Source organism: Mobula hypostoma, chromosome 12, assembly GCF_963921235.1.
Source record: "Mobula hypostoma chromosome 12, sMobHyp1.1, whole genome shotgun sequence".
In the NCBI taxonomy this organism is placed as follows: Eukaryota; Metazoa; Chordata; class Chondrichthyes; order Myliobatiformes; family Myliobatidae; genus Mobula; species Mobula hypostoma.
The window spans coordinates 1508218-1652396 of record NC_086108.1 but is presented as its reverse complement, the minus strand read 5'-3'; the positions used below and the strand labels follow the sequence as shown (position 1 = coordinate 1652396).

The 144179-nt window shown below is 50.4% G+C and overlaps 1 protein-coding gene across 3 annotated transcripts; it reads left to right on the top strand.

Moving 5' to 3' along the window:
* The first annotated feature begins 66140 nt into the window (after positions 1-66140).
* LOC134355100 (transcription factor RelB-like) lies at positions 66141-137784 on the top strand. 3 transcript variants are annotated; one of them, XM_063064841.1, is made up of 12 exons: positions 66195-66265; positions 96224-96332; positions 98490-98525; positions 99962-100509; positions 110565-110716; positions 117061-117152; positions 125557-125682; positions 126178-126282; positions 128049-128264; positions 131273-131338; positions 133528-133587; positions 137355-137784. In XM_063064841.1, exons 4-12 carry the CDS (start codon positions 100078-100080, stop codon positions 137729-137731), a joined length of 1626 nt encoding a protein of 541 aa, XP_062920911.1. In that variant the 5' UTR covers positions 66195-66265; positions 96224-96332; positions 98490-98525; positions 99962-100077; the 3' UTR covers positions 137732-137784. The 3 variants fall into 3 exon arrangements, with proteins under 3 accessions (XP_062920909.1, XP_062920911.1, XP_062920910.1); XM_063064839.1 differs by lacking the exon at positions 96224-96332 and having other exon boundaries at positions 66141-66265; XM_063064840.1 differs by lacking the exon at positions 96224-96332 and having other exon boundaries at positions 66241-66265; positions 98490-98583.
* The last annotated feature ends 6395 nt before the right edge of the window (positions 137785-144179 follow it).

The following is a 144179-nucleotide window of genomic DNA, read 5'->3' as shown; positions in this document are numbered from 1 at the left end:
TGATGTACAACCATCACACAGCGCTGAACTGACTCCGCACTGAGATCTACAACCATCGCACAGCGCTGAACTGACTCCACACTGTGATCAACAGCCATCGCACAGCGCTGAACTGACTCCGCACTGTGATCTACAAGCATCGCACAGCGCTGAACTGACGACACACTGTGATCTACAACCATCGCACAGCGCTGAACTGACTACACACTGTGATCTACAACCATCACACAGCGCTGAACTGACTCCGCACTGTGATCTGCAACCATCGCACAGCGCTGAACTGACTCCGCAATGTGATCTACAACCATCACACAGCGCTGAACTGACTACTCACTGTGATCTACAACCATCACACAGCGCTGAACTGACTCCGCACTGTGATCTACAACCATCGCACAGCGCTGAACTGACTCCACACTGTGATCAACAGCCATCGCACAACGCTGAACTGACTCCGCACTGTGATCTACAACCATCGCACAGCGCTGAACTGACTCCACACTGTGATCTACAACCATCGCACAGCGCTGAACTGACTACACACTGTGATCTACAACCATCACACAGCGCTGAACTGACTCCGCACTGTGATCTACAACCATCGCACAGCGCTGAACTGACTCCACACTGTGATCTACAACATCGCACAGCGCTGAACTGACTCTGCACTGTGATCTACGACCATCGCACAGCGCTGAAGTGACTCCGCACTGTGATCTACAACCATCGCACAGCGCTGAACTGACTCCGCACTGTGATCTACAACCATCACACAACGCTGAACTGACTCCGCACTGTGATCTACAACCATCGCACAGCGCTGAACTGACTCCACACTGTGATCTACGACCATCGCACAGCGCTGAACTGACTCTGCGGCTGTGATCTACAACCATCGCACAGCGCTGAACTGACTCCACACTGTGATCTACAACCATCGCACAGCGCTGAACTGACTCTGCGGCTGTGATCTACAGCCATCGCACAGCGCTGAACCGTCTCCGCACAGTGATCTACAACCATCACACAGCGCTGAACTGACTCCGCACTGTGATCTACAACCGTTGCACAGCGCTGAACTGACTCCGCACTGTGATCTACAGCCATCGCACAGCGCTGAACTGACTCTGTGGCTGTGATCTACAACCATCGCACAGCGCTGAACTGACTCTGCGGCTGTGATCTACAACCATCGCACAGCGCTGAACTGACTCCGCACTGTGATCTACAACCATCGCACAGCGCTGAACTGACTCCGCACTGTGATCTACAACCATCGCACAGCGCTGAACTGACTCCGCACTGTGATCTACAACCATCGCACAGCGCTGAACTGACTCCACACTGTGATCTACGACCATCGCACAGCGCTGAACTGACTCCACACTGTGATCTACAACCATCGCACAGCGCTGAACTGACTCCGCACTGTGATCTACAACCATCGCACAGCGCTGAACTGACTCCACACTGTGATCTACAACCATTGCACAGCGCTGAACTGACTCTGCGGCTGTGATCTACAACCATCGCACAGCGCTGAACTGACTCCGCACTGTGATCTACAACCATCACACAGCGCTGAACTGACTCCGCACTGTGATCTACAACTATCGCACAGCGCTGAACTGACTCCGCACTGTGATCTACAAGCATCGCACAGCGCTGAGCTGACTACACACTGTGATCTACAACCATCGCACAGCGCTGAAATGACTACACACTGTGATGTACAACCATCACACAGCGCTGAACTGACTCCGCACTGAGATCTACAACCATCGCACAGCGCTGAACTGACTCCACACTGTGATCAACAGCCATCGCACAGCGCTGAACTGACTCCGCACTGTGATCTACAAGCATCGCACAGCGCTGAACTGACGACACACTGTGATCTACAACCATCGCACAGCGCTGAACTGACTACACACTGTGATCTACAACCATCACACAGCGCTGAACTGACTCCGCACTGTGATCTACAACCATCGCACAGCGCTGAACTGACTCCACACTGTGATCAACCGCCATCGCACAGCACTGAACTGACTCCGCACTGTGATCTACACACATCGCACAGCGCTGAACTGACTCTGCACTGTGATCTACGACCATCGCACAGCGCTGAACTGACTCCGCACTGTGATCTACGACCATCGCACAGCGCTGAACTGACTCTGCGGCTGTGATCTTCAGCCATCGCACAGCGCTGAAATGTCTCCGCACTGTGATCTACAACCATCACACAGCGCTGAACTGACACCGCACTGTGATCTACAGCCATCGCACAGCGCTGAACTGACACTGCGGCTGTGATCTACAACCATCGCACTGTGCTGAACTGACTCTGCGGCTGTGATCTACAACCATCGCACAGCGCTGAACTGATTCCGCACTGTGATCTACAACCATCACACAGCGCTGAACTGATTCCGCACTGTGATCTACAAGTATCGCACAGCGCTGAACTGACTCCGCACTGTGATCTACAACCATCGCACAGCGCTGAACTGACTCCGCACTGTGATCTACAACCATTGCACAGCGCTGAACTTACTCCGCACTGTGATCAACAGCCATCGCACAGCGCTGAACTGACTCCGCACTGTGATCTACAACCATCGCGCAGCGCTGAACTGACTCCGCACTGTGATCTACAACCATCACACAACGCTGAACTGGCTCCGCACTGTGATCTACAACCATCGCACAGCGCTGAACTGACTCCGCACTGTGATCTACAACCATCGGACAGCCCTGAACTGACTCCGCACTGTGATCTACAACATTGCACAGCGCTGAACTGACTCCGCACTGTGATCTACGACCATCGCACAGCGCTGAACTAACTCTGCGGCTGTGATCTACAACCATCGCACAGCGCTGAACTGACTCCGCACTGTGATCTACGACCATCGCACAACGCTGAACTGACTCTGCGGCTGTGATCTACAGCCATCGCACAGCGCTGAACTGTCTCCGCACTGTGATCTACAACCATCACACAGCGCTGAACTGACTCCGCACTGTGATCTACAACCGTCGCACAGCGCTGAACTGACTCCGCACTGTGATCTACAACCATCGCACAGCGCTGAACTGACTCTGCGGCTGTGATCTACGACCATCGCACAGCGCTGAACTGACTCTGCGGCTGTGATCTACAACCATCGCACAGCGCTGAACATGACTCCGCACTGTGATCTACAACCATCACACAGTGCTGAACTGACTCCGCACTGTGATCTGCAACTATCGCACAGCGCTGAACTGACTCCGCAATGTGATCTACAACCATCACACAGCGCTGAACTGAGTACTCACTGTGATCTACAACCATCACACAGCGCTGAACTGACTCCGCACTGTGATCTACAACCATCGCACAGCGCTGAACTGACTCCACACTGTGATCAACAGCCATCGCACAGCGCTGAACTGACTCCGCACTGTGATCTACAAGCATCGCACAGCGCGGAACTGACTCCACACTGTGATCTACAACCATCGCACAGCGCTGAACTGACTACACACTGTGATCTACAACCATCACACAGCGCTGAACTGACTCCGCACTGTGATCTACAACCATCGCACAGCGCTGAACTGACTCCACACTGTGATCTACAACATCGCACAGCGCTGAACTGACTCTACACTGTGATCTACGACCATCGCACAGCGCTGAAGTGACTCCGCACTGTGATCTACAACCATCGCACAGCGCTGAACTGACTCCGCACTGTGATCTACAACCATCACACAACGCTGAACTGACTCCGCACTGTGATCTACAACCATCGCACAGCGCTGAACTGACTCTGCACTGTGATCTACAACCATCGGACAGCCCTGAACTGACTCCGCACTGTGATCTACAACATCGCACAACGCTGAACTGACTCCACACTGTGATCTACAACCATCGCAGAGTGCTGAACTGACTCTGCGACTGTGATCTACAACCATCGCACAGCGCTGAACTGACTCCGCACTGTGATCTACAACCATCGCACAGCGCTGAACTGACTCTGCGGCTGTGATCTACAACCATCGCACAGCGCTGAACTGACTCCGCACTGTGATCTACAACCATCACACAACGCTGAACTGACTCCGCACTGTGATCTACAACCATCGCACAGCGCTGAACTGACTCCACACTGTGATCTACAACCATTGCACAGCGCTGAACTGACTCTGCGGCTGTGATCTACAACCATCGCACAGCGCTGAACTGACTCTGCACTGTGATCTACGACCATCGCACAGCGCTGAACTGACTCCGCACTGTGATCAACAGCCATCGCACAGCGCTGAACTGACTCCGCACTGTGATCTACAACCATCGCACAGCGCTGAACTGACTCTGCACTGTGATCTACAACCATTGCACAGCGCTGAACTGACTCCGCATTGTGATCTACAACCATCGCACAGTGCTGAACTGACTCCACACTGTGATCTACAACCATCGCACAGCGCTGAACTGACTCTGAGGCTGTGATCTACAGCCATTGCACAGCGCTGAACTGACTCCGCACTGTGATCTACAACCATCGCACAGCGCTGAACTGACTCCGCACTGTGATCTACAACCATCGCACAGCGCTGAACTGACTCCGCACTGTGATCTACAACCATCGCACAGCGCGGCACTGACTCTGTGGCTGTGATCTACGACCATCGCACAGCGCTGAACTGACTCTGCGGCTGTGATCTACAACCATCGCACAGCGCTGAACTGACTCCGCACTGTGATCTACAACCATCACACAGCGCTGAACTGACTCCGCACTGTGATCTGCAACTATCGCACAGCGCTGAACTGAATCCGCAATGTGATCTACAAACATCCACAGCGCTGAACTGACTACACACTGTGATCTACGACCATCGCACAGCGCTGAACTGACTCCACACTGTGATCCACAACCATCGCACAGCTCTGAACTGACTCCGCACTGTGATCTACAACCATTGCACAGCGCTGAACTGACTCCACACTGTGATCAACAGCGATCGCACAGCGCTGAACTGACTCTGCGGCTGTGATCTACAACCATCGCACAGCGCTGAACTGACTCCGCACTGTGATCTACAACCATCACACAGCGCTGAACTGACTCCGCACTGTGATCTACAACTATCGCACAGCGCTGAACTGACTCCGCACTGTGATCTACAAGCATCGCACAGCGCTGAGCTGACTACACACTGTGATCTACAACCATCGCACAGCGCTGAACTGACTACACACTGTGATGTACAACCATCACACAGCGCTGAACTGACTCCGCACTGAGATCTACAACCATCGCACAGCGCTGAACTGACTCCACACTGTGATCAACAGCCATCGCACAGCGCTGAACTGACTCCGCACTGTGATCTACAAGCATCGCACAGCGCTGAACTGACGACACACTGTGATCTACAACCATCGCACAGCGCTGAACTGACTACACACTGTGATCTACAACCATCACACAGCGCTGAACTGACTCCGCACTGTGATCTACAACCATCGCACAGCGCTGAACTGACTCCACACTGTGATCAACCGCCATCGCACAGCGCTGAACTGACTCCGCACTGTGATCTACAACATCGCACAGCGCTGAACTGACTCTGCACTGTGATCTACGACCATCGCACAGCGCTGAACTGACTCCGCACTGTGATCAACAGCCATCGCACAGCGCTGAACTGACTCCGCACTGTGATCTACAAGCATCGCACAGCGCTGAACTGACGACACACTGTGATCTACAACCATCGCACAGCGCTGAACTGACTACACACTGTGATCTACAACCATCACACAGCGCTGAACTGACTCCGCACTGTGATCTACAACCATCGCACAGCGCTGAACTGACTCCACACTGTGATCAACCGCCATCGCACAGCGCTGAACTGACTCCGCACTGTGATCTACAACATCGCACAGCGCTGAACTGACTCTGCACTGTGATCTACGACCATCGCACAGCGCTGAACTGACTCCGCACTGTGATCTACGACCATCGCACAGCGCTGAACTGACTCTGCGGCTGTGATCTTCAGCCATCGCACAGCGCTGAAATGTCTCCGCACTGTGATCTACAACCATCACACAGCGCTGAACTGACACCGCACTGTGATCTACAGCCATCGCACAGCGCTGAACTGACTCTGCGGCTGTGATCTACAACCATCGCACAGCGCTGATCTGACTCTGCGGCTGTGATCTACAACCATCGCACAGCGCTGAACTGACTCCGCACTGTGATCTACAACCATCACACAGCGCTGAACTGATTCCGCACTGTGATCTACAACTATCGCACAGCGCTGAACTGACTCCGCACTGTGATCTACAACCATCGCACAGCGCTGAACTGACTCCGCACTGTGATCTACAACCATCGCACAGCGCTGAACTGACTCCGCACTGTGATCAACAGCCATCGCACAGCGCAGAACTGACTCCACACAGTGATCTACAACCATCGCACAGCGCTGAACTGACTCAACACTGTGATCTACGACCATCGCACAGCACTGAACTGAATCCGCACTATGATCTACAACCATCGCACAGCGCTGAACTGACTCTGCGGCTGTGATCTACAACCATCGCACAGCGCTGAACTGACTCTGCGGCTGTGATCTACAACCATCGCACAGCGCTGAACTGACTCCGCACTGTGATCTACAACCATCGCACAGCGCTGAACTGACTCCGCACTGTGATCTACAACCATCGCACAGTGCTGAACTGACTCCGCACTGTGATCTACTACCATCGCACAGCGCTGAACTGACTCCGCACTGTGATCTACGACCATCGCACAGCGCTGAACGGACTACACACTGTGATCTACAGCAATCACACAGCGCTGAACTGACTCCGCACTGTGATGTACAACCATTGCACAGCGCTGAACTGACTCCACACTGTGATCAACAGCCATCGCACAGCGCTGAACTGACTCTGCGGCTGTGATCACAACCATCGCACAGCGCTGAACTGACTCCGCACTGTGATCTACAACCATCACACAGCGCTGAACTGACTCCGCACTGTGATCTACAACTATCGCACAGCGCTGAACTGACTCCGCACTGTGATCTACAAGAATCGCACAGCGCTGAGCTGACTACACACTGTGATCTACAACCATCGCACAGCGCTGAACTGACTACACACTGTGATGTACAACCATCACACAGCGCTGAACTGACTCCGCACTGAGATCTACAACCATCGCACAGCGCTGAACTGACTCCACACTGTGATCAACAGCCATCGCACAGCGCTGAACTGACTCCGCACTGTGATCTACAAGCATCGCACAGCGCTGAACTGACGACACACTGTGATCTACAACCATCGCACAGCGCTGAACTGACTACACACTGTGATCTACAACCATCACACAGCGCTGAACTGACTCCGCACTGTGATCTACAACCATCGCACAGCGCTGAACTGACTCCACACTGTGATCAACCGCCATCGCACAGCGCTGAACTGACTCCGCACTGTGATCTACAACATCGCACAGTGCTGAACTGACTCTGCACTGTGATCTACGACCATCGCACAGCGCTGAACTGACTCCGCACTGTGATCAACAGCCATCGCACAGCGCTGAACTGACTCCGCACTGTGATCTACAAGCATCGCACAGCGCTGAACTGACGACACACTGTGATCTACAACCATCGCACAGCGCTGAACTGACTACACACTGTGATCTACAACCATTGCACAGCGCTGAACTGACTCCGTACTGTGATCTACAACCATCGCACAGCGCTGAACTGAGTCCAAACTATGATCTACAACAATCGCACAGCGCTGAACTGACTCCGCACTGTGATCTACAACATCGCACAGCGCTGAACTGACTCTGCACTGTGATCTACGACCATCGCACAGCGCTGAACTGACTCCGCACTGTGATCTACGACCATCGCACAGCGCTGAACTGACTCTGCGGCTGTGATCTTCAGCCATCGCACAGCGCTGAAATGTCTCCGCACTGTGATCTACAACCATCACACAGCGCTGAACTGACTCCGCACTGTGATCTACAGCCATCGCACAGCGCTGAACTGGCACTGCGGCTGTGATCTACAACCATCGCACAGTGCTGAACTGACTCTGCGGCTGTGATCTACAACCATCGCACAGCGCTGAACTGACTCCGCACTGTGATCTACAACCATCACACAGCGCTGAACTGATTCCGCACTGTGATCTACAACCATCGCACAGCGCTGAACTGACTCCGCACTGTGATCAACAGCCATCGCACAGCGCAGAACTGACTCCACACAGTGATCTACAACCATCGCACAGCGCTGAACTGACTCCGCACTGTGATCTACAACCATCGCACAACGCTGAACTGACTCCGCACTGTGATCTACAACCATCGCACAGCGCTGAACTGACTCCGCACTGTGATCTACAACCATCGGACAGCCCTGAACTGACTCCGCACTGTGATCTACAACATTGCACAGCGCTGAACTGACTCCGCACTGTGATCTACGACCATCGCACAGCGCTGAACTGACTCTGCGGCTGTGATCTACAACCATCGCACAGCGCTGAACTGACTCCGCACTGTGATCCACAACCATCGCACAGCGCTGAACTGCCTCTGCGGCTGTGATCTACAGCCATCGCACAGCGCTGAACCGTCTCCGCACTGTGATCTACAACCATCACACAGCGCTGAACTGACTCCGCACTGTGATCTACAACCGTTGCACAGCGCTGAACTGACTGCGCACTGTGATCTACAACCATCGCACTGCGCTGACCTGACTCCGCACTGTGATCTACAGCCATCGCACAGCGCTGAACTGACTCTGCGGCTGTGATCTACGACCATCGCACAGCGCTAAACTGACTCTGCGGCTGTGATCTACAGCCATCGCACAGCGCTGAACTGACTGCGCACTGTGATCTACAGCCATCACACAGCGCTGAACTGACTCCGCAATGTGATCTACAACCATCACACAGCGCTGAACTGACTACACACTGTGATCTACGACCATCGCACAGCGCTGAACTGACTACACACTGTGATCTACAGCATTCACACAGTGCTGAACTGACTCCGCACTGTGATGTACAACCATTGCACAGCGCTGAACTGACTCCACACTGTGATCAACAGCCATCGCACAGCGCTGAACTGACTCTGCGGCTGTGATCTACAACCATCGCACAGCGCTGAACTGACTCCGCACGGTGATCTGCAACCATCGCACAGCGCTGAACTGATTCCGCACTGTGATCTACAACTATCGCACAGCGCTGAACTGACTCCGCACTGTGATCTACAACCATCGCACAGCGCTGAACTGACTCCGCACTGTGATCTACAACCATCGCACAGCGCTGAACTGACTCCGCACTGTGATCAACAGCCATCGCACAGTACTGAACTGACTCCACACTGTGATCTACAACCATCGCAGAGCGCTGAACTGACTCCGCACTGTGATCTACAACCATTGTACAGCGCTGAAATGACTCCGCACTCTGATCTACAGCTATCGCACAGCGCTGATCTGACTCTGCGGCTGTGATCTACAACCATCGAACAGCGCTGAACTGACTCTGCGGCTGTGATCTACAACCATCGCACAGCGCTGAACTGACTCCGCACTGTGATCTACAACCATCACACAGCGCTGAACTGACTCCGCACTGTGATCTGCAACTATCGCACAGCGCTGAACTGAATCCGCAATGTGATCTACAAACATCGCACAGCGCTGAACTGACTCCGCACTGTGATCTACGACCATCGCACAGCGCTGAACTGACTCCACACTGTGATCCACAACCATCACACAGCGCTGAACTGACTCCGCACTGTGATGTACAACCATTGCACAGCGCTGAACTGACTCCACACTGTGATCAACAGCCATCGCACAGCGCTGAACTGACTCTGCGGCTGTGATCTACAACCATCGCACAGCGCTGAACTGACTCCGCAATGTGATCTACAACCATCACACAGCGCTGAACTGACTCCGCACTGTGATCTACAACTATCGCACAGCGCTGAACTGACTCCGCACTGTGATCTACAAGAATCGCACAGCGCTGAGCTGACTACACACTGTGATCTACAACCATCGCACAGCGCTGAACTGACTACACACTGTGATGTACAACCATCACACAGCGCTGAACTGACTCCGCACTGAGATCTACAACCATCGCACAGCACTGAACTGACTCCACACTGTGATCAACAGCCATCGCACAGCGCTGAACTGACTCCGCACTGTGATCTACAAGCATCGCACAGCGCTGAACTGACGACACACTGTGATCTACAACCATCGCACAGCGCTGAACTGACTACACACTGTGATCTACAACCATCACACAGCGCTGAACTGACTCCGCACTGTGATCTACAACCATCGCACAGCGCTGAACTGACTCCACACTGTGATCAACCGCCATCGCACAGCGCTGAACTGACTCCGCACTGTGATCTACAACATCGCACAGCGCTGAACTGACTCTGCACTGTGATCTACGACCATCGCACAGCGCTGAACTGACTCCGCACTGTGATCAACAGCCATCGCACAGCGCTGAACTGACTCCGCACTGTGATCTACAAGCATCGCACAGCGCTGAACTGACGACACACTGTGATCTACAACCATCGCACAGCGCTGAACTGACTACACACTGTGATCTACAACCATCACACAGCGCTGAACTGACTCCGCACTGTGATCTACAACCATCGCACAGCGCTGAACTGACTCCACACTGTGATCAACCGCCATCGCACAGCGCTGAACTGACTCCGCACTGTGATCTACAACATCGCACAGCGCTGAACTGACTCCGCACTGTGATCTACAACCATCGCACAGCGCTGAACTGACTCCGCACTGTGATCTACGACCATCGCACAGCGCTGAACTGACTCTGCGGCTGTGATCTACAACCATCGCACAGCGCTGAACTGACTCCGCACTGTGATCTACAACCATCGCACAGCGCTGAACTGACTCCGCACTGTGATCTACAACCATCGCACAGCGCGGCACTGACTCTGCGGCTGTGATCTACGACCATCGCACAGTGCTGAACTGACTCTGCGGCTGTGATCTACAACCATCGCACAGCGCTGAACTGACTCCGCACTGTGATCTACAACCATCACACAGCGCTGAACTGATTCCGCACTGTGATCTACAACCATCGCACAGCGCAGAACTGACTCCGCACTGTGATCAACAGCCATCGCACAGCGCTGAACTGACTCCACACTGTGATCTACAACCATCGCACAGCGCTGAACTGACTCCGCACTGTGATCTACAACCATCGCACAGCGCTGAACTGACTCCGCACTGTGATCTACAACCATCGCACAGCGCTGAACTGACTCCGCACTGTGATCTACAACCATCGCACAGCGCTGAACTGACTCCGCACTGTGATCTACAACCATCGCACAGCGCTGAACTGACTCCGCACTGTGATCTACAACCATCGCAGAGTGCTGAACTGCCACTGCGACAGTGAGTTACAACCATCGCACAGCGCTGAACTGACTCCGCAGTGTGATCTACAGCCATCGCACAGCGCTGAACTGACTCTGCGGCTGTGATCTACAACCATCGCACAGCGCTGAACTGACTCCGCACTGTGATCTACAGCCATCGCACAACGCTGAACTGACTCCGCACTGTGATCTACAACCATCGCGCAGCGCTGAACTGACTACACACTGTGATCTACAGCCATCGCACAGCGCTGAACTGCCTCTGCGGCTGTGATCTACAGCCATCGCACAGCGCTGAACTGACTCCGCACTGTGATCTACAACCATCGCACAACGCTGAACTGACTCCGCACTGTGATCTACAACCATCGCACAGCGCTGAACTGACTCCGCACTGTGATCTACAACCATCGCACAACGCTGAACTGACTCCGCACTGTGATCTACAACCATCGCACAGCGCTGATCTGACTACACACTGTGATCTACAACCATCACACAGCGCTGAACTGACTCCGCACTGAGATCTACAACCATCGCACAGCACTGAACTGACTCCACACTGTGATCAACAGCCATCGCACAGCGCTGAACTGACTCCGCACTGTGATCTACAAGCATCGCACAGCGCTGAACTGACGACACACTGTGATCTACAACCATCGCACAGCGCTGAACTGACTACACACTGTGATCTACAACCATCACACAGCGCTGAACTGACTCCGCACTGTGATCTACAACCATCGCACAGCGCTGAACTGACTCCACACTGTGATCAACCGCCATCGCACAGCGCTGAACTGACTCCGCACTGTGATCTACAACATCGCACAGCGCTGAACTGACTCTGCACTGTGATCTACGACCATCGCACAGCGCTGAACTGACTCCGCACTGTGATCAACAGCCATCGCACAGCGCTGAACTGACTCCGCACTGTGATCTACAAGCATCGCACAGCGCTGAACTGACGACACACTGTGATCTACAACCATCGCACAGCGCTGAACTGACTACACACTGTGATCTACAACCATCACACAGCGCTGAACTGACTCCGCACTGTGATCTACAACCATCGCACAGCGCTGAACTGACTCCACACTGTGATCAACCGCCATCGCACAGCGCTGAACTGACTCCGCACTGTGATCTACAACATCGCAAAGCGCTGAACTGACTCCACACTATGATCTATAACAATCACACAGCGCTGAACTAACTCCGCACTGTGATCTACGAACATCGCACAGCGCTGAACTGACTCGGCGGCTCTGATCTACAATCATCGCACAGCGCTGAACTGACTCCGCAATGTGATCTACAACCATTGCACAGCGCTGAACTGACGCCGCACTGTGATCTACAACCATCGCACAGCGCGGCACTGACTCTGCGGCTGTGATCTACGACCATCGCACAGTGCTGAACTGACTCTGCGGCTGTGATCTACAACCATCGCACAGCGCTGAACTGACTCCGCACTGTGATCTACAACCATCACACAGCGCTGAACTGATTCCGCACTGTGATCTACAACCATCGCACAGCGCAGAACTGACTCCGCACTGTGATCAACAGCCATCGCACAGCGCAGAACTGACTCCACACAGTGATCTACAACCATCGCACAGCGCTGAACTGACTACACACTGTGATCTACAACCATCGCACAACGCTGAACTGACTCCGCACTGTGATCTACAACCATCGCACAGCGCTGAACTGACTCCGCACTGTGATCTACAACCATCGGACAGCCCTGAACTGACTCCGCACTGTGATCTACAACATTGCACAGCGCTGAACTGACTCCGCACTGTGATCTACGACCATCGCACAGCGCTGAACTGACTCTGCGGCTGTGATCTACAACCATCGCACAGCGCTGAACTGACTCCGCACTGTGATCTACGACCATCGCACAGCGCTGAACTGACTCTGCGGCTGTGATCTACAGCCATCGCACAGCGCTGAACCGTCTCCGCACTGTGATCTACAACCATCACACAGCGCTGAACTGACTCCGCACTGTGATCTACAACCATCGCACTGCGCTGAACTGACTCCGCACTGTGATCTACAGCCATCGCAAAGCGCTGAACTGACTCTGCGGCTGTGATCTACAACCATCGCACAGCGCTGAACTGACTCTGCGGCTGTGATCTACAACCATCGCACAGCGCTGAACTGACTCCGCACTGTGATCTACAACCATCGCACAACGCTGAACTGACTCCGCACTGTGATCTACAACCATCACACAGCGCTGAACTGACTACACACTGTGATCTACGACCATCGCACAGCGCTGAACTGACTACACACTGTGATCTACAGCATTCACACAGCGCTGAACTGACTCCGCAATGTGATCTACAACCATCACACAGCGCTGAACTGACTACACACTGTGATCTACGACCATCGCACAGCGCTGAACTGACTACACACTGTGATCTACAGCATTCACACAGCGCTGAACTGACTCCGCACTGTGATGTACAACCATTGCACAGCGCTGAACTGACTCCACACTGTGATCAACAGCCATCGCACAGCGCTGAACTGACTCTGCGGCTGTGATCTACAACCATCGCACAGCGCTGAACTGACTCCGCACTGTGATCTACAACCATCACACAGCGCTGAACTGACTCCGCACTGTGATCTAGAACTATCGCACAGCGCTGAACTGACTCCGCACTGTGATCTACAAGCATCGCACAGCGCTGAGCTGACTACACACTGTGATCTACAACCATCGCACAGCGCTGAACTGACTACACACTGTGATCTACAACCATCACACAGCGCTGAACTGACTCCGCACTGTGATCTACAGCCATCGCACAGCGCTGAACTGACTCCGCACTGTGATCAACGGACATCGCACAGCGCTGAACTGACTCCGCACTGTGATCTACGACCATCGCACAGCGCTGAACTGACTCCGCACTGTGATCTACGACCATCGCACAGCGCTGAACTGACTCCGCACTGTGATCTACGACCATCGCACAGCGCTGAACTGACTCCGCACTGTGATCTACGACCATCGCACAGCGCTGAACTGACTCCGCGACTGTGATCTACTACCATCGCACAGCGCTGAACTGACTACCGCACTGTGATCTACAACCATCGCAAAGCGCTGAACTGACTCCGCACTGTGATCTACAACCATCGCACAGCGCTGAACTGACTCCGCACTGTGATCTACAACCATCGCACAGTGCTGAACTGACTCCCAGCTGTGATCAACAACCATCGCACAGCGCTGAACTGACTCCACACTGTGATCTACAACCATCGCACAGCGCTGAACTGACTCTGCGGCTGTGATCTACAACCATCGCACAGCGCTGAACTGACTCCGCACTGTGATCTACAACCATCACACAGCGCTGAACTGACTCCGCACTGTGATCTACAACCATCGCACAGCGCTGAACTGACTCCGCACTGTGATCTACAACCATCGCACAGCGCTGAACTGACTCCGCACTGTGATCTACAACCATCGCACAGCGCTGAACTGACTCTGCACTGTGATCTACAACCATCGCACAATGCTGAACTGACTCCACACTGTGATCTACAACAATCACACAGCGCTGAACTAACTCTGCGACTGTGATCTACAACCATCGCACAGTGCTGAACTGACTCCACACGGTGATCTACAAACATCGCACAGCGCTGAACTGACTCCGCACTGTGATCTACAACCATCGCACAGCGCTGAACTGACTCTGCGGCTGTGATCTACAACCATCGCACAGCGCTGAACTGACTCCGCACTGTGATCTACAACCATCGCACAGCGCTGAACTGACTCCGCACTGTGATCTACAACCATCGCACAGCGCTGAACTGACTCCACACTGTGATCTACAACCATCGCACAGCGCTGAACTGACTCCGCACTGTGATCTACAACCATCGCACAGCGCTGAACTGACTCCGCACTGTGATCTACGACCATCGCACAGCGCTGAACTGACTCCGCACTGTGATCTACAACCATCGCACAGCGCTGAACTGACTCCGCACTGTGATCTACAACCATCGCACAGCGCTGAACTGACTCCACACTGTGATCTACAACCATCGCACAGCGCTGAACTGACTCCGCACTGTGATCTACAACCATCGCACAGCGCTGAACTGACTCCGCACTGTGATCTACAACCATCGCACAGCGCTGAACTGACTCCACACAGTGATCTACAACCATCGCACAGCGCTGAACTGACTCCGCACTGTGATCTACAACCATCGCACAGCGCTGAACTGACTCCGCACTGTGATCTACAACCATCACACAACGCTGAACTGACTCCGCACTGTGATCTACAACCATCGCACAGCGCTGAACTGACTCTGCGGCTGTGATCTACGACCATCGCACAGCGCTGAACTGACTCCGCACTGTGATCTACAACCATCGCACAGCGCTGAACTGACTCCGCACTGTGATCTACAACCATCGCACAGCGCGGCACTGACTCTGCGGCTGTGATCTACGACCATCGCACAGTGCTGAACTGACTCTGCGGCTGTGATCTACAACCATCGCACAGCGCTGAACTGACTCCGCACTGTGATCTACAACCATCACACAGCGCTGAACTGATTCCGCACTGTGATCTACAACCATCGCACAGCGCTGAACTGACTCTGCACTGTGATCTACGACCATCGCACAGCGCTGAACTGACTCCGCACTGTGATCAACAGCCATCGCACAGCGCTGAACTGACTCCGCACTGTGATCTACAAGCATCGCACAGCGCTGAACTGACGACACTCTGTGATCTACAACCATCGCACAGCGCTGAACTGACTACACACTGTGATCTACAACCATCACACAGCGCTGAACTGACTCCGCACTGTGATCTACAACCATCGCACAGCGCTGAACTGACTCCACACTGTGATCAACCGCCATCGCACAGCGCTGAACTGACTCCGCACTGTGATCTACAACATCGCACAGCGCTGAACTGACTCTGCACTGTGATCTACGACCATCGCACAGCGCTGAACTGACTCCGCACTGTGATCTACGACCATCGCACAGCGCTGAACTGACTCTGCGGCTGTGATCTTCAGCCATCGCACAGCGCTGAAATGTCTCCGCACTGTGATCTACAACCATCACACAGCGCTGAACTGACTCCGCACTGTGATCTACAGCCATCGCACAGCGCTGAACTGACACTGCGGCTGTGATCTACAACCATCGCACAGTGCTGAACTGACTCTGCGGCTGTGATCTACAACCATCGCACAGCGCTGAACTGTCTCCGCACTGTGATCTACAACCATCGCACAGCGCTGAACTAACTCCGCACTGTGATCTACAACCATCGCACAGCGCTGAACTGACTTCACACTGTGATCTACAACCATCGCACTGCGCTTAACTGACTCCGCACTGTGATCTACAACCATCCCACAGCGCTGAACTGACTCCGCACTGTGATCTACAACCATCGCACAGCGCTGCACTGACTCTGCGGCTGTGATCTACGACCATCGCACAGCGCTGAACTGACTCTGCGGCTGTGATCTACAGCCATCGCACAGCGCTGAACTGACTCCGCACTGTGATCTACAGCCATCACACAGCGCTGAACTGACTCCGCACTGTGATCTGCAACTATCGCACAGCGCTGAACTGAATCCGCAATGTGATCTACAAACATCCACAGCGCTGAACTGACTACACACTGTGATCTACGACCATCGCACAGCGCTGAACTGACTCCGCACTGTGATCTACGACCATCGCACAGCGCTGAACTGACTCCGCACTGTGATCTACGACCATCGCACAGCGCTGAACTGACTCCGCGACTGTGATCTACTACCATCGCACAGCGCTGAACTGACTCCGCACTGTGATCTACAACATCGCACAGCGCTGAACTGACTCCGCACTGTGATCTACAACCATCACACAGAGCTGAACTGTCTCCGCCCTGTGATCTACAACTATCGCACAGTGCTGAACTGACTCCCAGCTGTGATCAACAGCCATCGCACAATGCTGAACTGACTTCACACTGTGATCTACAACAATCACACAGCGCTGAACAAACTCTGCGACTGTGATCTACAACCATCGCACAGCGCTGAACTGACTCCGCACTGTGATCTACAACCATCACACAGTGCTGAGTTGACTCTGCAATGTGATCTACAACTATCGCACTGCGCTGAACTGACTCCGCACTGTGATCTACAACCATCGCACAGCGCTGAACTGACTCCGCACTGTGATCTACAACCATCGCACAGCGCTGAACAGACTCTGCACTATCTACAACCATCGCACAGCGCTGAACTGACTCCGCACTGTGATCTACAACCATCGCACAGCGCTGAACTGACTCTGCACTGTGATCTACAACCATCGCACAATGCTGAACTGACTCCACACGGTGATCTACAACCATCGCACAGCGCTGAACTGACTCCGCACTGTGATCAACAGCCATCGCACAGCGCTGAACTGACTCTGCGGCTGTGATCTACAACCATCGCACAGCGCTGAACTGACTCCGCACTGTGATCTACAACCATCGCACAGCGTTGAACTGACTCCGCACTGTGATCTACAACCATCGCACAGCGCTGAACTGACTCCACACTGTGATCAACCGCCATCGCACAGCGCTGAACTGACTCCGCACTGTGATCTGCAACATCGCACAGCGCTGAACTGACTCTGCACTGTGATCTACGACCATCGCACAGCGCTGAACTGACTCCGCACTGTGATCAATAGCCATCGCACAGCGCTGAACTGACTCCGCACTGTGATCTACAAGCATCGCACAGCGCTGAACTGACGACACACTGTGATCTACAACCATCGCACAGCGCTGAACTGACTACACACTGTGATCTACAACCATCACACAGCGCTGAACTGACTCCGCACTGTGATCTACAACCATCGCACAGCGCTGAACTGACTCCACACTGTGATCAACCGCCATCGCACAGCGCTGAACTGACTCCGCACTGTGATCTACAACATCGCACAGCGCTGAACTGACTCTGCACTGTGATCTACGACCATCGCACAGCGCTGAACTGACTCCGCACTGTGATCTACGACCATCGCACAGCGCTGAACTGTCTCTGCACTGTGATCTACAACCATCACACAGCGCTGAACTGACTCCGCACTGTGATCTACAACCATCGCACAGCGCTGAACTCACTCCGCACTGTGATCTACAACCATCACACAGTGCTGAACTGACTCTGCAATGTGATCTACAACTATCGCACTGCGCTGAACTGACTCTGCACTGTGATCTACAACCATCGCACAGCGCTGAACTGACTCCGCACTGTGATCTACAACCATCACACAGCGCTGAACTGATTCCGCACTGTGATCTACAACCATCGCACAGCGCTGAACTGACTCTGCACTGTGATCTACGACCATCGCACAGCGCTGAACTGACTCCGCACTGTGATCAACAGCCATCGCACAGCGCTGAACTGACTCCGCACTGTGATCTACAAGCATCGCACAGCGCTGAACTGACGACACTCTGTGATCTACAACCATCGCACAGCGCTGAACTGACTACACACTGTGATCTACAACCATCACACAGCGCTGAACTGACTCCGCACTGTGATCTACAACCATCGCACAGCGCTGAACTGACTCCACACTGTGATCAACCGCCATCGCACAGCGCTGAACTGACTCCGCACTGTGATCTACAACATCGCACAGCGCTGAACTGACTCTGCACTGTGATCTACGACCATCGCACAGCGCTGAACTGACTCCGCACTGTGATCTACGACCATCGCACAGCGCTGAACTGACTCTGCGGCTGTGATCTTCAGCCATCGCACAGCGCTGAAATGTCTCCGCACTGTGATCTACAACCATCACACAGCGCTGAACTGACTCCGCACTGTGATCTACAGCCATCGCACAGCGCTGAACTGACTCTGCGGCTGTGATCTACAACCATCGCACAGCGCTGAACTGACTCTGCACTGTGATCTACAACCATCGCACAGCGCTGAACTGACTCCGCACTGTGATCTACAACCATCGCACAGCGCTGAACTGACTCCGCACTGTGATCAACAGCCATCGCACAGCGCAGAACTGACTCCACACAGTGATCTACAACCATCGCACAGCGCTGAACTGACTCCGCACTGTGATCTACAACCATCGCACAGCGCTGAACTGACTCCGCACTGTGATCTACAACCATCGCACAGCGCTGAACTGACTCTGCGGCTGTGATCTACAACCATCGCACAGCGCTGAACTGACTCTGCACTGTGATCTACAACCATCGCACAGCGCTGAACTGACTCCGCACTGTGATCTACAACCATCACACAGCGCTGAACTGACTCCGCACTGTGATCTGCAACTATCGCACAGCGCTGAACTGAATCCGCAATGTGATCTACAAACATCCACAGCGCTGAACTGACTACACACTGTGATCTACGACCATCGCACAGCGCTGAACGGACTACACACTGTGATCTACAGCAATCACACAGCGCTGAACTGACTCCGCACTGTGATGTACAACCATTGCACAGCGCTGAACTGACTCCACACTGTGATCAACAGCCATCGCACAGCGCTGAACTGACTCTGCGGCTGTGATCTACAACCATCGCACAGCGCTGAACTGACTCCGCACTGTGATCTACAACCATCACACAGCGCTGAACTGACTCCGCACTGTGATCTACAACTATCGCACAGCGCTGAACTGACTCCGCACTGTGATCTACAAGAATCGCACAGCGCTGAGCTGACTACACACTGTGATCTACAACCATCGCACAGCGCTGAACTGACTACACACTGTGATGTACAACCATCACACAGCGCTGAACTGACTCCGCACTGAGATCTACAACCATCGCACAGCACTGAACTGACTCCACACTGTGATCAACAGCCATCGCACAGCGCTGAACTGACTCCGCACTGTGATCTACAAGCATCGCACAGCGCTGAACTGACGACACACTGTGATCTACAACCATCGCACAGCGCTGAACTGACTACACACTGTGATCTACAACCATCACACAGCGCTGAACTGACTCCGCACTGTGATCTACAACCATCGCACAGCGCTGAACTGACTCCACACTGTGATCAACCGCCATCGCACAGCGCTGAACTGACTCCGCACTGTGATCTACAACATCGCACAGCGCTGAACTGACTCTGCACTGTGATCTACGACCATCGCACAGCGCTGAACTGACTCCGCACTGTGATCAACAGCCATCGCACAACGCTGAACTGACTCCGCACTGTGATCTACAACCATCGCACAGCGCTGAACTGACTACACACTGTGATCTACAACCATCGCACAGCGCTGAACTGACTACACACTGTGATCTACAACCATCACACAGCGCTGAACTGACTCCGCACTGTGATCTACAACCATCGCACAGCGCTGAACTGACTCCACACTGTGATCAACCGCCATCGCACAGCGCTGAACTGACTCCGCACTGTGATCTACAACATCGCACAGCGCTGAACTGACTCCACAATGTGATCTACAACCATTGCACAGCGCTGAACTGACGCCGCACTGTGATGTACAACCATCGCACAGCGCTGAACTGACTCTGCGGCTGTGATCTACAACCATCGCACAGCGCTGAACTGACTCCGCACTGTGATCTACAACCATCACACAGCGCTGAACTGACTCCGCACTGTGATCTACAGCCATCGCACAGCGCTGAACTGACTCTCCGGCTGTGATCTACAACCATCGCACAGCGCTGAACTGACTCTGCACTGTGATCAACAACCATTGCACAGCGCTGAACTGACTCCGCACTGTGATCTACAACCATCGCACAGCGCTGAACTGACTCCGCACTGTGATCTACACCCATCGCACAGCGCTGAACTGACTCCGCACTGTGATCTACAACCATCGCACAGCGCTGAACTGACTCCACACTGTGATCTACAACCATCGCACAGCGCTGAACTGACTCCGCACTGTGATCTACAACCATCGCACAGCGCTGAACTGACTCCGCACTGTGATCTACAACCATCGCACAGCGCTGAACTGACTCCGCACTGTGATCTACAACCATCGCACAGCGCTGAACTGACTCCGCACTGTGATCTACAACCATCGCACAGCGCTGAACTGACTCCGCACTGTGATCTACGACCATCGCACAGCGCTGAACAGACTCTGCACTATGATCTACGACCATCGCACAGCGCTGAACTGACTCCGCACTGTGATCTACAACCATCGCACAGCGCTGAACTGACTCTGCGGCTGTGATCTACGACCATCGCACAGCGCTGAACTGACTCCGCACTGTGATCTACAACCATCACACAGCGCTGAACTGACTCCGCACTGTGATCTACAACCATCGCACTGCGCTGAACTGACTCCGCACTGTGATCTACAACCATCGCACAGCGCTGAACTGACTCTGCGGCTGTGATCTACGACCATCGCACAGCGCTGAACTGACTCTGCGGCTGTGATCTACAGCCATCGCACAGCGCTGAACTGACTCCGCACTGTGATCTACAACCATCACACAACGCTGAACTGACTCCGCAATGTGATCTACAACCATCACACAGCGCTGAACTGACTACACACTGTGATCTACGACCATCGCACAGCGCTGAACTGACTACACACTGTGATCTACAGCATTCACACAGCGCTGAACTGACTCCGCAATGTGATCTACAACCATCACACAGCGCTGAACTGACTACACACTGTGATCTACGACCATCGCACAGCGCTGAACTGACTACACACTGTGATCTACAGCATTCACACAGCGCTGAACTGACTCCGCACTGTGATGTACAACCATTGCACAGCGCTGAACTGACTCCACACTGTGATCAACAGCCATCGCACAGCGCTGAACTGACTCTGCGGCTGTGATCTACAACCATCGCACAGCGCTGAACTGACTCCGCACTGTGATCTACAACCATCACACAGCGCTGAACTGACTCCGCACTGTGATCTAGAACTATCGCACAGCGCTGAACTGACTCCGCACTGTGATCTACAAGCATCGCACAGCGCTGAGCTGACTACACACTGTGATCTACAACCATCGCACAGCGCTGAACTGACTACACACTGTGATCTACAACCATCACACAGCGCTGAACTGACTCCGCACTGTGATCTACAGCCATCGCACAGCGCTGAACTGACTCCGCACTGTGATCAACGGACATCGCACAGCGCTGAACTGACTCCGCACTGTGATCTACGACCATCGCACAGCGCTGAACTGACTCCGCACTGTGATCTACGACCATCGCACAGCGCTGAACTGACTCCGCACTGTGATCTACGACCATCGCACAGCGCTGAACTGACTCCGCACTGTGATCTACGACCATCGCACAGCGCTGAACTGACTCCGCACTGTGATCTACGACCATCGCACAGCGCTGAACTGACTCCGCGACTGTGATCTACTACCATCGCACAGCGCTGAACTGACTCCGCACTGTGATCTACAACATCGCACAGCGCTGAACTGACTCCGCACTGTGATCTACAACCATCACACAGAGCTGAACTGTCTCCGCCCTGTGATCTACAACTATCGCACAGTGCTGAACTGACTCCCAGCTGTGATCAACAGCCATCGCACAGCGCTGAACTGACTCCACACTGTGATCAAGAGCCATCGCACAGCGCTGAACTGACTCTGCGGCTGTGATCTACAACCATCGCACAGCGCTGAACTGACTCCGCACTGTGATCTACAGCCTTCGCACAGCGCTGAACTGACTCCGCACTGTGATCTACAACGATTGCACTGCGCTGAACTGACTCCGCACTGTGATCGACAACCATCGCACAGCGCTGAACTGACTCCGCACTGTGATCGACAACCATCGCACAGCGCTGAACTGACTCTGCGACAGTAATCTACAACCATCGCACACTGCTGAACTGACTCTGCACTGTGATCTAACAACAATAACACAGCGCTGAACTAACTCTGCGACTGTGATCTACAACCATCGCACAGTGCTGAAATGACTCCACACGGTGATCTACAACCATCGCACAGCGCTGAACTGACTCCGCACTGTGATCTACAACCATCGCACAGCGCTGAACTGACTCTGCGGCTGTGATCTACAACCATCGCACAGCGCTGAACTGACTCCGCACTGTGATCTACAACCATCGCACAGCGTTGAACTGACTCCGCACTGTGATCTACAACCATCGCACAGCGCTGAACTGACTCCACACTGTGATCAACCGCCATCGCACAGCGCTGAACTGACTCCGCACTGTGATCTACAACATCGCACAGCGCTGAACTGACTCTGCACTGTGATCTACGACCATCGCACAGCGCTGAACTGACTCCGCACTGTGATCAATAGCCATCGCACAGCGCTGAACTGACTCCGCACTGTGATCTACAAGCATCGCACAGCGCTGAACTGACGACACACTGTGATCTACAACCATCGCACAGCGCTGAACTGACTACACACTGTGATCTACAACCATCACACAGCGCTGAACTGACTCCGCACTGTGATCTACAACCATCGCACAGCGCTGAACTGACTCCACACTGTGATCAACCGCCATCGCACAGCGCTGAACTGACTCCGCACTGTGATCTACAACATCGCACAGCGCTGAACTGACTCTGCACTGTGATCTACGACCATCGCACAGCGCTGAACTGACTCCGCACTGTGATCTACGACCATCGCACAGCGCTGAACTGACTCCCAACTGTGATCTACAACCATTGCACAGCGCTGAACTGACTCCGCACTGTGATCAACAGCCATCGCACAGCGCTGAACTGACTCCGCACTGTGATCTACAACCATTGCACAGCGCTGAAATGTCTCCGCACTGTGATCTACAACCATCACACAGCGCTGAACTGACTCCGCACTGTGATCTACAGCCATCGCACAGCGCTGAACTGACACTGCGGCTGTGATCTACAACCATCGCACAGTGCTGAACTGACTCTGCGGCTGTGATCTACAACCATCGCACAGCGCTGAACTGACTCCGCACTGTGATCTACAACCATCACACAGCGCTGAACTGATTCCGCACTGTGATCTACAACCATCGCACAGCGCTGAACTGACTCTGCACTGTGATCTACGACCATCGCACAGCGCTGAACTGACTCCGCACTGTGATCAACAGCCATCGCACAACGCTGAACTGACTCCGCACTGTGATCTACAAGCATCGCACAGCGCTGAACTGACGACGCACTGTGATCTACAACCATCGCACAGCGCTGAACTGACTACACACTGTGATCTACAACCATCACACAGCGCTGAACTGACTCCGCACTGTGATCTACAACCATCGCACAGCGCTGAACTGACTCCACACTGTGATCAACCGCCATCGCACAGCGCTGAACTGACTCCGCACTGTGATCTACAACATCGCACAGCGCTGAACTGACTCTGCACTGTGATCTACGACCATCGCACAGCGCTGAACTGACTCCGCAGTGTGATCTACAACCATCGCACAGCGCTGAACTGACTCTGCGGCTGTGATCTACGACCATCGCACAGCGCTGAACTGACTCCGCACTGTGATCTACAACCATCACACAGCGCTGAACTGACTCCGCACTGTGATCTACAACCATCGCACAGTGCTGAACTGACTCTGCAATGTGATCTACAACTATCGCACTGCGCTGAACTGACTCTGCACTGTGATCTACAACCATCGCACAGCGCTGAACTGACTCCGCACTGTGATCTACAACCATTGCACAGCGCTGAACTGACTCCGCACTGTGATGTACAACCATCGCACAGCGCAGAACTGACTCCGCACTGTGATCAACAGCCATCGCACAGCGCAGAACTGACTCCGCACTGTGATCTACGACCATCGCACAGCGCTGAACTGACTCTGCGGCTGTGATCTACAGCCATCGCACAGCGCTGAACCGTCTCCGCACTGTGATCTACAACCATCACACAGCGCTGAACTGACTCCGCACTGTGATCTACAACCATCGCACTGCGCTGAACTGACTCCGCACTGTGATCTACAGCCATCGCACAGCGCTGAACTGACTCTGCGGCTGTGATCTACGACCATCGCACAGCGCTGAACTGACTCTGCGGCTGTGATCTACAGCCATCGCACAGCGCTGAACTGACTGCGCACTGTGATCTACAGCCATCACACAGCGCTGAACTGACTCCGCAATGTGATCTACAACCATCACACAGCGCTGAACTGACTACACACTGTGATCTACGACCATCGCACAGCGCTGAACTGACTACACACTGTGATCTACAGCATTCACACAGCGCTGAACTGACTCCGCACTGTGATGTACAACCATTGCACAGCGCTGAACTGACTCCACACTGTGATCAACAGCCATCGCACAGCGCTGAACTGACTCTGCGGCTGTGATCTACAACCATCGCACAGCGCTGAACTGACTCCGCACTGTGATCTACAACCATCACACAGCGCTGAACTGACTCGCACTGTGATCTAGAACTATCGCACAGCGCTGAACTGACTCCGCACTGTGATCTACAAGCATCGCACAGCGCTGAGCTGACTACACACTGTGATCTACAACCATCGCACAGCGCTGAACTGACTACACACTGTGATCTACAACCATCACACAGCGCTGAACTGACTCCGCACTGTGATCTACAGCCATCGCACAGCGCTGAACTGACTCCGCACTGTGATCAACGGACATCGCACAGCGCTGAACTGACTCCGCACTGTGATCTACGACCATCGCACAGCGCTGAACTGACTCCGCACTGTGATCTACGACCATCGCACAGCGCTGAACTGACTCCGCACTGTGATCTACGACCATCGCACAGCGCTGAACTGACTCCGCACTGTGATCTACGACCATCGCACAGCGCTGAACAGACTCTGCACTGTGATCTACAACCATCGCACAGCGCTGAACTGACTCCGCACTGTGATCTACAACCATCGCACAGCGCTGAACTGACTCCGCACTGTGATCTACAACCATCGCACAGCGCTGAACTGACTCCGCACTGTGATCTACAACCATCGCACAGCGCTGAACTGACTCCGCACTGTGATCTACAACCATCGCACAGTGCTGAACTGACTCTGCACTGTGATCTACAACCATCGCACAGCGCTGAACTGACTCCACACTGTGATCTACAACCATCGCACAGCGCTGAACTGACTCTGCGGCTGTGATCTACAACCATCGCACAGCGCTGAACTGACTCCGCACTGTGATCTACAACCATCGCACAGCGCTGAACTGACTCCGCACTGTGATCTACAACCATCGCACAGCGCTGAACTGACTCCGCACTGTGATCTACAACCATCGCACAGCGCTGAACTGACTCCGCACTGTGATCTACAACCATCGCACAGCGCTGAACTGACTCTGCGACTGTGATCTACAACCATCGCACAGTGCTGAACTGACTCTGCACTGTGATCTAACAACAATAACACAGCGCTGAACTAACTCTGCGACTGTGATCTACAACCATCGCACAGTGCTGAACTGACTCCACACGGTGATCTACAACCATCGCACAGCGCTGAACTGACTCCGCACTGTGATCTACAACCATCGCACAGCGCTGAACTGACTCTGCGGCTGTGATCTACAACCATCGCACAGCGCTGAACTGACTCCGCACTGTGATCTACAACCATCGCACAGCGCTGAACTGACTCCGCACTGTGATCTACAACCATCGCACAGCGCTGAACTGACTCCACACTGTGATCTACAACCATCGCACAGCGCTGAACTGACTCCGCACTGTGATCTACAACCATCGCACAGCGCTGAACTGACTCTGCACTGTGATCTACAACCATCGCACAGCGCTGAACTGACTCCGCACTGTGATCTACAACCATCGCACAGCGCTGAACTGACTCCGTACTGTGATCTACAACCATCGCACAGCGCTGAACTGACTCCGCACTGTGATCTACAACCATCGCACAGCGCTGAACTGACTCCGCACTGTGATCTACAACCATCGCACAGCGCTGAACTGACTCCGCACTGTGATCTACAACCATCGCACAGCGCTGAACTGACTCCACACTGTGATCTACAACCATCGCACAGCGCTGAACTGACTCCGCACTGTGATCTACAACCATCGCACAGCGCTGAACTGACTCCGCACTGTGATCTACAACCATCGCACAGCGCTGAACTGACTCCGCACTGTGATCTACGACCATCGCACAGCGCTGAACTGACTCTGCGGCTCTGATCTACAATCATCGCACAGCGCTGAACTGACTCCGCAATGTGATCTACAACCATCGCACAGCGCTGAACTGACTCCGCACTGTGATCTACAACCATCGCACAGCGCTGAACTGACTCTGCGGCTGTGATCTACGACCATCGCACAGCGCTGAACTGACTCTGCGGCTGTGATCTACAGCCATCGCACAGCGCTGAACTGACTCCACACTGTGATCTACAACCATCACACAGCGCTGAACTGATTCCGCACTGTGATCTACAACCATCGCACAGCGCTGAACTGACTCCGCACTGTGATCAACAGCCATCGCACAGCGCAGAACTGACTCCACACAGTGATCTACAACCATCGCACAGCGCTGAACTGACTCCGCACTGTGATCTACAACCATCGCACAACGCTGAACTGACTCCGCACTGTGATCTACAACCATCGCACAGCGCTGAACTGACTCCGCACTGTGATCTACAACCATCGGACAGCCCTGAACTGACTCCGCACTGTGATCTACAACATTGCACAGCGCTGAACTGACTCCGCACTGTGATCTACGACCATCGCACAGTGCTGAACTGACTCTGTGGCTGTGATCTGCAACCATCGCACAGCGCTGAACTGACTCCACACTGTGATCTACAACCATCGCACAGCGCTGAACTGACTCTGCGGCTGTGATCTACAGCCATCGCACAGCGCTGAACCGTCTCCGCACTGTGATCTACAACCATCACACAGCGCTGAACTGACTCCGCACTGTGATCTACAACCGTTGCACAGCGCTGAACTGACTGCGCACTGTGATCTACAACCATCGCACTGCGCTGAACTGACTCCGCACTGTGATCTACATCCATCGCAAAGCGCTGAACTGACTCTGCGGCTGTGATCTACAACCATCGCACAGCGCTGAACTGACTCTGCGGCTGTGATCTACAACCATCGCACAGCGCTGAACTGACTGCGCACTGTGATCTACAGCCATCACACAGCGCTGAACTGACTCCACAATGTGATCTACAACCATCACACAGCGCTGAACTGACTACACACTGTGATCTACGACCATCGCACAGCGCTGAACTGACTACACACTGTGATCTACAGCATTCACACAGCGCTGAACTGACTCCGCACTGTGATGTACAACCATTGCACAGCGCTGAACTGACTCCACACTGTGATCAACAGCCATCGCACAGCGCTGAACTGACTCTGCGGCTGTGATCTACAACCATCGCACAGCGCTGAACTGACTCCGCACTGTGATCTACAACCATCGCACAGCGCTGAACTGACTCCGCACTGTGATCTACAACCATCGCACAGCGCTGAACTGACTCCGCACTGTGATCTACAACCATCGCACAGCGCTGAACTGACTCCGCACTGTGATCTACAACCATCGCACAGCGCTGAACTGACTCCACACTGTGATCTACAACCATCGCACAACGCTGAACTGACTCCGCACTGTGATCTACAACCATCACACAGTGCTGAACTGACTCCACAATGTGATCTACAACTATCGCACTGCGCTGAACTGACTCCGCACTGTGATCTACAACCATCGCACAGCGCTGAACTGACTCCGCACTGTGATCTACAACCATCGCACAGCGCTGAACTGACTCTGCACTGTGATCTACGACCATCGCACAGCGCTGAACTGACTCTGCGGCTGTGATCTACAGCCATCGCACAGCGCTGAACTGACTCCGCACTGTGATCTACAACCATCGCACAGCGCTGAACTGACTCCGCACTGTGATCTACAACCATCGCACAGCGCTGAACTGACTCTGCACTGTGATCTACAACCATCGCACAGCGCTGAACTGACTCTGCGGCTGTGATCTACAACCATCGCACAGCGCTGAACTGACTCCGCACTGTGATCTACAACCATCACACAGCGCTGAACTGATTCCGCACTGTGATCTACAACCATCGCACAGCGCTGAACTGACTCCGCACTGTGATCAACAGCCATCGCACAGCGCAGAACTGACTCCACACAGTGATCTACAACCATCGCACAGCGCTGAACTGACTCCGCACTGTGATCTACAACCATCGCACAACGCTGAACTGACTCCGCACTGTGATCTACAACCATCGCACAGCGCTGAACTGACTCCGCACTGTGATCTACAACCATCGCACAGCGCTGAACTGACTCCGCACTGTGATCTACAACCATCGCACAGCGCTGAACTGACTCCGCACTGTGATCTACAACCATCGCACAGCGCTGAACTGACTCTGCGGCTGTGATCTACAACCATCGCACAGCGCTGAACTGACTCCGCACTGTGATCTACGACCATCGCACAGCGCTGAACTGACTCTGCGGCTGTGATCTACAACCATCGCACAGCGCTGAACTGACTCCGCACTGTGATCTACAACCATCGCACAGCGCTGAACTGACTCCGCACTGTGATCTACGACCATCGCACAGCGCTAAACTGACTCCGCACTGTGATCTACAACCATCACACAGAGCTGAACTGTCTCCGCACTGTGATCTACAACCATCGCACAGCGCTGAACTGACTCTGCGGCTGTGATCTACAACCATCGCACAGCGCTGAACTGACTCTGCGGCTGTGATCTACAACCATCGCACAGCGCAGAACTGACTCCGCACTGTGATCTACAACCATCGCACAGCGCTGAACTGACTCCGCACTGTGATCTACAACCATCGCACAGCGCTGAACTGACTCCGCACTGTGATCTACGACCATCGCACAGCGCTGAACTGACTCCACACTGTGATCTACAACCATCGCACAGCGCTGAACTGACTCCGCACTGTGATCTACAACCATCGCACAGCGCTGAACTGACTCCACACTGTGATCTACAACCATCGCACAGCGCTGAACTGACTCTGCGACTGTGATCTACAACCATCGCACAGCGCTGAACTGACTCCGCACTGTGATCTACAACCATCGCACAGCGCTGAACTGATTCCGCACTGTGATCTACAACTATCGCACAGCGCTGAACTGACTCCGCACTGTGATCTACAACCATCGCACAGCGCTGAACTGACTCCGCACTGTGATCTACAACCATCGCACAGCGCTGAACTGACTCCGCACTGTGATCAACAGCCATCGCACAGCGCAGAACTGACTCCACACAGTGATCTACAACCATCGCACAGCGCTGAACTGACTCCGCACTGTGATCTACAACCATCGCACAATGCTGAACTGACTCCGCACTGTGATCTACAACCATCGCACAGCGCTGAACTGACTCTGCGGCTGTGATCTACAACCATCGCACAGCGCTGAACTGACTCTGCGGCTGTGATCTACAACCATCGCACAGCGCTGAACTGACTCCGCACTGTGATCTACAACTATCACACAGCGCTGAACTGACTCCGCACTGTGATCTGCAACTATCGCACAGCGCTGAACTGAATCCGCAATGTGATCTACAAATATCCACAGCGCTGAATTGACTACACACTGTGATCTACGACCATCGCACAGCGCTGAACGGACTACACACTGTGATCTACAGCAATCACACAGCGCTGAACTGACTCCGCACTGTGATGTACAACCATTGCACAGCGCTGAACTGACTCCACACTGTGATCAACAGCCATCGCACAGCGCTGAACTGACTCTGCGGCTGTGATCTACAACCATCGCACAGCGCTGAACTGACTCCGCACTGTGATCTACAACCATCACACAGCGCTGAACTGACTCCGCACTGTGATCTACAACTATCGCACAGCGCTGAACTGACTCCGCACTGTGATCTACAAGAATCGCACAGCGCTGAGCTGACTACACACTGTGATCTACAACCATCGCACAGCGCTGAACTGACTACACACTGTGATGTACAACCATCACACAGCGCTGAACTGACTCCGCACTGAGATCTACAACCATCGCACAGCGCTGAACTGACTCCACACTGTGATCAACAGCCATCGCACAGCGCTGAACTGACTCCGCACTGTGATCTACAAGCATCGCACAGCGCTGAACTGACGACACACTGTGATCTACAACCATCGCACAGCGCTGAACTGACTACACACTGTGATCTACAACCATCACACAGCGCTGAACTGACTCCGCACTGTGATCTACAACCATCGCACAGCGCTGAACTGACGACACACTGTGATCTACAACCATCGCACAGCGCTGAACTGACTACACACTGTGATCTACAACCATCACACAGCGCTGAACTGACTCCGCACTGTGATCTACAACCATCGCACAGCGCTGAACTGACTCCACACTGTGATCAACCGCCATCGCACAGCGCTGAACTGACTCCGCACTGTGATCTACAACCATCGCACAGCGCTGAACTGACTCTGCACTGTGATCTACAACCATCGCACAGCGCTGAACTGACTCCGCACTGTGATCTACGACCATCGCACAGCGCTGAACTGACTCTGCGGCTGTGATCTACAACCATCGCACAGCGCTGAACTGACTCCGCACTGTGATCTACAACCATCGCACAGCGCTGAACTGACTCCGCACTGTGATCTACAACCATCGCACAGCGCTGAACTGACTCTGCGGCTGTGATCTACGACCATCGCACAGCGCTGAACTGACCCTGCGGCTGTGATCTACAGCCATCGCACAGCGCTGAACTGACTCCGCACTGTGATCTACAACCATCACACAGCGCTGAACTGATTCCGCACTGTGATCTACAACCATCGCACAGCGCTGAACTGACTCCGCACTGTGATCAACAGCCATCGCACAGCGCAGAACTGACTCCACACAGTGATCTACAACCATCGCACAGCGCTGAACTGACTCCGCACTGTGATCTACAACCATCGCACAACGCTGAACTGACTCCGCACTGTGATCTACAACCATCGCACAGCGCTGAACTGACTCCGCACTGTGATCTACAAACATCGGACAGCCCTGAACTGACTCCGCACTGTGATCTACAACATCGCACAGCGCTGAACTGACTCCGCACTGTGATCAACAACCATCGCACAGCGCTGAACTGACTCTGCGGCTGTGATCTACGACCATCGCACAGCGCTGAACTGACTGTGCGGCTGTGATCTACAGCCATCGCACAGCGCTGAACCGTCTCCGCACTGTGATCTACAACCATCACACAGCGCTGAACTGACTCCGCACTGTGATCTACAACCGTTGCACAGCGCTGAACTGACTGCGCACTGTGATCTACAACCATCGCACAGCGCTGAACTGACTCCGCACTGTGATCTACAACCATCGCACAGCGCTGAACTGACTCTGCACTGTGATCTACAACCATCGCACAGCGCTGAACTGACTCTGCGGGTGAGATCTCCAACCATCGCACAGCGCTGAACTGACTCCACACTGTGATCTACAACCATCACACAGCGCTGAACTGACTCCGCAATGTGATCTACAACCATCACACAGCGCTGAACTGACTACACACTGTGATCTACGACCATCACACAGCGCTGAACTGACTCCACACTGTGATCGACAACCATCGCACAGCTCTGAACTGACTCCGCACTGTGATCTACGACCATTGCACAGCGCTGAACTGACTCCACACTGTGATCAACAGCCATCGCACAGCGCTGAACTGACTCTGCGGCTGTGATCTACAACCATCGCACAGCGCTGAACTGACTCCGCACTGTGATCTACAACCATCACACAGCGCTGAACTGACTCCGCACTGTGATCTAGAACTATCGCACAGCGCTGAACTGACTCCGCACTGTGATCTACAAGCATCGCACAGCGCTGAGCTGACTACACACTGTGATCTACAACCATCGCACAGCGCTGAACTGACTACACACTGTGATCTACAACCATCACACAGCGCTGAACTGACTCCGCACTGTGATCTACAGCCATCGCACAGCGCTGAACTGACTCCGCACTGTGATCAACGGACATCGCACAGCGCTGAACTGACTCCGCACTGTGATCTACGACCATCGCACAGCGCTGAACTGACTCCGCACTGTGATCTACGACCATCGCACAGCGCTGAACTGACTCCGCACTGTGATCTACGACCATCGCACAGCGCTGAACTGACTCCGCACTGTGATCTACGACCATCGCACAGCGCTGAACTGACTCCGCGACTGTGATCTACTACCATCGCACAGCGCTGAACTGACTCCGCACTGTGATCTACAACATCGCACAGCGCTGAACTGACTCCGCACTGTGATCTACAACCATCACACAGAGCTGAACTGTCTCCGCACTGTGATCTACAACTATCGCACAGTGCTGAACTGACTCCCAGCTGTGATCAACAGCCATCGCACAGCGCTGAACTGACTCCACACTGTGATCAAGAGCCATCGCACAGCGCTGAACTGACTCTGCGGCTGTGATCTACAACCATCGCACAGCGCTGAACTGACTCCGCACTGTGATCTACAACCATCGCACAGCGCTGAACTGACTCCGCACTGTGATCTACAACCATCGCACAGCGCTGAACTGACTCTGCACTGTGATCTACAACCATCGCACAGCGCTGAACTGACTCCGCACTGTGATCTACAACCATCGCACAGCGCTGAACTGACTCTGCACTGTGATCTACAACCATCGCACAGCGCTGAACTGACTCTGCACTGTGATCTAACAACAATAACACAGCACTGAACTAACTCTGCGACTGTGATCTACAACCATCGCAAAGCGCTGAACTGACTCCACACTATGATCTACAACAATCGCACAGCGCTGAACTGACTCCGCACTGTGATCTACAACCATCGCACAGCGCTGAACTGACTCTGCGGCTGTGATCTACAACCATCGCACAGCGCTGAACTGACTCCAATCTGTGATCTACAACCTTCGCACAGCGCTGAACTGACTCCGCACTGTGATCTACAACCATCGCACAGCGGTGAACTGACTCCGCACTGTGAGCTACGACCATCGCACAGCGCTGAACTGACTCCGCACTGTGATCTACAACCATCGCACAGCGCTGAACTGACTCCGCACTGTGATCTACGACCATCGCACAGCGCTGAACTGACTCCGCACTGTGATCTACAACCATCGCACAGCGCTGAACTGACTCTGCGGCTGTGATCTACGACCATCGCACAGCGCTGAACTGACTCCGCACTGTGATCTACAACCATCACACAGCGCTGAACTGACTCCGCACTGTGATCTACAACCATCGGACAGCCCTGAACTGACTCCGCACTGTGATCTACAACATTGCACAGCGCTGAACTGACTCCGCACTGTGATCTACGACCATCGCACAGCGCTGAACTGACTCTGCGGCTGTGATCTACAACCATCGCACAGCGCTGAACTGACTCCGCACTGTGATCTACAACCATCACACAGCGCTGAACTGACTCTGCACTGTGATCTACAACCATCGCACAGCGCTGAACTGACTCCGCACTGTGATCTACGACCATCGCACAGCGCTGAACTGACTCCACACTGTGATCCACAACCATCGCACAGCGCTGAACTGACTCCGCACTGTGATCTACAACCATCGCACAATGCTGAACTGACTCCACACTGTGATCTACAACCATCGCACAGCGCTGAACTGACTCTGCGGCTGTGATCTACAACCATCGCACAGCGCTGAACTGACTCCGCACTGTGATCTACAACCATCACACAGCGCTGAACTGACTCCGCACTGTGATCTAGAACTATCGCACAGCGCTGAACTGACTCCGCACTGTGATCTACAAGCATCGCACAGCGCTGAGCTGACTACACACTGTGATCTACAACCATCGCACAGCGCTGAACTGACTACACACTGTGATCTACAACCATCACACAGCGCTGAACTGACTCCGCACTGTGATCTACAGCCATCGCACAGCGCTGAACTGACTCCGCACTGTGATCAACGGACATCGCACAGTACTGAACTGACTCCACACTGTGATCTACAACCATCGCACAGTGCTGAACTGACTCCGCACTGTGATCTACAACCATCGCACAGCGCTGAACTGACTCCGCACTGTGATCTACAACCATCGCACAGCGCTGAACTGACTCCGCACTGTGATCTACAACCGTCGCACAGCGCTGAAGTTACTCCGCACTGTGATCTACAACCATCGCACAGCCCTGAACTGACTCCGCACTGTGATCTACAACCATCGCACAGCGCTGAACTGACTCCGCACTGTGATCTACAACCATCGCACAGCGCTGAACTGACTCCACACTGTGATCTACAACCATCGCAGAGCGCTGAACTGACTCTGCGACTGTGATCTACAACCATCGCACAGCGCTGAACTGACTCCGCACTGTGATCTACAACCATCGCACAGCGCTGAACTTACTCCGCACTGTGATCTACAACCATCGCACAGCCCTGAACTGACTCCGCACTGTGTTCTATAACAATCGCACAGCGCTGAACTGACTCTGCACTGTGATCTACAACCATCGCACAGCGCTGAACTGACTCCGCACTGTGATCTACAACCATCACACAGCGCTGAACTGACTCCGCACTGTGATCTACAACCATCGCACAGCGCTGAACTGACTCCGCACTGTGATCTACAACCATCGCACAGCGCTGAACTGACTCTGCGGCTGTGATCTAGAACCATCGCGCAGCGCTGAACTGACTCTGCGGCTGTGATCTACAACCATCGCACAGCGCTAAACTGACTTTGCGGCTGTGATCTACAACCATCGTACAGCGCTGAACTGACTCTGTGGCTGTGATCTACAACCATCGCTGAGCGCTGAACTGACTCTGCGGCTGTGATCTACAACCATCGCACAGTGCTGAACTGATTTTGCGGCTGTGATCTACAACCATCGCACAGCGCTGAACTGACTCCGCACTGTGATCTACAACCATCGCACAGCGCTGAACTGACTCCGCACTGTGATCTACAACCATCGCACAGCGCTGAACTGACTCCGCACTGTGATCTACAACCATCGCACAGCGCTGAACTGACTCCGCACTGTGATCTACAACCATCGCACAGTGCTGAACTGACTCTGCACTGTGATCTACAACCATCGCACAGCGCTGAACTGACTCCACACTGTGATCTACAACCATCGCACAGCGCTGAACTGACTCCGCACTGTGATCTACAACCATCGCACAGCGCTGAACTGACTCCGCACTGTGATCTACAACCATCGCACAGCGCTGAACTGACTCCGCACTGTGATCTACAACCATCGCACAGTGCTGAACTGACTCTGTGGCTGTGATCTGCAACCATCGCAAAGCGCTGAACTGACTCCACACTATGATCTATAACAATCACACAGCGCTGAACTAACTCTGCGACTGTGATCTACAATCATCGCACAGCGCTGAACTGACTCCGCACTGTGATCTACGAACATGGCACTGCGCTGAACTCACTCTGCGGCTGTGATCTACAACCATCGCACAGCGCTGAACTGACTCCAAACTGTGATCTACAACCATCGCACAGCGCTGAACTGACTCCGCACTGTGATCTACAACCATCGCACAGCGCTGAACTGACTCTGCACTGTGATCTACAACCATCGCACAGCGCTGAACTGACTCCGCACTGTGATCTACAACCATCGCACAGCGCTGAACTGACTCCGCACTGTGATCTACAACCATCGCACAGCGCTGAACTGACTCTGCGGCTGTGATCTACGACCATCGCACAGCGCTGAACTGACTCCGCACTGTGATCTACAACCATCGCACAGCGCTGAACTGACTCCGCACTGTGATCTACAACCATCGCACAGCGCTGAACTGACTCCGCACTGTGATCTACAACCATCGCACAGCGCTGAACTGACTCTGCGGCTGTGATCTACAACCATCGCACAGCGCTGAACTGACTCCGCACTGTGATCTACAACCATCGCACAGCGCTGAACTGACTCCGCACTGTGATCTACAACCATTGCACAGCGCTGAACTGACTCCGCACTGTGATCTACAGCCATCGCACAGCGCTGAACTGACTCTGCGGCTGTGATCTACAACCATCGCACAGCGCTGAACTGACTCTGTGGCTGTGATCTACAACCATCGCACAGCGCTGAACTGACTCTGCGGCTGTGATCTACAACCATCACACAGCGCTGAACTGACTCCGCACTGTGATCTACAACCATCGCACAGCGCTGAACTGACTCCGCACTGTGATCTACAACCATCGCACAACGCTGAACTGACTCCGCACTGTGATCTACAACCATCGCACAGCGCTGAACTGACTCCGCACTGTGATCTACAACCATCGCACAGCGCTGAACTGACTCCGCACTGTGATCTACAACCATCGCACAGCGCTGAACTGACTCCGCACTGTGATCTACAACCATCGCACAGCGCTGAACTGACTCCGCACTGTGATCTACAACCATCGCACTGCGCTGAACTGACTCCGCACTGTGATCTACAACCATCGCACAGCGCTGAACAGACTCTGCACTATGATCTACGACCATCGCACAGCGCTGAACTGACTCCGCACTGTGATCTACAACCATCGCACAGCGCTGAACTGACTCTGCGGCTGTGATCTACGACCATCGCACAGCGCTGAACTGACTCTGCACTGTGATCTACAACCATCGCACAGCGCTGAACTGACTCCGCACTGTGATCTACGACCATCGCACAGCGCTGAACTGACTCTGCGGCTGTGATCTACAGCCATCGCACAGCGCTGAACTGACTCCGCACTGTGATCTACAACCATCACACAGCGCTGAACTGACTCCGCACTGTGATCTACAACCATTGCACAGCACTGAACTGACTCCGCACTGTGATCTACAGCCATCGCACAGCGCTGAACTGACTCTGCGGCTGTGATCTACAACCATCGCACAGCGCTGAACTGACTCTGCGGCTGTGATCTACAACCATCGCACAGCGCTGAACTGACTCCGCACTGTGATCTACAACCATCACACAGCGCTGAACTGACTCCGCACTGTGATCTACAACCATCGCACAGCGCTGAACTGACTCCACACTGTGATCTACAACCATCGCACTGCGCTGAACTGACTCCACACTGTGATCTACAACCATCGCACAGCGCTGAACTGACTCTGCGACTGTGATCTACAACCATCGCACAGTGCTGAACTGACTCCACACGGTGATCTACAACCATCGCACAGCGCTGAACTGACTCCGCACTGTGATCTACAACCATCGCACAGCGCTGAACTGACTCCGCACTGTGATCTACAACCATCGCACAGCGCTGAACTGACTCCGCACTGTGATCTACAACCATCGCACAGCGCTGAACTGACTCCGCACTGTGATCTACAACCATCGCACAGCGCTGAACTGACTCCGCACTGTGATCTACAACCATCGCACAGCGCTGAACTGACTCCGCACTGTGATCTACAACCATCGCACAGTGCTGAACAGACTCTGCACTATGATTTACGACCATCGCACAGCGCTGAATTGACTCCGCACTGTGATCTACAACCATCGCACAGCGCTGCACTGACTCTGCGGCTGTGATCTACGACCATCGCACAGCGCTGAACTGACTCCGCACTGTGATCTACAACCATCACACAGCGCTGAACTGACTCCGCACTGTGATCTACAACCATTGCACAGCGCTGAACTGACTCCGCACTGTGATCTACAGCCATCGCACAGCGCTGAACTGACTCTGCGGCTGTGATCTACAACCATCGCACAGCGCTGAACTGACTCCGCACTGTGATCTACAACCATCGCACAGCGCTGAACTGACTCCGCACTGTGATCTACAACCATCGCACAGCGCTGAACTGACTCCGCACTGTGATCTACAACCATCGCACAGCGCTGAACTGACTCCGCACTGTGATCTACAACCATCGCACTGCGCTGAACTGACTCCACACTGTGATCTACAACCATCACACAGCGCTGAACTAACTCTGCGACTGTGATCTACAACCATCGCACAGTGCTGAACTGACTCCACACGGTGATCTACAAACATCGCACAGCGCTGAACTGACTCCGCACTGTGATCTACAACCATCACACAGCGCTGAACTGACTCCGCACTGTGATCTACAACCATCGCACAGCGCTGAACTGACTCTGCGGCTGTGATCTACAACCATCGCACAGCGCTGAACTGACTCCGCACTGTGATCTACAACCATCGCACAGCGCTGAACTGACTCCGCACTGTGATCTACGACCATCGCACAGCGCTGAACTGACTCCGCACTGTGATCTACGACCATCGCACAGCGCTGAACTGACTCCGCACTGTGATCTACGACCATCTCACAGTGCTGAACTGACTCCGCACTGTGATCTACGACCATCGCACAGCGCTGAACTGACTCCGCACTGTGATCTACGACCATCGCACAGCGCTGAACTGACTCCGCACTGTGATCTACAACCATCGCACAGCGCTGAACTGACTCCGCACTGTGATCTACAACCATCGCACAGCGCTGAACTGACTCCGCACTGTGATCTACAACCATCGCACAGCGCTGAACTGACTCCGCACTGTGATCTACAACCATCGCACAGCGCTGAACTGACTCCACACTGTGATCTACAACCATCGCACAGCGCTGAACTGACTCTGCGGCTGTGATCTACAACCATCGCACAGCGCTGAACTGACTCCGCACTGTGATCTACAACCATCGCACAGCGCTGAACTGACTCCGCACTGTGATCTACAACCATTGCACAGCGCTGAACTGACTCCGCACTGTGATCTACAACCATCGCACAGCGCTGAACTGACTCTGCACTGTGATCTACAACCATCGCACAGCGCTGAACTGACTCCGCACTGTGATCTACAACCATCGCACAGCGCTGAACTGACTCCACACTGTGATCTACAACCATCGCACAGCGCTGAACTGACTCTGCGACTGTGATCTACAACCATCGCACAGCGCTGAACTGACTCCGCACTGTGATCTACAACCATCGCACAGCGCTGAACTGACTCTGCACTGTGATCTACAACCATCGCACAGCGCTGAACTGACTCCGCACTGTGATCTACAACCATCGCACAGCGCTGAACTGACTCTGCACTGTGATCTACAACCATCGCACAGTGCTGAACTGACTCCACACGGTGATCTACAAACATCGCACAGCGCTGATCTGACTCCGCACTGTGATCTACAACCATCGCACAGCGCTGAACTGACTCTGCGGCTGTGATCTACAACCATCGCACAATGCTGAACTGACTCCACACTGTGATCTACAACAATCACACAGCGCTGAACTAACTCTGCGACTGTGATCTACAACCATCGCACAGCGCTGAACTGACTCCGCACTGTGATCTACGAACATGGCACTGCGCTGAACTCACTCTGCGGCTGTGATCTACAACCATCGCACAGCGCTGAACTGACTCCAAACTGTGATCTACAACCATCGCACAGCGCTGAACTGACTCCACACTGTGATCTACAACCATCGCACAGCGCTGAACTGACTCTGCACTGTGATCTACAACCATCGCACAGCGCTGAACTGACTCCGCACTGTGATCTACAACCATCGCACAGCGCTGAACTGACTCTGCGGCTGTGATCTACAACCATCGCACAGCGCTGAACTGACTCCGCACTGTGATCTACAACCATCGCACAGCGCTGAACTGACTCCGCACTGTGATCTACAACCATCGCACAGCGCTGAACAGACTCTGCACTGTGATCTACGACCATCGCACAGCGCTGAACTGACTCCGCACTGTGATCTACAACCATCGCACAGCGCTGAACTGACTCTGCGGCTGTGATCTACGACCATCGCACAGCGCTGAACTGACTCTGCGGCTGTGATCTACAGCCATCGCACAGCGCTGAACTGACTCCGCACTGTGATCTACAACCATCGCACAGCGCTGAACTGACTCCGCACTGTGATCTACAACCATCGCACAGCGCTGAACTGACTCCACACTGTGATCTACAACCATCGCACAGCGCTGAACTGACTCCACACTGTGATCTACAACCATCACACAGCGCTGAACTGACTCTGCGACTGTGATCTACAACCATCGCACAGTGCTGAACTGACTCCACACGGTGATCTACAACCATCGCACAGCGCTGAACTGACTCCGCACTGTGATCTACAACCATCGCACAGCGCTGAACTGACTCTGCACTGTGATCTACGACCATCGCACAGCGCTGAACTGACTCCGCACTGTGATCTACGACCATCGCACAGCGCTGAACTGACTCTGCGGCTGTGATCTTCAGCCATCGCACAGCGCTGAACTGACTCCGCACTGTGATCTACAACCATCGCACAGCGCTGAACTGACTCCGCACTGTGATCTACAACCATTGCACAGCGCTGAACTGACTCCGCACTGTGATCTACAGCCATCGCACAGCGCTGAACTGACTCTGCGGCTGTGATCTACAACCATCGCACAGCGCTGAACTGACTCTGCGGCTGTGATCTACAACCATCGCACAGCGCTGAACTGACTCCACACTGTGATCTACAACCATCGCACAGCGCTGAACTGACTCCGCACTGTGATCTACAACCATCACACAGCGCTGAACTGACTACACACTGTGATCTACGACCATCGCACAGCGCTGAACTGACTACACACTGTGATCTACAACCATCACACAGCGCTGAACTGACTCCGCACTGTGATCTACAACCATCGCACAGCGCTGAACTGACTCCACACTGTGATCTACAACCATCGCACAGCGCTGAACTGACTCCACACTGTGATCTACAACCATCGCACAGCGCTGAACTGACTCCGCACTGTGATCTACAACCATCGCACAGCGCTGAACTGACTCCGCACTGTGATCTACAACCATTGCACAGCGCTGAACTGACTCCGCACTGTGATCTACAACCATCGCACAGCGCTGAACTGACTCCGCACTGTGATCTACAACCATCGCACAGCGCTGAACTGTCTCCGCACTGTGATCTACAACGATTGCACAGCGCTGAACTGACTCCGCACTGTGATCTACAACCATCGCACAGCGCTGAACTGACTCCGCACTGTGATCTACAACCATCGCACAGCACTGAACTGACTCCGCACTGTGATCTACAACGATTGCACAGCGCTGAACTGACTCCGCACTGTGATCTACAACCATCGCACAGCGCTGAACTGACTCCGCACTGTGATCTACAACCATCGCACAGCGCTGAACTGACTCCGCACTGTGATCTACAACCATCGCACAGCGCTGAACTGACTCTGCACTGTGATCTACAACCATCGCACAGCGCTGAACTGACTCCGCACTGTGATCTACAACCATCGCACAGCGCTGAACTGACTCCGCACTGTGATCTACAACCATCGCACAGCGCTGAACTGACTCCGCACTGTGATCTACAACCATCGCACAGCGCTGAACTGACTCCGCACTGTGATCTACAACCATCGCACAGCGCTGAACTGACTCCACACTGTGATCTACAACCATCGCACAGCGCTGAACTGACTCCGCACTGTGATCTACAACATCGCACAGCGCTGAACTGACTCCGCACTGTGATCTACAACCATCACACAGAGCTGAACTGTCTCCGCACTGTGATCTACAACCATCGCACAGTGCTGAACTGACTCCCAGCTGTGATCAACAGCCATCGCACAGCGCTGAACTGACACTGCGGCTGTGATCTACAACCATCGCACAGCGCTGAACTGACTCCGAACTGTGATCAACGGCCATCGCACAGCGCTGAACTGACTCTGCGGCTGTGATCTACAACCATCGCACAGCGCTGAACTGACTCCGCACTGTGATCTACAGCCATCGCACAGCGCTGAACTGACTCCGCACTGTGATCTACAACCATCGCACAGCGCTGAACTGACTCCGCACTGTGATCTACGACCATCGCACAGCGCTGAACTGACTCCGCACTGTGATCTACGACCATCGCACAGCGCTGAACTGACTCCGCACTGTGATCTACGACCATCGCACAGCGCTGAACTGACTCCGCACTGTGATCTACAACCATCGCACAGCGCTGAACTGACTCCGCACTGTGATCTACGACCATCGCACAGCGCTGAACTGACTCCGCACTGTGATCTACAACCATCGCACAGCGCTGAACTGACTCCGCACTGTGATCTACAACCATCGCACAGCGCTGAACTGACTCCGCACTGTGATCTACAACCATCGCACAGCGCTGAACTGTCTCCGCACTGTGATCTACAACCATCGCACAATGCTGAACTGACTCCACACTGTGATCTACAACAATCACACAGCGCTGAACTAACTCTGCGACTGTGATCTACAACCATCGCACAGCGCTGAACTGACTCTGCGGCTGTGATCTACAACCATCGCACAGCGCTGAACTGACTCCGCACTGTGATCTACAACCATCGCACAGCGCTGAACTGACTCCGCACTGTGATCTACGACCATCGCACAGCGCTGAACTGACTCCGCACTGTGATCTACAACCATCGCACAGCGCTGAACTGACTCTGCACTGTGATCTACAACCATCGCACAGCGCTGAACTGACTCCGCACTGTGATCTACGACCATCGCACAGCGCTGAACTGACTCTGCGGCTGTGATCTACAGCCATCGCACAGCGCTGAACTAACTCCGCACTGTGATCTACAACCATCACACAGCGCTGAACTGACTCCGCACTGTGATCTACAACCATTGCACAGCGCTGAACTGACTCCGCACTGTGATCTACAGCCATCGCACAGCGCTGAACTGACTCTGCGGCTGTGATCTACAACCATCGCACAGCGCTGAACTGACTCTGCGGCTGTGATCTACAACCATCGCACTGCGCTGAACTGACTCCACACTGTGATCTACAACCATCGCACTGCGCTGAACTGACTCCACACTGTGATCTACAACATTGCACAGCGCTGAACTGACTCTGCACTGTGATCTACAACCATCGCACAGCGCTGAACTGACTCCGCACTGTGATCTACAACCATCGCACAGCGCTGAACTGACTCCACACTGTGATCTACAACCATCGCACAGCGCTGAACTGACTCCGCACTGTGATCTACAACCATCGCACAGCGCTGAACTGACTCCGCACTGTGATCTACAACCATCGCACAGCGCTGAACTGACTCCGCACTGTGATCTACAACCATCGCACAGCGCTGAACTGACTCCGCACTGTGATCTACAACCATCGCACAGCGCTGAACTGACTCTGCGGCTGTGATCTACGACCATCGCACAGCGCTGAACTGACTCCGCACTGTGATCTACAACCATCGCACAGCGCTGAACTGACTCCGCACTGTGATCTACAACCATCGCACAGCGCTGAACTGACTCCGCACTGTGATCTACAACCATCGCACAGCGCTGAACTGACTCCGCACTGTGATCTACAACCATCGCACAGCGCTGAACTGACTCTGCACTGTGATCTACGACCATCGCACAGCGCTGAACTGACTCTGCGGCTGTGATCTACAACCATCGCACAGCGCTGAACTGACTCCGCACTGTGATCTACAGCCATCGCACAGCGCTGAACTGACTCCGCACTGTGAACAACGGACATTGCACAGTGCTGAACTGACTCCGCACTGTGATCTACGACCATCGCACAGCGCTGAACTGACTCCGCACTGTGATCTACGACCATCGCACAGCGCTGAACTGACTCCGCACTGTGATCTACGACCATCGCACAGCGCTGAACTGACTCCGCACTGTGATCTACAACCATCGCACAGCGCTGAACTGACTCCGCACTGTGATCTACAACCATCGCACAGCGCTGAACTGACTCCACGACTGTGATCTACTACCATCGCACAGCGCTGAACTGACTCCGCACTGTGATCTACAACATCGCACAGCGCTGAACTGACTCCGCACTGTGATCTACAACCATCACACAGCGCTGAACTGACTCCGCACTGTGATCTACAACCATCGCACAGCGCTGAACTGACTCCGCACTGTGATCTACAACCATCGCACAGCGCTGAACTGACTACACACTGTGATCTACAGCCATCGCACAGCGCTGAACTGACTCTGCGGCTGTGATCTACAACCATCGCACAGCGCTGAACTGACTCCGCACTGTGATCTACAACCATCGCACAGCGCTGAACTGACTCTGCGGCTGTGATCTACAACCATCGCACAGCGCTGAACTGACTCCGCACTGTGATCTACAACCATCGCACAGCGCTGAACTGACTCCGCACTGTGATCTACAACCATCGCACAGCGCTGAACTGACTCCGCACTGTGATCTACAACCATCGCACAGCGCTGAACTGACTCCGCACTGTGATCTACAACCATTGCACAGCGCTGAACTGACTCCGCACTGTGATCTACAACCATCGCACAGCGCTGAACTGACTCTGCGGCTGTGATCTACAACCATCGCACAGCGCTGAACTGACTCCGCACTGTGATCTACAACCATCACACAGCGCTGAACTGACTCCGCACTGTGATCTACAACCATCGCACAGCGCTGAACTGACTCTGCACTGTGATCTACAACCATCGCACAGCGCTGAACTGACTCCGCACTGTGATCTACGACCATCGCACAGCGCTGAACTGACTCCGCACTGTGATCTACAACCATCGCACAGCGCTGAACTGACTCCGCACTGTGATCTACGACCATCGCACAGCGCTGAACTGACTCCGCACTGTGATCTACGACCATCGCACAGCGCTGAACTGACTCCGCACTGTGATCTACGACCATCGCACAGCGCTGAACTGACTCCACACTGTGATCTACAACCATCGCACAGCGCTGAACTGACTCCGCACTGTGATCTACAACATCGCACAGCGCTGAACTGACTCCGCACTGTGATCTACAACCATCACACAGAGCTGAACTGTCTCCGCACTGTGATCTACAACCATCGCACAGTGCTGAACTGACTCCCAGCTGTGATCAACAGCCATCGCACAGCGCTGAACTGACTCCACACTGTGATCAACAGCCATCGCACAGCGCTGAACTGACACTGCGGCTGTGATCTACAACCATCGCACAGCGCTGAACTGACTCCGAACTGTGATCAACGTCCATCGCACAGCGCTGAACTGACTCTGCGGCTGTGATCTACAACCATCGCACAGCGCTGAACTGACTCCGCACTGTGATCTACAACCATCGCACAGTGCTGAACTGACTCCGCACTGTGATCTACAACCATCGCACAGCGCTGAACTGACTCCGCACTGTGATCTACAACCATCGCACAGCGCTGAACTGACTCCGCACTGTGATCTACGACCATCGCACAGCGCTGAACTGACTCCGCACTGTGATCTACGACCATCGCACAGCGCTGAACTGACTCCGCACTGTGATCTACGACCATCGCACAGCGCTGAACTGACTCCGCGACTGTGATCTACAACCATCGCACAGCGCTGAACTGACTCCGCACTGTGATCTACAACATCGCACAGCGCTGAACTGACTCCGCACTGTGATCTACAACCATCGCACAGCGCTGAACTGACTCCGCACTGTGATCTACAACCATCACACAGTGCTGAACTGACTCCCAGCTGTGATCTACAACCATCGCACAGCGCTGAACTGACTTTGCGGCTGTGATCTACAACCATCGCACAGCGCTGAACTGACTCTGCGGCTGTGATCTACAACCATCGCACAGCGCTGAACTGACTCTGCGGCTGTGATCTACAACCATCGCACAGCGCTGAACTGACTCCGCACTGTGATCTACAACCATCGCACAGCGCTGAACTGACTCCGCACTGTGATCTACAACCATCGCACAGCGCTGAACTGACTCCGCACTGTGATCTACAACCATCGCACAGCGCTGAACTGACTCCGCACTGTGATCTACGACCATCGCACAGCGCTGAACTGACTCCGCACTGTGATCTACAACCATCGCACAGCGCTGAACTGACTCCGCACTGTGATCTACAACCATCGCACAGCGCTGAACTGACTCCGCACTGTGATCTACAACCATCGCACAGCGCTGAACTGACTCCGCACTGTGATCTACAACCATCGCACAGCGCTGAACTGACTCCGCACTGTGATCTACAACCATCGCACAGCGCTGAACTGACTCTGCGGCTGTGATCTACAACCATCGCACAGCGCAGAACTGAATCCGCACTGTGATCTTCAACCATCGCACAGCGCTGAACTGACTCTGCGGCTGTGATCTACAACCATCGCACAGCGCTGAACTGACTCCGCACTGTGATCTACAACCATCGCACAGCGCTGAACTGACTCCGCACTGTGATCTACAACCATCGCACAGCGCTGAACTGACTCCGCACTGTGATCTACAACCATCGCACAGCGCTGAACTGACTCCGCACTGTGATCTACGACCATCGCACAGCGCTGAACTGACTCCGCACTGTGATCTACAACCATCGCACAGCGCTGAACTGACTCCGCACTGTGATCTACGACCATCGCACAGCGCTGAACTGACTCCGCACTGTGATCTACAACCATCGCACAGCGCTGAACTGACTCCGCACTGTGATCTACAACCATCGCACAGCGCTGAACTGACTCCGCACTGTGATCTACGACCATCGCACAGCGCTGAACTGACTCCACACTGTGATCCACAACCATCGCACAGCTCTGAACTGACTCCGCACTGTGATCTACAACCATCGCACAGCGCTGAACTGACTCCACACTGTGATCTACAACCATCGCACAGCGCTGAACTGACTCCGCACTGTGATCTACAACCATCGCACAGTGCTGAACTGACTCCGCGACTGTGATCTACAACCATCGCACAGCGCTGAACTGACTCCACACTGTGATCTACAACCATCGCACAGCGCTGAACTGACTCTGCGACTGTGATCTACAACCATCGCACAGCGCTGAACTGACTCTGTGACTGTGATCTACAACCATCGCACAGCGCTGAACTGACACTGCGGCTGTGATCTACAACCATCGCACAGCGCTGAACTGACTCCGCACTGTGATCTACAACCATCGCACAGCGCTGAACTGACTCCGCACTGTGATCTACAACCATCGCACAGCGCTGAACTGACTCCGCACTGTGATCTACAACCATCGCACAGCGCTGAACTGACTCTGCACTGTGATCTACAACCATCGCACAGCGCTGAACTGACTCCGCACTGTGATCTACAACCATCACACAGCGCTGAACTGACTCCGCACTGTGATCTACAACCATCGCACAGTGCTGAACTGACTCCCAGCTGTGATCAACAGCCATCGCACAGCGCTGAACTGACTCCACACTGTGATCAACAGCCATCGCACAGCGCTGAACTGACTCTGCGGCTGTGATCTACAACCATCGCACAGCGCTGAACTGACTCCGCACTGTGATCTACAACCATCGCACAGCGCTGAACTGACTCTGCGGCTGTGATCTACAACCATCGCACAGCGCTGAACTGACTCCGCACTGTGATCTACAACCATCGCACAGTGCTGAACTGACTCCGCACTGTGATCTACAACCATCGCACAGCGCTGAACTGACTCCGCACTGTGATCTACAACCATCGCACAACGCTGAACTGACTCCGCACTGTGATCTACAACCATCGCACAGCGCTGAACTGACTACACACTGTGATCTACAGCCATCGCACAGCGCTGAACTGACTCTGCGGCTGTGATCTACAACCATCGCACAGCGCTGAACTGACTCCGCACTGTGATCTACAACCATCGCACAGCGCTGAACTGACTCCACACTGTGATCTACAACCATCGCACAGCGCTGAACTGACTCCACACTGTGATCTACAACCATCACACAGCGCTGAACTGACTCCGCACTGTGATCTACAACCATCGCACAGCGCTGAACTGACTCCACACTGTGATCAACAGCCATCGCACAGCGCTGAACTGACTCCGCACTGTGATCTACAACCATCGCACAGCGCTGAACTGACTCCACACTGTGATCTACAACCATCGCACAGCGCTGAACTGACTACACACTGTGATCTACAACCATCACACAGCGCTGAACTGACTCCGCACTGTGATCTACAACCATCGCACAGCGCTGAACTGACTCCACACTGTGATCTACAACCATCGCACAGCGCTGAACTGACTCCGCACTGTGATCTACAACCATCGCACAGCGCTGAACTGACTCTGCACTGTGATCTACAACCATCGCACAGCGCTGAACTGACTCCGCACTGTGATCTACAACCATCGCACAGCGCTGAACTGACTCCGCACTGTGATCTACAACCATCACACAGCGCTGAACTGACTCCGCACTGTGATCTACAACCATCGCACAGCGCTGAACTGACTCCGCACTGTGATCTACAACCATCGCACAGCGCTGAACTGACTCCGCACTGTGATCTACAACCATCGCACAGCGCTGAACTGACTCCGCACTGTGATCTACAACCATCGCACAGCGCTGAACTGACTCCACACTGTGATCTACAACCATCGCACAGCGCTGAACTGACTCCGCACTGTGATCTACAACCATCACACAGCGCTGAACTGACTCCACACTGTGATCAACAGCCATCGCACAGCGCTGAACTGACTCCGCACTGTGATCTACAACCATCGCACAGCGCTGAACTGACTCTGCACTGTGATCTACGACCATCGCACAGCGCTGAACTGACTCCGCACTGTGATCTACAACCATCGCACAGCGCTGAACTGACTCCGCACTGTGATCTACAACCATCGCACAGCGCTGAACTGACTCCGCACTGTGATCTACAACCATCGCACAGTGCTGAACTGACTCCGCACTGTGATCTACAACCATCGCACAGCGCTGAACTGACTCCGCACTGTGATCTACAACCATCGCACAGCGCTGAACTGACTCCGCACTGTGATCTACAACCATCACACAGCGCTGAACTGACTACACACTGTGATCTACAGCCATCACACAGCGCTGAACTGACTCCGCACTGTGATCTACAACCATTGCACAGCGCTGAACTGACCACACACTGTGATCTACAGCCATCGCACAGCGCTGAACTGACTCTGCGGCTGTGATCTACAACCATCGCACAGCGCTGAACTGACTCCGCACTGTGATCTACAACCATCGCACAGCGCTGAACTGACTCCGCACTGTGATCTACAACCATCGCACAGCGCTGAACTGACTACACACTGTGATCTACAACCATCACACAGCGCTGAACTGACTCCGCACTGTGATCTACAACCATCGCACAGCGCTGAACTGACTCCACACTGTGATCTACAGCCATCGCACAGCGCTGAACTGACTCCGCACTGTGATCTACAACCATCGCACAGCGCTGAACTGACTCCACACTGTGATCTACAACCATCGCAAAGCGCTGAACTGACTCCACACTGTGATCTACAACCATCACACAGCGCTGAACTGACTCCGCACTGTGATCTACAACCATCGCACAGCGCTGAACTGACTCCACACTGTGATCTACAGCCATCGCACAGCGCTGAACTGACTCCGTACTGTGATCTACGACCATCGCACAGCGCTGAACAGACTCTGCACTATGATCTACGACCATCGCACAGCGCTGAACTGACTCCGCACTGTGATCTACAACCATCGCACAGCGCTGAACTGACTCTGCACTGTGATCTACAACCATCGCACAGCGCTGAACTGACTCCGCACTGTGATCTACAACCATCGCACAGCGCTGAACTGACTCTGCACTGTGATCTACAACCATCGCACAGCGCTGAACTGACTCCGCACTGTGATCTACAACCATTGCACAGCGCTGAACTGACTCCGCACTGTGATCTACGACCATCGCACAGCGCTGAACTGACTCCGCACTGTGATCTACAACCATCGCACAGCGCTGAACTGACTCCGCACTGTGATCTACAGCCATCGCACAGCGCTGAACTGACTCCGCACTGTGATCTACAACCATCGCACAGCGCTGAACTGACTCCGCACTGTGATCTACAACCATCACACAACGCTGAACTGACTCCGCACTGTGATCTACAACCATCGCACAGCGCTGAACTGACTCCGCACTGTGATCTACAACCATCGCACAGCGCTGAACTGACTCTGCGGCTGTGATCTACAACCATCGCACAGCGCTGAACTGACTCCGCACTGTGATCTACGACCATCGCACAGCGCTGAACTGACTCTGCGGCTGTGATCTACAGCCATCGCACAGCGCTGAACCGTCTCCGCACTGTGATCTACAACCATCACACAGCGCTGAACTGACTCCGCACTGTGATCTACAACCGTTGCACAGCGCTGAACTGACTCCGCACTGTGATCTACAGCCATCGCACAGCGCTGAACTGACTCTGCGGCTGTGATCTACAACCATCGCACAGCGCTGAACTGACTCTGCGGCTGTGATCTACAACCATCGCACAGCGCTGAACTGACTCCGCACTGTGATCTACAACCATCACACAGCGCTGAACTGACTCCGCACTGTGATCTGCAACTATCGCACAGCGCTGAACTGACTCCGCAATGTGATCTACAACCATCACACAGCGCTGAACTGACTACACACTGTGATCTACGACCATCGCACAGCGCTGAACTGACTACACACTGTGATCTACAGCCATCACACAGCGCTGAACTGACTCCGCACTGTGATCTACAACCATTGCACAGCGCTGAACTGACTCCACACTGTGATCAACAGCCATCGCACAGCGCTGAACTGACTCTGCGGCTGTGATCTACAACCATCGCACAGCGCTGAACTGACTCCGCACTGTGATCTACAACCATCACACAGCGCTGAACTGACTCCGCACTGTGATCTAGAACTATCGCACAGCGCTGAACTGACTCCGCACTGTGATCTACAAGCATCGCACAGCGCTGAACTGACTCCGCACTGTGATCTACAACCATCGCACAGCGCTGAACTGACTCTGCACTGTGATCTACAACCATCGCACAGCGCTGAACTGACTCCGCACTGTGATCTACAACCATCGCACAGCGCTGAACTGACTCCGCACTGTGATCTACAACCATCGCACAGCGCTGAACTGACTCCGCACTGTGATCTACGACCATCGCACAGCGCTGAACAGACTCTGCACTGTGATCTACAACCATCGCACAGCGCTGAACTGACTCCGCACTGTGATCTACAACCATCGCACAGCGCTGAACTGACTCCGCACTGTGATCTACAACCATCGCACAGCGCTGAACTGACTCCGCACTGTGATCTACAACCATCGCACAGCGCTGAACTGACTCCGCACTGTGATCTACGACCATCGCACAGCGCTAAACTGACTCTGCGGCTGTGATCTACAGCCATCGCACAGCGCTGAACTGTCTCCGCACTGTGATCTACAACCATCACACAGCGCTGAACTGACTCCGCACTGTGATCTACAACCATCGCACAGCGCTGAACTGACTCCGCACTGTGATCTACAGCCATCGCACAGCGCTGAACTGACTCTGCGGCTGTGATCTACAACCATCGCACAGCGCTGAACTGACTCTGCGGCTGTGATCTACAATCATCGCACAGCGCTGAACTGACTCCGCACTGTGATCTACAACCATCACACAGCGCTGAACTGACTCCGCACTGTGATCTACAACCATCGCACAGCGCTGAACTGACTCCGCACTGTGATCTACAACCATCGCACAGCGCTGAACTGACTCCACACTGTGATCTACAACCATCACACAGCGCTGAACTGACTCCGCACTGTGATCTACAACCATCGCACAGCGCTGAACTGACTACACACTGTGATCTACAGCCATCGCACAGCGCTGAACTGACTCTGCGGCTGTGATCTACAACCATCGCACAGCGCTGAACTGACTCCGCACTGTGATCTACAACCATCGCACAGCGCTGAACTGACTCCGCACTGTGATCTACGACCATCGCACAGCGCTGAACTGACTCTGCGGCTGTGATCTACAACCATCGCACAGCGCTGAACTGACTCCGCACTGTGATCTACGACCATCGCACAGCGCTGAACTGACTCTGCGGCTGTGATCTACAGCCATCGCACAGCGCTGAACTGACTGCGCACTGTGATCTACAACCATCACACAGCGCTGAACTGACTCCGCACTGTGATCTACAACCATTGCACAGCGCTGAACTGACTCCGCACTGTGATCTACAGCCATCGCACAGCGCTGAACTGACTCTGCGGCTGTGATCTACAACCATCGCACAGCGCTGAACTGACTCTGCGGCTGTGATCTACAACCATCGCACAGCGCTGAACTGACTCCGCACTGTGATCTACAACCATCACACAGCGCTGAACTGACTCCGCACTGTGATCTGCAACTATCGCACAGCGCTGAACTGACTCCGCAATGTGATCTACAACCATCACACAGCGCTGAACTGACTACACACTGTGATCTACAGCCATCACACAGCGCTGAACTGACTCCGCACTGTGATCTACAACCATCGCACAGCGCTGAACTGACTACACACTGTGATCTACAGCCATCGCACAGCGCTGAACTGACTCTGCGGCTGTGATCTACAACCATCGCACAGCGCTGAACTGACTCCGCACTGTGATCTACAAGCATCGCACAGCGCTGAGCTGACTACACACTGTGATCTACAACCATCGCACAGCGCTGAACTGACTACACACTGTGATCTACAACCATCACACAGCGCTGAACTGACTCCGCACTGTGATCTACAACCATCGCACAGCGCTGAACTGACTCCACACTGTGATCAACAGCCATCGCACAGCGCTGAACTGACTCCGCACTGTGATCTACAAGCATCGCACAGCGCTGAACTGACGACACACTGTGATCTACAACCATCGCACAGCGCTGAACTGACTACACACTGTGATCTACAACCATCACACAGCGCTGAACTGACTCCGCACTGTGATCTACAACCATCGCACAGCGCTGAACTGACTCCACACTGTGATCAACCGCCATCGCACAGCGCTGAACTGACTCCGCACTGTGATCTACAACATCGCACAGCGCTGAACTGACTCTGCACTGTGATCTACGACCATCGCACAGCGCTGAACTGACTCCGCACTGTGATCTACAACCATCGCACAGCGCTGAACTGACTCCGCACTGTGATCTACAACCATCGCACAGCGCTGAACTGTCTCTGCACTGTGATCTACAACCATCGCACAGCGCTGAACTGACTCCGCACTGTGATCTACAACCATCGCACAGCGCTGAACTGACTCCGCACTGTGATCTACAACCATCGCACAGCGCTGAACTGACTCCGCACTGTGATCTACAACCATCGCACAGCCCTGAACTGACTCCGCACTGTGATCTACAACCATCGCACAGCGCTGAACTGACTCCGCACTGTGATCTACGACCATCGCACAGCGCTGAACTGACTCTGTGGCTGTGATCTACAACCATCGCACAGCGCTGAACTGACTCCGCACTGTGATCTACGACCATCGCACAGCGCTGAACTGACTCTGCGGCTGTGATCTACAGCCATCGCACAGCGCTGAACTGACTCCGCACTGTGATCTACAACCATCACACAGCGCTGAACTGACTCCGCACTGTGATCTACAACCATTGCACAGCACTGAACTGACTCCGCACTGTGATCTACAGCCATCGCACAGCGCTGAACTGACTCTGCGGCTGTGATCTACAACCATCGCACAGCGCTGAACTGACTCTGCGGCTGTGATCTACAACCATCGCACAGCGCTGAACTGACTCCGCACTGTGATCTACAACCATCACACAGCGCTGAACTGACTCCGCACTGTGATCTACAACCATCGCACAGCGCTGAACTGACTCCGCACTGTGATCTACAACCATCGCACAGCGCTGAACTGACTACACACTGTGATCTACAGCCATCACACAGCGCTGAACTGACTCCGCACTGTGATCTACAACCATCGCACAGCGCTGAACTGACTCCACACTGTGATCAACAGCCATCGCACAGCGCTGAACTGACTCTGCGGCTGTGATCTACAACCATCGCACAGCGCTGAACTGACTCCGCACTGTGATCTACAACCATCGCACAGCGCTGAACTGACTCCACACTGTGATCTACAACCATCGCACAGCGCTGAACTGACTCCACACTGTGATCTACAACCATCACACAGCGCTGAACTGACTCCGCACTGTGATCTACAACCATCGCACAGCGCTGAACTGACTCCACACTGTGATCTACAGCCATCGCACAGCGCTGAACTGACTCCGCACTGTGATCTACAACCATCGCACAGCGCTGAACTGACTCCACACTGTGATCTACAACCATCGCACAGCGCTGAACTGACTACACACTGTGATCTACAACCATCACACAGCGCTGAACTGACTCCGCACTGTGATCTACAACCATCGCACAGCGCTGAACTGACTCCACACTGTGATCTACAGCCATCGCACAGCGCTGAACTGACTCCGCACTGTGATCTACGACCATCGCACAGCGCTGAACAGACTCTGCACTATGATCTACGACCATCGCACAGCGCTGAACTGACTCCGCACTGTGATCTACAACCATCACACAACGCTGAACTGACTCCGCACTGTGATCTACAACCATCGCACAGCGCTGAACTGTCTCTGCACTGTGATCTACAACCATCACACAGCGCTGAACTGACTCCGCACTGTGATCTACAACCATTGCACAGCGCTGAACTGACTCCGCACTGTGATCTACGACCATCGCACAGCGCTGAACTGACTCCGCACTGTGATCTACAACCATCGCACAGCGCTGAACTGACTCCGCACTGTGATCTACAGCCATCGCACAGCGCTGAACTGACTCCGCACTGTGATCTACAACCATCGCACAGCGCTGAACTGACTCCGCACTGTGATCTACAACCATCACACAGCGCTGAACTGACTCCGCACTGTGATCTACAACCATCGCACAGCGCTGAACTGACTCCGCACTGTGATCTACAACCATCGCACAGCGCTGAACTGACTCCGCACTGTGATCTACAACATCGCACAGCGCTGAACTGACTCCGCACTGTGATCTACGACCATCGCACAGCGCTGAACTGACTCTGCGGCTGTGATCTACAACCATCGCACAGCGCTGAACAGACTCCGCACTGTGATCTACAACCATCGCACAGCGCTGAACTGACGCTGCGGCTGTGATCTGCAGCCATCGCACAGCGCTGAACTGTCTCCGCACTGTGATCTACAACCATCACACAGCGCTGAACTGACTCCGCACTGTGATCTACAACCATCGCACAGCGCTGAACTGACTCCGCACTGTGATCTACAGCCATCGCACAGCGCTGAACTGACTCCGCACTGTGATCTACGACCATCGCACAGCGCTGAACTGACTCCGCAATGTGATCTACAACCATTGCACAGCGCTGAACTGACTCCGCACTGTGATCAACAGCCATCGCACAGCGCTGAACTGACTCCGCACTGTGATCTACAACCATCGCACAGCGCTGAACTGACTCCGCACTGTGATCTACAACCATCACACAACGCTGAACTGACTCCGCACTGTGATCTACAACCATCGCACAGCGCTGAACTGACTCCGCACTGTGATCTACAACCATCGGACAGCCCTGAACTGACTCCGCACTGTGATCTACAACATTGCACAGCGCTGAACTGACTCCGCACTGTGATCTACGACCATCGCACAGCGCTGAACTGACTCTGCGGCTGTGATCTACAACCATCGCACAGCGCTGAACTGACTCCGCACTGTGATCTACGACCATCGCACAGCGCTGAACTGACTCTGCGGCTGTGATCTGCAGCCATCGCACAGCGCTGAACCGTCTCCGCACTGTGATCTACAACCATCACACAGCGCTGAACTGACTCCGCACTGTGATCTACAACCATCGCACAGCGCTGAACTGACTCCGCACTGTGATCTACAGCCATCGCACAGCGCTGAACTGACTCTGCGGCTGTGATCTACAACCATCGCACAGCGCTGAACTGACTCTGCGGCTGTGATCTACAACCATCGCACAGCGCTGAACTGACTCCGCACTGTGATCTACAACCATCACACAGCGCTGAACTGACTCCGCACTGTGATCTACAACTATCGCACAGCGCTGAACTGACTCCGCAATGTGATCTACAACCATCACACAGCGCTGAACTGACTCCGCACTGTGATCTACAACATTGCACAGCGCTGAACTGACTCCGCACTGTGATCTACGACCATCGGACAGCCCTGAACTGACTCCGCACTGTGATCTACAACATTGCACAGCGCTGAACTGACTCCGCACTGTGATCTACGACCATCGCACAGCGCTGAACTGACTCTGCGGCTGTGATCTACAACCATCGCACAGCGCTGAACTGACTCCGCACTGTGATCTACGACCATCGCACAGCGCTGAACTGACTCTGCGGCTGTGATCTGCAGCCATCGCACAGCGCTGAACCGTCTCCGCACTGTGATCTACAACCATCACACAGCGCTGAACTGACTCCGCACTGTGATCTACAACCGTTGCACAGCGCTGAACTGACTCCGCACTGTGATCTACAGCCATCGCACAGCGCTGAACTGACTCTGCGGCTGTGATCTACAACCATCGCACAGCGCTGAACTGACTCTGCGGCTGTGATCTACAACCATCGCACAGCGCTGAACTGACTCCGCACTGTGATCTACAACCATCACACAGCGCTGAACTGACTCCGCACTGTGATCTGCAACTATCGCACAGCGCTGAACTGACTCCGCAATGTGATCTACAACCATCACACAGCGCTGAACTGACTACACACTGTGATCTACGACCATCGCACAGCGCTGAACTGACTACACACTGTGATCTACAGCCATCACACAGCGCTGAACTGACTCCGCACTGTGATGTACAACCATTGCACAGCGCTGAACTGACTCCACACTGTGATCAACAGCCATCGCACAGCGCTGAACTGACTCTGCGGCTGTGATCTACAACCATCGCACAGCGCTGAACTGACTCCGCACTGTGATCTACAACCATCACACAGCGCTGAACTGACTCCGCACTGTGATCTAGAACTATCGCACAGCGCTGAACTGACTCCGCACTGTGATCTACAAGCATCGCACAGCGCTGAGCTGACTACACACTGTGATCTACAACCATCGCACAGCGCTGAACTGACTACACACTGTGATCTACAACCATCACACAGCGCTGAACTGACTCCGCACTGTGATCTACAACCATCGCACAGCGCTGAACTGACTCCACACTGTGATCAACAGCCATCGCACAGCGCTGAACTGACTCCGCACTGTGATCTACAACATCGCACAGCGCTGAACTGACTCTGCACTGTGATCTACGACCATCGCACAGCGCTGAACTGACTCCGCACTGTGATCTACAGCCATCGCACAGCGCTGAACTGACTCTGCGGCTGTGATCTACAACCATCGCACAGCGCTGAACTGACTCCGCACTGTGATCTACAACCATCACACAGCGCTGAACTGACTCCGCACTGTGATCTACAACTATCGCACAGCGCTGAACTGACTCCGCACTGTGATCTACAAGCATCGCACAGCGCTGAACTGACGACACACTGTGATCTACAACCATCGCACAGCGCTGAACTGACTACACACTGTGATCTACAACCATCACACAGCGCTGAACTGACTCCGCACTGTGATCTACAACCATCGCACAGCGCTGAACTGACTCCACACTGTGATCAACAGCCATCGCACAGCGCTGAACTGACTCCGCACTGTGATCTACAACATCGCACAGCGCTGAACTGACTCTGCACTGTGATCTACGACCATCGCACAGCGCTGAACTGACTCCGCACTGTGATCTACAACCATCGCACAGCGCTGAACTGACTCCGCACTGTGATCTACAACCATCACACAACGCTGAACTGACTCCGCACTGTGATCTACAACCATCGCACAGCGCTGAACTGACTCTGCACTGTGATCTACAACCATCGGACAGCCCTGAACTGACTCCGCACTGTGATCTACAACATTGCACAGCGCTGAACTGACTCCGCACTGTGATCTACGACCATCGCACAGCGCTGAACTGACTCTGCGGCTGTGATCTACAACCATCGCACAGCGCTGAACTGACTCCGCACTGTGATCTACGACCATCGCACAGCGCTGAACTGACTCTGCGGCTGTGATCTACAGCCATCGCACAGCGCTGAACCGTCTCCGCACTGTGATCTACAACCATCACACAGCGCTGAACTGACTCCGCACTGTGATCTACAACCGTTGCACAGCGCTGAACTGACTCCGCACTGTGATCTACAGCCATCGCACAGCGCTGAACTGACTATGCGGCTGTGATCTACAACCATCGCACAGCGCTGAACTGACTCTGCGGCTGTGATCTACAACCATCGCACAGCGCTGAACTGACTCCGCACTGTGATCTACAACCATCACACAGCGCTGAACTGACTCTGCGACAGTGATCTACAACCATTGCACAGCGCTGAACTGACTCCGCACTGTGATCTGCAACTATCGCACAGCGCTGAACTGAATCCGCAATGTGATCTACAAACATCCACAGCGCTGAACTGACTACACACTGTGATCTACGACCATCGCACAGCGCTGAACGGACTACACACTGTGATCTACAGCCATCACACAGCGCTGAACTGACTCCGCACTGTGATGTACAACCATTGCACAGCGCTGAACTGACTCCACACTGTGATCAACAGCCATCGCACAGCGCTGAACTGACTCTGCGGCTGTGATCTACAACCATCGCACAGTGCTGAACTGACTCCGCACTGTGATCTACAACCATCACACAGCGCTGAACTGACTCCGCACTGTGATCTACAACTATCGCACAGCGCTGAACTGACTCCGCACTGTGATCTACAAGCATCGCACAGCGCTGAGCTGACTACACACTGTGATCTACAACCATCGCACAGCGCTGAACTGACTACACACTGTGATCTACAACCATCACACAGCGCTGAACTGACTCCGCACTGTGATCTACAACCATCGCACAGCGCTGAACTGACTCTGCACTGTGATCTACGACCATCGCACAGCGCTGAACTGACTCCGCACTGTGATCTACGACCATCGCACAGCGCTGAACTGACTCTGCGGCTGTGATCTACAGCCATCGCACAGCGCTGAACTGTCTCCGCACTGTGATCTACAACCATCACACAGCGCTGAACTGACTCCGCACTGTGATCTACAACCGTTGCACAGCGCTGAACTGACTCCGCACTGTGATCTACGACCATCACACAGCGCGGCACTGACTCTGCGGCTGTGATCTACGACCATCGCACAGCGCTGAACTGACTCTGCGGCTGTGATCTACGACCATCGCACAGCGCTGAACTGACTCCGCACTGTGATCTACGACCATCGCACAGCGCTGAACTGACTCCGCACTGTGATCTACGACCATCGCACAGCGCTGAACTGACTCCGCACTGTGATCTACGACCATCGCACAGCGCTGAACTGACTCCGCACTGTGATCTACGACCATCGCACAGCGCTGAACTGACTCCGCGACTGTGATCTACGACCATCGCACAGCGCTGAACTGACTCCGCACTGTGATCTACGACCATCGCACAGCGCTGAATTGACTCTGCGGCTGTGATCTACAGCCATCGCACAGCGCCGAACTGTCTCCGCACTGTGATCTACAACCATCACACAGCGCTGAACTGACTCCGCACTGTGATCTACAACCGTTGCACAGCGCTGAACTGACTCCGCACTATGATCTACGACCATCACACAGCGCTGAACTGACTCTGCGGCTGTGATCTACGACCATCGCACAGCGCTGAACTGACTCTGCGGCTGTGATCTACGACCATCGCACAGCGCTGAACTGACTCCGCACTGTGATCTACGACCATCGCACAGCGCTGAACTGACTCCGCACTGTGATCTACGACCATCGCACAGCGCTGAACTGACTCCGCACTGTGATCTACGACCATCGCACAGCGCTGAACTGACTCCGCGACTGTGATCTACAACCATCGCACAGCGCTGAACTGACTCCGCACTGTGATCTACGACCATCGCACAGCGCTGAACTGACTCCGCGACTGTGATCTACGACCATCGCACAGCGCTGAACTGACTCCGCCACTGTGATCTACAACCATCGCACAGCGCTGAACTGACTCCGCACTGTGATCTACAACATCGCACAGCGCTGAACTGACTCGGCACTGTGATCTACAACCATCACACAACGCTGAACTCACTCCGCACTGTGATCTACAACCATCGCACAGCGCTGAACTGTCTCCGCACTGTGATCTACAACCATCACACAGCGCTGAACTGACTCCCAACTGTGATCTACAACCATTGCACAGCGCTGAACTGACTCCGCACTGTGATCTACAGCCATCGCACAGCGCTGAACTGACTCTGCGGCTGTGATCTAGAACCATCGCGCAGCGCTGAACTGACTCTGCGGCTGTGATCTACAACCATCGCACAGCGCTGAACTGACTTTGCGGCTGTGATCTACAACCATCGTACAGCGCTGAACTGACTCTGCGGCTGTGATCTACAACCATCGCTGAGCGCTGAACTGACTCTGCGGCTGTGATCTACAACCATCGCACAGTGCTGAACTGATTTTGCGGCTGTGATCTACAACCATCGTACAGCGCTGAACTGACTCCGCACTGTGATCTACAACCGTCGCACAGCGCTGAAGTTACTCCGCACTGTGATCTACAACCATCGCACAGCGCTGAACTGACTCCACAGTGTGTTCTATAACCATCGCACAGCGCTGAACTGACTCCACAGTGTGTTCTATAACCATCGCACAGCGCTGAACTGACTCTGTGGCTGTGATCTACAACCATCGCACAGCGCTGAACTGACTCCGCACTGTGTTCTACAACCATCGCACAGCGCTGAACTGACTCCTTGGCTGTGGCCTGTGACCATCGCACAGCGCTGAACTGACTCTGCACTGTGATCTACATCCATCGAACAGCGCTGACCTGACTCCGCGGCTGTGGCCTACGACCATCGCGCAGCACTGAACTGACTGCAGCTGTGATCTACAACCATCGCAACGCGCTGATCTGACTCCGTGGTTGTGATCTGCGAATATCCTGCTCCTGGACCCACTTCACTTGTCTTAGTGGCTCTGAGGGTGTGGACTCAATTTCTGTGATCTGTTGTTAATGTTATTTGTTTATTTTTTTATTGTTGTACGAGGTATTCTTTTTTTCAAACACATGGGGCATTTGATGGTCTTGTTGCTCAGCTTTTTATCTTTAAAGGGGTCCTATTGTGTTTCTTTGGTTTGTGGCTGCCTGCAAGGAGACAGATGTCACGGTTGTTTCGAGTATACATGCTTTGATAATAAATGTACTTTGAACTTTGACATATAGTGAGGTACAGGTATAATGACGTTTGCTTGGAGCAGCATCTCAGGCACGTAAGTTCAGCCAAGCATCTTCTATGTTATAAGACTATAGAATAGATCTCTTTACAACAAGATAGACTTGACCTTTCCATCTTATGTCTGTGCTTTCTCAGTTACTGTATTTATTCTGTATTCAGTTGTTTATTGATGAAATTTTATATGTCTAGCTAGAGTGCCTAAGACTTTTGCACAGTACTGTATTTGTCAATGTGCAGCGGAGAGTGAGTTTGTAAATCTGGTGGGTGCGAAGGACGTTGGGAATGGTGGAGCGCCGTGCGTAGGGCGTCAGACAGGTGGCAGAGAGGGAGTGCCAGGGCAAGAGGAAAGGGTGGTGTGGGTGCAGACACACCTGGCCCTGAGACACCAGGCAGGGTCATTTAATTCCAAACAATCAATCATTACAAAATGTCTCTCTGGCGCTTCCTGCTCCCTCCCCTCTCCCTTCCCCTTTTCCCAACCATAATTCAGCAACTACTGCATAATTAGAGACAGGAAAAAGGCAAATCGAGATATGCGTGCTCAGAAAGGAAAACCGAGGTGAATCGATGTCAGGGCAAGAAGTGGTCCATGGCGTTTTGTACTGAAGTAGCGTTAAGGTCACGCCGGTTGGAGAAGTACCTGGCAGTTCAAGAGAAGCAGCTGTTCCTGAACTTGGTGGTGGGGGGCTTCAGGCTTCGGTACCTCCTGCAGACACCGGTCCTCCAGGTTCGGGAGTTCAGTGCTCAGGGTTGACGACCCTGACTGGCAAAACAAAACTGTTTCAGAAACAGCAATGAAGCATTCTTCTATATCTGAGTGTGACTGTATTCCTGAGTCTCCGCCCGGGACTTGTGTGACTGACAGAGGCGAAAACCCAGATGAAGCCCTGGACACTTCCAGAGGTGGAAGACCTTCGTTGCTGCCCTAAACTCCAGCATGCAAAACAGGCAAAAGAAAGAGGGAGAGAGATCCAGATTTCCAACATCTGTAGAATCTCTTGTGTAGTAATTTCAAAACCAGCTGCAAAGTAGCCCGTTGCCTGCAGGGACAACAATGTTATCTAGAAATCCATCTCCCATGTACTACCAGAGGAACCCAGCCAGTCAGGCGGCATCTATACAGGGGACTGGACAGTCGGCGTATTGGCCGAAACTCTTTTTCAGGACCGATCAAAATTTCTTGAGCTCCTGTCCATTGCCTTTGCACTGTCAGTAATAAATTGGTTGTATTTAGATTATTGCCCCTGGCATCAGATTTATGAATGGACAATGAACGACGAGATCAGCGAGAAATAGGCTCGCGCCCTGACTCCAGCTTGTTGGCCTCCAGACAACACACTCTGTCTCAAAACTCACCAAACTCCCTCGCAGACAGCAAGGTGCCATATTCCTCAATCCTCCCAAGAAATCACCATTCCAATGTAAATTGCATGTTCCAATAACAGCAGAATAATTTTTGAAAGAAGAAGCAAAAGCAGTAGTTTGGTGGACTGCCTTTGGTCGTGTTGTTTGCTGATGCCACCTTCTTCGTGTGCAACTGTAGGAATTTGATAGAGTTGCATGCTGGATTTCCTCAAGCATCTAAGAAGGCAAAGGCTTTGGCAAAGATGTTGCCTCATCTGCTGGGTGATTCCAGCATTTTCTCACTGATGCTGCTCGACCTGCCGAGTTCCTCCAACGATCATTTCTAACCCCATATTCCAGCTTCCACAGTCTTCCCTGCGGACCTGGGTGACTTCTTCCTGTTCGTCCACAGAACAGTTTCATGTCATGTCTGGTTTCCTTTCTTTTCAAGGTGGCTGGGGTTCTGTCGCGGTCTGTGGCGTCCAGTTGCAGCTCGGACTGCTGTTCCTCGCGGACAGCGGGTTTGCACTCTCAGAACATGCAGAGCGGCCTGGCGTTTCGACGTCTCCAGCTGCACCCCTGAAGAGCGGCCCTGTGGACAAACCGATTCCTCGCCGATGTCGCCAACTGAAACATCGCGGGAGAGTTTAACGTCAAGACAGCAGGTATCTGTCAGAGGCTGAGTCTCTCTCTCTCCCCCTCCCCTCTGGTCTGCTTGCATGGTGGGTGGGGAGGGATGATGCTTTCTGCTCGAACGGGGGGGGGGAGGGGTAGGATTGATGCTTTGCTGCTGCTTATGGGTGAGAAAGGGTGGGGGACTTTGGGGTTCTGACGTTTTCGGTAATTCATTCTTCGGATTTTGTCTGGTGGATGTCTGTGAAGAGTAGGAATTGCAGGGTGTATACTGTAAACATTCTCCGATATTAAATGCAACCACTGAAACATTTTGATTTAATTTCAGGTTTGGTATCAACGCACATTGTGCTGGAGAAGCTCGGCGAGTTAAGGGAAGAAAGGAACCGCTGACGTTGCACCGGGATCACGAATGTTTGATTTTATTTTCTGTTTAGAATCCAGTTTGGGTTTTGGTTTGATCTGGTCCGTTTCGAGTTGGGGAGGCAGGGAGTCCTGTCCGGGATTTCTGCCGGCCGCGCTGGCAACTGCGTCACCCCGGACTGTGTCACGTGCTCGGCGCAGGGGATTCCCCCGCCCGGCGGCCAATCAGCGCGCGCGCCTCGGCTGGGAATTTCCAGCAAAGTATCAAAAAAAAGGAACTGAGCGCGGTGGGGGAGACGCAGTGGCGAGCTGGGGAGACAGCGGCGGTATGAAGAGCAGAGAGCAGGAGCAGCTCCCGGGGCCCCCCTGCCCCTCAGGTGGGTGGCAGCCGAAATCCCGAGCCCCACACCCCGTCTGAGTGTCCCCGCTACATGTGCGCCCTTCACTCCCTGTTTCCCTCCTTGTCATACGGTCACGCATCGACCTACCTCCCTCCCCAGCCTCCCGGCCCTCTCGCTCGATGTCGTGGTCACCCAACCACCTTCCGACGCGTCACTCGCCTGCCCAGCCCTTTACCCCTGCCGAGTGGAAGTGTGTCCAGTTATCGGTCACACCCCCCCCCCCCGGGCCGCCTCCCAGTGTCAGTTCACCACCACCCATCTCCCGCCCGGGCCGCCTCCCAGTGTCAGATCATCTCTCCCCCCCTCCCCTCCCGCCTCCCAGTGTCAGATCATCTCTCCCCCCCTCCCGCCTCCCAGTGTCAGATCATCTCTCCCCCCCTCCCCTCCCGCCTCCCAGTGTCAGATCATCTCCCCCGCTCCCAGGCCGCCCCCCAGTGTCAGATCATCTCCCCCTCCCCTCCCGCCTCCCAGTGTCAGATCATCTCCCCCACTCCCGGGCCGCCTCCCAGTGTCAGATCATCTCTTCTCCCCCTCCCGGGCCGCCCCCCAGTGTCAGATCATCTCCCCCTCCCCTCCCGCCTCCCAGTGTCAGATCATCTCTTCTCCCCCTCCCGGGCCGCCTCCCAGTGTCAGATCATCTCTCCCCTCCCCTCCCTGTATAGCTCATCTCCTTCTGCTCCCGGCCGTCTGCCCGTATCACCCGCGCCTCCTTTCCCAGCTTTCCGCCTTTATTCGTGCCCATCCCGCCTTCGCCCCTTGTTACAGTCTAGCCCCGTGACACCTTTCCCCTGTAGCCCCAACCTCTCCGCTGCTGGTTTCAGCTCATCCCCGTCTGTCTGAATACACCCTACCAGCCTTCCTCGCGTCCTACCCTCTTTCCTCTTTGACTGTCTGCCTTTCTCTCTGTTCCTCCCGCGCCTGTGACTAATTGACAGTCTTCCCCCAAACTCTGTACCCGTTTGGGGGTGAGAGAGGGAGCGGATGGGGGTCTGCCGCTTTCAAACCCCTGAAACAGGCCTTGTAAACCTCAATGAGAAACGCAAAGAGTGCTTCATAACAGTGAGGCGTGGGACGGCATGGAAGGTGTTGCTGGGGATCTGCAGTGCTGGAGGCTTCCCTAACTCTAACAAAAACCAAAGTGGATGCTTGTATTTATAGATCTGAGAGCGGGGAAATTTAAAGATGTGTGAGGCAAATTGTTTTGGGAGGGGAGTGGGCCTGAAATAGCTTGGAGTATTTTGTAGTATACATTCCAGTAAACAAATCCCCCCCACCCCACCCCGTCCTCTATTCCCCACTCTGAGCTTTCATTTTTTTCTCAACTGCCTATTACTTCCCCCTGGGACCCCTCCTCCTTCCCCCTCTCCTATGGTCCACTCTCCTCTCCTATCAGACTCCTTCCTCTCCAGCCCTTTATTTTTCATGCCCACCTGGCTTCACCTTTCACCTTCTAGATAGCCCCCTTCCCCTCCACATCCCACTTTTTTTATTCTGGCATCTTCCCCCTTCCTTTCCAGTCCTGAAGAAGGGTCTCTGTCCAAATCGTTGACTGTTTATTCTTTTCTATAGTCGCTGTCTGACCTGCTGAGTTCCTACAGCATTTTTTGTGTGTTACTCTGATCATCGACACTGTCTGACCGGCTGAGTTCCTCCAGCATTTTGTGTGTGTTACTCTGACCATCGACACTGTCTGACCTGCTGAGTTCCCCCAGCATTTTGTGTGTGTTACTCTGACCATCGACACTGTCTGACCTGCTGAGTTCCTCCAGCATTTTGTGTGTGTTACTCTGACCATCGACACTGTCTGACCCGCTGAGTTCCTCCAGCATTTTGTGTGTGTTACTCTGACCATCGACACTGTCTGACCGGCTGAGTTCCTCCAGCATTTTGAGTGTGTTACTCTGACCATAGACCCTGTCTGACCTGCTGAGTTCCTCCAGCATTTTGTGTGTGTTACTCTGACCATCGACACTGTCTGACCTGCTGAATTCCTCCAGCATTTCGTGTGTGTTACTCTGGCCATCGACACTGTCTGACCTGCTGAGTTCCTCCAGCATTTCGTGTGTGTTAGTCTGGCCATCGACACTGTCTGACCTGCTGAGTTCCTCCAGCATTTTGTGTGTGTTACTCTGACCATCGACACTGTCTGACCCGCTGAGTTCCTCCAGCATTTTGTGTGTGTTACTCTGACCATCGACACTGTCTGACCCGCTGAGTTCCTCCAGCATTTTGTGTGTGTTACTCTGACCATCGACACTGTCTGACCTGCTGAGTTCCTCCAGCATTTTGTGTGTGTTACTCTGACCATCGACACTGTCTGACCAGCTGAGTTCCTCCAGCATTTTGTGTGTGTTACTCTGACCATCGACACTGTCTGACCAGCTGAGTTCCTCCAGCATTTTGTGTGTGTTGCTTGGGAGTATTCAATTGAGCATTCAGTTCTGTGTTCGGTTCTGGTTGTTTCATTATAGGAAGGATGTAGAAGCATTTAGAGAAGGTGCGGAGGAGATTTACCAGGATGCTGCCGGGATTGGAGATCGTGTCTTATGAGGATAGGTTGAATGAGCTGGGGCTTTTCTCTTTGGAGTGAATGAGGATGAGAAGTGACTTGATAAAGGTGCACCAGATGATAAGAGACACCGATCGAGTGGACAGCCAGAGACTTTCCCCAGGGTGCAAATGGCTAATAGGAGGGGCATAATTTTAAGGTGACTGGAGAGAAGTATTGGGGGGGAAGGGGATGTCTACACGGAAAGGGGTGGGTGCATGGAATGCACTGCTGGGGCGCTGGTATTGCCAGATACATTAGGGATATTTAAGATAGGCACATGGATGACAGAAAAATGGAGGGGAGGGTTAGATTGATCTTGGAATAGGTTAAAAGGTTGGCACAACTTGTGGGCCGAAGGGCCTGGCCTGTATTATGATGCCGACTGCATGCTGCCTGACCCGTTGAGTTCCTCCAGCTGCTCAAGCATCCCACGTGCGGTATCGTGGCCATCCCAGATGTGATGGGCGAATGGCCTGCGCTCTGCTCTTGTAAATTCTACCTGAGGATTTTTGAGCGATGGCCACGCGCAGGCTCCCTCAGGGGAGGGGAGGAAGCTACCCGGGCCTGCCGTTGCCTTGGCAACCAATGTCTTCACAGTTTGAGTCATTTGATTTTGTCCAGGACAGCTGCTGCTCCTGAGCTGGGAGACCGGGAAAGGGCAGGAGGCAAAAGTTCCCCAGGATCTTACTGACGTTCTTCTGTCCTTTCCTGTCAGATTCTGTCTTTAGCCCCTTCCCCCTTCCACCTGTCAACTCCCAGCTTCTTACTTCACTCACCCCCAGCCCACCCACCTTCCCTCTCTCTCCTGATGTCGCCTGTCGCATGGCAGTTTGTACTCCGTCGCCACCCCAGCTTTTTATCCTGGCTTCCGCTCCCTTCCTTTCCAGTCCCAGTCCGAGTCCTCAGCATCTGTAGAAGCTCCCTCCTACCCTTCTGCATTGAGACGACAGCCATTGTCTGCTGTGAGCAAGTTGAACGTGAGGTGTGGTGTGATTACTGGATTGGGTCAGGCATTTCCTGTTCATGTTTAAACGGACCCAGGCATCACTCCTAGTCTCTGCTTCAGCTGTGACTTGCCACTGTTGTTGATTGTAAGCCTTGCTGTCATGTAGGGCTTCATGTCCTGGGGTCTGTGGTAGGTGTCCATGGCATTAAAAAAGGTTGGGAGACCTGCCCTGACAGAGGGGCGTCACGGTAGCGTAGAAGTTAGTGGGCCCAGTGATCACCGATCGGGATTCTGATCCAGCCTTTGAGGAGTTTGGATGTTCTCCCGTGACCCCGTGGTGTGTGGGTTTCTTCCCGGTGTTGTGGGTTAGGGTTAGTAAGTCGTGGGCATGCTGTGTTGGTGCCGAAACTGTGGCGATACTTGTGGGCTGCCCTCAGGACAACCCTCGGACTGTGTTGGTTCTTGACACGAGCACTGTTCGGATGTATGTGCGGTGGGGCGGCACCGTATTATGGTGGCCAACACAACGCAGTACAGTGCTGGCATTGCCTGGAAAGAGTTTGTAAGTTCTCCCCATCACCACGTGGGTTTCCTCCCAATGTCCAAAGACCTACCGGTGGGTCATTGTAAATTGTCCCACGATTAAGCTAGCGTTAAATCAGGGGGTTGCTGGGCAGCGTGGCTCGAAGGCCAAGAGGGCCCGTTCCTCACTGTGTCTCAGTAAATCAATTCAGCTGATCCGGAATCACTGTACCTGTTGATGAGTAGGTGGGTCAGTTGGATAGATCTAACCACATCAAGGCCTGTTTTTAAAAGTTGGTCTCTGTAATAAAATACTACAAGAGTGTAATTTGAATGCAATGCATGTGCGAGCCAATGCTGTCTTCTCACTGCTGCCATCAGGAAGAAGGTACAGGAACCTCGGGACCCGCACCACAAGGTTCAGGAGCAGTTATTACCCCTCGACTATCAGGCTCCTGAACCAGAGGGGATAACTTCACTCACCCTAAACAGTGTGCAAAAGGCAACAAGCTGTGCAAATATAAAAAGACAGAAATAATAATAATACATAAATCCTGAGATTGATTTTCTTGCAGGCATACTCAATAAATCTACAATAGAATCAATGAACGACTGCTCCAACTCAGACGCTCAGCCAGTGTGCAGAAGACAAACTTCAGATACAAAAGGAAAGAAATAAAAATAAATAAGCAATGAATATCAAGAACATGAGCTGAACTGTCCTTGAAAGTGAGCCTCCAGGTTGTGGGTACGTTTCAATGGTGGGGTGAGTGAAGTTATCCCCTCTGGTTCAGGAGCAATAACTGTTCCTGAACCTGGTGGTGTGGGTCCTGAGGCTCCTGTACCTTCTTCCTAGTGGCAGCAGCGAGACAGAGTATGGCCTGGGTGGTTGGGATCCTTGATGACAACACTCCATGTAGATGTGCTCAATGGAAGGGAGAGCTTTACCTGTGATGGACTGGGCCGTATCAACTATTTTGTAGGATTTTCCATTCAAATGTATTAGTGTTTCCATACCAGGCTGTGATGCAGCCAGTCAATATACTCTCCACTACTCATCTATAGAAGTTTCTCAAACTTTTAGATGTGTAAATTCTCTGCACGCTCCTAAGGAAGTAGAGTCACTCCCGTGCATTCTGTTTAATTGCACTTAAGTGTTGGGTCAAGGTCAGATCCTCTGAGGAATCCTCAGAGGAATTTAAAGTTGCTGATTCTCTCTACCTCTGATCCTCTGAGGACTGACTCATGGACCTCTGGAATGATGTACAGGAATCTCAGGATTCACACCATCAGGTTCAGGAACAGTTATTATCTCTCAGCCACCAGGAACCCAAGCCAGTGTAGATAACTTCACTCACCACAACACTGAACTGTTCCCACAACCTACAGACTCACTTCAATGGACTCTTCATCTCGTGTTCTCCACATTTAATGCTTTTTTCATATTTTGCACAATTTGTTGTCTTTTGTACTTCGGATATTTGTCCACCTTGTGTGCAGTTTTTCTTTCATACTATCATGTTCCTTTGTATTTACTGTGAATGCCTCAGGAAAATGAATCTCAGGTTTGTGTATAGTGACATATATGTGTACTCTGATAAATTTACTTCGAACTTCTGAGTTTTGAGCTGAGCAATGTCACTGGTACGTAATACAATCCGAAATAAAAACAAAGCACAGGAAGTAATCAGCAAGATTGAGAGGGAAACAGTGTTGATATTACAAACTTGATACACCAACACTGTTTCTGTTCTTTCTGTCACTCCCTGAGCTATTCCTGTTAGTTCTGCTATGATTAGGATTTCCTATTGCTGTAAGAAAGAGGCATCAATCAGGTGGGCGGCCAGAGGCTTTTCCCCAGGGCAGAAATGGCTAATATGAGGGGGCACAAGGTGTTTAGAGGAAAGAATGGGGGGGTATGTCAGAGTAGACTTTTTGTACTGAGTGTTTGGTGTGGAACACACTGCCATAAATGTTGGTTGGAGGCAGATACATTCATAATCATAAGCATTATGTTCTGTGTTGTATGATGTGTGTGATTCTGGTCTATATGACCGTGATTGTTCTGGGCAAATTTTTCGACAGAATTGGTTTGGTCTGCCATTGCCTTCGGGGCAGTGTCTTTACAAGATGGGTGACCCCGGCCGTTATCAATACTCTTCAGAGATTGTCTGTCCGGTGTCAGTGGTCACATAACCAGGACTTGTGATCTGCACCGGCTGCTCATACGACCATCCACCACCTGATCCCATGCCTTCATGTGACCCTGATCGGGGGGGGGGGGGTGATAAGCAAGTGCTACACCTTGCCTGAATGTGACCGGCAGACTAGCGGAGGGAAGGAGTGCCTTACACCTCCTTTGGTAGAGATGCATCTTCACCCCGCCACCCAGCAGATACATTAGGGACATTTATGAGACTCTCAGCTCTTTGATCTCTATCTTCTTATCATCTTGTACACCACTATCAAGTCACTTCTCATCCTCCTTCACTCTAAAAGAAAGCCTCAGCTTGCTCTACCTGTCTTCACAAGACATGCTCTCTAATCCAAGCAACATCCTGGTAAATCTCCTCTGCACCTTATCGAAAGCTTCCATATCCTTCTTATAATGAGGCGACCAGAACTGAACGCAGTACTCCAAGTGTGGGTTATGCAAAGTTTTATGGTCTATGACACTACCCCATGGCTCTTGAACTCAGTTCTCTGACTAATGAAGGCCAACACATCATGCACCTTCCTAACCACCCTGTCAACTTATACTGCAACTCTGTGGAGATCATAGATCCCTCTGATCCTCAGCACTGCCAAGAATCCTCCCGTTGACCTCAGTACTTCAGCATCTTCTCTGTGTTGCTCTTGATTTCCAGCATCTGCCAAATTTCTTGCATCAAACCCTTATCCCGCTGGTTTTAAAAGTTAGTCTCTGTTATAAAGGCTAGAATTATTTGGTAAGCTTCACAAAGTGAGTGCATCACCAACACATTGAGAAGGACAAGGATAGAAGGAAGCAAGGCCAAGGCCAATGTCTTCCTCTCCCTCTTGCGTATTGGCATTGGAGAGAAGCCAGGCGTGACAAGGCCCATCTCTCTGGCTGAACCTGTGGGGCAGTTTTGTGCAGGGTTTGCACATCTTGCCTGGGGGCTCTGGGCTTGTGTTGACTCTACTGCTGCTGGGTTTCCATGGGTGATCTGCCCAACATCTCACCACGTAGCACGCCTCACCTTGCGGTTAAAACTAATCAATAACTATTCCAAAGCACCGTGTGTCACTTAATAAATAAGCACCAGAGACACTTGTGTTCTGTCATAAGACCATAAGAAGGATGTCCCTTTAGAACGGAGATGAGGAGGAATTTCTTTAGCCAGGTGGTGGTGAATTCATTGCCGCAGATGGTTGGCGAGGCTAAGCCATTGGGTATATTTAAAGCAGAGGTTGACAGGTTCTTGATTAGTCAGGTGTTAAAGGTTACGGAGAGAAGGCAGGAGAATGGGTTTCAGAGGGAAGATAAATCAGCCGTGATGGAATGGAGTGCAAGCTCAAAAGGCCTGATAGTGCTCGTCTGTCTTGTTGACCAAAAGGTATTTCTGTGCATTCTGAGCATAACAGTGCAGATCAGGGACAGTCTTTCCACCCACGATGTTGTACCACACCAATAAGGTTTGGTACCACCTCACATTTGAAAGGTTCTTAACTATTCGGGGTGTCAAAGGTTACAGGGGAAGGCAGGAGAATAGGTTTTGAGAAACATGATAAATCATCCAAGATGGAATGGTGGAACATCAATGGACTTAATGGCTTAATTCTGCTCATATCACTAATGGCCTTATGGTCTAAGATGTAGAAATGGAATTGGGCCTTTTGGCACATGGATGAAAGAAAAATGGGGGGGGAGCTGGTGCAACATGTGAGTCTGACATGAATTGCTGGAGGAAATCAGCAGGGCAGGCAGCATCTGTGGAGTGGGATAAGCAGTCAACAGGTCCAGAAGAAGAGCCTCAGCTCGAAACATCGACTGTCTATTCCTCTCCGTAGACGCTGCCTGACCTGCTGAGTTCCTCCAGCACTTTGTGTGTGATGCTCTGGATTGCCAGCACCTGCACGATCTCTGGGTTATGGGAGGGAAGAGATGAATTGGGGGTTCCCAACCTTATACCATGGACCCCACGTTGGGAACACCTGGGCGACTTAGATGTTGGAGTGGGTTAAAGGGTTGACACAACCTCACTGGCCGAAGGGCTTGTACGGTGCTGTACTCTGCTCTGCCATTCCACCTTGGCTGGGTTATTTTTCCCCTCACACCATTCTCCTACGTTCCTCCTGTAATCTGTGACGTCCTTGCTTGCTAAACCTCTGCTTTAAACTTGCCCAGTCACCATCCCGTTCTGAGCTCAAGGGCTTTGAGGGGAGATCCTCCCTTCGGTAGGCGCATCAAAAGTTCAGGCGTGGATTTAACACTTTTGCCTGGGAGGCACCATATAGTTAAGCGACCACTGAGTTGGGTGTGGGTGGAGATGCACCTCCATCAAAGGAGGAGTGAGGTGCTCCTTCCCTGCACTAGTCAAGCAGGGCACCCCTAGTCAAGCAGGGCACCCCTAGTCTGCAGGGCACCCCTAGTCTGCAGGACACCCCTAGGCAAGGCAAGGTGAAATACCTACCCAGCCTCTCCCGTCCCATCAGGCTCACATGAAGCCACGGGAGCAGGTGGTGGATGGTCGTGTGAGCAGCTGGAAAATATCATAAGCCCTGGTTATGTGACCATTGACACCAGGCAGACAATCTCTGGAGGGTATTGATAATGGCTAGGGCCACCTGTCTTGTAAAGACACTGCCCAGAAGAAGGTAATGGCAAACCAGTTCTTCAGATAAATTTGCCAAGAACAATCATGGTCATGAGAAAACCAGGATGTAACGCAGCACATAATGAATGAACCAAACTGGAGGCCAGGAGCTTATTTTCCCTGATGCCAATAATGGTGGTGCAGAGTGTAGTGGTTAGTGTAATGTCGTAGTGCCAGTGACCCCAGTTCAATTCCTGACATTGTCTGTAAGGAGCTTGTATGCTCTCCCAGTGACCACGTGCACTCCCCCAGGTGCTCCAGTCTCCCCACAATCCAAAGATGTACTGGTTAGGGTGAGTGAGTTGTGGGCACGCTGTGCTGGTTCTGGAAACATGGCAACACTTGCAGGCTGCCCCAAGCACGTCCTTCGACTGTGTTAGTCATTGACACAAACGGCACATTTCATTTGGGTGTTTTGATGTTCCGATGTAAATGTAAGAATGAAAGCAAACCTTTAATGTAATCTTTAGCATCTGGAATCCGCCGCCTCGTGTGTGGTGGCAGCTCTTAGTCAAGGCCTTCGAGAGGGACTAGGAAGATGGGAGAGTTGATCTGGAGTGCGTACAGCAGGATTGCCAGCTCAGGCTATTGCAGTGTCATTCTGTGATTATTGTGAACCCACATGAAAGGTGGGGAGAGTTGTGATTGCGGATGGTGTTGTGTCTAGAACAAGCTTGTTATGCTTGCCCCCTGTCTCTCACTTTTTCTTTGTGGTCAGCCTCGGGCAGTCCCTCTCAACTCGGGTTAATTCCCGAGGGATAACATAACCCCTGTTATTTTTAGACTCTTGGGACCCTTTTAGAGCAAAGCATCATTGCTGCTGAAATGTGAGAGGGTGTTGCTAGCCACACCTCGTTCTTCTCCACTCCCTCTTCCTCGCTGGTCACCAATCATACTGCGTAGCACAGTGCAGCATTTTACAGGCCCTTTGACCCATTGAGTTGTATTGACCTTCTAAGCCATATCAATCAAATCCTTCCCTCACACATCACCTTCCATTTTTATATCATCCATGTGCTATGAGAATCTCCTGAATGTCCCTAATGTATCTACCTCCACCATCATCCTGGGCAGTGCGTTTCCTGCCTCTACCACTCTGGGTGTGTTGGGGGGTGGAGAGGGAGGGACGTATCTCTGACACTCCCTTATACTTCCTTCTAATCAGATTAAAATGACACCCCCACTTATTAGCTGTTTCTGCCCTAGGGAAAAAATCTCTGGCGGTCCACTCTCTTTGTGCCTCTTGTATGATGCAGGTCTATCATCGCCTCTCATTCTCCTTCACTCCGAAGAAAACTCCTATCTCGCTCAACGCATCCTCATAAAACATGCTCCTTAATCCAGACTACACCCTGTTAAATCTTTCCAAGATATTGCTGACATATCATTCCCCTCTCGGCCTCTGGCGTGAAAGGAGTCCTGGTGAATATTGGGAACATTAAAGTCGTCCCCGACTCTGTTGCTTTTACGACTTTCCATAATCTGCCTACACCTGTTCCTCCATCTCCTGCTGGCGTTTGGGAGATGTCCATCAGAGTGATTGCACCTTCCCTGCTGCCCAGCTCCACCTGCAGTGCCTCACTGGGCGAACCTCCGGCGCGTCCTCCTTCAGTGCCACGCAGAAGGTCAAGAACCAATCCATGTGGCACTCCACAAGTTAAATACCTGTTTCCAGGTATCTGTTTTCAATCCATGCTAACACTTCTCCCAAATTGAAGTGCACAATATCTGCATCTTAACCACTCTCCATTAATCCTGAAAGCATTGTCCCAGTATGTTGCACTGACCCTTTATACCTCCTCCAAGACTGCTGTCACCCTTCCTCCCCACATAACCCTCCAGTTTTCTGTCATCCATCAGTCTATCGAATGTATCTGCCTGTCTGGGTTCTGGACTGTAGTTTTGAATGGATTCTAGATCAAGGTCACTTTGGGGACTTTACTATTGGCTGCATGATGGGGGGAGTGGAGATGAAGGAGCTTCTGCTGGTACAAGTAGGGGGAGAGTTGATGCTTTGCTGCTTGTGCGTGGGAGGGGGAGAGGGTCTCTGGGGGTCTGATGTTTCTGTCATCCATTCTTTGGGGTTTCTTGTTTCGTGGATAGCTCTGAAGAGTAAGGATTTCAGTTTGTATACTGTCTAATTGGGACTATTTCCTCTCTATCTCCAGTCCTGGCAGCACGTTCCACCACTGCGTGTGTGTGTGCGTGTGTATAATAAATGTTACTCTTCCACACAGCGTGCCTTATTTTGCACATCGGTTGTCTCTTGGTCTTTGTGTGTAGCTTTTCACAAATTGTATTGTATTTCTCTGTTCTACTGTGAATGAATCTCAAGGTAGTATATGGTGACATACACTTAGTGGCCACTTTATTAGGTACATCTATACACTTGCTTGTAAATGCAATATCTAATAAGCCAATCATGTGGCAGCAACCCAGTGCGTAAAAGCATGCAGACATGGTCAAGAGGTTCAGTTGTTCAAACCAAACATCAGAATGGGGAAGAAATGTGATCTAAGTGATTTTGACCATGGAATAATTGTTGGTGCCAGACGGGGTGGTTTGAGTATCTCAGAAACTGCTGAACCCCTGGGAATTTTCATGCATAACCAGTCTCTAGAGTTTACAGAGAATGTTGTGATAAACAACAACAAAAAATCCAATGAGCAGCAGTTCTATGGGCAAACACTCTTTGTCAATGAAAGGTCAGTGGAGAATGTCCAAACTAGTGACAGTAACTCAAATAATCATGAGTTCCAACAGTGGTGTGCAGAAGAACATCTAATGATGTGTCCACTGAGTATATAGGAACTGATAATAAGTTTACTTGGAACTTTGAATGGACCTGTGTTATTTGTTGACATTGTGTGATTTCCCCCTAGCCACGGCGCTCTGACCTCCATATTACCAGGCCGATTTCCAAAATGAACTTTATGATCAGAGTATATATACGTCACCATATACAACCCTGAGATTCATTTTCCTGTGGGCACACTCAGCAAATTTATAGATTAGTAACTATAACCGGATCAATGAAAGATCAGCCAGTTTGCAGAAGACAGCAAACTCTGCAAATGCAAATGTAACAATAAATAACAAGATAAAGAGTCCTTAAAGTAAGATCATTAGTTTCTGAGATACTCAAACCACCCCATCTGGCACCAAAAATCATTTCATGGTCAAAGTCACTTGGATCATATTCCTTCCCCATTCTGATGTGTGAACAACAACTGAACCTCTTGACCATGTGTGCTAGCTTTTACATGTTGGGTTGCTGCCACATGATTGGCTTATTAGATATTTGCATTTATTCAGGCCCCCTTGCCCTACATCTATATACTACTAAAACTCTCATGCTCTGTCTGTCTGTTTGTCTGATTGTGACCTCCAATTAGTGCAAACGGTGCATTACAGCGGCACTTTTTTGGCTAAATTGAATTAAAATGCGCTAACTTACAGAATGCAGGCAAAGTTCAGGGTTATATATTCATATAAAATTGCTCATTCGCCAGAATCAACAGGCTCCCTTTTAACCTGAGAGCCAATCCGACATCATAGAAATCGAGATGCGACAGCCTGACGCATGCGCACGGTCAGCCTCAGCAGCGACACCTACCGGAGCAAAAGAGATAATAAGAGATAATTAAATCTTATTGTAATGACGTACTTCAAGACACCTATAAAACCCTTTGCTGCAGTCAAAGGGCAGCGGTGACTATATCACGTCCATTTAGGAGAGCACCAACCACATCATCAAGAATAATCAGCATCCTTTGGTGTTACTGCTTCATATCTTCTATCCAGCATTAGGGTTAAAAAAAAATGGTCGGCCTAATTATGCCGCGTGGAAAGGGAAGGGGGACATTATGGTCAAGCGATGACGCCAAATGTCGTCGGGAAGCGGCAAGGGGAGGGAGAGAACAAGAATCAGATTAGGCCAGGGCCACACGACTCCAGGGTCAAAGAGTCAGGACAAAAGAAGATGAGAGAAGAAGAGACAGAGGAGGAGAGGCATGCACGTCTCCAGGATCAGAGACAAACAACAAACAGCAGAAGAGATGAAGAGATGGCAGATGAAAGGGCTGCATGTCTCCAGAATGACAACAGGAGGCACAAGGGTGGCAGATAAACCAGAAATGATGCCATCAAAAGTGTCCTTTGTTAAATGAGGAGCAGCTATATTTGCTTTGCTAAGCGTCGTTCTTCTTTAATAAACTGAGGTTTTCTACTTCAGTTTCCAAAGCAAAGCGCTACCAGTAGCATTCAGGAAAATTTAATATTCATTCTGGTCACATCGGATTGCACTACTCTTCTCTCAAAGGGTGCCCCAATGGGTCACCCCGTCATCTAGTCAAGAATATAATTGACTGCTCAAACCTCAGGGCATCACAATCACTCACAAACCCACCGCGACTTTAAGGAAGCTTGTCTCAAGGACCAAGATACTAGTGAAGACAGCCGACAAAAGTAATGTGGTGTACAGGTTCACCTGTGGAGACTGCAAGAAAAAACTACATCGACTAGACAGGATGTAAACTCTGAACTTGTTTTCAGGAACACAAATTGGAGGTACGGAGACATGATCCACTGTTGCTGATCTCAGTACATGAAGACCGAGAAGGACACGACTTTAATAGGACACAGCAGAGGTTCTGACACAGGCAAACACGAAGCAGGCACAAGAATTTTTAGAAGCGTGTTCTCTACTGATAACTCCGTAAGCAAACATATCGAAATAGATGCCATCTATGAACCCCTTAGAGCCAAAGAAATGTGAGGCAGTAAAATTCAAAGGTCAGCTGAAGGGGTAGCCAGTCAGGACCAAGGCAAGTGAACGGGGTCCTATATAAACACGAGCACTGCCAGAGGGAAACACCAACAATTGCACACTAAGGATGTCACCTCAACTGGTGATGAAACGTCTGCAAGCTAATTGCCAAGCTCGGCAAACACTGTAAGGGTGAATTTCCAATGAGGGAGTAGCAGGCAGTAGTTCCATTCACCGTTTGTGTTCTAGTCTTCTTCCTGTGATTCCAGTTCAAAGGGTGAGTTAATGGGAAGGGTAAAGTGGGACATCTCATTCCTCCGAGATGCAGCACGGAGCGTCATAGGAAGTCATTCCTGCCTGTGGCCATCAAACTTTACAACTCCTCCCATGGAGGGTCAGACACCCTGAGCCAATAGGCTGGTCCTGGACTTATTTCATAATCTACTGGCAGAATTTACATATTACTACTTAACTATTTATTACTATTTTTCTATTACTATTTATTATTTCCATGACTATTACTATTTACTATTTACTAATAGTAATATTACTATTTCTATTTCTATTACTATTTATTATTTATGGTGCAACTGTAACGAAAACCAATTTCCCCCGGGATCAATAAAGTATGACTATGACTATGACTAGTACTGAGAACATTGCAAAAAAAAATGGATGCTTGATAGTTGCCATCAACTACTTGGGTCTATCACAGGGGTCCGCAGTCATTTCTATGCCATGGACCAATACCATTAACCCCTACTCTAGAGATTTTCTCCCATCTCAGACTCCGATTCAGATTTGTTTCTCATATATACGTTGAAGCATTATGCCCCCCAACCCCCTCCCTCTCCATTTCCCAGCCCCTGTTCCCTCTCTCACCTTATCTCACCAATCAACTTCCCAGCTCTTTGCTTCATCCCCCACCCCGACATTTCAGGTTTCACCTATCACTAAGTGGTTCTCTTTCCCCTCCCTCATCTTTTAAGTCTACTCCTCGTCTTATTTTTTTCTCCAGTCCTGCTGAATGGTTTCGGCCCGAAATATCGACTGTATTCTTTTTCCATAGATGTTGCCTGACCTGCTGAGTTCCCCAGCATCTTGTGTGTGTTGCTTGGGATTTCCAGCATCTTCAGGATCTCTCGTGTTCTTGTCGAGCCATCTGCTCCCTTCCTTTCCAGTCCTGATGAAGGGACTTAGCTCAAAATGTCGACAGTTTATTCCTTTCGATAGCTGCTACCTGATCTGCTGAGTTCCTCCAGCATTTTGCGTGTGTTTCTCTGGATCTCCAGCATCTGCGGAACCTGTTGTGTTTATGTACAGCAAAATGAGTTGTTTTCACACTTGCCCACCCATATTTTGTGTTCTTGCATCACCAAACCCAGAAGAGGCCACCGCTGGCCCTGGAGCCTCAGGCACGCAGACGTTCCGTCTCTAACTTTGGACTTTTCCTACATCTGTGTGATTCCACCACTCCACATAATTGCTGAACATTGCGTGAGCCTTTGCCTCCAACACTGCCTCAGGGAACGTGTTCCACAAACACCTTTTTTCTGCTCTCCTCTAAACCCCTTTCCCCTCTCTTTTAGCTGGGAAAAGCTTTGCATTCCTCCCAGTGTACAATCCTCATAATTACTTCCACCTCTATCCAGTATCCTTGGAAACCTGGCTGTGATTCTCCCACGATGCATTGCACTGACTTGCTCATCCCCTTACCATAACATGCCTTCCAGCCTTCACCATTCCCCCGTTAAGTAATGAGAGAAAGAGAAAGATTAGCTTTATTTGTCAGATGCCTGAGGACTCCATTAGTCAGGGTCAATCAAGGATGTTGCGCCTAGTTGTCTAGATACACAGGTCAGGGCAGTACAATATGGAGAGCAAACTGTGGTCAATGTAGCAAGCTCCCCCCTCTCCACTCATCTGCTGAATGCAAAGGAATGGCAGATACCGATGCAGTTTGGCACCAGTGCTGTCTCTGGAATTGTCAGTTGGTGTTGAATTCAATGTAGGACTTGGGGACTCCAGCTCTGGATTTTTTCCTTGGGGCTTATTCCTGAAGCCTTCCCCATGTAGCTGCAAGGCAGCGGAAGTTTGAGATTAGAGTTTTCCTTCTCCTAGGTGAGCTGCCAACCACGGCTGATGAGCCCCATCTGCCTGAAGTGACTGGTTCTAAGGCACCAGTAACCCGCCTTTGCTCCTTCTCCTGTCACTAGAAACGGTTCTACTGGGCTTAGTAGCTAAGCTACACATGAAGGCCAGGAGCTGGACTTGGTTAGAAACACAGAAAACCTACAGCACAATACAGGCCCTTCGGCCCACAAAGCTGTGCCGAACATGTCCTTACCTTAGAAACTACCTAGGGTTACCCATAGCCCTCTATTTTTTTCTAAACTCCATGTACCTATCCAGGTGTCTCTTAAAAGACCCTATTGTATCCCCCTCCACCACCGTCGCCGGCAGCCCATTCCACACACTCACCACTCTTTGCATTTTTTAAAAACAAAGCTTACCCCTGACATCTCCTCTGTACCTACTTCCAAGCACCTTAAAACTGTGCCCTCTCGTACTAGCCATTTCAGCCCTGGGGAAAAAGCCTCTGATTATTCACACGATCAATGTCTCTCATCATCTTATACACCTCTATCAGGTCAACTCTCATCCTCAATCACTTGAAGGAGAAAAGGCCGAGTTCACTCAACCTATTCTCATAAGGCATGCTTTCCAATCCAGGCAACATCCTTGTAAATCTCCTCTGTACCTTTTCTATGATTTCCACATCCTTCCTGTAGTGAGGTGACCAGAACTGAGCACAGTACTCCAAGTGGGGTCTGACCAGGGTCCTACTGTATATAGCTGCAACATTACTTCTTGGCTCCTAAACTCAATCCCACAATTGATGAAGGCCAATGCACGGTATGCCGCCTTAACCACAGAGTCAATCTGCTCAGCAGCTTTGAGTGTCCTATGGCCTAGGACCCCAAGGTCCCTCTGATCCTCCACACTGCCAAGAGTCTTACCATTAATACTATATTCTGCCATCATATTTGACCTACCAAAATGAACCACCTCCCACTTCTCTGGGTTGAACTCCATCTGCCACTGCTCAGCCCAGTTTTGCACCCTATCAATGTCCCGCTGTAACTTCTGACAGCCCTCCACACTATCCACAACACCTCCAACCTTTGTGTCATCAGCAAATTTACTAACCCATCCCTCCACTTCCTCATCCAGGTCATTTATAAAAATCACAAAGAGTAGGGGTCCCAGAACAGATCCCTGAGGCACACCACTGGTCAGCGACCTCCATGCAGAATATGACCCGTCTACAACCACTCTTTGTCTTCTGTGGGCAAGCCAGTTCTGGATCCACAAAGCAAAGTGCCCTTGGATCCCATGCCTCCTTACTTTCTCAATAAGCCCTGCATGGGGTACCTTATCAAATGCCTTGCTGAAATCCATATACACTACATTTACTGCTCTACCTTCATCAATGTGTTTAGTCACATCCTCAAAAAATTCAATCAAGCTCCTAAGGCAAAGCCATGCTAACTGCTCCTAATCATACTATGTTTCTCCAAATGTTCATAAATTCTGCCTCTCAGGATCTTCTCCATCAACTTACCAACCACTGAAGTAAGACTCACTAGTCTATAAATTCCTGGACTATCTCTACTCCCTTTCTATAATAATGGAACAACATCTGCAACCCTCCAATCCTCTGGAACCTCTCCCGTCCCCATTGATGATGCAAAGATCATCGACAGAGGCTCAGCAATCTCCTCCCTCACCTCCCACAGTATCCTGGGTACATCTCGTCCAGTCCCGGTGACTTATCCAACTTGATGCTTTCCAAAAGCTCCAGCACATCCTCTTTCTTAATATCTTCATTCTCAAGAATTTCAGTCTGCTGTAAGTCATCCCTATAATCGCCAAGATCCTTTTCCAAAGTGAATACTGAAGCAAAGTACTCATTAAGTACCTCTCCTATCTCCTCCGGTTCCATACACACTTTTCCACTGTCACACTTGGTCCTATTCTCTCACATCTTAACCTCTTGCTCTTCACATACTTGTAGAATGCCTTGGGGTTTTCCTTAATCCTGCCCGCCAAGGCCTTCTCATGGCCCCTTCTGGCTCTCCTGATTTCTTTTTTAAGCTCCTTCCTGCTAGCTTTATAATCTTCCAGATCTCTATCATTACCAAGTTTTTTGAACCTTTCATAAGCTCTTCTTTTCTCCTTGACCAGATTTACAACAGCCTTTGTACACCACAGTTCCTGTACACTACCATCCTTTCCCTGTCTCATTGGAACAAACTTATGCAGAACTCCACACAAATATCCCCTGAACATTTGCCACATTTCTTCTGTACATTTCCCTGAGAACATCTGTTCCCAATTTATGGTTCCAAGTTCCTGCCTGATATCCTCATATTTCCCCTTACTCCAATTAAACACTTTCCTAACTTGTCTGTTCCTATCCCTGTCCAATGCTATGGTAAAGGAGACAGAATTATGATCACTATCTTCAAAATGCTCTCCCACCGAGATCTAACACCTGACCAGGTTCATTTCCCAATACCAAAGCCTCTCCTCTTGTAGGCTTATCTACATATTGTGTCTGAAAACCTTCCTGAAGAAACCTAACAAACTCCACTCCATCAAAACCCCTTTCTCTAGGAAGATGTCAATCAATATTTGGGGAATTAATATCTCCCACCACAATGACCCTGTTACTTTTAAACCTTTCCAGAATCTGTCTCTCTATCTGCTCCTCGATGTCCCTGTTACCATTGGGAGGTCTATAAAAAACACCCAGTAGAGTTATTGACCCTTCCTGTTTGTTCCTAACTTCCATCCACAGAGACTCTGTAGACAATCCCTCCATGACTTCCTCCTTTTCTGCAGCCGTGACACTATCTCTGATCAACAGTGCCACACCCCCACCTCTTTTGCCTCCCTCCCTGTCCTTTCTGACACATCTGGAACCTGCTTGTTAGAGGCTATTTGAGTCACACATTATTGGGAACATTTACTAGGTAGTGGGAGCTCGTCCCTGTTACCACCCCCGTCTATAACAACCTTAAAGAATCATGTACTTCAGAACACAGAGTGAAATGTGTCATTTGTGTCAACAACCAACACTGTCCAAGGGTGTGCTGGAGGCAACCTGCAAGTGTCGCCATGTTTCCGGCACCAACAAAGTATGCCCACAGCTTACTAAACCTAATCTGTATGTCTTTGGAATGTGGGAGGAAACTGTAGCACTCGGAGGAAACCCACGTGGTCGCAGTGAGAATGTACAAAACTAAATACAGACCAAGGTGGGTATTGAGCCCACGTTGCTGGCGCTGTAAGGTGCTATGCTATGTGCCACCCCAAGTTTGTGCTGTTCATCTCTGTCTACAGATCCTTGCCAGCTTTCATCCCCCTCTGGACCTCTGACCCTCTGATAACACTGGGACCCAGATAGCTGAAGGGGTGCAAGTTCTGGACTCCCTTCGTGTTGAATGACAATGCAGGCTGTACTTGATTAGGAGTTTGAGGAGATTTGGTATGTCACCAAAGACGCTTGCAAATTTTGACAGATATGCTGTGGAGAGCGTTCTAGCTGGCTGATTCACCGTCTGGTGAGGGAAGGGGGAGTGGGGGAGGCATTGCTCAGGATCACAAAAAGCTGCGGAAAGTTGTAAACTCTGTCAGCTCCATCATGGGTACTAGCCTCCCCGGTATCCAGGAGAAGCGATGCCTCAAAATGGCAGCATCCATCATTGAGGACCCCCGTCAGCCAGGACGTGCCCTCTTCTCATTGCTACCATCAGGGAGGAGGTACAGGAGCCTGAAGACACATACTGAACGATTCAGGAACAGCTTCTCTCCCTCTGCCATCTGATTCCTGAATGGATATTGAACACATGAACGATTATTATTTTTGCACTACTTATTTAATTTAACTTTTTTATATATTTACTGTAATTTATAGTTTCATTATTATATATTGCATTGTACTGCTGCTGCAAAGAACAAGTTTCATGACACATGCCTGACTCTGATTGTGACAATGGGAGAGTAAATGTTTGAAAGTTCAGGGGACTGGGGGTGCAGAAGAAACTTTGTGGAGTACCGTGAACAGTTCTGGGCACACTTGTAGGAAGGATGCCACTGCATCCTTCAAACACCCAACGTACGAATAAAAGAATAAATTGTTCAAATGTGCTGGATAGTTTTATGAAGCCAAGAGGAGGTGAAGCTGGCAAATATCAGTCATGATATCATTAAATGGCAGGGCAATCCTTGAGTCCAATGGCCTTCTAGTTCCAAAGTGTCCTTTGTTAATGCTCTGTCTGCCTTTTAAGTGAATCCTGGCCAAATTTATTCATCACTTTTTCCAGTATAGTCCATGTCCTTGGAGCAATATTTTTGTTTTTAATACCCAAGGTGGTACAGTAACATAATGGTTAGGCCATAATTGCTTTACAGCACCACAAATCTCCAGTCGGGGGTTCAATTCCTGTCACTGCCTTTAAGGAGTTTGTATATTCTCCTCATGACTGTGCGTATCTTCCGGTTCCTCCCACACTTCTAAGGTGTAGAAATTAGCATTAGTAAGTTGTGGGCATGCTGTTTTGGTGCCAGAAGCATGGTGAAACTTGTGGGCTGCCCCCAGCACATCCCCGCTGCTTTGATTTGATGCAAACGGAGCATCTCGCTGTATGCGTTGATGTACATGTGACAAATAAAGCTAATCTTTCATCTAAAAGCCAGAGACGGGAGCTTCTCAATGTTGATTGCAAGTCTTGGGCAAGGTTTAAGCAATGTGCTTTGTGGATCGGACTGTGTTGTTCATGTAGTGGTGTGTTTCTGGTTACTTGTTTTAAGTTGCCATTTTGTGTGACTTTGATCGAGGAGGACTGCAGCCAACGAGCGGGGCAGCGCTAAACTGAACTGAACATTCCTAGACTGTTTCAAGGACTACGCAGTTTGATGTTTAATATTGTTTCTTGCTCATTTTTTTTGCCATTTGTACAATTTATTCTTTTATTCGTACGTTGGGTGTTTGATGTTTTCATTTGAACGGGTTCAATGGTGTTTCTTTGTTTCGTGGTTGTCTGTGGGGAAGATGAATCTCAGGGTTGTATACTGCATACATACTTCGATAATAATTGTACTTTGAACTCTTTCACCTCACCTTTCTTGCCTAAAATGGTTGCAATGTGGGTGTTAAGTTGAGCAACAGGCTGGTGTGTTCAATAACCGTATTCTCTCACCACCCGGCCTCTAGGATCCCACAATTCTCCCCTCCCCATTCTGCCAACTCGCCAAGGACGCACATCGGTCTTCTAGTTCGGAAGGTTAACCTCCCTGAAGTCTGACCCATAGCAACAATAATAGAGGAGGGAACAGTGGCACAGTGGGTAGAGTTCCAGGTTCAATCCTCACCCCGGGCACTGTCTGGCACGACACTTCAGTTGGCTACATTGACAAGAAGCCGTCTCGTTCATGAGGCAGCCCCCCCCCCCCAAACAAAGCGCATGTCTTCAAGGCTGCACCCGGAATATCGAAACACCAGGATGCACGGCGAGTCCTGAAATATCAAAACGCCAGGCTGCCCATGTTTGAGCTGTAGCTGCAGATTACGGTCTCTGACAGGACCACAGCCACCTTGAAAAGAAAGGAAAGATGGGAGAAAAGAAAACCTTTGGCACCATCTTTCTTCCTATATCCCCAAAGGCGTGCAGGTTGGCGGCTTAACCGACTGCTGCAGGTTACCCCGGTGTGTGCGTGAGGGGTAGAATCTGGCGGGAGCTGATGACGGTGGGGTGTGGGGGGTTGTAGCATTGTGGCGTGGCATAACACTACCAGAGCACCGGTGACCTGGGTTCAATTCCCACCGTGACCTCCTGTATTCGAAAGCTGTACAGATTAGGGTTAGTAAGTAAGTCATATGGAGTAATTCTGTTTGTTGTCATGCTGTATCTCTCTCTGACTGAGATTTATTGTAATATTTGAACATTTGTGTACAACTTTCAAAAGAGAAGTTTCTGGCTGTATCTTTATATTTCTCTTGTTGTGGGATGGGAAGATTGGCGGGAGTGTTGGGTTAGTCGCATGAAGAGTAGGCATAGATCTGTTGGGGCGAATGATCTCCGGCCTTGAAAACTTCCAGCAAAAACCCCGAGCACGAAGAGCGACTCGGGGTCGGGAATGCTGTTTGACAAGTCCAGCCACTGAAACGGGGAGGTGGGAAGGCATGTGACCGAGCCACCGAGAAGAGTGCCAAGCTCTCCAGGCACCCCCAGGAGCATTCAGCGTGTCGATCATTTCCCGAATCCGGCCGAGGCTCTTGTGCCTGATTTGTTCTTCCTCCGGGAAGGTGGGGCTGGTTACACCTGTGCCAGGCACAGGAGTCAAAGTTCAAAGGTCCAATTTAATGTCAGAGAAATGTATACAATATACATCCTGAAATACTTTTTCTTTGATATACGTGCTTTGATAAATTTATTATCACCATATAAAACCCTGAGATTCATTTTCCTGCAGGCATTCTCAATAAATCCATAGCAGAATGATAACCCTAACAGAATCAATGGTTAATAACATGGAGAAATTTAAAGTTGCTGACACTCTCCATCTCTGAGGTGTGGCTCACAGACCTCTGGTCTGCTCCTCCTGAAGTCAATAATCAGCTCCTTGGTCTCGCTGACACTGAGTGAGAGTATGTTGTCATGGACACCAGTCAGCCAGATTTTCAATCTCCCTCCTGTGTGCTGATTCATCGCCAGCTTCGATCTGGCCCACGGCAGTGGTTTCATCAGCAGGCTTGAATGTGGCTGTGGATCTGTGCTTGGCCAGACAGTCAGAAGTGTGAAGTGAGCAGAGCGGGAGGCTGAGCACACAGCCTTGCAGTACACCCGTGCTGATGGAGATTGTAGATCCAGCCACGTGTTTCTGCAGATCCAAACCGACTGTGGTCTGCAAGTGAGGAAATCAAGGATTCCAATGCACAAGGAAGTATTGTTGACTAGTTTTGGAAGGACGATGGTGCTGAATGCTGAACTGTGGTTGATAAAGAGCAGCCTGATGTTTGCATCTTTGCTGTCCAGATGTTCCAGGGTTGTGTGAAGAGCCAGTGAGGTAGCATCTGCTGTGGTGGGCAAATTGGAGCAGATCTGAGTCACTACTCAAACAGGAGTTGGTGTGTTTCATCACCAAGCTCTGAAAACACTTTGTCACTGTGGATGTGAATGTTACGGGTTGATGGTCAGTGAGGCAGGCCAGCACGCTCTCCTTGGGTGCTCTTGTAGTTGAAGCCTGTGTAAAGCAGCTGGGCGCCTCAGTCTGTGGAAGCAAAGAGTTAAAAAATTGCAGTGAGCACTCCAGCCACTTGATCAGCACAGGTCTTCAGTATTTGGCCAGGTATCCGTCTGGGCCGGATGCTTTTCGTGGCTTCACCCTCCGGAAGGCTGCTCGACGTCAGCCTCAGACTGAAATCACAGGATCATCCGTGGCTGTGGGAGTTCATGATGGTTTAACAGTCAAAGCGAGCATAGAAGGCATTGAGTTCATCGGGAATTGAAGACTTGTTACTGCCTATGTCGCTTGATTTAACTTTATAAGAAATGATAGTATTCAAGCCCTGCCAGAACTATCGAGCATCCTTCATTGATTCAAGTTTAGTCCAAATAAAAGATCCTTGTCTGGTTGACTGCCAGTGACTGGTGGTGTTCTGCAGGGGAGCTGTGTTGGGACCACTTCTTTCAATGCTGTATTTCAGTGATTTAAATGATGGAATAGAGGCTTTGTTGCCATGTTTGCAGGTGATATGAAGATTGATGGAGGGGCAGGTAGTACTAAGGGAAACAGGATGCAGAAGGACTTCAACAGATTGGGAGAATGGGCAAGAAAGTGGCAAATGAAATACAATGTTGGAAAATGTATGGTCATGCACTTTGGTAGTAGAAATAAATATGCAGACTATTTTCTAAGCAGAGAGAAAATCCAAAAATCTGAGCTGCAAAGGGACTTGGGAGTCTTTATGTAGAACTCCCTAAAAGTTAACTTGCTGGTAGAGTTGGCGGTGAGGAAAGCAAATGCAATGTTAACATTCATTTCAAGAGGTCTAGAATACAAGAGCAAGGATGTGATGCCGAGGTTTTATAAGGCATTGGTGAGGCCTCATCTTGAGTATTGTGAACAGGTTTGTGCTCCTCATCTGAGAAAAGATGTGCTGGCATAGGAGAAGGTCCAGAGACGGTTCATGAGGATGATTCTGGGAGTGAAAGGGTTACCATACGAGGAACTTTTGATGGCGCTGAGTCTGTACTTGCTGGAATTCAGAAGGGTGAGGGGGGGGATCTCACCGAAACTTTTTGAATGTTGAAAGGCCTAGGCAGAGTAGATTTGGAAAGGATGTTTCCCATGGTGGGAGAGTCTAGGACAAGAGGGCGCAGCCTCAGGATAGAGGGGCATCCATTTGAAACAGGGATGCGGAGAAATTTCTTTAGCCAGAGGGTGGTGAATTTGTGGAATTTGTTACCTCGGGCAGCTGTGGAGGCCAGGTCACTGGGTGTATTTAAGACAGAGATTGATAGGTTCTTGATTGGTCATGGTTATGTGGAGAAGGCTGGGGAGTGGGGCTGAGGACAAAAAAATGGATCAGCCATATTAAATGGCAGAACAGACTCGATGGGCCAAATGGCCTAATTCTGCTCCTTTGTCTTATGGCTAGAATTGCCACTTTGCCTGTGAGATGGCTTTCTGGAGATTGGACCTGGACCCCTTGTAACTTTCTTGGTCACAGATGTGAGATCCAAGAGCACAATTAGAGCATACTTACACTTTATTGTCACCAAACAATTGATACTAGAACGTACAATCATCACAGCGATATTTGGTTCTGCGCTTCCCGCTCCCTGGACCATTGAGCCCATCGAGTCTGCTGCACCGTTTCATCATGTCTGATTTATTTTCCTTCTCAAGCCCCACTGTAACCTGTGATGCACTTAATAATCAAGAACCTATCAACCTCTGTTTTAAATATACCCAATCACTTGGCCTCCACAGCCATTTGTGGCCATAAATTTCATCCCTGGCTAAAGAAATTACTCCTCCTCATCTTCTACTCCCTCAAGTACTAGATTCCACCCCCCCCCAGCCCCGCCGGCCCCCACTGGTGGAAACATCTTCTCCGCATCAATTCCATTTAGCCATTTCAATATCTGATAGGGTTCAATGAGATCCCCCTCATTCCTCCAGTGAGTACAATTGTTCCTGATACGCTGACCACTTTGTTCCTGAGATCACTCTCATGAACCACGTCAGTACCCTCTCCAATGCTAAATGTTCAAAACCAAGAGGCCGAAGTTTAAACCATTCTTCACAGTACCGAGTCGTGTTGTCTGGACAGGATGGTTGTGTTTTGCGGGATGCTGCTGTGCACTTCCTGACGACTCTTAGCTGAAAGGCATTTTTGGGCAGCCAAGATGAGGTTTCCATTCATCGCCCACTCAGTCATATGGTGTGAGGGAAGGCCTTTCAGCCCACAGGACCAGTGCTAGCCTATTTCGCCAATCTTATTCTAATCTCCCCATGCCCTGGGGTGAGTAACACCCCGACCCCTGGGGAATCGGCAACACCCGTGGTGCCATGTGGGGAGCGTGCAGACTCCACGCAGAGAGTGCCATGCCAGTGGGGAAGCGGTCCTAACCACTCTGCCACTTGGAAGGGCAATCCTTGCTCGAAAATCATCCTAAACCAGGCTGTCTGTCTCCTGATAAACTCAACAACACTAAACAGTCCCGACCCGGACTGACTTGCGTGTTCTTCAGAATTATGTAATGGGGAGAGGCCTGCTGCTCCCACTGAACGTACTTCCCACTGCTTCCCTTTTCTGTGAATTCTGCCTTTGCCACCTGGCCTAGCTCAACCACCAGGAAGGAAATGTCACTCGAAGGGAGGGTGGGGAGGAAACCGGGGAATTATCGGTAGTAATTTCGGGCAGCAGTTGTGTTGGAGGAATGAGAGGCGGGGGGCCAGTGCGGTGGAAACTGACCCCTTGCTGACGTCGTCCGCGGACTGCAATTCCTTCCCTGGTTTCACTTCCTGTCGTAGACAAAGTTTAAAATGCGGACGGCATCCTGGTCGGATCAGTGTACACTGACCTGCCACGTGGGATGGTCTAGTATGACTGGCAGGCTTCTCCAGTGAAGAGCCAAGTTGTCACTTGTACCTGCTTGAGGCCCGAGTACAGCGACAGGTCTGTTTTGGGTGAGTTTCTCTTTTGGTTGGCTTGAGTGGTTCTCTGATCTTGGCAATCCATCGCTGCACACGTCAGTGAGCTGATCACTTGTAGAGTGCTCGCTGAATGCTGAACCTTTATATACTTATCAATCAGCCGATTGGTTGTGATTACAGAAACTCAGCTGTGACATAGGGTCGGGGTCTCCTTGCTGATTGGTTGCGTGGTGAACTCCGTGCGTTGGCTGGAATTTTGCCCGCATTGGCTTATAAATGGGATCGAAGTCCATGTGCCTGTTTGTAGAATTGTTTGCAGAAAACCATGCTTCTTGCATGCCATGTGTTTCCTATTTAAAACTCTGGATGCTGACATCTCAGTTGGTGGAAGGGTTCATTGTTTCAGGTGCGATGATGGAATAGAAGACAGGTTGTAAACACGAGATTCTGCAGATGCTGGAAACCCAGAGTAATGCACTCAAAATACTGAAGGAAACTGCAGGTCAGGCAGCATCCATAAAGGGGAATAACCGGTCAACATTTTTAGCTGGATGTCTTTGGTGATGTACTGGCATTTGCACCGGACTTCGGGTTCGAACCTGGCTGGCGCCTTTGTGCTCTCCATCTGTGCTGCGTTGAGTGGCGAGCTAGACACTCTACCTCATGTATCAGACAAATGCTCAAGAGATGGTAAGCTTGCTGCCCGATGTGCCAAGTGCAGGGAGGAACTTTGGGCCAAGACCCTTCATCAGAAGGTGACCTATAATTTTCACTCTGTTCTGCTTTCTCTCCTCCGGCCACTGCCTGACCCATTGAGTGTTACCAGCATTTTCTGCTTTGGTTTAGTCAAGTCTGGTATGGTTTGTCCATCAACAGTTCATCTGCTGGAGCTTTTGATGGCTCTGGGCCTGTACTCAGTGAAGCTCAGAAAGATGAGTGGAGGATCTGATTGGATTCAGAAGGGGCTGGATAGAGTGGATGAGGAGGGGACGTCTTCATTAATAGCAGAGTCCAGAATCTGAGGGCACAACCTCAGAAAAGAGGTGAATCTGTGGAACGTGTTGCCACTGAGGCAGAGTCAATGGGGATGGATGTAACACACCCAAAATGCTGGGGGAACTCAGCAGGTCAGTCGACATCAGTGGAAATGCATAGACACTTGCCGTTTTGTGACGAGACCCTTCATCAGGACTGGAAAGGAAGGGGGAAGACACCAAAATAGAACACAGAAATCTACAGCACATTACAGGCCCTTCGACCCACGATGTTGTGCTGACCATGTAACCTCCTCTGGAAAATGCCTAGAATTTCCCTAGTGCATAGCTCTCTATTTTATTAAGCTCCATGTACCTATGTAAGTCTCTTTATTGTATCTGCTTCTACCACCCTCGCTGGCAATGCGTTCCATGCATCCACCACTCTGTGAAAACCTTATCTCTGACATTCCCCTGTATCTACTTCCAAGTATCTTAAACCTGTGTCCTTTTGTGGCAGCCGTTTCATCCCTGGGGAAAAGCCTCTGGGTATCTAAACGATCAATGCCTCTCATCAGCTTATACACCTCTATCAGGTCACCTCTCATCTTCCGTCACTCCAAGGAGAAAAGGCCAAGTTCACTCAACCTATTCTCATAAGGCACAGGATGTAGGAGAGGGAAGGAGGCTGGCTGGAAGGTGAGGGGTGAAGCCAAGTGGGTGGGAAAGGTAAAGGGCTGGAGAGGAAAGAGTCTGATAGGAGCGGAGAGTGAACCAGAGGAGAAAGGGAAGTGGGGACCCAGGGGAGGTGATAGGCAGGTAAAAGGCCAGAGTGGGGAATAGAGGAAGAGGGGAGAGGAAGGGATTTTCTTTTTATTGGAAGGAGAAATCGATATTCATGCCATCAGTTCAGAAGCTACCCAGATGGAATATAAGGTGTTGCTTCTCCACCCTGAGGGTGGCCTCACCTTGGCCGAAGAGGAGGCCATGGAGCCACATGTCTGAACAGAAATGGGAATTAAAATGTTTGACTACTGGGAAGTCCCACTTGTGGCAGATGGAACGAAGTGTTCGGCGAAGCGGTCCCCCAGTTTACAACGGGTCTCACCAATGTAGAGGAGGCCACCTCGGGAGCACCGGGCACTCTAGACGACCCCAGGGGAGTGAGTGTTTGACTTGTTAGAGGTGCATAGGACAGTGAGAGAGATTGATTGAGTGGGCAGCCAATGTTTTTCCCAGGACAGAAATGGTTAATATGAGGGGGGCATAATTTTAAGGTGATTGAGAATAGAGGGGGGTTGTCAGAGGTAGTTCTTTTTGCACAATGAGGTGAGCGTGCAGCATGCTGCTAGGGGTGGTAGTAGGGATGGATACATTAGGGACACTTAAGAGACTTAAATGATAGAAAATGGAGGGGTTGTGAGGGAGGGAAGAGTTGGATTGTTCTTAGAATTGGTTAAAAGGTCGGTACAACATGGTGGACTGAAGGGCCAGGCCTGTCCCGTTCTACGTTCTGTCACATGGGGTTGAAGCCTGTAAATGCCTGCAAGAAAATGAATCTCGATGTAATGTATAGTAATATATACTTCTACATGTGCGATTTGTTCTTTTTTTTGTTGTCTGATGGTCTCGATATCTAGGGGCTTTTCTTTAAATGAGCTCTGTGATGTTTCTTTGTTTTGCAGCTGTCTGCAAGAAGAGAAATATTAAAGTTGTGCATTGTACTTTGAACTTGAAAAATGTCAGTCGTCAGTGAATTGAGCCAAATGGCCAGATTCTTCTCCTGTATCTTGTGGTCTGATGGGGTCTCAGCGGGTCGGGCAGCCCCTGTGGAGGCAAACAGGTGTTCGGTATTTCAGCTCAAGAGCCTACATCACGGTTCCAGCAGATGACCAGAAACTTTGGCCATCTCTCTGCCTCCATAGATGCTGCTCAACCCCCTGAATTCCCCTCTACGTTACCACACCGACCATGTCCTGTGACTGCTACTTTCAGGGGCCAGAGTCCATGTGCAGGAATCTCTGCAGGTTAACTTGCAGGTTGAACCTGCGGTGAGGAAGTTAAATGCGATGTTCGCATTCATTTCAAGAGGTCTAGAATATAAAAGGACGGATGTAATGTTGAGACTTTATAAAGCACTGGTGAGGCCTCACTTGGAGTATTGTGAGCAGGTTTGGGCCCCTTATCTTAGAAAGGATGTGCTGACGCTGGAGAGGGTTCAAAGGAGGTTCACAAAAATGATTCCAGGATTGAATGGCTTGTCATATGAAGAGCGTTTGATGGCTCTGGGCCAATGCTCATTAGAATTCAGAAGAATGAGAGGTGACCTAATTGAAACCTATTGAATGTTGAAAGGCCTTGATAGAGTGGACGTGGAGAGGATGTTGCCGATGGTGAGAAAGTCTAAGACACACCCTCTGAATAGAGGACAACAGGCAGCGTTTTGTCTGTTGCTTGGATTTCCAGCATCTGCAAATTTTCTCTTTTTTTTATGCTCAGAATAGAAGGGTGTCCTTTTAGAATGGAGATGAGGAGGAATTTCTTTGGCCAGAGTGATGAATCTGGGATTTGTTGCCACAGGCGGCACTGGAGGCTAAAACATATGGTATATTTAAGGCAGAGGTTGTTAGATTCTTGATTTTAGTCGGGGCTTGAAGAGATATGGGGAGAAGGCATTGACTGAGAGGAAAATGGATCAGCCATGATGAAATGGCAGAGCAGACTTGATGGGCCAAATGGTCTAATTCTGCTCCTATGTCTTATGGTCTGGTCTTGTGGTCTAGTTACTGAGATACAGCGTGGAAAAGGCCCTGCGCTGCCCAGCAAACACCTGATTTAACCCTAACCTAATCACGGGACAATTTACAATACCTGCCACTCAGTAAATCTTTGGACTGTAGAAGGAAACCGGAGCACTTAGTCACAGGGAGAACGTAACACTCCTTACAGGCAGCGGAGGGAATTGAACCCAGGTCCCCCGTACTGTAAACCATTGTGCTAACCACTACACTACAGTGCCGCCCTTGATGAGGACGGCATCCGGAAAATTGAAGGGAGACATTTGTGAAACTTTGCATTTCTCTCTTGACTGGGTAATCCAGTATAGGTTGGATCAGTCGCTCTGGGCACAGAGGGTAGAGCCGCCAGCTTGCAGTTCCAGGGACCCGTGTTCGATCCTGACCACCGGCGCTGTCTGTGTGGAGTTCAAAGGTGCAATTTAATGTCAGGGAAATATATACCATGTACATCCTGAAATGCTTTTTCTTCACAACCATCCACGAAAACAGAGGAGTGCCCCAAAGAATGAACGACAGATAAATGTTAGAACCCCAAAGTCCCACTCCCCAGCTCCCCTCCCTCCCACGCGTAAGCGGCAGCAAGCAACAATCCCCCCTCCCCCCACTGGCAAAAAAAAGCATCAGCACTCACCACTGAGCATTCAAGCACGAGCAAAGCAATAGCAAAGACACAAACTTGCAGTTACCCCAAAGACTTCGTATTTCACCTGGTATACGACATATCACAGGCTCTCTCTCTCCCCCTAATAAGGGAGAAGGAGGTGTCACCGTTTTCCTGGCAAGCAGGGAGACATAACAAACAACTGGCTCGCTTACGATGTTAAAAGTCCATTACGTTGCTTTTTTCAAGCTCTGTGCCTGAAGATCTCGGAGATCCCGGGTCTCCAGGCACACAGCCATAGATACTTTGACTCCCCTGACAGCACACGGGTCTCCTGCCGTGACACCAACCCTCGATCCGCCCGTCTCCAAAGCCCCGAGATCCTAGGCTTCCAAATCTGAGCCGGACCCTTGGGCCACGCCCCTGGTGTGCCAAACAACAATGGCCGGTTGTGAAACCCCGAGAGCGGGTCCCATTCCCACAAAGAACCAAAGTCAACATGTATCTCCAGGTCAGGGTCTTCAAAAGAACCCTGAAAGGGGAAAATAAAGATACTAAAGATGCAAATCGAGCTGTTTCTGACGAAGCAAGCAAAGGAGTCGCCGTTTAGCACCGTCATTACTCTGCTCCGCATCCAGAAAGTTTGCATGTTCTCTCCATGAACGTGTGGATTTTCTTCAATAACCCAGAGGCTTGTGGATTGGTAGATTGCTGTTGTGAATTACCACAAGTGTGTCGATGAGGGGTAGAATGTGGGGGTGGAGGGAAGAGACTCGACTGGAATATGGTGGAATAAAATGGATTTAGTGTTAAGTAGATGCTCGATAAGTAGGCCAAAGGGCACGTTTCTAGCTGTGCTATTGAATTGGCTCTCGATGTTAGTGAGACGCAAGGCTGTTTAGGCCTGAGGGTCGAAGTCTCTAGGTTGGCTTATCCAGAGGCTGGAGGTCCAATCCGAGTGTCTGGGGCCGAGGGATGGAGGTTGGAAGGCTGGAAGCAGCTTGCTCTGGGTTTGGAGGCCTGCCTGCCTGCCTGGGTGGGTGGGTTTATTCCGGGTGCTCCAGTGTCCTCTCACTGGTCAGTAGGTGCTCATTGCTGCCATCGGGAGAAGATACAGGAACCTGAAGAGAGATGCTCAGTGATTCAGGAACAGGTTTTTCCCCTCTGCCATCCGATTTCTGAATGGACATTGAACCCACAAACACTACCTCACTACTTTTTATTTCTATTTTTGCACTACTTATTTAATTTAACTTTTTTAATATGTTATGTTTTGTAACTTCAAAACGTTAAACAAATTGAAACGAAGACATGGGAGTCTGAAATGCGGGCCTGACTTTGACTTTACTTTAAGCAAGGCGTGCAGTATCACGTGAAGTGTACAATTCATGTATTCATTGCTGTTCCTCTCTGCGCCTTATAGCACATTGGGTGACAAACTTGCCGTTATTTTAGCATTTTGTCTGTTTTTTGTCTTATGAGATCGAGTTGCTAGTTCAATACTCAATCCAGCTAGGATTGAAAGTGTCCAGGTAACTGGCCGGATTAGAACCCAGGATCATTTGCCTCGAAGTCTGGTGCTGATGCCACTGCACAATCGGCCGGATATATATACGTACTTGCACAAACAAGGAAGCTCAATTAACCAGTATATACAAAAAATGACTCAAATATTATTGAAATATTAAATACACAACTATATATTCCTGTAATTTACAATTTTTATTATGCCTCATAATAACAAATTTGGCTACATATGCCGGTGATACTAAACCTTGTTCTGATTCTGTCATTGGCTGTAATTGGGAGGTATACTATGTTGGGCTGGAAGAGCCTGTTACCCTGCTGCATCTCTAAGTAAAATAAAAATTGGGCTTAATTGTTACTTCTGGCACATTTTAGTTATGAGGAGACTGATGGGACGAAACTCTAAATTAACTTATTTTGGTTTTATTTTATTCCCCTCAGGTCCCGGTCCGTATCTCCAAGCAGATCAGAATTTCGGTGAGTAGGTTCTCATCTGAAAGAATTCCTCATCCGATTGGGAAGAGACCCATGGAAGGTACAGATAATTAAACCAGTGCTGAGGCTCAGACTGGGAAAACCTTGTATTCTGTCCTCTTTGACTAGCTCCTTCAGCACACGGCTGAAGCTGTCTTCCCGCCTCGAGTCTAAGGGTCACCACTCAGGTTTATTCATTATTCACATGTACGTCAAAGGTTACAGTGAATCTCATCGTTTGCATTAACAAACCATACTGCCTGTTACACCGCTGGCGTTTAGGGCAGGAATGAAGGTCCCCCATCTCTGGCGGTGTTCGTGGCTTCTTTCATCATGTCAGCAGCTTCCCCTCGGTTTTCACGACTGTCAGTCATGCAAGTCCCAGATGGAGACTCAGGAATACCATCCCACTGAGATTTAGAAGGATTCTTCATTGCTGTTTCCATAGCAGGCTTGTTTTACGAGCCAGGGTTGTTGGCCCTGGGCTGAACCCCCAAACCTGGAGGGCTGGTGAGCCACTCTTAGTCTGGCCTCTACCCTTTGACCAGTTTGGCATGGGTGACCCCACCAAGAGTCAAAACACAAGGCCCTGACTCCAGCCAACATTGCTCTCCAGATCATTGAGGCATGCGAGCCTCCAAACCCAACGACAAGGTTGTGGTCCTCTTGGAGGACTAACAAACCAAACCTTAATGTGTCGCTGCACATTCCGGTGCCAATACACCATGCAGGACAACAAAATAACAACAGCAACAACAAGAGCAGCAGTGGCCAAACAGGTCCCTCCCCCCAACCCCACCCATGCACACACACGTTCAGGCCTTTTAACCCCAGTACTGGCTGCCACTGGACCTCTGACCTCCAACCCCCCAGTCCCTCGCCCGGAGACTCACAGGGTTTGACTTTATAAATACAGGTCAATTTTCTTTCATTCAAGCTGTTTGGGCCAGGTATTCAGACTCATTTAATTAGCACGTGCACATGGGGAGGCGCGGTGTCATAGCACAACACTTTGCAGTGCCAGGGACCCGGATTCAATTCCTGCCGCTGTCTGTCAGGAGTTTGTACGTTGTCCCCGTGACCGCGTGGGTTTCCTCCGGGTGCTCTGGTTTCCTCCCACAGTCCGAAGTCATTCTACTTGGTCATTGTAAATGATCCCATGATTGGGCTAGGATTAAATCTGGGGATTGCTGGTGGGCAATTCTCATGGGGCCAGAAGGGACTGTTCCACAGTGTATCTCAAAAAATAAATAAAATACTAACATTTTGGAAATGCGCCATTTCTATTTGTGACCGATGCACTCAAGAATGTGTTGGGGGCAGCCCACATTCTGACACCAACCAGCACAGCATGCCCACAACGTTCACAATCAACTAGAAAACCGAACAAACACTTGGTCTGCCTGAGCTAAATGCAGCTGTTTCTTTTCCCTTCGCAGATCTGAATATTTTAAATGAATATATCCTGAAGGACCTGGAGGAGGGGAGGGAGTTTCCAACCTCGCTGCCGTGCGACTATAGCAACGCACAGATCGGAGAGATCCGGAACCAGCTGATGGACACCGTGCCCGGGTGGGGTTGTTCGTCCGCCAATCTCCTGGCCATGGGTATGGACGGCCCTCAGCTGGTCGCCCGGGGCACAGGCTCGCCCCGTCTGGCCCCTAGAGCTGCCCGGACCGCCCAACTGGGCAGCAGGGGCGCGGGCAACCCAGCCTCGGCAGCCAGGAGTGGGGCCGGCTCATCCGAGGCCAAGCACAGAGCAGCAGGGAGGGCGACCAGGAGCTCCGCGTCCTCACGGCCCGCTCCCAGGTGCCTGCCCCTGCAGGGCCCGGGGGGCCTGCCCGACGGGGAGGAGCCCAAGCTGGTCGTCATAGAGCAGCCAAAGCAGCGGGGAATGAGGTTCCGCTACGAGTGCGAGGGTCGGTCGGCAGGGAGCATCCCCGGAGAGAGTACGACAGAACTCAACAAGACCCTCCCCACCGTCCAGGTGAGTGCAGTACCCACTCTGTTAGGTGTGGAGGGGAGGGAGACAGAGCAGAGGGTGTCACTGTAGAACGGAGATGAGGAGGAATTTCTTTATCCAGAGGGTGCTGAATCTTTGGAATTCATTGCCACAGAGATGCTGTGGAGGCCAAGTCATTGGGTCTATTTAAAGTGGAAGTTGATGAGTCAGAAGGTCAAAGCTTACGAGAAGACAGCAGGAGAGTCGGACATGATTGAATCCCGGAGCAGACTCACTTTACTGAATGGCCTAATTCTGCTCCTGTGTCATAGTCTACGGTCTAACATAACTCTGGAATAGGCCCTTCAGCCTGTAACGTGACTCCTGTGTGCAATGCCCAGTTAAACCTAACCTATTGTATCTGTACATGGTGCAAATCCCTCTATTCCATACACCTTCTGAGCATCTTTTAAACACCACTGTTGTACCTACTTCAAACACCAACCTGGTACAAACACTGACCGCTTTTTTAAAATCCTGAACATCAATGTAAAACTCTCCCTCTTACAAATAAACTCTTCTCAGGCTTTCAGATGGGCACAGGTATCAATTATAACTAATTGTTTTTGATGACAGTCTCTGCCATCTTCTTCAGGGATGTTGCCTGGGCATGTCTAGTCCGGTGGTATTTGCACCCCTGTCATCCATCCCTTCTGATTGGTTAGACCTCATCCAATCAGGTTTCCAGTCTCCCACCTTGCTTACAATCGAATTCCAGGTCTTAGTTAGAGTGAGACCTTCATCTTTGTTGAATTTCTTTTCCGTTAGCCTGGCTTCTCTATTTTTCCACGGTTTCTGGAAGAATTATTAGGATCCTAAAGAAATACCATATTTATACCATCCACAAACCCATAAGAAAGCTCAAATCACAGCTTATGCAGGTCAAAGTTGACCTGGGACTCGGGTCGGCAGACACTTACAGGATTCCCTGTGAATGCACAGCAAGGCATATTGGCCAGGTGGGACACACAGTGGAAAGGTGCATCGAGGAGCACAGGACGTGTACCTGTTTGGTTTACCCAGAGAGATCGGGTGGTAACAGAGCACTGCATTCACAATGGCCGTAGGATTGACTTCACCAGCAGAAAGCTACTGTGCTGTGCCAATGGCTTTTGGGACCACCTGGAACAGAAAGCCATTGAAATAAAACTCGAGGAAAAGGATTTTAACAAAGGCTAAGGTCTCGGAGGGGAAGACGCTGTTCCAAAAAGGTTGGGAGTGTGTCTTTGGGCTCCCTGATGGTAGGAATGAGAAGAGGGCCTGTCCTGGGTGGTGGGGTTCTGAATGGTGGATGCCACATTTCTTTTTTGAGGCGTTACTCTTTGAAGATGTCGTGGATGGTGGCGAGGCTACTTCCAGTGATGGAGCTAGCTGAGTTTACAACTCTGAGGCTTTTTACAGACAGCGGTGGGATTCAAAAGAAGCTCGCTCGTGCTGTAAAAGAATCGGGGCCGCAACCGGGGGCCATATTAGTAACTAGCACAAAACACACGAGGAACTCAGCAGGTCGAGCAGCGGCAATGGAAATGACCAAACTATTGACGTTTTGAGCTGAGACCATGATAGTGTAGCAGTCAGCATGACACTTTCCAGCACCAGCGATCAGCAACTGGAGTTCAGTTTTCTGTAAGAAGTTCATTCAATTCATTATGTCATTAGTAAATATAGAACCATACAGCCAGAAACAGGCCATTCGGCCCACAATGTTATGCTAGATCAACTAAAAAGCAAATCAAAAACAACAAACACTAATCCCTCCTCCCTACACCGTCCATATCCCTCCATCTTCCTTGCATCCATGTTCCTATTCAAACGTCTCTTAAAAACCTCTAATGTATTTGCCTCTACCACCAGACCAGGCAACGCATCCACCACTCTCTGAGTAAAAAAACTTACCCCTCACATCCCCCTTGAACCTACCCCCCCCTCACCTTCAACGCATGATCTCTGGTATTAGACGTTTCTAACCTGGGAAACAGATACTCTCTGTCCACTCGATCTCTGCCTCTCATAATCTTGTAAACCTCATTCAGATCTCCCCTCAGCCTCCAACACTCCAGAGAAAACAACCCAAGTTTGTCCAGCCTCTTGTGACAGCACATGCCCTCTAAGCCAGGCAGCATCCTGGTAAACCTCTTCTGCACCCTCTCAAAAGCCTCAACATCCTTCCTACAGCAGAGCAACCAGAACAGTGTACAAAACTCTAGATTTGGCCTGACCAGAGTTCTATAAAGTTGCAACCTAACCTTTTGACTTTTGAACTTAATGCCTCGACTAATACAAGCAAGCATTCCAGGAGCTGCCTTAACATCCTTTAAGGAGTTTGTATTCTTCCTGTGACCAGAGTCACAGAGGCATACACGAGAGAAACATACTGAGTCTACGTCACCCATTTACGGTCTCTCTGAGGTCCTCTGTTGGTTAGGGTCAAAGTTCAAAACGAATTTATTATCTGAGAACCTGTTCCTGAATTGGTGAGTGTGTGCCTTCAGGCTCCTGTACCTCCTTCCTGATGGTAATGATGAGAGCAAAGTATCACCTGGGTGATGGGAGAGGGGGTCCCTAATGACGGACATGGCCTTTTGAAGATGTCCCGCTGCTGGGGAGGCTCGTGCCCATGATAGAGCTGACCGAGTTGACAGTGTTTTTCCGATCTCCAGCGGCAGGAATTGAACCCTCATCCCTGGCATGGTACAATGGTCATGTTAAAAGGGCCACAACGTCTGTGGGAAAACTTCAATTGAAGTGACGTGGGATTGGCTGTCACAGGGGGACTAGTTGAAGCGAACAGTGTGGTTGCTTGTTGGGTTCTGTGCTGGTCTGCTGAGTGCTATGTTGGTGCCGGAGCGCATGGTGCCAGTCGTGGATGCCCCCAGCACACCCTCGGGTGTGTTGGTTGTTCGTGCAACTGGAGTATTTCACTGTGTTTCGGTGTACTTGTCATAAACTGGAAAAGAGCGTGGGGAAGAAGGAATTGAGGGTTATTCTGATGCATTTAGATGGGAAAAAAATCCAGACATTGGTGCGTTGGGCTGAATGGACTCTTGTATAGCCACTATACAGAGGTGGCATTGTAACATAGTAGTTAGCACAATGGCTTACAGTACTGTACCAGCGAACCGGGTTCAATTCCCGTCACTGCCTGTACATTTTCCCTGTGACCGCGTGGGTTTCCTCTGGGTGCTTTGGTTTCCTCCCATAGTCCAAAGATGTAGCGGTTGGTAGATTAATTGGTTATTGTAAATTGTCCCGTGATTAAGCTAGGACTAAATTGGGGATTGCTGGTTGGTGCAACTCAAACTGGGGGCTGAAAAGGCCCACTCTGCGTTGTATCTCAATAGATAAACGATGGGTGTCGGGGTCAATATGTGTCTCTACCAAGGGAGGTGTAAGGCACTCCTTCCCTCTGCTGGCCTGCAGATCACCCTTGGACAAGGTGTAGCACCTGCTTAGCCCCTGATCAGGGTCACGTGAAGCCATGGGACCAGGTGGTGGATGGTCGTATGAGCAGCTGATGCAGATCACAAGTCCTGGTTATGCGACCACTGACGCCAGGCAGAGTATTGATAATGGCTGAGGTCACCCATTTTGTAAGGACTCTGCCCAGAATAAGGAAATAGCAAACCACTTCTGTAGAAAAATTTGCCAAGAGCAATCATGGTCATGAGACCATGTTTGTCCACCGTATAGGACACTGCACATCATGATGTCATATGGCATGGCACAGAATGATGATGTCATATGACACGGCACATCATGATGTCATACAGCATGGCACATCATGATGATGACGGCTCCTAACCACTGCCTCTACTTGCTCTTGCCCATCCTTTTTCAGGAAATCTCCGACTGGTGTCTACAGACACCTGAGGATTCGCATACAGAATATACTACTCGATTTGAATCACAGAAAAGTACAGCACAGAAACAGGCATTTTGGCCCTTCTAGTCCATTTAAACTGCCTACTCCTATTGATCTGTACCAGGATAGTAGCCTTCCAATATCCTGACCATCCATGTACCTATCCAAAGTTCTCTTAATTGTTGAAATCAAACTTGAATGCACCACTTGTGCTGACAGTCAATTCCACACTATTTCCACCCTGTAAGTGAAGGTTTCCCTCGTTTCCTTAAACCTTTCACCTTTAACCAATAACCTCTAGTTGTCATCCCACCCAACATCAGTGGAAAAAACCTGCTTGCTTTTACCCTATCTACACCCCACAATTTTGTATACCTCTGTCAAAACTTCTCTCAGTCTTCTATGCTCCAAGGAATAAAGTCCTAACCTACTCAATCTTTCCTTAAAACTCAGGTCCTCTAGTCCTGGAAACGTTCTTAGAAATTTTCTCTGTACTCTTTCAAACTTATTTACATTTTTTCTGTAGGTAGGTGACTAAAACTGCACACAGTCCTCCAAATCTGGCCTCACCAGCGTCTTGTACAACTTCAGCATGACATTCCGTCTCCTGTAGTCAATACTTTGATTTACAAAGACCAAAGTGCTTGGTAATTGTATGATCGTATTAGTTCGCTACCGGCAATGAAAATATGGGAGGAACACAAGGAGTTTGTACGTTCTCCCCATGGCCGTGTGGGTTTCCTCTGGGTGCTCTGGTTTCCTCCCACAGTCTAGAGACTGTGGTTCATGGGTTAATTTGTCAGTGTAGCTTGTCCTGTCATTTGGCTAGGAACAAATCTGGATATTGCTGGATGGTGCAGCTTGTTGGGCCAAAAGGGCCTATTCTGCACTGTATCTCAATAAATAAAAATAAATTAAAATGACAGAAGTAGATCTGTAGGGATTCTCAGAAAAAAAACTGAGTGTAGGATTTCTGCGAGATTTGTAGAATCGTCAGCACAGAAGCAGGCCATCTCATCCATGCCGATGGTGATATCTGTCTGTGAGAATCTGTGTGTCTCCACCTCTCGGAGCGAGAGGGCATAGTTCACTGTGTAAAGGAGCAGGTTTCTCCACACCAGAATGTGGAAGTGGTGTGGATGTAGATCGAGCTGTTAGCAGAAGTGGTAGAGGGAGGATACGATTTTTTAAAAAGGGTTATTTGTAGAAGTACATGCATGAGGAAGGTTTTAGACCAACATCAGCAAAATGGGCCTAGCAAATTAGACATCTTGTTTGCTGTGGATGATTTGGGCATAAGGGGCATGTTCGTCTGCCGTGTTTATCATCTCCTCCTCCTCCTTGGGCCTATGGAGCACAGACCACTGATGACCTCCCACCTCCTACATCCAAAGACGATGGTATATTTGCAGTTCATCAATGTTTCTGTAATCCATTGTATGAAGTATCAGCCTACACAGCTTCACCAGAGCCCTATCGGTCTGCCTTGCCCATTCCCAACCATGGGAACACAAGGTTGCACTTTGAGTCACTCCATCCCAGTTCAAAGTCAATTTTATTGGAGTACATAGATGCCACCACGTACAACCCTGAGATCCTTTTTGTCCAACAGCATTTAATGTCGTGTTTGTATCTGCCTTGCCTTTTGCAGCTCGTTGCATATACCCAACGATCTCGTGCGTGTGTGTGTGTGTGTGTGTGTGTGTGCGTGTGTGTGTGTGTGTGTGCGTGTGTGTGTGTGTGTTTCTGTGTATGTCTGTGTGTGTGTAAGTAAAATATATCCCACAGATCTCGGTTGAATTTCTGTCCCCTCATCTTCACTCTGAATCCTCTTGTTTTTATTGTCCCACACCTTTGGGGGAAAAAGACCAACTTTACGCCCTTTCTGTACTCCTCATAGTTTTCTCAGTCTCTATCAGGTCACCCCTACGTTCCAGTGGAAGAAACCATCTTTCCTCAGAAGCAAAGCCCCTGTTCCAGCTGTGTAGCAGCTCGTTCAACAGGTGTCAAGAGTTCCAAGTTCAATTCCACCTTTGAGGAGTTTGTACGTTCACTTTGTGACCATATGGCTTTCCTTTCAGTCCAAAGATATACGGGTTAGTAGTTCAATTGGCCATTGTAAACTGTCCTGTGATTGGGCTAGGAGTAAATTGGTGGGTTGTTGGCGGCCTGGCTTGAAAGGCTGGACAGGCCAATTCCACACTACCTCTAAATAAATAAAAACCTTTGTCTATCCGCAATGCCCCAAAGTTGACAGGGTTGAACGATGAGCTTGGAGTTTCGTACACACCGGACTAAGGACAGTGGATGGGTTTTATTCTGTGATAATCTGGCAGGATGTGCTTTGGGTTGTAGGTAGAATGGTAGCACAGGGATTAACGTCCTGGTCTCGAGAGCGGGCTGTAAGATCAGGGTACCGCAGCCGCCGCTCCGCCTCAGCTGTGCGGCCGCGCGGTAAGTGAAATACTCCCACGCACATAGCCTTTGTTGCTGTACAGCTGGAATTTTCTTTTGTATAGATGTCTGTTTATTTATTGTGATACAGCACAAATAGGCTCTTCCAGCCCTTTGAGCCACACGACAGGGCAACCCCCAATTTAACCCTGCCCTAATCAAGGGACAATTTACAATGATCAATGAATCTACCGACTGGTAAGCCTTTGAACTGTGGGAGGAAACCAGCGCACCCAGAGGGAGCCCACACGGGGGGAGTGTACAAACTCCTTGCAAGCAGTAATGGGAATTGAACCTGGGTCGCCTGCACAGTGAAGCACTATGCTACTGTGCCAGGCGTCATACGTTAACATAAAGGGCTGTGCAGCTTTCAGGCCAAGGGAACATTGCCCACCGCTGTCTGTAAGGAGCTTGTACGTTCTCCCTGTAACCGTGCGTGTTTCTCCGGGTGCTCCAGTTTCCTCCCATGTTCCAAAGGTGTACATGTTAGGGTTTAGTAAGTCGTGGACACGCTACGTTGTCGTTGGAAATGTGGCAACACTGGCAGACTGCCCCCAGCACATCTTCAGACTGTGTTGTTGTTGATGCAACATGATACATTTCCCTGTGTGTTTCGATGTTTCAATATCCATGTAACAAATAAAGTAGATCTTTAAATATCTCACAGCTATGGACGTGTAAGTTGCTCGAACTTCAGGTGGTCATCTGCTCTCCACTGCAGTGATAAACCGACACGCCCAGTACTCGCTGGAGAAGCACTCTTGTCAAAGCCGACTTCGGCGCTGAAATAATTCTTGTGGGAAGAGTTTTGTGCTGGCTTTATTTGGAGAGGAATACTTGGAGGGGAATTTATTTGGGAGTTTGAGGCATTGCCTTGGGTGGATTCCCACAGTTTGGGTGCGGCACAACAAGGGAGTTTTTGAGGGGTTTTTCCACCACACCTGTCAGTATTTACATATCATTAGAATGTGATACCTGACTTTCTGCAGCACCTCTCCTGGAGTTGCTGAAGAATCTTTCACAAGCACAGTTACTGTTGTGTTGTGGCAACTGTAGTATCCGAGTTGTGTGGAGTAAACTCCCACCAAATATCAACAAAAGAATTGATCAGATTGAGTTTTAGTCGTGCTGGTTGTGACGTCAATATTGGACCCTGGGAACCAAGGAAAAGCTGCTTTTCTTTGGAACAGGATTCCAACCTGATGGCATGAACTTTGATTTCTCAAACTTAATGGTCATTATAACCCCAACCACCCACCCCAGTTCTCTCTTCTTCCATTCCCCATTCTGTCTGTGGTAACAAGTTCCACAAATTCCTCATCCTGTGGCTGAATTCCTCCTCAATATTTCAATTTAATATCAGATAATGTATAAATATACAACCTGGAATTCATACTCTCCACAGACATCCGCAAAACGGGCAAAAAAAACCCAAAGAATAAATGACAGAAAAAATGTAAGGAGCCCAAAGCTCCCACACCCCAGCCCATGCACATGCAGTATCAACCCTCCCTCTCCCCCACTTGTTCAAGTATGAAGCATCAGCATTCCCACCACCCACCACGCCACCACAGCAAAGCCCCAAAGGGAGACCATGGTCTACAGCCCATCAAAAACTAACTGTTCACTTTAACATTTCAACATCCTACAGGCACTTTTTCTCACTAACGAAGGAGAGACAGACATCGCTGCATCTACAGTGAAAGGAGAGTAAACAGCTTCGTCTTCAATTCTAAAAGGATGTCCTTTTATTCTGAGGTTTAGACTCCCCCATGAGTGGAAGCATCCTCTCCATGTCCACACTTTCCTAGACTTTCAGTATTCAGTGTGTTTCAATGAGATCTTGCCCCTCCCCACCCCCATCTTTCTGAAGACTACATCATACGCCCCTGTGTTAAGGCTGTCTGTCTTGTGATCGTTGTGAACCTTTGCTGGACCCTCTCTGGAGTCCTTAAGGAGAGGAGGTGTACAGAAGTTGGTCAGTCACAGAAATGTCACTGCCTGAGGACGCGATCTTAACAGTTTTGTGTGTAAACTCTTACTGTTGACTTTTGAACCTGCGATCACTTCTGAGTTGGATGCCACTGAGAACAGCCACACCAAACCCCTTGGGGGAGTGGACAGGTCTCGCTCCTTCCAAGTTGGCAAGGTTTTTTGGGTTTGGTTCCCACTCCGGCAATACGGGCTCAGCGGTCCCGGCTGTTACAGACAGTGGATTCCTGAGGGAGCGCTGCCGCACCAGAGATGCATTCTTTCGGATTGAGCCCCTGTGTGTTTCCTCAAGTGGATGTTAAGGAACAAGTTTCATCTCCATTGTCCTTCCAATATTTATCCATTGACCAATGTCAGAAAATGGGACAATGTGGGTTTCAGGTTCCTGAACCTGGTGGTGTGAGTCCTGAGACTCCTTTGCCTCCTTCCTGATGGCAGCAGCGAGAAGAGAGCGTGTCCTGGGTGGTAGAGATCCCTGATGGTGGATGCTGCTTTCCTGCGACATCATTTTATGTAGATGTGCTCAGTGGTGGGGAGGTATTTACCTGTGATGGACTGGGCCCTATTCACTGTTTTGTTTTGTAGGATCTTCCACTTCTGTAGAGACTTGTCAAAGTTTTAGATGTCACACCGAATCTTTGCGAACTCCTAAGGAAGTAGAAGTGCTACTGTGCTTTTTTTGTAATTACACTTGTGTGCAGGTCTTCTCAAGTAATAACTCTGAGGAATTTAAAGTTGCTAACCGTCTCCCTCTGGTTCTCTTCTCCTGAAGTCAATAATCAGCTCCTTGGTCTTGTTGTCGCACATTCCGACGCCAACATGGCATACTCACGATGTTCAGCAGAGCAGCACACTCAGCAAAAACAAAACAGCGGTAGTGCAGGCTCTTTCCCGTCCCCCCCATTCTTCCCACAACCAGACAGGCTGCCTCTGGGCCTCCAGTCCTTGTCCCTGGGGTGTCAGACATGTAGACTTCAGCTCAGGACACCGATCGTGGGTTTGACCTACGGGCCTTGACTTATAGGCATGCATGGACCCCGAATCCTGGACCTCCAGTCCTTGTCCCTGGATTCTTGGACTCGCAGACTTTGTCCCAGGATGCCAGTCATGGGATTGACCTACGGGCTCACACGGGACCCCTAATCACTGTAAATTGTACTGTAATTGGGTTCGGGGCTGCTGTGGTAATGTGGCTCGTAGGGCTGGCAGTGTCTACTCTCTTGTACCAATAAATGTATAGAATAATAACCGTAACACAGTTAATGAACAACCGCTCAACTAGGGTTTTGGCCAGCATGCAGAAGACAACAAGCTGTGCCAATACAAAAAGTTGAAACAACAATAATTATAAATAAGCAATGGATATTGAGAACATGAGATGGAGAGTCTTTAAATGTGAGTCCATTAATTATGGGAACATTTCGATGAGGGGGCAAGTAAAGTTATCCCCTTTGGTTCAAGAGCCTGATAGCTTATGAGCCGAAATTCCAGCCCACAGTGCAGGAAGTTTGCCAGGCGAAACGGCTATGTCACCCCAGCTACACATTTTCCAAGTTTTTTTTCCAACACTATGATTTATTTATTGGTTTTCATGTCCGCACTGTACCGTTACCACAAAACAACAAATTTCATGACAGTGCATCTGCTTGAGTTGGATCTTGAGGTCAGCTCTAAGAAAAATGGCCGTTGGTGATCGGTGTCTTCTTCTCCCCCTCCTCCCCCCCCCATCCAGATCCAGAACTGGCAAGGTGAAGTCAAGGTGATCATCTCACTGGTAACCAAGGATGAGCCCTACAAGCCCCACCCACACAGCCTGGTGGGGAAGGACTGTCAGAATGGCATCTGTGAAGTGACCGTCAGCCCCAAGTGCAATATGAAAGCCAGGTGAGAAAGGGACCTGGGTTCTGCAGGGTGGAGAATGATATCTGTTCTTCCTGACTCCGACCACCCCATGACTGGTGGCCTGTTTGTATAGTGGGTTGTTCACCATGGCAACGCACTGTACACTCAGTGGCCACTTTACTAGGTATCTTTGTACACCAGCTCGTTAATGCAAATGTCCAATCAGCCAATCATGTGGCAGCAACTCAGTGCATAAAAGCACGCGGACATGGTCAAGAGGTTCGGTTGTTGTTCAGGCCAAATATCAGAAAGTGGGAAAAAAATATCTAACCTTGAAATGATTGTTGGTGTCTGACGGGGTGGTTGAGTGTCTCAGAAACTGCTGATTTCCGGGGATTTTCATGCATAACAGCCTCTAGAGTTTACAGAGAATGGTGCAAGAAATAAAAATTATTCAGTGGGTGAAAACACCTTGTTAATGAGAGTGGTCAGTGGAGAATGGCCAGACTGGTTCAAGGTGACAGGAACTCAAACACCATGTGTTAAAACAGCGGTGTGCAGAAGAGCATCTCTGAACACACAAATTGTTGAAACTTGAAGTGGATGGGCTAAGCAGCAGAAGACCACGAACATACACTCCGTGGCTACTTTATTAGGTACAGGAGGTAGCTAATAAAATGGCTACAGAGTGTATAGTATACGTTTCATTTAGTTTCTGGGAACAAGTGCCAGGGTTTTATTGAGGTAAATGACTAACATAATAGGCTGTTCATTGAAAGATTTAGAAAAGTATATCACTGAACCAGGTCCTTCGGCCCATCTAGTCTGTGCTGAACTATTTAAACAACCTACTCCCATCGACCTGCACCTGGACAATAGCCCTCCATACCCCTACCATCCGTATACCTATCCAGACTTCTCTTAAATGTTGGAATGGAGCTCACATGCACCACTTGTGATGGCAGCTTATTCCACACTCTCACCACCCTCTGAGTGAAGAAGTTTCCCCTCATATTCCCCATAAACTCTTCACCTTTCGTCCTTAACCCATGACCTCTGGTTGTAATCCCGCGCAACCTTACTGGAAAAAGCCTGACTTCCATTGGCAAACACCAGAGATTCTGCAGGTGCTTGAAGTCTTGAGCAACACACCCAAACTCAGGTGATCAGACGGCATCTATGGAGGGGAATAAACAGTTGAATTGTCAGGCAAAGACACTTCATCAGGACAGGGAGGGAACAAAATGAAGCCATGTTAAGAATGTGGGAGGAGGGAAGGACTACAAGTTGGCAGGTGAGAGCATGTGAGAAGGAAGGTGGGTGGGTGAGGCAGGGAATGAAGTGAGCAGCTGGGAGGGGATTGCTGGAAGAGGGCAAGGAGGAGGGATTTGACGGAGGAGAGTGGCCAGTGGGAGAAAGGGAAGGAGGAGGGAAACCAGAGGGAGGTGATAGGCAGCTGAGCAGAAGAGAAGGGGTGAGAGAGGATCCAGAATGGAGACTGGAGAAGATTAGATTAGCTTTCTTTGTCATTTGCACCTCAGAACATTGAAGCATACAGTGAAATGAATCATTTCCATCAATGACCAACAGTCTGAGGATGAGCTGGGGGCAGCCCACAAGTGTCGCCAAGCTTCAGGCGCCAACATAGCATTCCCAGAACTTACAAACCAGACCCATGAGTGTGGGAGGAAATGGAGCACCTGGAGGAGATCTGTGTGATCAGTGGGAGGACCTGCAAACTCCTTCCAGTCAGTGGCGGCATTGAATCGTGATTGTTGGTGCTGTAAAGCCTTCTGAGAGAGAGTAGGGGAGACTGATTACACTGGACAACAAATTTTTTTGGAAGTGTTGCTTCCTCTGAATTTTTTTGTTATGTTTATGAAAGACTGCTTGAAGCTGAGCACAAAAATAATTTCAGACTACTTGTATCACATAGGAATTCGGAAAAACAAGAAGCTAAATATAATGCGTTTAATCACATAACAGTGCTGATGCTTGTCAAAAGTTCAACTCAGCTAAAAATGTTTCGTTGATGATTTTCATTTGTACTCAGTGTTTGAGGCTTCTCGCTCAAGTGTCCAACAATAATCAGCCAGCACTGACGGATTCCAGTTGCCCTGATACAGTTTCTCCATGACCGCAATGTCCTGGTGAAACCTTTCACCATGCTCGTCACTGACAGTGCCAAGATTTGCGGGGAAGAAGTCTAAATGGGAATGCAGAAAATGAATCTTTAGTGACATGTTGTATTTAATGGTTTCAGCTTGCATTGTGGGTAACATTTTAATAGACTTGAATTATGAATTGAAATAACAAATGTATGTGATTTTTTTTTTAAATGGTGTGTGATGGGGAAATTTCATGGTGATTTTCATGATCAGCAGCCCAAGATCCATATGATACAACCAAAAGTATTTAGGAAGCAAAATCTTTGTTGTGCATTGTTACCAGAGGTCAGAGGAATTGATGTTCATGCCATCCGGCTGCAGGCTTCTCTGGTGATGCTCCTCTTACTGATTGGTCATTTGTTTATTTGTGTCGCGTGTAATGAGGAACAGAGGAAAAAAACCATTTCATAAACACGAGAAATCTTGTAGATGCTGGAAATCCAGAGCAGCACACACAAAATGTTGGAGGAACTCAGCAGGTCAGGCAGCACCTATGGAAATGAATAGGTGGTCGCTGTTTTGGGCCAAGACCCTTCATCGGGACTGGAAAGGGAGGAGGGAGGCCCCAGAATAAAAAGATGGGGGGAAGGTGAAGAAGGCTGGCTGGAAGGTGATAGGTGAAGCTAGGTGGGTGGGAAAGGTCGAGGGCTGGAGAAGAAGGAATTTGATAGTAGAGTGTAAACACGAGGAAGTCTGCAGATGCTGGAAATTCAAGCAACACACATCAAATTTGCTGGTGAACGCAGCGAAGCCTCTTCCGTGATGCCTACACTGAAGAAGTTTAAATCTTCTCTTCCACGGGAGTTCAGTGAAACCATCTCTCACTGCTCCCCATCTGTAATTTCTTCGGCTCTTCAACTTTTCGAGCACATTTTGACTCAGTCTCACCCTTTTGCCAATCACCTGTCCAGCTCTTGGCTCCATCCCTCCCCCTCCTGTCTTCTCCTATCATTCTGGATCTCCCCCTCCCCCTCCAACTTTCAAATCTCTTACTAACTCTTCCTTCAGTTAGTCCTGACGAAGGGTCTTGGCCTGAAACGTCGACTGCACCTCTTCCTAGAGATGCTGCCTGGCCTGCTGCGTTCACCAGCAACTTTGATGTGTGTTGCTTGATAGAGGAGTGGACAATAGGAGAAAGGGAGAGAGGGGAGGGGACCCCTGGGGGAAGTAATCGGGAGGCAAGAAGAAGTAAAAGGTCAGAGTAGGGAATAGAGGAAAAGAGGAGGGGGAGTTTTTTTTTACTAGAAGGAGAAATCGATATTCATGCCATCATGTTGGAGGCTGCCCAGACAGAATACAAAGTGTTGCTAATTGGCATAGTGTCAAGAAATTTAGAGAGCTAAGTGTGTATCTCAAGGATTGATGTGGGAGAAGTGGGTTTGAATTTGTGGTAAACTGGCACCAGTATTGGGGAAGGACGGAGCTGTACCAATGGGACAGGCTCCACCGTAACCGTGATGGGACCTGGATCCTGGCGAACCACATAACTCGGGCTATGGATAGAGTTTTAAACTAAATAGCAGGGGAGTGGGTTCAGCAGATCGGAGAAGTATGGATAAAGTAAAAGAGAAAAGTGTGGATAAAGATAAACGCAAAAGTTAAAAAAGAGAAAAGCAAGGGTGGAGTGGAGAAAAGTCAAGTGCAAATAGACAAAGGCTACTAGATTTTAAAAGCACAATGAGTGTAAGAGCACTTTATCTGAATGCCAATAGTATTCAAAACAAGGTCAGTAAACTCATGGTACAAATCAGTACAAGGGGTATGATTTAGTGGCCATTACAGAAACGTGTTTGCAGGGTGGAGAGGATTGGGAATTAAATATCCAAGGATATCAGGTGATACAGAAGGATAGGCAGGAAGGTAAGGGAGGTGGGGTAGCACTCTTAGTTAAGGATGAGGTCAGGGTGATAGTGAGAGATGATATAAGATCTAAGGAGCAGAACGTTGAATCCATCTGGTAATGCAGCCAGTTAGAATAATAGCCAATAATATTAAAGAGGATACCAAAAGTTAGATATCAGCCCAATGGAAAATGATGCCAGAGAGGTAGTAATGAGGGACAAGGAAATGGCGGATGAACTGCATAAGTATTTTGCACCAGTCTTCACAGTGCAAGCCACTAACAGTATGCTGGAAGTTCAAGGGTGTTAGGGGGGCATAAGTGTGGGAACTTGCCATTACTAGGAAATTACTCGGTTCTAGGGAAACTGAAAGATTTGAAGGTAGGATGCTGTCCATGGTACATCTGTAGAAATTTGCAAGAGATTTTGGTGACATACCAAATCTCCTCAAACTCCTAATGAAATATAGCTACTGTCATGCACTCTTTGTAATTACATCAGGCCTAGGTTAGATTTAAACTTGAAACTGCTCACCCTTTCCACTTCTGATCCCTCCATGAGGACTGCTGTGTGTTCCCTTGACATCCTTTTCCTGAAGTCCAGAATCAATTCCTTGGTCTTACTGACATTGAGTGCAAGGTTGTTTTGCAACACCAGTCAACCAGCTGATCAGTCTCATTCCTGTACGCCTCAGTAAGTCTGATACGTACAGAATCGGGAAAAAAACTGCAGAAAGTTTTAAACTCAGCCAGGCCCATCATAGTCACTAGTCTCCACAACATCCAGGACATCGAGGGCATCTTCAAAAGGCATCCATCGTTAAGGACCCCCATCATGTCTTGTTCTTATTGTTACCGTCAGGAAGGAGGTCCAGAAGCCTGAAGACACACACTCAATGATTCAGGAACAGCCTCTCCCCCTTTGCCGTCAGATCTGTGAACAGTCCGTGAACTCTATCTTGCTGTCTTGCTGTTTTGCTTTCTTTTTACACATTTTTAATATACATTTGACTGTAATTTTTATGTATTGCATTGTACTGCTGCCACAAAACCTCAAATTTCGCAACCTCTGGCAGTGATTATGAATCTGCTTCTGATTATAAACCCTCAACAGTAGATCGGGTGCTTCCAATGCAGCCGGTGAGACCCATCATAAATGGGGGGATTGCTTTGTCAAGCTCCTCCACTACATCCAACAGAGGCGGGATTTCCCGATGGTCAAACACTTTAATACCAATTCCCTTTCCCATTCCAATGTGTCCATCCAAGGCTGCCTCTCGTGCCAAGGTGAGGCTACCCTCAGAGTGGACCAGCAACGCCTTGTATTCCGTCTGGGTAGCCTCCGACCTGATGGCATGAATAACCATTTCTCCTTCCGGTAAGAAAATTCCCCCACTCCTCCTTCCACTCTTCCTCTGGGCTCTTATCTCTCCCCACCTGCCTATCAGCTCCTCCTGCGTCTCCTCCTTCCCTTTTTCCAATGGTCCACTCTCCGCTCCTGTCAGATTGCTTCCTCTCCAGCCCTTGACCTTTCCCACCCACCTGGCTTCACCCATCACCTTCCAACTTGTTATTCTGTAGTCTTCCCCTATCTTTTCAGTCCCAAAGAAGGGTCTCGGCCCGAAATGTTGACTCGTTATTCATTTCTATAGATGCTGCCTGACCTGCTGAGTTCCTCCAGCATTGTGCTTGTGTTGCAGTGCATCATCTTTTGTATACCAGTCCTGCTTCCTTATTCTCCGCTCGAGAAGCAGATCCCAGTCTGTCGTATATTGTGAAGCCATGCCCTGAGAGGATAAAGACAATTAATAAATGCTGGCACTGTGGAGAGTTTCAGAGATGGATATTTGTTTATTGAGTTACAGTGTGGAGTAGGCCCTTCACACTCTGTCACCCAGCAACCCCTCGACTTAACCCTGGCCTAATCATGGGACAATGACCAGTCAGCCTCGTTACTGGTAGGTCATCGGACTGTGGGAAGAAACTGGAGCACCGGGAGGAATCCCACACGGTCACGGGGAGACTGTACTAACCGCTTACAGGCAGTGACGGGAATTGAACCTGGGTCACTTGTACTGTACAGTGTTGTGCCACCCTGCCCCTTTTCTTCTACACACAGAGAGTGGGTGCATGAACGCTCTGCCAGGACCAGTGGTCGAGGCAGGTACATTAGGGACATTCGAGGGACTCTTAGATAGGCAGAGGGATGATAGAAAAGTGGAGGGTTATGAAGGAGGGAAGGGTTAGTTGATCTTGCAGTAGGTTAAAAGGTCAGTACAACATCGTGGACCAAAGGGTCTGTATTGTGCTGTACTGTTCTATGTTTGAACAGCAGTTCCCACATGATGTAAATGAATCCTTTCTTTCCTCAATTCCAGCTTCGCTAACCTTGGCATTCAGTGCGTGAAGAAAAAAGAAGTCACAAAGGCCATCGAGCATCGGCTGAAACTTGGGATCGACCCTTTCAATGGTAAGGTGGTGTTTGGAGCAGTAAGGCTGCGCTGTGCGTTCCCGGGCCGAGTTAAAAGGTTGAGAAGCTGTTTCTTAGCAAAGGTAGCAGCTGGATCTTTTTCTTAAGAATGTGAAAGTGAGGGCAATCTGCTCATTCAAAGTGAAATACTTCAGAATTTCTGAATGAGGAGAATGCAATCAATTCAATAAGAGACGTGGTTCATATTTCAGGTTGGTAAAACCCACAGATTGTCTCCTTTGAGGAGGGTCTTTCTCTCTCTCTCCACCATCACTCTCTCTCCCCCTCCCTATCTCTGCCACCACTCTATACCCCTCCTCCCTCTCTCTCCACCTCACCCCACTGCCACACTCTCTGTCACAGCAGGGACTGGAAATGCGATCCTGTGCTAGGTTTAAACACGAGATTCTGCAGCTGCTGAAAATCCGAGGAATACACACAGCGTACTGTAGAAACTCAGCAGGTCAGGCAGCGTCTATGAAGGGGAATAACAGCTGCAGTTCTGATCCGAGATCCTTCATCAGGACTTGGTAGGTTTGTGAAAGGTGTGGTTAAGCCAGTAAATCGAACCACTGTTGTCCTTCCAAGACACTGAATCAGCCTTGATGGACCAAAAGTTAGAGGAGCAGAATTAGGCCATTTGGCCCATCAAGTCTGCTCCACCATTCCATCATGGCTGATTTATTTTCCTACTCAACCCCATTCTCCTGCCTTTTCCCTATAACCTTTCATGCCCTATCAACCTCCACTTTATATAGACCCAATGGCCTGGCCTCCACAGCATCCGTAGTAATGAATTCCACAGATTCATCACCCTCTGGCTAAAGAAACTCCTCATCTCCATTCTAAATGGACATCTCTCTATTTTGAGGTTGTGTCCTCTGGTCGTAGACTCCTCCACTATCTTCCTCACATCCACTCTGTTGAGGCCTTTCAATATCCATTCGGTGTCAATGAGATTCCCCCTCTGAACAGGGCCAGAGCCATCAAACACTCTTCATTCATTCCCAGAATCATTCTCGTGAACAATCTCTGCACCCTCTCCAATGCCAGAACATATTTTCTTAGATAAGGAGCCCGAAGCTTCTCACACTACTCCATGCAGTCTGACCAATGCTTTGGTATTACATCCTTGCTTTTGTATTCTAGTCCTCTCAAAACAAATGTTGACATCGCATTTGTCTTCCTCAGTGCTGACTCAACCTGCGAGTTAACCTTCAGGGAATCTTGCATGAGAACTCCCAAGTTCCTTTGCACCAATCTTTCAGAATTTTCTCCCCACTTAGAAGAGTCAACATCTTTATTCCTTCTACTAAGGGACCAGGGTATGTATCCCAGCAGGGGTGGCGTGTGAGTGAAACCTATCGAATGGTGGATGGCCTTCATAGAGTGGATGTGGAGAGGACGTTATCCATGGTAGGAAAGTCTAAGCCTAGAGGACACAGCCTCAGAATAGAGGGGTGTCCTTTTAGAATGGAGATGAAGAATTTCTTTAGCCAGAGAGTGGTTTATCTGTGGAATTCTTTGCTACAGGCAGGTGTGGAGGCCAAGTCATTATGTATATTTAAGGCCGAGGTTGATAAGATTCTTGATTGGTCTGGGCATGAAGGAATACAGGGAGAAAGCAGGAGATTGGGACTAAGGGGAAAATTGGATTAGCCATGATGAAATGGCAGAGCAGACTCAATGGGCCAAATGGCCTAATTTTGCTGCTATATCCTATGGCGTATCTAGTGAAATTGGTTGTCTGCGGTAGCAGTACAATACAACGCATACTTTTTTTAAAAAAACCATAAATTGTAAGAAAGTGTAGAGCAGACGAGTGCATTCTGCAGATATGAAACCCTGAGCCACAGTATACCACCATCAGAGAGACTGGACACCTTAAGCAACAGATGAAATGGCAATAGTAAGAATTCTGCGTTTCTGACAAGTGTTTCACAGGAATCAGATTCCTGGGGATTTTCCAATTTTTTTTTGTCATCTCCCGCTATGCATCTGAAGCTTGACTTTATATAAAACAAAGCATGCAAATACTCTTGTGATTTGGAGCCAGGTGGCCGCACTTGTTTTCGGTTTCTAACGGTTTCTGTTGCCATGTGACAAAGATAGAGAGTTAAATTTAACGGCTCCGAGACCACAAAGCCTCTCCAATAGGCCGTGGCTGCGAGCCAAAGCCCCCAGGAACACCATGGCGAGAGCAGGGCGCACACAAACAGGAAATTCCTCTGCAACGAGTTGCAGATGATTTGCTGCCTGTCCTCACCGGATAGTCAAGTCTCACCTCTGCTGGGAGAAAAATCCCCACAAGAAATGACTGGTCAAACCACTGCAGAGCCTCAACTCCCCACCTCCCCAGTCTGTCTCCAGACCTCACCCCCCACCCTCCAGATCCCTCCAGACCTCACCCCCCACCCTCCAGTCTCCCTCCAGACCTCACCCCCTCACCTCATCCCCCCAGTCTGTCTCCAGACATCACCCCCCACCCCCCAGTCTCCCTCCAGACCTCACTCCCTCACCTCACCCCCCAGTCTCCCTCCAGACCTCACTCCCTCACCTCACCCCCCAGTCTCCCTCCAGACCTCACCCCCTCACCTCACCCCCAGTCTCTCTCCAGACCTCACCCCCCACCCCCCAGTCTCCCTCCAGACCTCACCCCCCACCCCCCCAGTCGCCCTCCAGACCTCACTCTCTCACCTCACCCCCCAGTCTCCCACCAGACCCCACCCACCACCCCTCCAGTCTCTCTCCAGACCTCAGCCCCCACCCCCCCAGTCTCCCTCCAGACCTCACTCCCCACCCCCCCAGTCTCCCACCAGACCTCACCCACCACCCCTCCAGTCTCTCTCCAGACCTCACTCCCTCACCTCACCCCCCCCGTCTCCCTCCAGACCTCACCCCCCCATCTCCCTCCAGACCTCACCCCCCACCCCCCCAGTCTGTCTCCAGACCTCACCCCCCACCCCCCCAGTCTCCCTCCAGACCTCACTCCCTCACCTCACCCCCCAGTCTCCCTCCAGACCTCACCCCCCACCCCCCAGTGTCCCTCCTGACCTCACTCCCTCACCTCACCCCCCAGTCTCTCTCCAGACCTCACCCCCCACCCCCCCAGTGTCCCTCCTGACCTCACCTCACCCCCCAGTCTCTCTCCAGACCTCACTCCCTCACCCCCCCAGTCTCCCTCCAGGCCTCACCCCCCACCCCCCCAGTCTCCCTCCAGACCTCACTCCCTCACCTCACCCCCCAGTCTCCCTCCAGACCTCACCCCCACCCCCCCAGTCTCCCTCCAGACCACACCCCCCACCCCCCCAGTCTCTCTCCAGACTTCACTCCCCACCCCCCCAGTCTCCCTCCAGACCTCACCCCCCACCCCCCAAGTCTCCCTCCAGACCTCACCCCCCACCCCCCCAGTCTCTCTCCAGACTTCACTCCCCACTCCCCAGTCTCCCTCCAGACCTCACCCCCCACCCCCCCAGTCTCCCTCCAGACCTCACCCCCCACGCCCCCAGTCTCTCTCCAGACTTCACTCCCCACCCCCCAGTCTCCCTCCAGACCTCACTCCCCACCCCCCCAGTCTCCCTCCAGACCACACCCCCCACCCCCCAGTCTCTCTCCAGACCTCACTCCCTCACCTCACCCCCCAGTCTCCCTCCAGACCTCACTCCCCACCCCCCAGTCTCCCTCCAGACCACACCCCCCACCCCCTCAGTCTCTCTCCAGACCTCACTCCCTCACCTCACCCCCATCTCCCTCCAGACCACACTCCCTCACCTTCCCCACCCCCCAGTCTCCCTCACTCCCTCACCTTCCCCACCCCCCCAGTCTCCCTCCAGATCTCACTCCCTCACCTTCCCCACCCCCCCAGTCTCAACCAGACCTCACTCCCTCACCTTCCCCACCCCCCAGTCTCCCTCCAGACCTCACCCCCACCCCCCCAGTCTCCCTCCAGAACTCACCCCCACCCCCCAGTCTCCCTCCAGACCTCACCCCCCACCCCCCCAGTCTCCCTCCAGACCTCACCTTCCCCACCCCCCCAGTCTCCCTCCAGATCTCACTCCCTCACCTCACCCCCGTCTCCCTCCAGATCTCACTCCCTCACCTTCCCCTCCCCCCCCCAGTCTCTCTCCGAACCTCGCTCCCTCCCCCCTCCCCCCCAGTCTCTCTCTGGATCTCCCCCAAGCCCTATCTCTCACCAGATCTCCCCCCTCCCCAACTGTGTGTCTCTCTCAGAAATCCCAGGAGGTCAACAGTTTCTGAGATACTCAAACCACCCCATCTGGTACCAGCAATCATTCCATGGTCAAACTTAGATCACATTTCTTCCCCATTCTGATGTTTGGGCTGAACCCGTTGGCCATGTTGACATGCTGTCATGTATTGAGTTGCTACCACGTGACTGGCTGATTAGATATTTGCATTAACAAGCAGGTAGAGCTATTAACGTGTCTAATCTGGGAACAGCTATGGAGCAGAGCTTGAGGCTGAAGAGGGAGGCAAGAGGCTGCAGGTAACTGCAGTGTCAGGCAGGACGTTGGAGACATTAAAGGTCTCCACCCAAAGCTCGACTATGCACTTCCCTGATGAGTTCCTGCAATGCTTTTGTGTGTTGCCAGAGTGCTGGAGAACATGTTTCTGAGCTACAAAGTGGTATAACAACCTTCCTGTGATTTGTTGCTCAGACTTCCTGCACTCTGTCTGTGCTAAAGTGAAACTAGAAAGATAGCCAACTGTACTCAAAGCAAGAAAGTTTCCCTCAGCGGAAGTGCTAATGTCTGTTTAGAAACCAGTGACTTAAAATGAGTCACAGCACAATGCAAGCCCTGGTATCAGAGATAGCATCTCAGGAACATCTCAGTTTGTGGGGCAAGGTGGGGGATATGGGGAAGTCCCACACACTCCATCACTTCAGCCCACTTGTTTTGCCCCTGATGTCTTGGGTGGGTACTGTTCTCCACCACTCCATCATGGCTGATGTATGCTTCCCCTCAACCCCATTCTCCTGCCTTCTCCCCATAACCTTTGATGCCCTGACTAATCAAGAGCCCATCAACCTCCACTTAAAATAAACCCAAAGACTTGGCCTCCGCAGCCATCTGTGGCAACAAATTCTACAGATTTACCACCCTCCGGGTAAAGAAATTCCTCCTCATCCCTGTTCTAAAGGAATGTCCTTGTATTCTCCAGTGCTAGATTCCCACTCTACAGGAAACGTCCTCTCCATGTCCACTCTATCTACCTGTACATCTGTCTCATTCAGTATTTGAGAGATTTCAATAAGATCCCCCGCCCCCATTTTTTTTTCTCACCTCCAGTGACTACAGGCCCAGAGCCATCAAATGCTCCTCATTCACTAACCCTGTCATTCCTGAGACCACTCTCAGGAACGTCCATTATCTACAATATGCTTGCCTTGGTCATTTGGGAGTCAGGAAGTTATGTTGTAGAACACTATAAAGAGCGGCAGGTGGTTGAGTAATTAGCAGAATGCTTTACAGTACCAGTGACCCGGGTTCAATTCCCAACGCTGCCTGTAAGGAGTTTGTACGTTCTCTCCGTGACTGCGTGGGTTTCCTCCACAGTCCAAAGACACATCAGTTGGGAGGTTAACTGGTCATATAAATTGTCCCGTGATTAAGCTCGGATTAAACTGGGGGATTGTTGGGGGCACCGATCAACTTCCCAGCTCTTTTCTACACCCCTCCCCCCTCACTGTTTCACCCCTTCCCCCTCACAGTTTCTCCCCCTCCCCCCTACAGTTTCTCCCCCCTCAGTTTCACCCCCTCCCCCAGTTTCTCCCCCTCCCCATCACAATTTCTGCCCCTCCCCCCTCCCTTTCTCCTATCACCTACCACCTTGTACTTCTTCCTTGTCTCCCCCCACCTTCTTGCTCTGACTGCTCACCTTCCTTTCCAGTCCTGATGAAAGTTCTCGGCCCAAAGCATCGACTGTTTGCTCTTTTCTGTAGATGCTGCCTGGCCTGCCGAGTTCCTGCAGCATTTTGTGTGTGTTGCTTGGATTGCTGGGCAACGCGGCTCAAATGGCCGGAGGGGCCGGTTCTGTGCCGTATCTCAACAAATAAATATGTAAACAAACACCCGGCTGGCTGCCTCTGGAGTTGTGGTTGCCCCCCCCCCCCGGGTTGGAAGAAGGACGTGGAGCCTGTGGTTCAGAAGGGGATCTCTGACAATAGAGGGTACATTGGACATGTGAAGGAGAGGCAGAGCAAACTAATGTTTTCTCTGGAGCAGAAGCTGAAGGGAGGCCCAATAGAAATTTTCACTTTGAAAGGCATGGATGGAGCAGACAGGATTGAGTGCCTAATAGTGGGAGTGAGAATATGCAACGGAGATGAGACTGTAAGAAATGGGAACAGAATTAGTCCTTTAGTCCCATCATCTCCTCCGCTATTCCATCATCATTCGTTTGTTACGCGCCATGTTGCAGGGTGGTGGGCTGGAGATGTGTCCCTACCAAACGGTAGGTGTAAGGTGCTGGCCGGCAGGTCACCCTTGGGCAATGTGTAGCAGGGTCATGTGAAGTCATGGGAGATGGTCGTATGAGCAGCTGGTGCAGATCACAAGTACTGGTAATGCGACCACTGACACCAGACAGACAATCTCTGAAGAGTATTGATAATGGCTGGGGACACTGCCCAGAAAAAGGCAATGGCAAACCATTTCTGTAGAAAATTTTGCCAAGAGCCAGAGCTCGGAACTGACCCCAGGTCAGTGAGCAGTGAGACAGTACCACAGACTGCTCTGTGTCATACGTAAAGACCAGACACACCACTTCATCTTGTGATGTCAAGTGAGCCACTGGGACGGGCTCCCCTTCCTTTTAGAGGTCTTTATCAGATCAGGGGTTCCCACCTTGGGATCCACAGCCTCTTGGTTAATGGTAGGTGTTGGGAACCCTTGTATTAGACCCCCCCCCTTAGATTTCAGCTTTGTAGCTCAGCAGCCTCACCTCCATGGACTGTGTCCGCTCTTGATGCACATTGGCTTGGTGCGGCACTGCTCTGCACTCTACAAAATAAACTGCTGAGTTGTAGACACAGCTCAGCACATCACAGATCCACCCTCCCAACCTTAAACTCCGTCTACGCTTCCTGTTGTCTCGGTAAAGCAGCCAACAAAGTCAAAGACCCCACCCACCCAGGACACTCTCTCTCCTCTCCCCTCCCATCAGGCAGAAGCTGCAGAAGTCTGAAAGCATGTCCCACCAGGCCCAAGGACAACGATGTTGTCCAGGAGGCACGTGGTCATCTCTCCCAGCATGTTTGATGCATGCTACATCTGAGCACGATTAAGTCAGGCTGCTGTCGTTGACTGCTGGAATGCAGCTGCATCCAGTCCTGGTCTGGTTCAGAATGCTGTCGCTTGCTTCCACTGCTTGCATGATTTGTGTTTTTTTTCTTTCTCTGCGGATTGGGCGTCTGTCTTTTATTTTAATTGGGTTCTTTCGGTTTTCCTGTTTTGTGGCTGCCTGTAAGCAGACAAACCTCAAGGTTGTTTATTCATACATTCTTTGATAATGTATTTTGAACCTATTCATGTAGATAAATCATTACACAGTACATTAAGGTAGAATCATCATCATTACGTGCCGCGTCACATGACACGGGCGATCGTGGTCTTTCCATGACCGTGATTGTTCTTGGCTAATTTTTCTACAGAAGTGGTTTGCCATTGCCTTCTTCTGGGCAACGTCTTTACGAGATGGTTGACCCCAGCCATTAGCAATACTCTTCAGAGATTGTCTGTCTGGTGTCAGTGGGGGCATAACCTGGTGATATGCACCATCTGCTCCCATGGCTTCATGGGACCCTGACTGGGGTGGGGGGGTGGGGGTTGCAAAAGCAGGTGCTACACCTTACCTAAGGGTGACCTGCAGGCTAGCAGAGAGAAGGAACACCTTGCACCTCTGTTGGTGGAGAAGCATCTCCACCCCACCATCCCATGAGGTAGTAAAATGTAACGTAGTATAGAGTGTAACGGCTACAGAGAAAGTGCAGTGTAGGTAGAGAATGAGGTGTAAAATCAAACAATCTATGTAGATTGAGGTTAAGAGTCAATCTTATAATGCTAGGGGATCTTCAGTAGTTGTCTAACAGCAGTGTCGGAGCCATCCTTCAGCCTGGTGGGACGTGCTTTCAGGCTTTTGTGACTTCTACCTTGTGGGACGGGAGAAGAGACATTGTCCAAGGTGGCTGGGCTCCTCGATTACGTTGCCTGCTTTATTGAGGCAGCGAAGACTATAGACCATGGAGAGGAAACAGATTTCTGTAGCATTTCGAGCTATGTCCTCAACTCTGTCATTTTTCTGTGTTCTGGCCCTGGTGGAGATGCCCACGTGCCAGTTTCCACACATGGGAGTTCTGAATGTTTTTGTTTTCCCCCGACAGCTGGTGACTCCCTAAACTACCTGGAAGACATCGACATGAATGTGGTCCGCCTCTGCTTCCAGGCCTTCATCCAGGAGCCGTACTTTGCCCTGACGCCTGTCCTCTCCGAGCCCATTTACGACAAGAGTAGGTCCTTGCAGCCTCTCATTCTCGTTCTCGGTGTTGGTCCCGGGGTCAATTCACAGCCCAGTCCCTCCTGGCACCAATAACTGCACTCGCTCCCTCCACCCTTCATGAAGTCCCTCCCTCTGCATCCCCACTCCCTCAGTCCCTTCTCCACCACCCTCCCTCCCCCTCGGAGCAGCCCTGTACTCTATCTGTCCCACCCCCCCACTACCCTCTCTCCCGCCACACTCTCTGCCCTCCCTCCCTCACACTACCTCTCCCTCTCTGCCCTCCCTCCCTCCCTCTCCCCCACACACAACTCCCCTCTCTCTCCCTCCCCACCCTCACACCCTCTAAGCTCTATCACTCCCTCCCTCTCTCTGCACTCGTGCACCCCTCCACCCCCACCAAGCAATGACCGTTGCTTGTTTGCGCACTCAGATTTTCGGTGGGTAGGGGGTTGGCTGAATGTGCCCGTCTCGTCTCATCTCATCGCCTCGCCTGCTCTTGTTACAGAAGCCACCAACACATCTGAACTGCGAATCTGTCGCCTGAACAAAGACAGCGGGGTGTGCTCGGGAGGAGAAGAGCTCTTCCTTCTCTGCGACAAGGTGCAGAAAGGTACGTCCCGTTATTCCTGTCCTGGTGTCCCAATTACTGCTGTAGGTACACCCCTTGAAGCCATCTCCAAACTGCACAAGTCTACGTTTACCTCAGCACCAGAATACCACCAGCAGATCTGGGCCTGCACTGAATGTCATCCTTGGTGCCACCGTCCTGCGTGTAGCCTCGATTAAAAAGCTGAAATGAGTGGGAAGGGATTGTCTACTCGGGGTTATGACGTGGAGTCATTAGCTGTGTGGCTTAGCTACCTGGCCTTACAGACCCGTTTCTGCTGACAGGAGAAGGGGCAAAGGTGGGTTACTGGCACCTTAAAACTAGTCACTCCAGGCAGATGGGGCTCGTTAGCCGTGTTTGGCGGCTCAGCTAGGAGAAGAGAATCTCTGATCTCAAACCCCTGCTATACCCACTCATGAGGAAAGGCTTCAGGAATAAATCCCAAGGAGGAAATCTGGTGCTGGAGTCCCTGAGGCAGTCCCACATTGAGTTCAACACCGGCAACACCTGGTGCCAAACTGTACCGGTCTCTGCCGACCCTTTGGGTTCATCAGATGTGTGGAGAGTGGGAGTTTGCTGCACGGGCAACAGCTTGCTCACCATATTGTACCACCCTGGCTTGTGTATCTAGTCAGCTGGGATGCAACGTCCATGGTCAATCCTGGCCGATGGAGGCCTAAACAACATCATCTTCTAAACTGATTTGTGTCTTTTTGTGTTAATGTCCTGTTTCTGTGTGCTTTATTTCTCTCTTCAATGTCAAAGTCATGTTTATTTGCATATGCACAGGTACAGTGAGAAACTCACAGCGCAGAGCTCCAGGCATTCGGCGGCCATTTTAGTAGCGTGCTGCTGGAGCCCATCCACTTCGAAATTTGACATATCGTGTGTTCAGAAATGCTCTTCTGCACACCACTGTTGTATCTGAGTTACTGTCACCTTCCTGTCAGCTTGAACCAGTCTGGCCATTCTCCTCTGACCTCTCTCATTAACAAGGCTGTTGAATATTCAATATATTTCCTCATTCAACTTCGATGTTTTCTTCCATATTTTAATTCCTCTATGGCCAACACTGAGAACATAAAACCCATTGACAGGATGTTTTCATCCACAGAACTGCTGTTCACTGGGTGTTTTTTCTTGTTTTTCACACCATTCTTTGTAAACTCTGGAGGCTGTTGTGCATGAAAACCCCAGGAGATCAGCAGTTTATGAGATCCTCAAACCACCCCAGCTGGCATGGTCATCTAGCCATTCCACAGTCAAAGTCACTTGGGTCACATTTCTTCCTCATTCTGATATTTGCTCTGAACAACAATTGAATCTCTTGACCCTGCCGTACTAATCAAAATCCTATTAACCACCTCTTTAAATACACCCAATGACTCTGCCTCCACTGCCAGCTGTGGAATGAATTCCACAGATTTACCACCCTCTGGCTAAAGAAATTTCTCCTCACCTGTTCTGAAGGGATCTCCTTGTCTTCTGAGGCTGTGCTCTTGGGTTCTGGACTTGCCCATTATAGGAAACATCCACTCTATCAAGACCTTTCATGCTGGTTCCTTGCAGAGCAAAACCAGACACACTACTCCTGTGTCTCTTTAACATGACAAGTCATTAGTAATGGTGTCAGTGGTTACGGGGAGAAGGCAGGGGAATGGGGTTGAGAGGGATAATAAGTCAGTCATGAAATGGCAGAGCAGACTTGATGGGTTGAATGGCCTAATTCTGCTCCAATGTATTATAGAAAATCTCTGCTCCTTCCATAGAAGACATTGCGGTCATCTTCTCCGCAAACAACTGGGAAGCAAGGGGCGTCTTTTCCCAAACTGATGTTCACCGGCAAATAGCCATAGTCTTCAAAACCCCGCCTTACTGCGACATTGACATTCAGCAGCCCGTTAGCGTGAGCCTCCGTCTCTTCCGCCCATCTGACAGGGAATACAGCGATCCGTTCGAGTTCCGCTACATCCCCAAGGAAATCGGTAAGGTCCATGAATAGCCCTGGGGTTTAAATGCAGCAGCTCTTGCGGCTGTTGTGACAGTCACCGGATGGTTTCATAAGGGTTGGTGCTTGCTATTTTTGGTTGGTGTTGCCATCCTGAAGGGAAGACAAAATCCGGAAAAGTTGGAAGTGCATATGGAATTGGTTTATTATTGTCACGTGTACCAAGATAGAGTGAAAGCTTGTCTTGTATACTGTTGATACAGATCGAATCATTACACAGTGCATTGAGGTAGAACAAGGTCAAACAAATACTAAAGCGTACCAGCTCCAGAGACAGTGCAGAATAGGTAAACGATAAGTGCAAGATCCTAACGAGGTTGAACCCATCTCATTATACTGGGATGAACTGTAGGACACTGAGGTGTGCGGTAGAACGGAGGGATCTGGGAATACAGATCCATAATACGTTGAAAGTGGCATCACAAGTAGATAGGGTTGTAAAATAAAAGCTTTTGGCACATTGGCCTTCATAAATAAAGGTACTGGGTACAGGAGATGGGATGTTATGTTGAAGTTGTATAAGACGATGGTGAGGCCTAATTTGGAGTATTGTGTACAGTTCTGGTCACCTACCTGCAGGAAAGATGTAAATACGGTTGAAAGAGTACAGAGAAGATTTACAAGGATGTTACTTGGACTGGAGGACCTGAGTTACAAGGAAAGATTGAATGGGTTAGAACTTTATTCTCTAGAACGTAGAAGATTGAGGGGAGATTTGATAGAAGTATATGAAATTGAGGGGTATAGATTGGGTAAATGCAAACAAACTTTTTCCACTGAGGGTTAGCTGGAACTAGAACCAGAGGTCATAGGTTAAGGGTGAAAGGTTTAATGGGAATATGAGGGAAACTTCACTTGAAGAGTTGTGAGAGTGTGGAACGAGCTGTCAGCAGAAGTGGTCTATGCAAGCTTGATTTCAACATTTCAGAGTAGTTTGGGTAGGGGTATGAAGGGCAGATCGATGGGAGTAAGCAGTTTAAACGGTGCTGTACTTTTCTATGGCTCTGTGACTAGGGAACTCTTTGTACCAATGGGTTGGGAGCTGTCCTTGAGTACATGCTTTTAGGGTTCTGTGTCTTCTGCCTGATGGGAGAGGGGAGCGGAGAGAGTGTTCAGGGTGTGTGGAGTCTTTGATTATGTCGACTGCTTTAGTGGATGGTAGGACCCTGGAGTGTGTTGTACAACAGAAAGACCAAACAGCACAAGTTTATGGAAAGTGGCATTCCAGGTAGACAGGGTGGTGTTGAAGGTAGCTGACCCGCTACCCTTCATCAGTCAGGCCTTTGGGGCATGGAAGTTGGGATGTGATGTTGCAGTTGTAGACAGTAAAACCACATTTGGAATGCTGTGTTCAGTTTTCGGCATCAGGCACAAAGTGCTGGAGGAACGCGGCAAGTCATGCAGCATCTCTGGAGAGGAATGGGGAGGGGTCTTGGCTTGAAATGATGACTGTTTATTCCCCTCCATAGATGCCGCCTGACTTGCTGAATTCCTCTAGCATTTTGTGCACATCCCTCAAAGTTTCCAGCATCTGCAGAATCTCTTCTGTTGCGTTTTGGTCACCCTGCTGCAGGAAAGGTGCCATTAAACTGTGAAGAGATTTCCAAAGATGTTGCTGGGCTCCAGGGACTGAGAGAGTTTGGGCAAGTTGGGACTTCTTTTATTCGGACATGAGACACTTGTCAGATCATAAGATGTAGGAGCAGAATTGGGCCATTTGGCCCATTGAGTTTGCTCCAGCATTTCATCATGGCTGATCCATTTTCCTTTCAGCCCCAGTCTCCTGTCTTCTCCCTGTATCCCTTCATGCCCTGACTGATCAAGAATCTGTCAACCAGTTAAAGACTCCATAGCTACCTGTGGCAACGAATTCCACAGATTTGCCATTCCCTGGCTAAAGAAATTCCTCCTGCTCTCCGTTCTAAAAGGACGTCTCTCTGTTCTGAGGCTGGGTCCTCTGGGCTTGGAGTCTCCCACTATAGGAAGCATCCTCTCCACATCCACTCTATCGAGGCCTTTCGGCATTTGATAGATCTCAATGAGATTCCCCCTCGTGTTGGGAGGGGGCATAGAGTTTTTCTCCCTCAAGCATGGAATCAGGAACGAGAGGGGCGAATGCTTCAGGTAAGAATGGAAGAATTTAATAGGAACCCAAGAAGCAACTTTTCCACCCACAGTACAACTAATGAAACATGAAATAAGCTACCAGAGGAGGTGGTTGGAACGGGTATGTTAGTGACATGGATAGGAAATATTAAGAGGGATGTGAGCCAATCGCAGGCAGATGGGATCATAAAAGTGATGCTTCTGCCCAGTGCCTCTGCCCTGCCGTCTGGCTACGCACGTCTCTTAGAGACTTGCACCAATAAACAGGGTCTGTTTGATCCATTGTCAACAGTTCTTTAAGCAATGAGAACAAGTTTAAAGGTTGCAATGCCTTCCGTGGGTGAATATCCTTGTCACATTTAAGTACCAGCGACCTGGGTTCAATTCCTGGTGTTGCCTTCATGGAGTTTGCACGTCCTCCATGTCACTGCGTGGGTTTCCCCGGGCACCCTGGTTTCCTCCCACAGTCCAAAGATCTGTAGGTTACCTGGTCATTGTAAGTTGTCCCGTGATTCGGCTGAGGTTAAATTGGGAGGGATCGCTGGACGCTGTGGCTTAAAGGGCCAGAGGGCCCTATTCCATGCTTTGTCTCAGTAAAATAATAGTTTCTGTTCACCCACAAGGCTATTTTTGACTGGTTAGAAGGTGTTCAGTTCACAGTCTTCGGAAGCAGGATGCACAGGAGGCAGCACAGACTCTGCAGTAGACTTGCAGGATTTGGACTGTTAAGATGATAGAGGTATTTCTGGGTTGGGATGGTGTACATTTTGGAAGGTGGAGACATGGTCAACGCTGCTTGGGATTGGTGTGTGTGTGTGTGTGTGTGTGTGTGTGTGTACTCTCAGCTGATCCCTGATGACTTTTGTTTGCCCATGACAGATTACTATGGCATTCAATCCAAGTGGAAAAGGAAGGTCAAGTTCCCGCCGATCAGCACTTTCATAGGTAACTTTGGTCACGATTCTGATTTGTACATTTCTCCGGGTACGCCAGAGCGTATGGTCAAATACATTGTTTGTGTTAACAACTGGAACGTAGGACAGGTTCAAGACCCACAGAGTGAGTCAGACGACATGGATTGTGAATGGACTCATTAATATTATAAATAATTTTATAAATAATATAATTTTATAACTAATTTTATTTCCTGCGGAGCATGAAGAAAGCTCACCTCTGTCCTAGGATACTGACGGACTTTTGCCGCTGTACCATTGAGAGCATACACACCAACTGCCTCTCAGTGTGGTATGACAATTGTCCGGTATCGGACCACAAAGCACTCCAGCGTGTGGTGAAAACTGCCCAGCGGATTATCAGCACCCAATTGCTCACCATTGAGAACATCTACGGTAAACGCTGCCTGGGCGGGTGAAAAGCATTATCAAGGATGCATCTCACCCTAACCATGGACTTTTTACTCTCCTCCCATCCGGTAGGTGCTACAGGAGCCTCCGTTCCCACACCAGCAGGCACAGGAAGAGCTTCTTCCCTGAGGCTGTGACCCTGCTGAACCTCACATCACAGCGCTAAGCAGTATTGCAGCCATATTGTACTGTCTCAGTACTTTTATATTTGTGTGCTGTAGCACTTACTTTTTATTCACAGTTATTTTGTAAATAATACTATTCTTTGCATTTCTGGTTAGATGCTAAATGTATTTCATTGGCTTTGTATCTGTACTCGGCACAATGACAATAAAGTTGAATCTAATCTAATCTAATCTAAATAAACAAAATAGTTAAACACAAAACCGGGCATCTAGCGAAACAGGATTTTGTCTAAACCAGCCTAAACCACATTTAGTTACCTTTTAACTTAATGTGTACTCCGTTAAATCTCCCCAATTTATAAGATTGAAGAACTAAGCATGCTATGAATGAAAATTTTACTAAACAAGCACTGGGTTGGAGGGGCACCTACGTCTGCAATGGTCCTTTAGCACTGGTCACGACTCCAGCCTGAAGCAGGAAAGAGAACGAGCCTCCCACGCACGCTATCATACCCCCCATGTGCCCAGAATTGGGCACTGGTGCCGTGGCATACAAGCCAGCCAATGGGAAAGAACAACCAAAATGTTTAAATGGGCCAGCCGATGACAGACACAGTGGAAGCGGTATGTGGCCAGCATATAAGCCGAACCCCCCAGCAACCAACACAGCCTAAGGAAGTGCTGGGGGCAGCTGCAAGAGTCAACATAGCCTGTCCACAATGTTCAGCAGAACAATACAAGCAAACACAACTTTAAATCAAGTTGCTTTCCTCCCTCCCTCCTATAAAATAGCCAGATTCAAGTAGCACGACACCTGCTCCTAAGAGGTTTCTAGAACAATACTGAAACAACTGTACCATAATTACTGGAAAATTGAAAGAATAAACTGAAAGAAAAAGAACAATTCTACATCCCAGTCTGACAACATGTTCAAGACAGAGTGAAGAGAATTGAGGGATATGAGATTCGTGCAGGAACATGGTGCTGAGGAGGAGGAGCAGAATTAGGCCATTTGGCCCTTCGAGTCTGCTCTGCCATTTCATCCTGGCTGAGTTGTTATCCCTCTCAACCCCATTCTCCCACCTTTTTCCCTGTAACCTTTGACGCCCCGACTAATCAAGAATCTATCAACCTCTGCTTTAAATACACTCAATAACGGTTTCATGGTCATCTGTAACAATGGATTCTGCGGATTCACCACCTCTGGATAAAGAAGTTCCTCATGATCTCTTTTCTAAAGGGGTATTGTTGTATTCTGAGGCTGTGCCTCCTGTTGCTAGACTCCCCCACCACTGGGAACATGCCCTCCATATCCACTCTATCTAGGCCTTTCAATACTCGCTAGATTTCAATGAGATTCCCCCACCCACACCACCCCAACGTGCTTTGAAACTCCAGCAACTGTGGGTCCAGAGAAGAGAAGAGCTGTGGCCTTTGCTAATAACAGGCCAAGTGCCAGATCCGCTCCGACCCGTAATCCCCCACCAAATGGGAAGCTTGGGGAAAAAAACTTGTTGACATAGGAGTTGGAGATGCAATGAACATTGGGTTGAAGATGTAGGGGTGAAAGATGTCTACTGAGGGATGGCAGAGAAATCACCTGAAAAGTAAACCCTGATCTTCCTTCTGGACTTTTTTTGGACAGGTGCTAATGCGGCTTTGGCAGATGCAACGACGGGACCGAAAAATTCTGTAAAGTATCGAGGTAATTTCTGAATTCAGTGATGCTGCGGGTGACAGTGTTTATGGGGTTAAAGTTGGAAAAAATTCAGGAAGTGATCGTGATTCTTCAGGCAGTTAATGTGGTGTGGAGGCACTTAGAATATAAAACATTACATTACAACATATTACAGGCCCTTCAGCCAACGTTGTCCCACTCTTTTACCCTACTCTGAGATCAACCTAACTCTTCCCTCCCACATTTACCCCAAGTTTTCTATCATCCATGTGCCTATCTAAGGTTCTTAAATGTCCCTAGTGCATTTGCTTTTACCACCACCCCTAGCAGGGTGTTCCACACACCCACCACTCCTGTATAAAGAACTTGGCTCTGACATTTCCTCCACCTAACCTGTATTTTCCTCCAATCACCTTAAAATTATGCCCACTTGGATAGTCCTAGGAAAACGTCTCTGGCCATCCACTCGATCTTTGCCTCTTATCATCTTGTACACCTCTATCAAGCCACATCTCATCCTTCTTCACTCCAAAGAGAAAGAGCCTAGCTCGCTCAACCTACCCTCATAAGACACGCTGTCTGATCCAGGCAGCTTCCTGGTGAATCTCCACTGCAACCTCTCTAAAACTTCCACGTTCTTCCTCTAATGAGGCGACCAGAACTGAACACAATACTCCAAGTGAGGTCGAACTAGAGTTTTATAGAACTACAACATTACTTCCAAAGAGAAAAGCAAATCTTGTTTTTTTTTAAAAAAACGCTGTCCAATAATGAATGTTCCTCTTCCTCCTGGATCTGCGTTACCTGTCAACATCAGAATGTTTCCCTTAAGCCGTACTGTTCTGACCTCCTTATTACAAGAGCTTCCAAAGTGTATCACGTTACACTTCTCCAGATTGAAATCCATTTGCCCCTTCTCAGCCCAGCTCCTCATCCTATCAATATCCCATTGTAAATCTTCTGTGATTCCTCCATCTCACCGGCTGACAGTGTTGTCAGTTTGTGTTGGTCTGACCCATGTCTCCATCTCACTGGCTAAAATTGCAGTCAGTATCTCAAGTCCAACCCATGCCTTCACCTTACTGGTTGACAGTGCCATCTGTATCTCAGGTCCCACTCCAGCCATCAGCTCACTGGCTGACAGTGCAGTCAGCATCACCTACATCCCACCCCTCCATACAGCTTATTGGCTGACATTGCAGTTAGTATCTTAAGTCCAAGTTATTGGCTTGGGCGAAGGTATTAATGATTACTGTCCTGGTTCCTGATAGATTCCATTTTGACTAGGCCAGGGTCAGTTAAGCAAAGGATTAATAATTGAGGTGCACAGATGATTGAAATACAGACAGGATAAAGTAGGGTATTAGTGATGCACAAAATCTTTGGAGGAACTCAGCAGCATCTGTGGAGAGAAATGGACAGTTGGCATTCTCGGTCGTCTAGAATGAAGGGTAGTGTCATAGAACACGATGTCACAGCAAAAGGCCCTTCGGCCCATCTATTCCATGCTGAACAATTAACCTGTTTAGTCTCATCATCGTTCACCTGAACCATAGCCTTCCACACAGCACAAGTAGAGGAGTAGTGGCTGGTATGAAGAGGTGAGGTGGAGGGGTGCAGCAAGAGCTGGGAGATGATGGGTGGATCCAGGTGGCAAGCAGTGACAGACAGATGGAGGAGGGAGTGGGAGTAGCAACAGAGGCTGGGAGGTGACCTCCATTCTTCACCGTAGAAGACACTAGCAGTGTGTCGGATGTTGAGGGGTGTGAGGGAAGAGAAGTGAATGCAGTTACTATTACAAGGGAGAAGGCGTTCAAAAACCTGAACTGGTACGTAAATCACCCAGACCAGATGAACTGCACCTTAGGGTTCTGAAAGAGGTAGCAATAGAGATTGTGGAGACATTAGCAATGATCTTTCAAAATCATTGGACTCTGGCCTGGTGCTAGAGGACTGGAAAATTGTAAATGTCACTCCATTCTTTAAGAAAGAAGGTGGCAGCAGAAAGGAAATGATAGACCAGTTAGCAGTGGTAGACCAGTAGCAACCTCAGTGGTTGGGAAGATGTTGGAGTCAATTGTTAAGGATGAGGTTATGGAGTACTTGGTGACACAGGACAAGAATGGACAAAGTCAACATAGTTTTCTTAAGGGAAAATCTTGCCTGAAAAACCTGTTGGGATTCTTTGAGGAGTTTACAATTGAGATAAATGAAGGAATGCAGTGGATGTTGTATATTTGGATTTTCAGAAGGCCTTTGACAAGGTGCCACACATGAGGCCACTTATCAAGTTAAGAGCCCGTGGTATTACAGGAAAGTTACTAACATGGTTAGAGCATTGGCTGATTGGTAGGAGGCAGCGAGTGGGAATAAAAGGATCTTTTCTGGTTTGCTGCCAGTAACTAGAGATGTTCTGCAGGAGTCAGTGTTGGGACCATTTCTTTTTATACTATATATCAATTATTTAGATGATGGATTTGTTGCCTGGTTTGCAGATGAAACGAAGATTGGTGGAGGGGCAGGTAGTGTTGAGGAAACAAGTAGGCTGTAGAAGGACTTAGGCAGATTAGGAGATTAGGCAAGAAAGTGGCAAATGAAATACAATGTTGGAAAATGCATGGTCTTGCACTTTGGTAGTAGAAATAAATGTGCAGACTAATTTCTAAATGGGGAAAAAAATCCAAAAATCTGAAGTGCAAAGGGACTTGAGAATCCTTGTGCAGAACACCCTAAATGTTAACTTGCAGGCTGAGTCGGTGGTGAGAAAGACAATTGCAATGTTGGCATTCATTTCAAGAGGTCTAGAATACGTGAGCTGGGATGTGATACTGAGGCTTTATAAGGCACTGGTGAGGCCTCACCTTGAGTATTATGAACAGTTTGGGGCTCCTCATCTAAGAAAAGATGTGCTGGCATGGGGGGGGGCGCGTGTTCAGAGGAGGTTCACAAGGATGATTCTGGGAATGAAAGGGTTATCATACGAGGAATGTTTGATGGCTCTGGGTCTGTACTTGATGGAATTTAGAAGGATGAGGGGGATCTCATTGAAACTTTTCAATGTTGAAAGGCTTAGTCAGAGTAGTAGAAAGGATGTCACAGTTTGAGGATAGAGGGGAAGCCTTTTAGGACCGAGATTAGGAAAAACTTCTTCACACAGAGAGTGGTGAATCTGTGGAATTCTCTGCCACAGGAAACTGTTGAGGCCAGTTCATTGGCTATGTTTAAGAGGGAGTTGGATATGGCCCTTGTGGCTACGGGGGTCAGGGGGTATGGAGGGAAGGCTGGGGCGGGGTTCTGAGTTGGATGATCAGCCATGATCATAATAAATGGTGGTGCAGGCTCGAAGGGCCGAATGGCCTACTCCTGCACCTATTTTCTATGTTTCTATGTTTCTATGTTTCCCATGGTGGGGGAGTCTAGGACAAGAGGGCACAGCCTTGGGATAGAGGGGCGTCCATTTAAGACAGAGATGCGGAGAAATTTCTTTAGCCAGAGTGGTGAATTTGTGGAATTTTTTGCCACAGCTGTGGAGCCAGGTCTTTGGGTGTATTTAAGGCAGAGCTTGATAGGTTCTTGATTGGAAATGGCATTAAAGGTTACTGGGAGAAGGCCAGGGAGTGGGGCTGAGGAGGGGGCAAAAGGATCTGCCATGATTGAATGACGTGATTGAGGTGGAGCAGACTCGATGGGCCAAATGGCCTAATTCTACTCCCATGTCTTATGATCTTGCATCATTGGTCTTGAAAATCCTGAATGTATGTCTTGATACCTAACTAGCTTTTTAACTTCACTAGCTGAGGAAGACGAGAAGCTTGCAGACCTGAACCACATAAACAAGTCGTGGGACTACCCCAACCAGGGATTTCCTGCCTTCTGTTCTGACCTCATGACCATGGAGCTGCCTAACGAGATGTATGGTGTGGGCTGCAAGAAAGAGGAGCCCTTGGACTGGACGAGCAGCCATTTCCAGAGCCAAATGGCAGGGCTTGCACACCACGCAGAGGACGAGGTCTATCACCCTCCCTTCAGTAACAGCCGGGTGCAGGCCGATCTGGACGTGGGCTACTTCAACAACTATAGGTTTGAGGAGTTTGCTAATGACGACGCACTGCCCAGTGTACTGGCCAGCAGCATAACGATGCCCAGTGACCAAGCAGGCACCAAAGGCTGAGAGGGCGTGCGGTAGATGGATGGATTATTGGGTGGGGGAAAAAGGTGTTTTAGTTGGCTTTTGAGCAGGGTGCTGGGGGGGTGGGGAATGCAAGGGTGGGGGGAGACTCATTATCTGCACCCATTCTAAAGGTGTTGCTCCAGCTTGCCCCTTGTGTTAGTACTGAGTCTGAACCTACCTCCAGCCACTGGATCTCGTGGTCATCAGGTCTATTGTTGGCCTAGGGGACCCAGCGAATGTACGAGTAACTGCGGAGTTTGTATTCCTTTATTTTTCTTGGCACTCTGCACATTGCCACCTCCCCAACCCTACCCCTGGAGATACATAAACTCGAAACAGTGAAGCGAAGTAGGGAAACAATTAATTCCAAGCTCTTGACCGGCCAGTCACCTGCTGAGTTCCTCCAGCATTTTTTGTCTGTTACTCTGGATTTACAGAACATCAACTACTTAAGACATAGCAGTTGTCCTCGGAGGCTCCCTCGTCCAGGGATACCCAGCCTGGGACAGGCGGGAGCATCATCCAAGAGGTTTAACTAGCACCTCTTCCCAAATACTTTGCTGAGATCAGATTCAAATTTCTTTATTGCACATACTGTACATCGAAACATACAGTAAAATGTGTCGTTTGGATGACCAACACAGCCTAACAGTGCACTGTGGATGTCATACTGGTACCAATCTTGCGTCTCCACAATGCCCACCAGAGCAAAGCAACCAACCAGCCCACAGTGGTAAAACAAGCCCCTTTCCTCTCTCCCACCATCACACACAGTGTAGAACAATCCCCACGTAGAATGCTCTCAAAAACTGAGAGGCATTTAATAGATTGAAACGCAAGAGATTCTGCAGATGCTGGAAATCCAGAGCAACACACACAAAATGCAGGAAGAACTCAGCAGGTCAAGCAGCATCTGTGGAGAGGAAGAGATAGTCGACATTTCAGGCCACGACCCTGGAATGAAGGGTCTCAGCCTGAAACATTACCAGATTCTTCCTCTCCATAGATGCTGCCTGACCCGCTGAGTTGAAGAGATTTCATCTCTGGACATTGACCTGAAAGCATCTGGGAACAAACACCCCTGAAGTATGTTTCAACACTTGTTCAACTAGAGTGTGGGTCTTGATCACGTGTTGCAAATTTGTCGACATGTTTTGGTTTTGAAAACGTAACTTTACTAACTAAAGTTTAAAAGAAAAACATGTTTCTAAATTATTTATTTAGTAATACAGTGCAGAGTAGGGTCTTTCGGACCTTTGAGCTATGTCGTCCCAGACCAAATCACAGGACAATTTCCAATGACCAGTTAACTAACCGGTATGTCTTTGGACTGTAGGAGGGAACCATAGCACCCGTGAGTAGGGCGTAGAGATGGCGCCAGAATTGAGCTCCGAACTCCAGAATGCCACAAGCTGTAATAGCGTTGCGCTAACTGCTAGGCTGCGGTGGTGCCCACCATTTGTTTTGAGACCTGGTTGTATTGTCCAGGGACGTTCGTGTGCACAGAGTTTAATTGGCCAGATTGGTATAGTCTCTTGGCTATTGGATGGAGAGGTAGCCTTGCTGTCCTTATTGTTCAGGGTCTTCCTGACATTATCTGTGTCTCTGTGTCGCTCTCCCGATTATCAAGTCCAGCCAGGCTGGGAAGCTTGCTTGTTTTTTCTGTTTATTGTGAAGTCTCTGCCTCTTCGGCCTGAATTCCAGTCAATTCTTGCATCCTGCTTATTATCCAAGCTTTTCTCTCCCTCCAGCCACGTTAAATCACTTTAAACAATAACTCATCGGCTGGCACAGACCACTACAGCTGAAAGCACCACGGCCTTTGTCCACTTCAGCAGAGTGAGGCCTTGAACTCTCCACTCCTGGCCTGTGGCCTTGGCATATCTGTAGCACCTCTACCTCACAGTTCAGTCTTTCTGCTCGTGTATTGATGTGTGGCTGACCCTTATCAAAGATGAGTTGTGAGGAACGTAATGTTTTAGAATCTATAACATTACAGCACTGTACAGGCCCTTTGGCTTACAATATGCTGACTCTTTAAGCTACTCCAAGATCAACCTAACCCTTCCCTCCTACATAACATACAACATTACAGCACAGTACAGGCTCTTCCGCCCACAATGATGTTTGACCTTTTAACCTACTCTAAGATCAAGCTTAACCCGTCCTTACTAACTGGTTTGTTCATTATGTGCCATGTCGTATGACCTAGGCCATCATAAGAACATAAGGAATAGGAGCAGGAGCCGGCCATCAATACAATCATGGCTGGACACATCTCCACCTACCTGCCTTTTCCCCACAACCCTTAATTCCCCTACTATGCAAAAATCTATCCAGCCTTCTCTTAAGTATATTTACTGAGCTAGCCTCCACTGCTTCATTGGGCAGAGAATCCCACAGACTCACCACTCTCTGGAAAAAGCAGTTCCTCCTCATCTCCATCCTAAATCACTTCCCCCAAATCTTAAGGATATGTCCCCTAGTTCTAGTCTCACCTACCAATGGAAACAAATTTCCTGCCTCTGTCTTATCTATCCCTTTCATAATTTTATGTTTCTATAAGATCTCCTCTCATCCTTCTAAATTCCAGCAAGTACAGTCCGAGGCAACTCCACCTCTCCTCGTAGACTAACCCCCTCATCTCTGGAATCAACCTGGTGAACCTCCTCTGCACTGCCTCCAAAGCCAGTATATCCTTCCTCAAGTATGGAGACCAGAACTGCACACAGTACCCCCAGATGTGGCCTCACCAGTACCCTGTACAGTTGCAGCATGACCTCCCTGCTCTTGAATTCAATCCCTCTAGCAATGAAGGCCAACATTCCATTTCCCTTCTTTCCATGACTGTGATTGTCCTTGGAAATTTTTTCTACAGAAGAGGTTTGCCATTGCCTTCTTCAAGGCAATGTCTTTACAAGACAGGTCACCCCAACCATTATCAGTACTCTTCAGAGATTGTCTGCCTGGTGTCAGTGGTCACATAACCAGGACTTGTGATTTTTATAAATGACCTGGATGAGGAAGTGGAGGGATGGGTTAGTAAGTTTGCTGATGACACAGAAGTTGGAGGTGTTGTGGGTAGTGTGGAGTGCTGTCAGAGGTTACAGCCGACACTGATAGGATGCAAAACTGGACTGAGAAGTGGCAGATGGAGTTCAACCCAGATAAGTGAGAAGTGGTTCATTTTAGTAGGTCAAATATGATGGCAGAATATAGTATTAATGGTAAGACTCTTGTCAGTGTGGAGGATCAGAGGGATCTTGGGGTCTGAGTCCATAGGACACTCAAAGCTGCTACGCAGGTTGATTCTGTGGTTAAAAGGGTGTACGGTGTATTGGCCTTCATCAATCGTGGAATTGAATTGAGGAGCCGAGAGGTAATGTTGCAGCTATATAGGACCCTGGTCAGACCCCACTTAGAGTACTGTGCTCAGTTCTGGTCGCCTCACTACAGGAAGGATGTGGAAGCCATAGAAATGGTGCAGAGGAGATTTACAAGGATGTTGCCTGGATTGGGGAGCATGCCTGGAGTGACGGAGGATGAGAGGTGACCTGAAAGAGGTGTATAAGATGATGAGAGGCATTGATCGTGTGGATAGTCAGAGGCTTTTTCCCAGGGCTGAAATGGTTGCCACAAGAGGACACAGGTTTAAGGTGCTGGGAAGTAGGTACAGAGTTGTCAGGGGTAAGTTTTTTTACACAGAGAGTGGTGAGTGTGTGGAATGGGCTGCCGGCAACGGTGGTGGAGGCAGATACGATAGGGTCTTTTAAGAGACTTTTGGATAGGTACATAGAGCTTAGAAAAATAGAGAGCTATGGGTAAGCCTAGTAATTTCTAAGGTAGGGACATGTTCGGCACAGCTTTGTGGGCCGAAGAGCCTGTATTGTGTTGTAGGTTTTCTATGTTCCTGTGTTTCTATATGCTCCAGCTGCTCGTATAACCATCCACCGCCTGCTCCCAGGAATTTGCGTGACCCTGATTGGGGGGGGGTGAGGGAGGGAGGGAGAGGGGCTAAGCGGATTCAACACCTTGCCCAAGGGAGACCTGCAAGCCAGCAGAGGGAAGGAACACCTTACACCTCCTTTGGGAGAGATGATCTCCACTCCGCCACTCATTCTACTACATTACCCTCCATCATTCATATACCTGATATACCTGTCTAATAGACTCATCAACGTCTTTAATATACCTATCTCTCCCATCACCCCTAGAAAGGTGTTCCACGCACCCAATGTAATTTAAAAAAACAATAGCTATCTCTGACATCCTCCAATCATCTTAAATTCATGCCCCATTTTATTAGCCATTTCCACTCTGGGAAGAAGTCATCGGCTATCTACTCAATCTCTGAATCTTATCGTCTTGTACACCTATGCCTCTCATCATTTTGTATATGTTTTGAACTTTAATGTCCGAAATGGCTCTGTCTTTATAAATCAGAAAAATGCAACTGAAAGGGTACGTTTGTGGCTTTATAAAGCACTGGTGAGGCCTCACTTGGAGTACTGTGAGCAGTTTTGGTCCCCTTATCTAGGAAAGGATGTGCTGACATTGGAGAAGGTCAAAAGAGGCTCACAAAAATGATTCCGGGATTGAAAGGCTTATCATATGAAGAGCGTTTGAGGGCTCTCGGCCTGTATTCACTGGAATTCAGAAGAATGAAGGCAGATCTCATTGAAACCTATCAAATGTTGAAAGGCCTCAATAGTGTGGTTTGTGGAGAAGCGGTTTCCTATGGCGAGAGACTCCAAGATCAGAGGACACAGCCTCAGAATGGAGGAGTGTCCATTTAGAACAGAGATGAGAAGGAACTTCTTTAGCCAGAGGGTGGTGAATCTGTGGAATTTGTTGCTACTGGTGGCTGTGGAGGTTATGTGTATGTAAGGCAGAGATTGATAGATTCGTGATTGGTCAGGGCATGAAGGGATATGGGGAGAAGGCAGGAGATTGGGGCTGAGAGGGAAATGGCGGAGCAGAGTCAATGGACAAAATGGCCTAATTCTATATCTTGTGGTCTAAGCTGTGTGTGGCTCAGGAGCTTGACCTTTTACAACTAATTGCCTTCAGAAAGTGATGATCACAATAGATCTCCACTGGTACACTGGAGGGAAAGGTTTGGAGCTAATGCTAAGATTAAGGTGTTATTGGTATCTCCTGAAAGACCAATGATAGGTGCCTTCTGTCTCTCACAAAGTTCATGGAATTGTACAATGTGGAAACAGCCCTTCAGCCCATCTGATCCAGACCAGCCAAGCTGGTCTCATGTGTCAGCCTTTGGCCCATAACTTTCTAAAGCTGTCTGGCTGTATGTTAAAAGTTGTTGGGTGCCACAGTAGTGTGGTGGTTAGCACAATGCTATTACAGCTCGGGACATCAGAGTTAGCAGTTCAACACCAGTGTTCTCTGTAAGGAGTTTGTACATTCTCCCTGTGACTGCATTCTCTGGTTTCCTCCCACAGTCCAAAGACGTACCAGTTGGTAGGTTAATTAGTCATTGTAATTTGTCCTGTGATTAGGCTGGGGTTAAGTCATAGGGTTGCCTGATGATGACGCTCATTGGGTTAGAAGGGCCTGTCCCATGCTGTATCTCTAAATAAATAAATACAAATTATTGTACCTACCTCAACCACTTCCTTTGGGTGGCTCCTTCCACATACACGTCACAATTTATGTGTTTTAAAAGGATTGTTTCATTTTAGAGATACAACGGGGGGAACAGGCCCTTGGAGTCACATGTGACCAACTAGTCTACCAACTGGTGCGCCCTCAGATTGTGGGAGGAGACTGGAGCACCGGGTAGAAACCCGTGTGGTTACAGGGCAAACGTACAAACTCCTCGCAGACAGCAGTGGGAATTGAACCCGGAGCACCGGGTAGAAACCCGTGTGGTTACAGGGCAAACGTACAAACTCCTCGCAGACAGCAGTGGGAATTGAATCGCACTGTAATAGTATTATGTTAACTGTTATGCCTCCATACCGCCCCAACTTAATAGGAGCTTGACTTGCTCACTGCCTGTTATCCTGCTGGCATTTAGGGCAGCAAAGAAGCTGGAGGACTGATGGAGCACTCTTAGTCTGGGCCTCTACCCTTTGACCTGTTCGGCATGGGTGACCCTACCAAGAGCCAAAGCAAAAAGCCCAAACTCCAGCCGTCACAGCTCTCCGGGTCATTGAGGCACGCGAGCCTCCGAACCCCCAGACAAGGGTGTGGTCCTCTGGGAGGAGTGGGAGCCTGAGTTTTCTCTCAAATCTCCCTCAGTTTAAACCTACATCCTCTCATTCTTGATTTCTCCAACCCTGGGGAAAAGACTGAGTGCATCCACCCTGCCTATACCGCTCATGATATTATACACCTCTGTAAGCTGTCCTACGCTCCAAGGAATTAAGCCCTTGCCTGGTCAGCTTCTCACTGTAGGTAATCCTACACAGTCCAACATTCTTAT

Coding starts and splice junctions, on each gene's coding strand:
- LOC134355100 (XM_063064839.1), top strand. CDS start 66,217: ATGAAGAGCAGAGAGCAGGAGCAGCTCCCGGGGCCCCCCTGCCCCTCA. Junction 98,526..99,961: donor CCAAGCAGATCAGAATTTCG/GTGAGTAGGTTC, acceptor TTCCCTTCGCAG/ATCTGAATATTTTAAATGAA. Junction 133,588..137,354: donor AAATTCTGTAAAGTATCGAG/GTAATTTCTGAA, acceptor TAACTTCACTAG/CTGAGGAAGACGAGAAGCTT.